The sequence below is a fragment of the Papio anubis genome, chromosome 15 (genome assembly GCF_008728515.1).
Source record: "Papio anubis isolate 15944 chromosome 15, Panubis1.0, whole genome shotgun sequence".
NCBI classification, from domain to species: Eukaryota; Metazoa; Chordata; class Mammalia; order Primates; family Cercopithecidae; genus Papio; species Papio anubis.
Window position 1 is genome coordinate 17,599,580 of NC_044990.1, and position 144,179 is coordinate 17,743,758.

A 144,179-nucleotide genomic window follows, 5' to 3' on the forward strand; every position below is an offset into this window, starting at 1 on the left:
AATCAGGTACCTCTCTTGCTTTTCATCCTTAAACTACTATGCTCCATCCAGATATATTATATTGCTATGCTATTGTCATACTTTGTGCCTTTATAAATCACGTTAATTCTTACTCATTCTTTAAGACTTTAATGCCACTGATAAATCTTTCTAGACTCCCTCAGGTAGTAAGATACTCCCCTCACGTCTCGTGTTTTCTTAGCACTTGGTAGTAGAAGCATTCATAGTAGATGCTTGATTCAGATTTACCACTTATTATGTGACTTACATCTCGGGATGTAAGTGAATTAGGTTACTTATCCCATATAGTTGGGAAACATACACATAAAACTAGCCTCCAGGAAATAGTGCAAGGATTCTAAAAACATTCACTTTAAATACACCTTTGAATGGCCAATTATGTGTGAGGCCAGGGATCTATAAGATGAACAGGATATAGCTCCTCTTCTCAAGGGGCTCATAGGATAGCAGAAATACACCTTGTAGTGGCATCATATTGTATCAAGACTACTCATTCAATATTTTCTGAATGAATGGTCAACAAATAAAAAAACACAATATAATCTTTAAAAAAGTTTTATGGGTATAGATTTAAGAAAAACAAATGGCAACTTCTAGCAACTGTTATCAGATTAAACTATAGCTTACATTGTGTGTTTAAAGACATAAATCAGTCTGTTCATGTGTTGGTTATGAAGTTTACATTAAGATATCATTTAAACGAATGAGCAATCAGTAGTATAAACTGAGTTAAACTAAATTTGGATAAAAATGTTCAATATATTAACTCTAGCACGTATACAAAATTAGAAAGCCTATCCAAGCACTTAGCAAAAAACACAGAATATTTGTCATATCCATAAAGTTTATTTTAAAAAATTGTTAAAAACTAACCATACAGGTTTATTAATATACTTAAAAAGTTTGTTCCCTATGTTGAAGTAAAATACATTAGCAACATCTTCCAGACACCATCTTTATAAAAGTAAAACTTCTAGATCCTGAAATGTACTACAGTAGAGTCTATAGTTTACACTTTTAATCACAGGTTTGGAATTCACTCTCCTTACTCCCCTACTCCCCACATGTGGCAGTTATTACTCCAAAATTAATGACATTCGCTCGTTATACTACCACAATCCTTAGAGTACATACTGCATAATTACTAACAGAGCCAGTCTTCTCTATTTGTTGTCACATATTTCATATAAGCATTTGACTTAAAGTACAAGTAGAAATACTACATCCCATAATTGTAAACATTCACCAGGAGCTTCCATAGTGCAGTAAGTAATAGAGGTGGCCCAAGAGTCAGTCAAGTGTTCTTCACTCATTGGATACTGCTGAGATTAGAACTGTTTTGAAGGCAACTTATCCTAAGTCTTACTTGTATTTCTGATAAGGATGTAGTTCTGGATATATACTTTTAGTTGAAAACACCTGAAAGTCATTCTGAAGACCACATTAAGCACCACTTCCACTTACCTGAATATATTGAGTTAAATTCAGCAGTATGTATGGTTGTTAGTATCAGAAATTAAGAATAACTGTGGGTCTCAAGTTCCCTTTTGTGGATACAGATAGAGTACTGAGTTCCCACTGATGCTAATAGGAACCGCTCATGCATACCAAGGGTAGTAACTCCCCCAGGGCCACATGCAACCCCTAAGTCTGAGGCACAACTATTACTTCTGCCAGTGGATGCTATACAAGCATATTTAAGGCTGTATTCGGCTATAAAGAGTTCAATCTACTCTTTAATACTTTTTCTATGTAGATCACATACACAATCCAAAATTTTATAGGACAGGTGAAAAGTCTCCAAACACTTTTTAAATACCATTCTCCATACAATTTATTGTCAGCATATTTACATAGGGGAGTGTTCATACTTAAAACCATTTTTTAAAATGCAACCACAATTTTCAAATTGTTGTCATAATTTCTCCAGGATTATCCTCATTCTCATTTTCTGACTTTTGGCCAGCTTCACATTTGTCAGATTGTTCATTGCAGTTCTTAGGCAATTCTGATGTTGCTCTGAAGGAGAATAAAAGTTAAAAGTATTCACTGCCACCCACTTTGGGACAGGCTTGGTTGCAAAGAAAATGGTGTTCCTGGCGCCGAAGGATAACTAGGAAACCCATCAGGCTGAGCTGGATAGCTTTCCAGAGCCGAAGCTGAATGGACCTGATGGAAGAAGAGCATGTGGTTTAGCAGAGTGCCAAGTTCATTCAAGCCTACGCTTGCTTCTACCCATGCCACACAGAGATATTCAGAATAGGAAAGAAAGACAAAACTCGGAGGCACAATCAAGTCTGCTCAGTCACCTAAAATTTTTAAGAAAATGTTCAAATTTCTTCAGGTGAAGGAGATGCATAGAATCACCATTAAAATATTTAATATTCTCTCAAAAGTCAATAGGTTTTCTACAGATAATGTGCTTAATGACCATTAATAAATGGTCAGTTATTTAGCTTAAATTATAGAAGACAAGTTAACATTTAACTGTCATGAATAGATTCTTAAATTTTATCAAGTAAAATCTATAAGCAGGAAGGAAAAACAATTCATACAGATGTCTATATCCTACCACCTTTGTAACTCTCCTGAAAGAAGACAAGCATAATTTGCAAATTTGGGGAGAACTAATTATCAAATCTCCATGCATTCTCGTAAGAGCTATTTTTTGGCCGATGTTGGGATATCGCAAATGATACTGCAACATTCTCACTACAGAAGTTAGTTATACATGTTACCATTTTATTTACGCCAGCCATTGCTGCTTACCTGCTGTAACAATGCTGACTGTGCGGCCGCATTATGCTGTAATTCTTGCAAGGATGATTGTGAAGGATTCTGAGAAAACCCAGGGATACCCGGGAGGGACAAAAGGCCTGGAAAAACAGAACTGCCTGCAGCTTGAAGTCCAGATGATAAACTAAAACAATTGACAGAAAAACAAGTTAACTGCAGACAAGACATAAAAGCTACTGCTTCCATATTTGTCAAATACAATCTTAAAATGTTAAAAAGAAAACAAAAACATTACAATTTATTCCTCTGTTGGAAGGACCATAAAAATCAGCCATTCACCGATATGAAACTTACTTTCTGTGAAGTATATTATTCAAAATTCAGTAAGTCTGTTTTGCATATAATCCTTTCTGCTGTCTAATAAAACTACCAAATACAAATCCCAAAACTATGTCAACAGGCATTAATATTTTATATATTTATCTTAACGTGGCTCATAAAACATTTTTTTGAGTGCTAAAGTTTCCGCCCAGGAAAACATCGTTTAGATTTTGACATTCATTTGGATGACTTGAAATGAAATGTGAACTACAAGTTAGGTGAAGAATAATTTTATCCTATTTCCAAACTATCCACATACCCGGCTTGTGCAACAAGAGCGGAGTTGAAATTGGAACTGAATGCTGAGGCGAATCCTGGGAGGACTGGAGCCGGGGATGGGGCTGTGGCAGCCACAGGTAGTGGTGTGACAGCTGCGACTGTAGATGGTGCCTGCAGCCCCGGGAATGAGGGAAGAGCAGGGGTAACGCTTGGGGTATTAGAGACAGAAAAGCCTGGGTAGGAGGGATTTGAAGATGACAGAGGTCCTTGAGTAACTGAGAAAAGTGAGGGAACAGCAGTAGACAGGTTGAGGGGGAAAGGCGCTGCTGAGACTGGTGCGGAAGCAGAAAGCCCTGAGAGAACAGCTGCTGTTGAGCTGGGATGAGGGAGAGATGTGGAGGTGGCAGCAGTAGATGAGGTGGCTATTAATGACCCTGGGAGAGATACTGATGGATTAAGAGATGGGTTGCCAGTTAAAGGAAAATTGTTGGTCAAAGAAGTAAAAGGAGGAAGAGCAGTGAATACTGGTGCAATGGGAGTGGAGGAACCATGTGGTGGAAGGGAAATAGAGGAAAGGGTATTTGAACCATTTAAATGAGTACTCAAGCTGGAGAGACCTGACAATGCAGGATTAAGGCAAGTAGATAAACTGATGGGCACGGATGTTGAAGTATATGCACGGCCCAATGTCCCTGACAAACCTAAAGTGCCATGAGAGGGATTCCCAGAATGAGATGGGCCTTTGAAGGCCGAGGGAGTAGGACTCGTGGGCTCAGTTTTGATCATAACAGGAAGAGTTGTTACAGCAGGGGTAGATGAAATATGCAGATCTGAGGTACCTGGGTGGGGGCCATGCAAAAGGGGGGCTGAGGAGCCACAGCTAACTGGCGCTGATGTGGAAGCTGATGCAACAGTGGCTAAAGGAGACTGTACAGGCAAAGTCAGGGGAGTGGAAGTAGAGTTAGCCACAGGAGACGGCAGGCCTGGGAACAGGGCCAACCCTGGAGTGGAAGTCCTCTGTGGGGGAGGGATGGCCGATGGGGCATAGCACTTACTAGGGGCTGAAGCAGAAGAGTCAGAGTTCTGAAGAGTAAGAGAAGACAGTGAAGCCAGCCCACTTGTGACAGCAGAGGATAAAGCAGAGGAGCTGATTAAACTGGTGTCACTGGATGTCAGAAAGCCTTTTAATGCAGACAGAAGAGGACTGTTTACACCAAGTGGACCGGCAACGCTGGGAATAGAGCCACCAGCAATTACAGGAGTTGGGTTGGATAGGCCTTGGGATGTTGGTGGTAAGGGCAGAGGGAGCCCTGCAAAAACTGATGACAATGAAGCAGAATTTGGGTTGCTGGTAGAAGCAGCAGTAGAGCTGATGGAAAAGGGGAGGCTAGTGAAAGGGGCAGAAGTAGAAGCAAATGTTTCACTGGAACCAAGAGTGGACCGTGGTGTAGGTCCTGGGGTAGGAGTGGCAGAAGGACCTGGCAGTGACACTAGGCCAGAAAAAATGGAAGGAACAGGAGTGGTGGTTGTACTGTGGATGGATGTAACAGGTGCAGTGGGCAATGAAGGGGTTCTGATAACTGTTGGGTTTGGCGTTGATGGCTGAGGTGTGTGAACGGCTGAGGAGACCTGCCCTGGGAACACAGGAAGGACAGTATTCGGCAGGTTCATTCCAGAAACGGTGGCAGCTGCTGATGCTGATGGATGATTGATTGCCTTGACTGGGGATGCAGTAGGAACAGGAGTTGCAGCAGGTGTTGAAGGATTAGAACCATGAGGAGAAAAGAGTTGACTTGCTGGGGTGGAAAATGCTATATGGAAGGGGGGAAAAAAGGCAAGAATGTATCATCATGCTGAAACGTCAAATTTTAAATTAAAAAGCATAACCATCTTTGTAATATTTAACAAATACCAAATAAAAAATGACAGGTATAATAGGCTCTCGTAATGTCTAAATTGCTGGGTTCCATTTCTCAGATCTTTACTCTGGAACCAGATTCAGTTGTTGTCTAGACTCTGCTCAAAATAGCTCTCCAAATCACAGTAAGTTTTGAGAAGCTTACAAAGTGTCCTTTCATATTTTTCCACTTTTTAAAAATTAAAGCATTTCTTTTCATTGTGATTAGTGCTGCTGCACTGACTTTACCTCTAATTCAATCTACTTATCTAGAGTAATAACCACAAGTCAGTCCCCCTCATAGGAGCTTTCAGAACATGGCTTCCCTTGCAGGGCCATACAAGGCTTTCCAGGATTCATGCCCATCTCTCCCGTACTGTCTGTTGCCATTCTGTGAGTTGAATTTAATATTCCAGATTGTTAATCTGTACAGTTGTCCCACTCAACCCCCAAACAGTTGCTCATACTGACCACTCTGTACTACATTAAACCCCAATCTTTACCTGGCAACTCCTTTAGGGGCAAAAGCTATGTCTACTTCATCTTTATAGTCCTATTACCTAGCACAGAATACAGCACCTGCATACTTAATGAGTGTCTGCTGAGCTGGATATATCATAATTCCCCCAAACTACAGTTCCCAAACCCACTCAAGGACTATTCCCAACACTATTTCTAGTTTGCTCTAGTATTTTTATTCTGATAAACTCTAAAATAATAAGCATTTTGGGGGATGATGTGGGCTCCCCTCTGAATGTATTCAATGGCTATCCCCACCTGTGATAATCTTGGTGTCAAAGGAAACCATGACTTAGGTAGCTAATGTCCTGAAGACAACCATCATCTGATGCTGTACCCACATCAAATTCTGTTTCAGTTGTAAAAGAGGATGTTCCTGTTGCAGTGATAACCAACTGAGAAATATTTTCACGGATTAACACATTTTAAAATTTATGTATAATTAAGATTCTTTTGACATAAGCAAGCTGACATGGTCAACTAGTACACTATGCTACTCATAGATGGGAAGGGACATTAGGAAGAAAATGGAAGTAAACGACACACACATAATTCATTTGCACTACGTGAAGGCCAAGGGGCATCACATTGGGCTGAACAAATTTTGTAGTTGTCTTAGAAAAAAAGTATGATTGGAAAATTGACAAACAGTCATATTTAAGTATATAAACTGAAACTCCAAAGTTCTTAAGTCTTCACCATATTAATGGTTGTAAGCAGTGATTTGGTTGCAATAAGACTAGCTATCATTTTAAACTTACAGTACCTATAAAAATGGATTTGTACCTTTTTTGTACTTAATTTCTAAGAACTAGAAGCATAAGGAAAATAATCCTAATCTTATGTTTGTAAAAAATGTACCAAAAAGGTATTTAAGTCTGTAGGTGTTGGGTACCATTTGAGAATTCACTATCTTATTTATTAAACTATATGCTGAAGACCATGTAGCTAATGACAAATCTGAAGGTAAAACCAAGCTATCCTAGAGTATTCTTTATAGCAGCCTCTGTTGGATATCTTTTTATTTAATAAAGCAAAAGCTATGCATTATTAATCATAGCACTTGCAGGTAAAAATGAAACGAACAAAAATTTAAAAAATCCCAACCACATACCATAATAAACAGCACTTTCCAATCATCTAATTTGGTTATTAACCATAAAACACGATCTGTCAAGCCCTGTGCTAAGTTAGGCCCATCATTTCACTTGTCCTCACAATAACTCTCTGAGATAGAAACTAATACCCTCATTTTATAGATGGGCAATCTGAGGCTTGCTATGACTAAGCAACCGGATAAAAGATCATGCAGATACTACATGGTGGAGCCAAGACTTGAGCCTGGGTCTTTCAGACCCACATCTTTAACTGCTATACTAGTTTGTCTTAGTTTCTTTCTTTTTTTTTTTTTTTTTGAGACAGAGTCTCGCTCTGTTCACCCAGGCCGGAGAGCAGTGGTGCGATCTCGGCTCACTGCAAGCTCCACCTCCCAGGTTCACGCCATTCTCCTGCCTCAGCCTCCCAAGTAGCTGGGACTATGGGAGCCCGCCACCACACCTGGCTAATTTTTTGTATTTTTAGTAGAGACGGGGTTTCACCGTGTTAGCCAGCATGGTCTCGATCTCCTGACCTCGTGATCCACCCACCTCGGCCTCCCAAAGTGCTGGGATTACCGGCATGAGCCACAGCGCCAATTTCTGTTTCTTAATACAGTTCCAAAAGGAAAAAATAAAATCTTAATCATGCTAACATCATACAACATAGGAAAACAAAATATGCTATTCCTGCCAATGGTACTTACAACAACTAACCTGATTACTCCCTTCAAAAACAATTGAACATAAAATAATAAAGTTCAACATAACTGCTGAAATTTCCTCAATCTCCTTTTCAAAGGAGTTAAATTTCCTGTTCAAGGTCACGAAACTAGGTGGTGGCAGAGGCAGGATAAGAAACTGGATGTCCTGACATTTCACTTAGTGTTCTTTACACCCCACTCTGCGACCTCCTTTAGAAACCACTAGCTGAGAAGCACCTGCTAGGCACTGTTCTCAGGGAATGGAATTCTCCCACTGAGACTCCTAACTATGTACTACAATGGTCAGGCTATTGTGATACTTTGCTGCACAAGAACTGATGTCAGTTTTTGTCTCATACAAGAAAGTCTCTCCTGCCTGACCACACGGATCCTCACCTAGGGGAAAAAATACACGGCAGCATTGCTGCCATCTGGAGGCACTATGTAGGACACACTTCATTTTCATTTTTCAATTCCATTTTCTGCCTTGGTGCCCCTTGTTCTTTTCTATATTAAGATATGCTTAATAATACTTATTGAAATAATGAACTCTAAAAGTAGAATCCAACTAGCATTTGTCAAAAAGGATTTTTATCATCCCATGTGTTTATATCAAAAAACAAATGAGGTTTCCAGTATCACAGAATGTAAAGTGAATGTGAATGCAATGCTACGTAGTACTTACATTACACTGCAAGTTTTGCAAATTGTATAAAAGTCCTAAGATTAATTTTAAGTCCAGTTAATACATGCATTTCATGTTATGTATATATATGTAACACTAGTAAACCACTTTTAACAAGTATGAATTATATTCTTTAACCAGAAACTTTCCCTAAAACATAACAATTCCAAATATACTCAAATTATTCTCAGTGAATAACAGAGCAAACCATGACAGATATCTGTTATCTCTGGATCAAATTTGGTACTTACTTTGATTCTGTATAGGTTTTGACTGATTGGAAAGGTCTTCATTCTCTATATAAAAATAAATAAAAGTTCATTTTAAACTTTAATCAAATAGTTGCCACCATAATAAACAGATATTTGGATACAAAGAAAAACACAGGATATAAATATATGTATACCGTGTTAGGAAAAAAATGTATACATATGGAAAAAGAAAGGAAATAAAAATAGTGGTAACTCTACTATTATTACTACTACTACTTTACTACTCTATCTGAAGAGTAAGAGGATTACCAGCAACTGAGCAACTGCTCTTTTCTCCCCTAGCACCTCCACCTGAGCTTGTCAGGTTTTAAATACACAGTTAGTTTTACATATACACTCAGTGTTCAAGAACACTTTCTGGAAAGACGCTGGCCTAAGGGTGCCACCCAGGAGAAAGTGTACCCTGCAGCTGTAGTGCAGCGAGGATCACTATCATTGGCTGAGCTGATAGATCCTCTGAGTACCAGCGCCTACGGGAGTGGGAAGGCTGAGAAGTGAAAGGTGGCAGCTGGATGAATGAGTGTAGAATTCACTGCCATTCACTGTGGATTGCCCAAGCCAACAGAAACTGTCCTGCCCATTTGCTGTACTCAGCTCTGGGAAAGGCCCTATATTAGGAACTGCCATGGGGAACTAGCCTAGTTGAGGCTGACTTGAAGCCTGTGAGACTGACAACCTAAAGCACACCCCTCAAGGGAAACGATCTATCTAACCAGCCCATTAGCCAAGGATACAAAGGGAGAAAAATGTACCATCTTATGGCTTGACAGAAACTGCCCAAGAAACCAATATTGTGACAGGCATACAGTGTATAGGAAACCTCCATGTCCTGGTATAATGAGCAAAGTAAAATCACAGCTTGTTTAAGGAATTCATGAGCTTGACTGAGCTGACAACAAATAACCACCAGAACAATGGAGATTTAATTAAAGAAAAAGGACTTTAAAACCTGACACACACACATACACACACACACAACTACTGGGAAATTAGCAGAGAAGCCTTTTACATATAAAAATCTGATTCCAAATTAATAAATGGAAAGAATAATAAAGATTAGAAATAAAATGACTAAAAGTTAAATAATGGTTGGAAATAAGAAACAAATATCACTTAGAATGCCAAAAAAAAATTTTAATGGAAAAGATGTCATAAATGAATAGGTAATAGGCTTAGAAGGCAAATACAGAAAATGTAAAATAAGAGTAGCAGGAGGAGGGGGAAAAGAGCAGAGGAAAATGCAACAATTAAAGGAATAAAACCAAAATTTTCCTAAGCTTTAAAGACTTGAGTTTTCACATCAAAAGAACTTACAGAGTGCTAGAGAAGATTAATGACAAGATACACACCTAAACATACTGGTAAAATTTCTGAAATCCAAAGATTAAAAAAATTCTTTGTAAGCTTACAGAAAGAGACCAAGTTCCCAATAAAGAAAATTATCTGGAATTGAATTTTCCATCCCCAACTCTATACATGTGTCCTTTCTGAAAAAATTTCTTAACGTCATTTTCTACCAAAAGAAAATTAGAACAGGCATATCAAGACAAGGAATAAAACAAACAGAAGAAACAGTAACAAGTCATGATCAAAAGTAATTTTAAAGAAATTAGGTATCAGAAGCAAAAATGTCTAGTATCCCAACAAAACACACAAATTGATTTTAGAAAGGAGAGGCTGGGCGTGGTGGCTCATGCCTGTAATCCCAGAACTTTGGGAGGCTAAGGTGGGCGGATCACCTGAGGTCAGGAGTTCAAGACCAGCCTGACCAACGTGGAGAAACCCCGTCTCTACTAAAAACACACACAAAAAAAATTAGCCAGGCATGGTGGCACATGCCTGTAATCCCAGCTACTCAGGAGGCTGAGGCAGGAGAATTGCTTGAACCTGGGAGGCGGAGATTGTGGTGAGCCAAGATTGTGCCACTGCACTCCAGCCTGGGCAACAAGAGCGAAACTCCATCTCAAAAAAACAAAACAAAACAAAACAAAAACAAAAAGAATATGGAAGTAAAATGATATACAGAACAGTTTTAAGTTTGTGTATACTGACAACCATTAAGAGTAAGAAGGTAATAGCTGGCAATATTAAAGAAAATTTCTAAGTTTAGGTGGGGTCAAGGAGAAAACAGTTGTTAAAAAAAAAATGGCAATTTAACGAATACAATTTAGCAAAGGTAAGAAAAACAAAACTGGAATAAAAGAATAATGAAAATAAAAATAGAAGAAATAAGAACAAACGTGTAATATTTATTATCATTACAAATTCCTATTAAAAGTTTAACAGGCTTAAAAATAAAAATTCAGCTATATATAATTTACAAACCAAGCCAATCTACCAAATAAAATCATAGGGGAAAAAAGTTTAAAATAAAGGTACAGGCAAAATATTTTTTATGAAGTAAAAATAAAAATAAGGACAATATTATCACTCAATAAGGCCTAGGAAACAAAGAAATATTTTATAGTAAGACTATAACTCAGCTGATATTATTTTATAATTTATTTTATAAACAAGTTTATTTTATATATTTATTTTATAAACTCAAGAGACAAAAGACAAAAAACTAGAGAGGGTAATTAGTAATAAGCACCTAGAAATTAAACATTCTATTTATAATTGTAACCAAAAATATCTCTAAATTCTATAGACAAATTTAAGGCATAGAACCTGCATGTAGGAAACTACAATATCCTCTTGAAAGGAATAAAATAAACCCTGGGGAAGAAAACACTACCAGCTTGACATGATATAAAGATACACACATAACTGAAAGGTAAGACTTACTATCATAAAAATGCCAGTTCTTCTGAAATTACTCTCTCTTTCTCTGCACACACACACACACACACACACACACACACACACACACACAGAGTTGTTTTAAGTTGCAGAAAATGATCTTAAGGTTAAGATGCAAGATTTCTAATGATAAGAAAAATACAAAAAGTAAGGGGGAGCCTGCCTTATGAAACATTAGAACACACTACAGATCTGCTAGTAAAATTAGTATGATATAATCATAAAATAAACTACAGTGGAATTTTAATAAAGAACTCATACCTATGTGTGTATGAAACTTAAGATAAATGTGGTATTTCAAATTAGTGGGGAAGACAGATTAATCAATGGTGCTGGCACAACTGGCCACCATTTGGGGAAAATTAAGATGAACTTCTATTTCATCCTCTATATGAAATGAAGTTCCAGATGGAGTAGGTATCTTCTAGGAGCTAGAATATCTGAACTACTTGGGATAAGAAGATCTTAACCAAGGCAACTTGGTTGGAGCTTTGCTTTCACAGCCTGTTTTTGTCTAGGCAAAAGTGTAAAACTCAAAACTCTAAGGGCAAAAGGTACCACAAGAAAGGGCAAGAACTAAAATGATAAATCTTGGAAAAAATGTTTTGCAACTTTCATCAGTGTACTCAACAGAATCCACTCCTGGCTAGTAAAGAAAAAAATAATTATATACTATCGAGCAACTATAAAAGTCTCTAGGAAGGACAAGAAGATAATTAAGCTCTATTCCTACCCCACACACATATAAAAATATGAAGGGTGGTCGAACTAAAAGCTATACATTTAAAAGGATCACTATAAAACTAATTAGAGAATATACATGATATTTTCATATTGTTGGGGTAAGGAAGAATTTCCTAAGCAAGATACAAACTCATGAGTAAAACAACTGATATAAATAAAAATTAATTTTTTGTTAAAAAACACAAACAAAAATGTAAGCTAAATTAGTCTACCAGATTGGCAAAGTTAAAAAACTGAAAATCTTCCATGTTGAAAGGGTGTGAAGAAACTGTGTTCTCACATACTCTTATGGACAGGTATAAACTGATATAGGGTTTTTGGAGAATAGTTTGACAACATATGGGAAACCATTTATTCTTCATATCCCATACCACCAAAACACCCAAAGAAAAAGGTTGGCCTGGCAAGTGTTGGAGTGTTTTAGTCCTTTCTCAGTCCTTTCTCACTGGTTTTTTATGACCCCTTCCTCTCCATGGTAGGAGTAATTTACCCAAATGGTGGCATTCATTAAGTCAATGATACTTCTCCATAGCACGTCAAAGTTTTACCACTCATGAGAAACAGTTCTTTTTCCCATAACTAGCTGGTGTTTGCATAGGTGGCCCAAGGCCACTCAAATGGAGTCTTTATGTCATTAGCAAAGTGAATGGGGAGACAATCATGCCAACTGGCAGTGGAACTTAGGCTACAGCGGGCTGAATTCCAGCTCCTGCCCTATCTCTGCCAGGCACGGGGTGCCCAATTCACCCCCTCCCCAAGTAATTACCCTTCTAATCTGCATGTGATACACCGCCTTTGCGCAGAGTATCCTTTGCTACCTCGCTGTCAACTCCATACATATTCATCCATCAATTTCAGTTTCTGACAATTCCTTTGCAGAGTCAGAAAGGTGCCTACCCTAGTGTCCAAAGATTCTTAATAAAAGTTTGGAGGCAGAAAGTCCTCCAGCTCTCTTCAATCTAGCACTTAATAAAGATCCTTAAAAAAAAAGTTGATACTTTGATCTCTCTTGGGTTCTCTGTGCACAAATTCTAGCATTTCCCAAACTTGCTTAAAGAAGCACCAGATCATTAAAAATAAAAAATAAAAACACCAGGCAACCCCACCACAATACACTGAATAGAATCTCTACAAGTGGGGAACTAAGGATATATTTTTAAAGTGCCCCAGGTAGTTCCTGACTACAGAGAAACCACCTCATTGTTGCTTTGTCATTCCTCATATTTGATTATCAGTCTGTTTTTACCCGTTTCCTCCTCAACTTAATTCAATTAAATGGCAGCTTCATTATTGGGTCAACAACCTTTAGCAGTATATTAAGCAAGCAGCTCACATTTACCTTAGTAGGGCTGGTTTGGATGCCTCTCCTATGAGCTTCTATAGCATTCTAACCCTATCACAGCACTGATCATTCCAACTTCTCTCTTTGAATCTAAGATGCCACTTGCTATAAATCATATTCTAATTTCAGAGAAATTAAACTATAAAAAATGTGCAATTCAGAACCAATAATGTAGAATATATTGAAATGGCCTTCTCTTTCCTCATCTGTATTTTTTCACTAGACTCTTTGCAAACATGACTCTTTGTGCACCTCTGTATCCACAGCACACAGCACATGATAGAATCACCTAATATTCATTAAATATGTTACTGAATAAATGCTATTAAAATGTTATCCTATACTACAAATAGAGAAAGTGAAGTCCATCAAGACTACGAAAACTATCCAATATTACCAAGGATTCACTTCCAGATCCTTCAGACTCTTGAGCTTATGTTCCCTCTGTCAGAATATTACATCATGCCAAACAACTGTCCTTTCCAAGTATACATTTGTGTACGAATAAGTTACTTAAACACTCCCAAATAACGTGACTTCACCTGTTCCTACAGGATTAGGAGTATATGGAGGTGGAGGGGGCGTACCTGGAGCTATGACACTGGCTAATGGTACCAGACCTGCATGGTTATAAGCACCTAAAATAAAAACACAACAGAAATAAATATAAGTTAGCACTGTTCTGTGACTAGTATTGTTCTGTGACTAGGAGTTCAAACTATATTAATGCAGCTATGCATTATAAAAACTCCTATTTAATAGAGTTGATTTTAGATAGAGGTCTAGGTCTAGAGTTAAGTGAAAACTGACACCAAATGAAACAACCAGAGATTCCTATTTCCCACTGCATGCTCATTGTAGGGATAAGCTCAGTGAATGGCATGGCAGGCAGAACCTGCTATACTTAAATTATTTGTCTTTCCTGCCAAACACATATACTTGACTTTTTTAAGTTAAATGCATTAATGACGCCTCCGAACACCAACTACCAAAAAAGGAATTCAAGATGATTTACCAAAGTGAAAACCCATAAATAATGATGACTAAAAATAATCTGTAATTTATCATAAAGAAAATATCCTAAATAAACTGTCTGCTACAGTGTTGGAGGCCAGGACACTACTAGCTACCTATGGGCATAATTAAGCTCACAGTAGCATATCAGAGGTGCTACAGATTTCCCAAGCACATAGACCAGCACTTACTTTCAATTTAATAAACAAACAGCAAAAAAGAAAAACAAGTAAAAAATAAGGGAACTCCTTACTTGGTGCAATAGTTGCATGTGGTCGGCATGGAGGTATTGGGTAAGGAACAGGTTTATGTGGATTATATGTTGAAGGAGGCTAAAAGATGGGGGAAAACACAGCAGTTAGAAGAAAACCAAGTAAGCCGTCTCCTTGGCAACTTGTCTTTCAAAATATTTAGTCCCAATATGCTAAAAATGTCCCAGCATACCAACTACTGGACTACATGTGACGACAAATGACGGAAATTTCTTTGCTTTAATAAATGTGGTTGCTATTAAATTCCAAACGTAGATCTTGCCAAAGATGGTCACAAAGGTGTTTATTTTTAAAAATCATCTCCAATAAGGGGTCAGACCTCATCGTAAACAGCAAACTCCTCCCAGGCCCAGACTAAGTTAAACCAAGAATTCCCGTTTCCTCCTACATAACAAAGACAAGAAGTCTTCTAGGTTTTACAATCTCAAATGACGCAAGAACTCCCAGTGGCAACACCCTCCTAAAGTGACAGGAATTCATCCTCAGTCCCACCCTCTTTTCTCCTTTTGGAAGACAAAAAGCACTGTTTGCTTTAGCATTTGGCATTCTGACAACTCTAGTAGAATGTAGACTGGAATCAGGAATTCAGGATGTTAGTTGTTCCGCCCTTTGAAATCCATAAATCCACCAGTACTTATTTTACAGTTGATGGAGCTTATCTAAGTAACAAAAAGCATTCAAAGAACTGGTCTTTAGAAAACTGGAAGTACCTGAAGCTAAGCTAAATAAATGCTCTACTTTTTACCTACAGAGAGAGCCTGTGCATGCCTGCGAGGCAGGGGAAAGGGTCTCCTGGTGGTAAGGTAGCCAGATTATTTCCAGTTCCCATAATTGTGGCCCTATCTGAAGTCTTGTGCAAGAACCACGATGTGTGACTATTCTGCCATAAACTACTCCACTGGAGTTCTTGTCATGTGGACGGGCAGGTTTTGCAAGGTGGTTGTATGCAGGCCTCTAGTACTTCAACTCCAAAGATCCTTCAACCCATGGGGTGTCTTCTCCTGTCCTGTTTACAGTGCAATCATTATAATCACCATCTTGTAAATACTTTCAACCTCCTGGCTTCACTGTGGTTTCACTAACACTAATTCAGCTAAACTACAAACTGAGTTAAAACAAACTCTTCACACTCGGTATCTGCAACTGAGCAGCTGAATGCGTCTCGAGAAAAAAACTGAAAGCAATTTGACTGATTTTACTTTAAAATAAAAAGCTTAACCTCAAAGGGGCTCTTAATACTGTTAAATATTTATATTTCCCTCAACCATTCACTCTCTCACTCTCCTACAATTTCTAGAATACTTCAAACTCTGCAACACAAAAATAAAACTTATGCTTTGAGTAAAAAGAAAACTTTAAGTAGGAAGGAGTTTGGGCTTGTTTCATCCTTTTCTAAACATACTGGTTTGGATGGTCCAAGAATTCGTGCAGCTATTCCTTTGCCTTCATTAGTACATTCTTCACCATCTTTTTTCAAAGGAGTTCCCTATTTAAAAAAAAAAAAAAAGATAATTCAAAATTAAGAACAAAACCCCTCAAACCAATAACAATAACCAACCTCACTGGATTACACTGAAGAAAAGGACTTGGTAAGAGGGTAAAGACTTGCATTCCCATTTCAATTCTGCACCGCCTGGCAGCATGACCCTGATAAGGTCCTCAGTCCTCCTATGCTATGGAACTCTCGTATCACATGCAAAGGTACTCAGAAGTGAACATGAAAAACACAGAATGACAGGAAAAGATCAAGTATCCAGAGGGACTGGTTCTAGGGCCTCCCCCATAGATACCAAAATACATGGATGCTCAAGTCTCTTATATAAAACGGCATAGTATTTGCATATAACCTAAACATATCCACCCATCTACTTTAAATAATCTCTAGATTACTTACAATACTGAACACAATGTGGATGATATGTAAATAGTTGTTATGCTGCATTGTTTTACTATATTACTGCTTTTTTTTGGAATACAGTATGTTCTAATTTTTTTCCTTCACAAAAAGGAGCAATCAGAAATTAACTTCCAATGCCACAGTATGCATAATCCTCAAAGAATAAGAGTACCTATGTTACAGTTGAAAGTGGATAAGAAAAAATGGTGTTCTCTATAAAGATTAAGTGTGATTATTTATATTGTCAAGGGTAAATGAGACCTTATTTAAGACTGCTAAAATTTACAGATCAGAATAAGTTGATAGATTATTGCAGTGTGCCATCACCCTAACAGTGTGTGTGGCTAAATGGTACATACTAGCGTGGGAGCCAACTCCCAAGATGTCCCTGACCGATCCTCATCTCCTACCTGCCCTTGCAGATTCCCTCCCAGAGTGAATGGGGCTGACCTGTGTAACACATGGGATACTGCAGAAAGGATGGCATCTGACTTCCAGGCAGCTTCCATTTGTCCTCTCTTGCTTGGATTACTTGCTCTGGTAGAAGCCAGCTGCCATGTCATGAGGACACCCAAGCAGCATTACAAAAAAGTCCTTGTGGTGGACAACAAAGGACTCCTGCCAACCACCAACACTACCTTGCCAAGCATGTAAACGAGTCACCTTGAGGCGCTATTCTTGGGCTCCAATCAAACTTTCAGATGAATGTAACCTCATGAAAAGACCTGAACCAGAGCTACCCAGCTAAGCGCTCCAGTATTCCTGACCCACAAAAACCATGTGAGGTGATAAACGTTTATTACTTCAATTCACTAAGCTGTGGGGTTGTTATGCAGCAACAGAAATATAACATTCTTCGAGAAAGTTGTTTTACAAAGAGGTTCGAGGAACATTAGATGATATAAAAACAAGTTTCTTTTTTATATACTTCTCAGAGCCTTTATATGCAGTGTGATTCTCCAGGAAGGAACCGCTGCATGCAAAGTTTCCCAAACACACTTCACTGAATGAAACTGAGATTGTAACAATACTGAGAATTTGAGAACTGTTCCTTTACTAAATGTAAATCAGTGCTTCTAAAGTACTTTGAAAAATAAAACAAAATTATCCTCTCTTCTATTTGTCTTGTTCTATAGATTTTATATAAATATCTTTAATGCTTTAATGAAGTTTAGACATGAACTTTCAATCAGTGGTGGGCCTAGGAATTAAGTTACTGACATAAAATTCCTTTCCTTTAAATACCATTAACTTATTCTACACTTCATACTTAACCATGAGAAGTTTCATATATAGCTATAGAAGTATGCTTACTGGGAAAATGCCATTTATGCGGCTAGGTCTTCCTTTGGGATATGGATTTCCTGGGATCGTTCCACAAGAAGATATCATAGCATGAGGAGCTTTGCAGCCCCCCTTGAAAGCCTGTAATATAACAAAGAAGAGGGGTAGAAAAAAAATTCTTAAAGTCAAGTATTCTGAACATTGGGAAGCTCAGCTAAAAAAAAAAAACGAGTTAAGGAACAGCACTACATTCAATCTGCTCATACATCATTCAGCACTTACAGTGGTGAATATGACCAAAAGTAATAAGTAAAATCACTTTATTTAAACGGAACAATTAAAATGGTAACATAATAATGTTGCAACTAACAGACTCAAAGAATGTCTTCACAACAGATTTTGTAAATTGTGTAAAAAAGTCTTTATTATCTAATCTGTCCCATTTCTTCAACTATCAAGAAATAACAGTTCAAATCTACAAATGCCAAGGTCATGTGACATTTGAGGAAAGGAGGACACAGAGATGAAAGAAACATGGTCCCTGCGCTTTACAACCCAGTGGAGGACAACATAAACAAATAACATGACATTGGGTGGTCCAAAGAGCTAAATACCATTGAAAAACCAAGTAATAATGTTCAACATACTGTTACGTATTTATGAGAAATAGTAAGGGAAGGGATTTAGGTCTGTTTATTACTGTATCCTCAGCTTCTAAATGATGCCACACACATACTGAGTTGGTGCTCAATACATATTAATAAATGAAAAAACACTATTAGGCAACACATATTCCAATGTATCTATATTATGTTATAGAAATATCCAGCTATATGTGTGTGTGTATATATATATTCCCAAGTATGTACAATGTTATATATATTACATATTGGTTGTATAAGTCCATTCACAACACCATATATGTAAATTAGCTATATAACTCAGCCCCTCTACTAAATACCCCAACCCTGAAATCATCTGAATTTTTGGCTATAATAAAGAATACCAGGATGAATGCCCTTATATATAAATTTGTGTATTTCAACATTTCCTTCAGATAAATTCCTAGAAGTAGAAATCTGGGGCCAAAAAGTATAAATACTTTAAAGGCTCTTCAAGTTTACCTTGTAGAAAAGCTGTACTAACTTACATTGACCAGAGGGCCTATTCCACAGAACACTCAGGCCCAGAAAATTTCTGAGAAGGGAAGTGACATGATCGGAACACTTCATAAGAAAGAAAACTACAGTAGTAATACCCATGTTGCCTTAAAGGTTTTAGTCAAGAAAACTGATAAGGAAGTTACTAAAGTAAAGAAACATGGCTCAGATCTTAACCCTTCTACAACAATGTATGAGTAAGGCAAATTTGCTCACAAACCATCCCTGGGCTTAAAGGAGTTTGTGAGTATTAAATACAACTGAACTGCCAGGCTCATAATAATTAATTAATTCAGCTTCCAGCCATCACAATCCTACCTTAGAAGTAACTATCTTAGATGACAAATCAAGTTTTCCAGGGTTGGACAAGTACTATTGCTCCAATTCTTATAGATTTTTAACTAATAAACTGGAGTTTTAACTAATAAACTTGCTTTAATATTCATCTCTTATGAATCTGATGTAAAATAAACTGGATAACAAAGCAACTTCGAAAAGTTAAGTTCTTAAATAAAGTTTAAAGCAAAAACTTGAAGCCATGACAAAGGTACCAAGGGACCAAGACATAAACATTTCCATGAGGTTCAAGCTGAGTGGCCAACCAACTTCTCACTCTCAAGCCATCTCTTCCCCCTTGACTGTCCCTGTCAACCAGCTCTATTTCCACTCCATAGGGATGTTCATTTTTAACCCATTGTACAACAGCATTCAAGTTATTCACCAACGTTCAGAAAAACCAGCATACCAAGTACATGGCAATCTTCAGAAAACTACCTGTTCAAGTATTCTCTTGCATCGTTTCTTCTCAGACATATTTATCCTGAATAAATCTTCAATAGGACGAGAATTCTGTGCATCAATAATGTTCCTACCAAGAAAACACAATTTAGCTTTTTGTTTAAAAACCTTACATAGAGGTAAGCAATCTTTGTTTACCGCACAAACATATCTGAGTAAGCTTTCCCCGTGACATAGGCAGAAAAGTGTGACTATTTACTTTTAATAGCTCAATTTAAATAATATGTTTACATATAAATATAATAACTGAGGTTTATCTGATTACTGAAAAGTAAAACAGTAATACTGTAAATAAAAATCACTATTTTGAGTTTTTTCAAAATACACTCTCTTCAGTGATAGGAGAGCTATGGCAAGAGAACCCACCCACGTGCAAAATGCATAAGAGTCATTTTATGCTAAATGTATGAAGTTTTATCTTGTGCTTTATTTTAATTTTGTGCTTTCATGGACACCTATGAATATAAAAAGGACTTAAAAATGTATGTGTTACAAATAAATAACTTATCCACTCTTCAGTTACGCAAAGGAGTAGGTTCTTTCCTTGTCTTTTTGAGCTTACATTCATTACGGTAATCTGTCAAATGCTGACTTTCTGATATTTAGAGTTCATTACCCTATTAAGTGGGTAAGAGTCTTATTTTTACAAGTGAGGCAAATAAGGCTCAGAAAAAATAAGCACTTTGCCAAAAAAAAAAAAAAATTATTGTGTCAGTAAGTGAAAGAATCTCTAATTCTTAAATTCCTGTCTTTTCAGAGTACGAAGGCAAAGCAAATAACTGAAATACAAAAAATCAAATTAAACAATCTTGTTAAGCCCCTTCGTTTTATAAGTTATAACCATGTGTGTAATAAGTACACTAGATACTTTTTCTCATGAAGAAATCAGAATGTATCCCTATGCTTTTGACTGTATTTTGTTAGAGTTCCTTTTACTACCAGAATTTTGACACATTAACACACACTACTTAGACACTTAAAAGGCTTCCACATTTTTTCCCAATGAAGTAAAAAGAAAAAGAAATACTTACGAGGCTAACAGTTCAAGAGCAACTAGTTTGTCTTTACTGAAAGTGAAACAGTTGAGTATATTGACCACTTCTGTCGGCTGAACAGCCACCATTTTCTGTTAATATAAAAAATAATTTTATTTTTAACACGTGAAATTTTCATGCCAGAAATTACCTTTTTCTGGAAGTATAGTTAAATGCTCTTAATATAAACATTTTAGATAAAATATATCACATTTTAGGTGAAAACCACTTACTCAAAAGAAAGTTCTAAAAATAAATGAATTATACTCATATTCTATCAATGTAACCATTTCAGCTGAAGATCTAATGAAGATCTAAGTTCTCCTACAAGCTCTTTTTTTAATCCACATTTCTCGATGTGTTCACTTACAGAATTAAAAAAATTAGAAGTATTACTTTCCTCAGAAAGGTTATATAAAAAGGTTATACATATGGGAGATTAAATTGTTCAAAGGTTAGAAAAACATTATTATGCTCCTCAGGGGGCTAAGTATGCCACAGATCAGTGCTTCTATGGTGTTAAACATATTTCAAAAAAAGGTTACACTAGCCACATAAGGTAGGGGAAAAGCTGGGTTAAACAGGTTTCTCTACTGCAGAACTTTAAGTCTTATTTTAATTTAATGTGCATTGTGATGCAAAAAGATTGTGTGGAAAGTTAACATGATTATTTGAATAGGGTACCTTTATTTTTGAAGAACATCCAGAAGATTTGGCCAATTTGGAGATTTATGTTAACAGTGAAGGAAAATTAAAAGCAACATCAACATAAGAAGTAAGACTGGCTAGAATCAATATCCAAGAGTTCCTAAAATTTGGAACAGTGGTTTTCACATACTATTATTTATGCACTACCAGAAGAATGATAAAATTATATGCCCCTTTGCATATTTTTAAATTGATACCTAACAATTTTATCAGAAGTTTAAATACTCATAAAAGGTCGATTTTCTTAAATACATTTATATATCTGTGAGAACTTTGAAACTACTAATTTAGCTCATTTAATTTATGGAAATATTTACCATGTCAACCAATTGGTGAAATCAGTCTTCAGTGAGAAAACAATCAAATCAGACTGACTTTGTTAGAAAAGGTCAGACTTAATTTAATTCAAGTAAGTGTATTGAGTTGTCCCTGTGATACCCTTCTCACCTCTGAATTTTAAGTCTAAGGCAGGGAGACAGGCAAGCAGGCCTCAGAGTTTTGTCATGAGTTTGTTGTCCTGATAAAATAAAGCAAAGCCCTCATCAATATTCCCCCTCCCTCAGCCTCCTGGGTAATTAGGACTACAGGAGCACACCACCACACCCAGCTAATTTAAAGTTTTTATATTTTTGTAGAGACAGGGTCTCGCTATGTTGCCCAGGCTGGTCTAGAACTCCTGGCCTCAAGCGATCCTCCTACCTCAGCCTCCCAAAGTGCTGGGATTACAGATTTGGCCACCACCCCGAGCCCCTTATCAGTATTTCTTATCGAGCCTCTTTGCTTTGCTCTCCCTCTCAAGAGCAAAGCACTGTCCTTTTGGAACCTGGAGAAACATCTTCACCCCCAGAGAACAGGAGCGGAAACTCTTTCTTTAGTAAAGCAGTAAAAAAGCAAATATTAAAGAGGAGGTCACAAAGTAGCACTAACAGACCCAGATACTTTCCCAGGCTCATCAGTTTAGAAAGTCAAGGATCTGGAAATTGATTTCACTGAAGATACCCAGGCCTGATATGGCTTCAAAAATCTTCCTACACAGGCAGATACGCCTGTGTGATCTAGATGCTCCTGCTGACCTAGGTTCTAGAGCTGTGCTATCCAATATAGTAGCCACTAAGCACATGTACCTATTTGAACTAATTACAATGAAATAAAATTAAATATAGTTCCTCAGATGAGGCACATTCAAGTGGCTACCATAATGGACAGTGCTGATATAAAAATTTCCATCATCACTGAAAATTTATTTGGACAGTACTAACTTTTCTAAGACTAAATAGAAAGATGGTGAAGATGGATATTAAAAAAACAGAAGTGCAAAAAACCATTAAGAATTCAAATTCCCATATTTTGCTTGCTGGTGAAGTTTTCCTCTAACTTGCCAATCAGGACACTGTGGCATACAATTCAAATGTACAGTTTGGAAAATGTTAATTTTTTAACATAGCTATTTTCAATCAAAGTACAATAACGCTTAGAGTTTGCTTTTCTAATGCAAATAAATTACAACTGAAATCAACTATAGACAACTGGGAAAATTAAAAATACTTAAATTCTACGTTCTAAAGGAAAAAATAAGTTACTTACATGCTGTAATGCTTTCATTGCCTTCAACTGGGGCTCGGCCCAGGAAAAATATCTCAGCAAATCAACCACCTGAAAACAAAGAACAGCTCTAATGACAGCATGTTTGCAAACATTTCTATAAGATTTATTTCAGTACTTGACATTATAATTCAGCGTGTGCAGCCCAGGCCCAGGTGATACAGGTGGCATTAAAGTCTGAAAACTGTGCTAATAGAATAGCGACATGCGGTTACATAACCTTAAATCACTTACAATCAAATAAAATTTAAAAATTCAGTTCCTTAGTGACACAAGCCACATTTCAAGTGCTCAAGAGCTACGTGAGGCTGATAATTACAATAATGCACACTGCAGGAGAGAACATTTCTACCATCACAAAAAGTTCTACTAGACAGCACTGGTCTAGAAAGAAAGAAAAATATACAATACAGAAAAAACAAAGTATCCTAATACGAAAAGGATGGTTCAAAGTACTAGACAGAGATCAAATGTCGGCTTAGGAATATAAAGATGGACTGTGAATGGAAAACTTTTCAATGTGAGGGGAGAAGAGCACTCACAAGGGCACAGTGGTATGTTTTAGTGTAGGTCCACTAACTTTAGTCCTAGTAGGTCTTTTAACTTGAATCTGGAGGGCATAAACTCAAATCATAAATCTAGTCCCTTAACAATGTCAAGAATCAACATGAATTACTCCAGCAGCCCCTAAATGATACATCATTTGAGAGCTCAGACTGTGCAGCTCAGACCAGCTCCCACTACCACCTAAGAACTTCAAACAAATGAGGGAAGCATTATGAGATAGCCAATAAGAGGTGAGCACAGGGCATAAAGATCAGGACACTGAGATCTCAGCATGATCACCACCACCCTGTTTCACTGCCTCCAAAGACGTTCCAAAGGGGGAAAAAAGTGATACAAGAAGACAGTTCCTGAAAATATGCTTAAAAAAAAAATTTTTTTTTACTCCTTATAAAGAGAGACATATATAGCAAATAAGTATTATGTATACTTTCCAGTTAATTTGATAAAAGTATAAATCCTTCAAACTTTGATGGGAATAATGTTCTTGATATCTAATAAATGCTGTATTTTACCAACCATAAAACTTTACAAGCCACCACATCTAAGATACAAAGAAAAATCTTTAATACAATCAGCTCATTTAGAAAGTAGGCTTAATACACTTTGTAATGACTTTAGCAAAGTGGAAACATCACTCAGGGTGGTACATCACATACACACAAGAAAAAAATGCTATTAGCTGTAAGAAATTATAAATCTTTTTAAAACATTTAATTTTTTTTTTTGAGACAGAGTTTTGCTCTGTCACCCAGGCTGGAGCGCAAGGGTGCGATTTTGGCACACTACAAGCTCCGCCTCCCGGGTTCAAGTGATTCTCGATTATAGGCACCAGTCATCATGCCCGGCTCATTTTGGTATTTTTGTAGAGATGGGGTTTCACCATGTTGACCAGTCTGGTCTTGAACTCCTGACTTCAAGAGATCCGCCTGCCTCGGCCTCCCAAAGTGCTGGGACTACAGGTGTGAGCCACCGTGCCTGGCCAAAACATTTAAATTTTTAAGATCATAAAGTAACTTTGTAAAGCAATGGGAAAGCTGAAAAACTGACATAAAGACCATAAATGCAAATCATAAAGTAGCTTTTGAGAATTTAGTGGGCAGAACTTCTACAGGCTTAAGGTCATTCATGCTTTCAAGTTTTGAAGTTCGTGAGAAACCAATGAAAAGTTGGACCATTTACTAACTCAATTGGAGCATTTATTAACTCAATATGTAATTTACTGTCCATCCTTTCCCTGAGCTGTTCTCCAGACATTCTTACTAATATTTATACCTGATTTCCCTATCAAGAATTTTCTAACTATCCCTCAGAAACATGCCCCCTTGTGTGTTAGACACACATTTATTTTAATTAGCAAACTGCCCCTAAGGTGGAATGAAGTTTTCACTAAACCATCATGCTTAAAATGTTAATATTCTGGCAGTTACAGCAACTACTTATTAATAACACTGTGTATTTTTCTTACTGTTGAAATTTTTATCTAGTGGCTTCATATAAAAACATTTCATTATTTGTTCACATTTTCTTTTATATTACATGATGAATTTTGTAATTGTCTTACATATAACTATAAAAATTTGGGTAAATTTACCATTACAACTTTCTAAATCTTTGATATTGTGCTCAGAACCATAAACGCTTTGAATTGCTTTAAGACCCTATATTTAAAATCATTTTAAAATAGGAATTGGGGTGAAAGTGGAGAGGTGCTTAGTCCCTGAATTATAAATTCTGTGAAGTTTTCTGCCAAAACTGGGAGCTTCTCGAGTTCCTGAATAAATACAGCAAAAAGGTAAAAGCAATTCTGAATTCGGCCAGCAGACAGACATTAACCAGAACATTGGTATAAAAAGAAGGCTTTGTTTAAACAAATAATGAGGAATACCTGTTCACTAGAAAAGTATCCATGCACATATTCAATTGCTTTTAATTTGTATTCTGTCAAAACAGCCTAAAAAAAAACACACACACACAGTAAAACAGCATTAATATACGTAAACAGCACAGTAATAAGTATCTATCAAAACTGCCTAAGCAACTCAACAGGGGCAGGTCTACTTCAGCCCTGTCATGCAGAGGAACTAAGGTCACTGTGGTGAGAGGCCCTTCCTTCCACCTTTCCAGGTTCACTACTGTGAGGGACACACTGAGCAAGCAGGAAGATCTGCTGGGCTTCCCTACCCGCTTCTACAAGGAAAGGGAATACAATTGTAATAGACATGATTCAACATTAGTACGCGTTACATTTAGAATTCCTAAATACGTAATTAAAGAGTTTCAAAACATTCCAAATCCAATCACATTGTCATTTTTAAGATTAAACATATCAGATGTTGTTATTCATCAATTATTGAATATCTATGTGCTAAGTGACAGGAAGAATAAGACAAGGTCTAGCTGAGGCTCTCAGTATTTCTATAGGGATATAAGAATGCAAGAAGCCCTGAATTCAAAGTCTGTGCCTGCCACTAACTGGCAGTGTAGACTTCAAGAGGCATTTTAGTTCCCTTTGAGTTTCCTCACTCAAAGAGGGAACACCATTCACCAACCTCAAAGAGTTACTATGAAAACTATAATAGTGGACATTAGATGTGATATATAATAGATAATCAGTAAGTGATGGTTCCTTTCCTTTATGGAATCTGTCAGTGGGTGAGGGAGAAGTTGGTGGCTTTGATGCAGCACTATCTAGTGCCCACTAAATCACATAGGCTCCCCTTGCAGCTATTTGCTCACCTTAGCGATGGAAACAGCTGTCTTAAGTCGGTAGCCACTAATCATTAAAAATGAACGAATCCCTTTGCTTGTACTACAAAATAATTATAATCATATTTTTCACATATATCATTCTGCTAGGAAAAAGTATTATGACCAGTCAACTGAAGTATCCTGGGTGCTCAGTAGTTCAATATTCACTGAAAAGGGAGAAAAAGGCATTCTAAATAATGTACTCCTAGGAGTTTTACTATCAATATAATAATCGGACACAGTCAAATACAAGTTTCTGAACAAGGTCTTGGATTGTACTGATGCCACGCCATATCTCAATTCTTCCATCAATGCCTGAGAGACCCAGCTGTAAACCCAGGCAGGGCAGCATGGTGCTCTGCAAGCATAGTTTGAATACGGCCCACTGCCCCCAACTTCCCACCTGGGGAGTCTTGAGCTGACTAGTTAACCTCACAGAGAGTAGGCCGCCAGCTTTAAGTAAGAAGTACAGTGCCTACACCTCGTGGATTGTAAGGAGAATCAAAATAAATCATGACTGGAGAAGTGCTTAAAAACAGGCTCACAAAGTAAGTGCTCACTAAGTAATAGCTATTACTCCCTCCTTTTTGAGTAATCAATCAAGCATTGCTTTTTCCCCCTTTCTACTCCCTTTCCCAGTTCTTCTAGCTAGTGGCTTCTTAAATGCCACTAGTTTCAAATGACAGTAATGACAACCAGTATTATCTATTATATAAACTCACTGTGATACTCAAGAGATGACCTGGTTTAAACTGACTTACATTTACAAAGAGCAATTTTTAAAAAAATCAATAGTAATGCTCATATTTAGATATGCCAATAGTTTATTCCATTTTAATAGACCATGACAACGCTGATGTATCTAATCATTCGGCAAAGCCAGCAGAAGACATGTTTTAACTGCTGACCAGAAATATAGACTTAAGTTGCCATCTCATGTGAACAGGACTTTCATATCTGGAAAATTTCCCTATTCCCCTCTTTAGAATTTACTGTGACATTTTTATGACACTAGGAAGCGAATATGCACACTGAGACCCTGTATCTTCCAAAAGTAAAAATCTGCCGGTCTACTTGGACTCACCAATTATTTTCTCATGAAAAGTAATTAAAAATCAGCTCACGAAAAAATTCTGACAAATTCCTAGGCATATAGTTAGCAAACCAACATTTTATTTCAAAAATTAATTGAACACATTGGATTTGCAAAAGCAGAACTTGTTCAAAAAAGAACGTTCAGTATTAACAAATATGAAAACTAAAACACGACAATTTGAAAAAAGAAAAAAGCTGTATAAAACCAAAGTAAAAGTGCAAGACCAGAGACAATAACACCTTCGTAAACTGAAATAAGCACCAGAGCACATGGGAACAATTTCTTCCGTTTCACTGAAGGGTCCTAGAGGTATGCAGGTGAGGAAGAATAATTGCCCGGAAGGCCGAAGGAAAGCACCGTGTGTTGATGTAACAATGGTGCACCAAGTCCTTACATTTTAAAATAAGTAACTTTTCGGTACTTTTGTGCTTGAGATATTGTTAGGCTCAAGACTACCTTCCAGAATTATTGCTGTCTGGTTCACTCTGGGAGATGGGATCCACACAACAGCCTCAAAAAGCAGCAAAAACTTGGAAAGCGGGAGAAAAAAATTTGAACCTCAAGTTATTGACGGCCAGTTCCTAAGAACGTGACTCTAAACTTAATGCCACACTTAACATCAGGACACGAATTTTGCATGGCCAACGCAACAAATACACTCTACCTTATGCTTAGATTTGAAAACCCCATCATAATAACTACCATAAAAGAAACTTTCTGCGTATTACCTCTAGTTTTCAGTCACTCGTGTGTTACTGAAAGATGAGGCAATAAACTCAAAAATACTAAGCCACTTGCCCCAAAGTACAGAGCTATTAAGGATTTGTAAAGCAGGCTTTGGAACGGAGGGGCGTCTGAGTATCATTCCCACGACACCGCGCTGAGTCTCAAATTCGGCGTTAACGTAACTTAATTTCTATCTGTATTGGAAACGTATCAAGATACAAACTCCTCCATTACACGTGAGAATTCAAACCAATTGGGCAATCCTAGGATCCTCATGCTGCACAATCTGCACACAGTACCTCAAAGAGAGTCTAAACCACGAGAATTCATCTCATAAAATAATTCCTGGAATCGAGTGTAATTACCTTTCTAATTTCATCCAGCACCATTTCAAAGGACTTTTTATCCATCTTGACTACTACCCCGACGTGGTTTTAACAGTTATACTTGCAATTACAAGACGTTCATCCCTGGTCAGCTCCGCCGATAGTAAAAATATTTGTAGCTGAGGAGGAAAAAGACTCCACGAGCAAGAGAGGATGCGAAGAGGTAGAGAGTATTGCAAACTTCGCAAAAAAAAAAAAAAAAAAATTCTAAAAACTGAGATTCAGAAAAACTTTTTTTATTAAAAAGAAAAAACACTCCAGTCAGGCTTCCCCAGCTTATTCACACAATGCTTCAGGGCACCTCGGGCAAGAGCCAGGTCCCCTGAGTTCTGCAGAAAAACCCGGGCTCCGCGGCGGGGCTGAGTGCCGTTTCCCTGCAGCTGAGGGCCAGGTGCAGCCACAGGTAGCTCTTGAAGCCGCTTGCCCAGGTGGAGCGGCCGGCAGAGCAGAAACACCTGCACTCGGAGTCCACGGGCGGCGGGGAGGGAGGCGCCGGTCTCTCGACCCGCACCTGCGCCTCGGCCGCCGGCCGCGACCCTCACCGCCGCGAACCCGGACGCATGGTCCGGCTCGCACTCATCCCCAGCCGCTGCGCTCGACTCCTGGGTACCTCGGCCCTGGCAGCAGGCGGGCCGGCAGGCTCTTTGTTACCAGCTGCTGCGGCTTCCGGGAGCGGGCCGGCGGCTGGAGAGCACCGGGAGCCGGGCGAAGAGGGGCACGGCCTCGCATAGGGGGACTCCGGAAAAACGCAGCCCCAGCAGCGCCAGGCGCCCTGCCTGGTTACCCCTACAGCCCCCACCAGCTCATGGGGACCTACTATAAAGCCAGTCGCGCCCAAGTAAACTCAACACTGCGCCGCCAGCTTGGGCCCCTCTTTCCTGAAAGCCAGAGGTGGGGTCCTGGTGTGGGAACATAGGCATCCATAGCGGATGCCTGGATGGTGGGAATAGGATGTGGCAAAAATCCTTCCCGAAGCCTAGCTGTCATTATTTTGAATGTTATCCCCACTATACCTCGTGTTTGAGTGTGCGATCTTTTGATTTTGCCGTCTGAATTAAAAAGAATAAATGGCGAGCGATTAAGGCATATCTACGGGCGCCCATACTTTGGTGGCCACGGGAAGTCACCGGCGAGGACTGCCCTGAGGGCGGGAAAGGGTGGTCACTGGGTGAGCCCGAAGCACCTGACATAAGGGCGGGGACCCCGAAATGCACACGAAGTCCGGAACTGGTCGTCTTTGATTTTCATTCGCCCTAGTCTCCGTTCCCTTTCGTACATCAAAGCTCGTGCCTCCAGGGAGGGGAAACCGGAGATAGGGTCTTCGGGCCCCGGGCAGACCCTCTGTGCCGCTACAAACCGTTCGGGCCTGAGGCTGTCAGGTCCTCCCCGAGACACCTGCGGACCCTCCCTCGCCTGGCTTCCCGTCTGGTCATGGCGAGATTCTGGGTCTGCGTAGCCGGTGCTGGCTTCTTTCTTGCATTTCTGGTTTTGCATTCGCGTTTTTGTGGCTCTCCAGTGAGTTGGGTAGTGAGGAAATGACTGTCGGGTGTGCGGATAGCCCTGTTGGGAGGCGTCGCCACGGTCGTGGGATGGAGGTGGCAGGCCCTGGTTCCCTCAGTAGCTTGTCTCAAAGCTTGCACCTGGGTCCGAACTGCCTTGACTGTTATAAAATTTGAGTTTAAAAATCTGTGTATCTTACATCGCCATTTTCCTCTTTCCCAACTCCTACTACACCCTCAAATAATTTGCAGATTTCTATTGTGGTCGTGTTGGTCTTTAGGCACATAAGCCCATTTCTTTGGAATTATTTCAGTCCAGCAAACTTCTAGTTGTCAAGGCATGCTTAACAATAAGCCCTGTTACCATCCGCCCCTCCCCCCCTTTTTTCTTCCCTAGAGGGTAAACTAAATCTGAATTGTCTGATTTTATTTAAGGTTTTGAGGAACTTTACTTTTGCAGTTTCCTGGAGAACTGAGAAAAGTCTTTACCGGCTGGATGTGGATTGGCCTAAGCACCCCGAATATTTTACCGGAACAACATTTTGTGTTGCAGTTGACTCCCTCAACGGATTGGTTTACATAGGTCAAGTAAGTAAAATAGAGAGTTAAAGAAATTATGAACACGAAACAACAACCTTCCTCTCTTGCTGTAGTAACTGACCATATGCGTTTATATCATGCTAATTGTGCAATTTATTTTTGAGTTGGTTTCAAGTATTTTGGTTTCGAATGTGAAAGATATGTTAGATTTTGAAAGTGGTTTTTGAAATATTAGTAAAATTCTCAGTTATTTTTTTTTTCTTTGCCAAGATACAGATTACCTTTCCTTAAAACTGATCCTAGTTATTTTTTGTATACCTTCAGAGAGGGGATAACATCCCAAAGATATTAGTGTTCACAGAGGATGGATATTTTCTAAGAGCCTGGAATTATACAGTTGACACACCTCATGGTATATTTGCAGCCAGTACTCTATATGAACAATCCATCTGGATCACGGATGTAGGAAGTGGTATGTATAGTAATATCTATTAAATTATCTTACTGGAAATCGCATCTTTGCACATGTCCTTGTTTGTGTTGTTTAAAATCAGAGTTGCTGAATCTAATTGTAATTTCTTTAACGATTCATGAAATCACATGTTTTTAACAAACTTTATATTATGCTTCTGTGGAATTAAGAAATTTGACAAGGAGCCTGTTAATATAATCTTTCCTTGAACTTGTCTAGGGACTTTTCCTCTTTAAAGCATCAGTTGCTCTTCTCAGATTAAATAACTAAACTGAAGCCAAATAAAGTGGCAGTCTCTAAAAGCAATGACTGGAATCCTTGACTCTTATTTTCCTTTTCCAGTTCTCTTTCATAAAAGATTGTGAAATCGTAACTGTTTGGTTGCTCAAAGTGCAAAGATTGCAGAAATTGGTGTTAATGTTTTTGAAATTCTACTGACTGAAGTATGTCTGAAATCTTCCTGCCATCAAATATTTTTAGTACAAAAAAGCTGAAAAATAAAGTGAGCACAGCTGAATGGCAGCTATGGAGAAAGTTTTCAGAGAAACAATTCACCTGTGGCTGTAGCTTAAAGCAATACCTGAGATGTCCTGGCATTACCCTAGGAATTCAGGAAGAAATGGGATTATAAAGACATTATTTCTGGCATTCCTTGGCTCAGTTGTGTTCTTGAATTCAGGGACATCCTGGTGCTACAGTCCTGGCTGATTCAGATACCATTTTTTAGAGATAACGAGTTCTCAGTTTCTGTAAGTAGTGCCATTATCGCAGCTGTTTTCAGAACCCATAAGATTTCTGGGCCTCAGCTGATGGCCTGTTTATTTCATGCTGTGTTTTACATAGTAAGATTCTGGTTCAACCAAAAAAATCTATAGATTATCACTGAGTGAATTGTAATACTGTAATGAGGGTCTATTTTCACTTTTTTCCTGAAGATCCACTGTTAAAGACCATTACTTTTAGTTCATTTTATTCATGTGATTTTTAAAAATAAGACTTCCTTGATTCCCAGAAATAAAAAGAGCACAGATGATCTCTTCATTTTTTCCATTACAGCTAATTTTCTACCCAGAGATCTGAAGACGGTTTTATGTTCCTATTTCCCAAAGGAATAAATTTCCTCTAATGAAAAATATGGCTACAAATTAGCCTTTTTTTAAAAAAAATTTTTATTGGTAGTCTTTTTTGCTAGTTTTTAGAAACTTGGAGGTTTATGTGTTTTTTATTGCTATAAACTTTAGCTCAACTGTCCAAAAGTATAATAATAAATAAATTATTTAACATAGAATTGTAATGCAAGCTGATTCACTTTCTTTCTGGTAAGCTCAATGTATCCGGTTTGTCTTTTGAATACCTATCAATTAATTGGGTATATGTACCTTCAAATTGATTTCTGTTAACTGCTTTATGATATTCCCTTATTGATAGTCTGCTTTATGCTCTTGCTTGTTAATTTTAACTTAAAGAAATTTTAACGTGAGAAAATAAGATACTCATGATTTACAAAGATTATTTTCTTCTTAGCAAAGAAAAGTTGAGGGGTTGTATTTTGAATGTCTCCACAAGGTGAAAATGCAGTTAAAAAAAAAAAAATTCTGTATCATAGAGAATGTTTTTGTTGACTGACTGAAATTTAAGATCTGTATGTGAATGATTGAAGTAACAGTTTCAAATATAAGTTGTTCCCTTTACATTTTCTTCTTGATTTCCTTTCATAAGCAATGCTTATTCAAGGTCAAAAGATTAAAAAAGAAAATGCTGCCCCAATACTTTGTTAACATTCTGAGTTTCCTGTATAATGAGTCAATTATGGGGATGTTATTTATTTGAGTTTAGAATCCGCTTATTTTGTACTAATGGAGATTTTAATTCGTGATCAAATGTGGCTATAATTTACAAAGAAGCTATAGTGCTTATTAGTTATATGTAATTTCCTAAGTCTATCAACCATTTATTACTGTTTAATTCTATCAAATTTTTGCTCTTAGCTTACTTGAAAAATCTGAATATTTGTATAGTGGTTTTATTTGTGAGATGTACATATCTATCTTTATAGGATTCTTTGGTCATACTGTTAAAAAATACAGTTCTTTTGGTGATCTTGTTCAAGTCTTGGGTACTCCAGGCACAAAAGGCACTGGTTTGAATCCTTTGCAGTTTGATAACCCAGCAGAATTATATGTAGAGGACACAGGAGATATTTACATTGTGGATGGAGATGGAGGATTGAATAACAGATTGATCAAACTGTCCCAAGGTACATGACTTAATTGTTTATGGTATTATAAAAATATTATAAATTGGATTGAATTTGTTTGATACTTGGTATAATGTTTTAAGTGTTGTGTATGAAGCAGTGTGTAAAGAGCTAAGTGTATTACTGCCAGAAAACTGAAAAACAGATGTATGATTGCCCACAATAAATGATCCTGATAACAGGCCGACTTTCTTCACCAAAGGCCAGGAGATTCCTCCAAAAGTACCTGGCAACAGTATGAGAATTTCTAGTGGGCTCAGGAGATAAGTGTGTAGAAATTAGAAACCTAGAAGTCCAGAGTCAGGTATCCTACAGGCTGATTAATCTGCAAGCATTTTATTGAATGCCCTTTCTCTGTCCTCTCTAGTATAAGGAGGTGCAGATCTGTTATGTATGAAACAATGCAATGTAGTCTATGGTATTGATTCTTAAAGCAAAATCGACTTAGGAGGAGAAACTAAATTGCCTGGAGAAATAGAACCAGATGTCATGAAGGAAGTAGTTATTGAACTAAACTGGTTTTGGTGGGAGGAGAAGGGAGGATGGATGGAACATTCATGGAGGGTTTATCATGCATGGTCTACAGGCTGTTATTAACAGGAAAGAAGGTGAAGATGCACTTTTTCAGCAGCATAAAATACAATTTGGGATGTTTTTGAAGTCTTATTTAAGGATTATTAAAGCCATGTTCTTGCCTATAAAGTTTTTGAGGTTTTCTTAGTAGGAAAATAATGTTACAGCAGCAGGTTTTATAAGACATTCTTTTAGGATCTATTTCAAGTGAGCTCTCATTTGGAGGCTATGTAGTCAATTGGTATTTAGTAACTGAATTTGGTTGATAACAGTTAAAAGGGACTTATAGGGTAAGGGTAAAGCAAGAATCCAAAAATTTCAATGAAAGAAACAACAAAATCTAGGAGACAGATTGAATATGAGTGTATTAGTTTTCTGTGGTTGCCATAGCAAATTGCCACAAACTGCATGGCTTTAAACAACATAAATTTATTCTCACAGTTTTGGAATCCGGAAGTCAGAAATCTGGTAGGCCGTGCTCATTCTAAAGGTCCTGCCTTGCCGCTTCTAGTTTCTGGTGGCCCAAGCATTCCTTGGCTTGTGGCAGCATAACTCTGATGTCTGTCTCCATATTCACATGGCAGCCCCTTCTTCTCTGTGTGGTTTTGTGCCTCCAGTCTTTCCCTTCTTTCTCTGAATAAGGATTTAGGGACCACCCTAAATCTAGGGTGATCTCATGAGATCCCTAATTTAATTTTATGTGCAAAAACTATTTCCAAATAGCATCACATTCCCAGGTATCAGGAGTTAGGACTTGGACATCTTTTTAAAGGACCACAGTTGAACCCACCATAGTGGATAATAAAGGAGATAGACGGTAAAATCATAATGTGAATTTTTTTTTTTCTTTTTTTTTGAGAGGGAGCCTGTCTCTGCTGCCCAGGCTGGAGTGCAGTGGCATGATCTCGGCTAACTGCAAGCTCCGCCTCCCAGGTTCAGGCCATTCTCCTGCCTCAGCCTCCCAAGTAGCTGGGACTACAGGCGACCCCACCACACCCGGCTAATTTTTTGAATTTTTTTAGTAGAGATGGGGTTTCACCATGTTAGTCAGGATGGTCTCGATCTCCTGACCTCGTGATCCGCCCACCTCGGCCTCCCAAAGTGCTGGGATTATAGGCGTGAGCCACCGCGCCCGGCCCATAATGTGAATTTCTAAGGTCTGTGGAATACTAATATCAAGTAACAGATAAGTTGGGAAGGGGAACCAGTTTTAGGGAGAGGATGACATAAACCCTAAATAATGATTTTGAAGCAGTCATGAAAAATTCAAGTGGAGATAATAATTAAAGAAGTAGATTAATTGCCTAAAGCAGAGAAGGAACTTTAAAAAAATTAATTGTAAGAGATGGGCAAGTGGCCATATAGACAGGAAAGCTGAGAAAGCATAGTCAAGTGAACCAGCAGTGTAATTAAATAGTTCTTTGTAACCTGTTTCACAAAATATGCAAATCCTTGAGAGATTCTATATGTTGTTCTGACTATATATTTTTACCATTTATAGATTTCATGATCCTTTGGCTGCATGGAGAAAATGGGACAGGGCCTGCTAAGTTCAACATACCTCACAGTGTTACACTTGATTCAGCTGGTCGGGTAAAAATACAGTGTCATTGTTTCTGGGACTATGCATCTGAATATGTTTGTGCGTGTGTGTGTGTGTGTGTGTGTGTGTGTCTGTGTGTGTCTGTGTCTGGGCATGTATATATAGATTGTATACATGTGTGTCTGGGCATGTGGAGATGTGTGTTAGTGGGTATGTCTGGGTAATTACTCTGGGGCTGGGTGTGCACACATACTTCCGTACAAATGTTTGAGTCGTATAGTGAGGGGGTTCCCCAAATATTTAGAAATGAGCACAATGGATATCCTGTACCATTTAAAAGGATAGAAGGAACAAATAATGGATCTGAACATAAAGTTGCCTGAAAGAAAAAGTTGCCTGCTTACTGGGAAAACTCCACTAAAAGTGTTTGAATATCTTTTCACTTCTCAAGAAAAAAATGTGCTGATCTAAAGTGGAGTGGGAGAGGTTAATCTTGGAAGTTTGAAAAAGAGTCACCTAGGCAAACTCTTGTTCTCACTAGCTCCACTTTGTTTAGGGAACAGAAAGCTTTAGCCAACAAATTTCAATCAATTTCTCTCTTTTCTGCCCTACTCACTACTATCTCTTTTGCCTTGACTCAACTTCTAAGCATAGATCTGACTTCTTTGAGGTTACCTTTTCACAACAAAACCCCCACCAAAAAATTTGTATATTAGTTTCTCCTCCTTTTCCCATAGCAGCCTGTACTTCCTATCATAGTAACTATCATGCTATATTATAATCATTTGTCTGTCTCCCCTAATAGATGTTAGGCTGTTGAGAGTGCTTACTGAATCTCTTTTGCTTTATTTCTTAGTGCCTAGTACATCGTAGTCGTATTTATTTATTAAATGACTAAATGTCTTGACACACAATGGATACATTAGGCTGCTTGCCTTCATACCATTAGGCATTTAATCCATTTCTACTTCCGATTCAGTGATCAGCAAACAAACTTCTAATTATGACTTGGCTTCCTAATCATAATTGATTGACAAAAATGAGAATGTTTTGATCATTAAATCTTCTGATCTGCCATAAGACGTTAATCAACCATGTGAACTTTGTATGTAAATTGGGAACTGGAAAGTTTAAATTAAACTTTTGCACATTATCCTTCTGAGCTTGGGTGACTCATTGTGTGCTAAGAAAAAAAAAAATCAAATTTCAGAGCCTGGGAAACCTTGACCCAGGTAAATTCATCATGGTGAGGAACACCCTTCTAAAAGGCCTTGGATATCATCTGATGGGGATACTCTGGCATTCCTGAATGATAAAGAGTGTCAATTATACACAATTGTTTTATAACAATAGCAATTCTGTTCTGAGTATTTTACATTATTAACTCATTTAATCATCACCACGACCGTATATGAAAGGTTAGTCAGTTCCAGACTTCTTGTTATGTGTTAAACAGGAGTTCCCATAATCAAAATTCACTGAGTGTTGAGCAGGAAAGATAGTACTACAATCTAAAGTATCATTCCATCCTAGGGTATAAACTGTACTTCTTCCTTGGTCATTTGTCTGGGATACTAATCTCAAAATCTTTAAGAAAACCCATCCTTAGTAAAGGATCATAGATCAGGAAAAGACCTTGAGAAATTGCTTTATTTTGGCATTAATAAAGTTTCTTAAATGGTGTAGTGAGTTTTGATTTGTTTCTGATTGGAGATGAATTCAATGGCTACCAAAATTCGCACACATTGATGAAGTTGTAGTCAGGGTTACTGGTGAAGAAATAATCTCTCAATCCACAAACCCAAGAAATCCAAAGGACCAAAAGCAGGGAGGTAGAAGTAAATGGGACTGACCCACTCCCAGTGCATTATTTCATACCTCTCTACAACCCTGGCCATAAGTCATCAAAAACCATTTCCCTTTATGCTTTAAGTTGCATGCATGTAGCCATGAAATATCATTTAGAATGCGTCTCACTTCTTGTCTTATAACAAGTTCCTTAATAACCCATTACAGTGTATAACAAACCTAAATTAAACCTATTACCGTTCTTTATGTGTTGCTAAAATATCTCAAGCTGCTTCTTTAGTTGGTTCAGCACTCTGTACATACCTTGGTAATAGCAGGTATGGGTTTAATGATACTGCAATATGAATGAATACCTCACATCCTGCTATCTTGAGCTCTCGAGAAGTAAGGCTGCTTTTCTTTGTCACATTGCCTGGCCCAGGAGCTGACAAGCCAGTAGCACTCATTGAAAAATGAATGCTTGTTAAAGGAATGAATGGATGTTGTCACTTTTCATTATCTACTGATCCCCTGCATTATGGTAGAGTACTCCAGCTTTTTAGTTATTCTCACATTTAGAACAGTAGACAGAGTATTATAAGCTTTGGGTTAAGACAACTTTGGGTTGTGCCTCTCCCACTTGTAAGCTCACTTCAGAGAAGGTAACCTTTCTGAACTTTAGTTTTTCCTCATCTGAAAATGGGACTTATACTACCTTCTTTGGAATCCTCTTAAGTGAGATATTGTATGTGAAACTAATGAAAATAAATGTTCTTTTCCCTTTCTTTTTCTCATATTATGGATATTTTTCAATTGACTTTTTTGTGTGTTTTTCAGGTGTGGGTTGCTGACCGAGGAAATAAAAGAATCCAAGTATTTGATAAAGACACTGGGGAGTGGTTAGGAGCATGGAATAATTGTTTCACAGAAGAGGGACCTTCTTCAGTCAGGTAATTGTTTCATTTTATTGCCAAATGCTTGTTTTAGTTAGTGTACATATCTCACTTCTCTGAATAGCTAGCTGAAAGTTTAAAATGTTTATTGTTAATTTTGAATCAGGGGAAAATAGAAATATACAGAGAAAGTTGATATCCGAGATTTTCAGATCCCAGATAAAGTGAACACAAGAAATAACATGCTAGACCTCTCCTCTAGCCTTTACTTGGTAAATTTTTAAACACAGGACAAAAATCAAACCCAGCCTAACGTCAGTTCTTCATTAGTTTCATTTTGTGGACTATGATATTGATACTTTTAAAAACTTTAAGCTAATCTTTGGCTTTGCTTACCATCATGGACATCTTATTCCCTCATAAACAGAATTAGATCAAATTAAAATTCTCCTTAAAAGATTCATTCAGCAAGTAGATGCCTACTGTTGTTTGGCACAGTAGGGGATTAAAATGTTGAAAAAAAATAACCCCTTATGTTTATTTCACAGACATTTATTATGTTAAATGTCTTTCTCCTTAGATTTACTCCTGATGGGAAGTACTTGATTGTGGCCCAGCTGAATCTTAGCAGGCTCTCAGTTGTAGCAGCACCCCCGGTGGGAAGCATTGGGGAGTGTTCTGTGATCAGCACAATCCAACTAGCAGATCAAGTTTTGCCACATCTCCTGGAAGTCGACAGAAAGACTGGAGCGGTCTATGTAGCAGAAATTGGAGCAAAACAAGTACAAAAATATGTCCCTTTGAATAGCTATGTTCCTGCATTTGGTTCATAATGTTTCTTTCCTGCGAATATTTCAAGAGGCAGTTCAGATTCTCAAATTCACTAAGTGCTTAAAAATGATGTTCAAGCACAAGAATTTACTTTTCTAGTATAAAAGATCTAGTATCAGAAAGATTTGTTTTTATATCATTAAGAATCATATATTTTGTTGCCCTCTTGGGACTTAGTTTTATTTGTAAGTGTATAAGGACATGTTAATGAAAGGAATGTAACTAAAAAATGAGGTTGGGAAGAGGGACTAAGGTCGCAACCTCATTATTTGCCCGGGTAGACTGATTGTCCCTGGGTAAAAAAAATGGGAATAAAAATGAGCTTGCAGGATAATTTATTAAATTTCATGTGAAGAACTCCAGACCTCCAGATCGTGCAACTAACATAAAATGAGCTGCTTGAGAGATTGTAAATAGGATGAACTATTGATTAATTTGAGTACCCACAGAGTGCTGTGTCTTGACCACGTAAAAATGAAGAAGCAGGGTTGCCTTTTGAGTAGCTTCCAGTCCAGTGGGGAGACAAGTGGGCAAACAGTCACAACACAGCAAAAGCGACCTTGGAGCTTAGTGGGACTTTTGGAGTAGGAGCGCTGCATTTGACTGAGGGAATCGTGGATACTTCGCAGGAGAAGTGAATTTGAGCTCAGACTTGAAAACAGGAAGAGCTTACCAAGGGACAAGGAGGAGAAAACAATAATTTCCATGTAAAGAAGGTATAAAAAGTTAGAAATGTACTGTAAAGTTTGGTAGGCTTTAAGCTTTTTTTAAAGCCCAACTTGGCTTTTGTCCATTACCTATAAGATACTTAACGTCAATCAGCCTTTAAATGTTGGAATAAAATGGCTGGCATCTAAGCACTTTACTAAAAGAGGTTTTTACAAATAACCAAGGATTGTAGAGCTTCCTTCTCTTTTTTTTTTTCTTTTTCTTTCTTTCTTTTTTGTTTTACATGAACTCAACTTATTCCTAACATTTGTCTACCTCAAAGAAATTTCAAGATTATTCAGATAACATAGATATGTGCCAAATCCTTTGAGCTGTTAAGATGGATAATTTCCTGCTTTCCTCCTTCTACATCTTCTCCTCCCACCCCCTCCTTTGGTCTGAATATTGGCTTCCCAACTAAGACCTTTTTTTTTCCAGTTTGTTTTAGCTTATTATAGGTTTTGGAGGAACTTTGCCATTTTATAATCTTTCAAATCATTCTTCCCTCTTCCTCGCATCAGCTTCCTCTTTTCCCAGTGTTTTACTGTAAGTTGTGTAGCATATGACAGATCTTGAGCTGACTTTGCTCTTCACCTGTTACGGCTGGAGTATTTTCCAGACTTGAAGGGACTCACACTTGTTTTGATGCTTGGATCACATCTCCATGTGGTTAAGAAGGTAAATCTACCAACAGGAAGCTCTGTACTCTGTATTCTAAGGCCTTTGATAAATGTCTTTGTGCCACTGATTAGACTATATGACCTTAAACAAGTCACCTTAGTTTTCAGTGAAATGGGAACATCATTGTCTCCTCTTTCATGAATGCTGTGAGAATCAGATGTGCAACAGATACCCTTTGAAATCTATACCTCTGGATACATTAGAGGCATTTTATTAACAAAGGCCCTTCTAAATGTGCTATATATCTGACAATAGCTATCAGATTTGTCTTAATTTTGTGTTTATAGCATTTATCAAAACATATCCTCATAGACTTTATGCAGATTAGCTAATATGGTCAATTGATTTGGATAAAAGAAAGTAATTTCAGGGTTTGTTTTTAAGCCAGGACAAGAAGTGCAAATGCCTCTTTGAAGTAATTTAGGCTAGGTAAACTGATTTTGAAATTTCGAAATGTTTTATTTTACTTTGTTTTATGAAGCCAGGACAAGAAGTGCAAATGCCTCTTTGAAGCAGTTTAGGCTGGGTAAACTGATTTTGCCAATTCAAAATGTTTTATTTTACTTTGTTTTATATCAGAGTCTTATAAAACCTGCTGCAAATGTTTCTGAATATCTTTGTAAAAGTGTTTATTAGTATACCTGTGATTATAGTACTTCACTTTTTTCATTTGGATTAATTAGTTAAATGAATGAGAAATGTGTTATGTTTTCTACTAAAAAGTATAAATTAAAATTTTGGCAAGAAAAGGCAATATTATCTGGCTCCACAATTAAAGTTTGATTTTATTGTCACAAAAGCAGTCTATAACTCTTTATTCATTTAAAGAATTTCAACAATTATGAAATCACAAGTTGATGCTGAAAGAATATCCTGCTTTTCACACATTAGGGTGTAAGCTGATGTGCATAAATATGACTAGAAGTTGCTTACAACATTTAAAGAATGTAGCTTGTTTTGAGGTGGTGGGCGGGTACAACTGACAGTACTAACTAGCTAATTGTCTACATTTCTGCATTAAAAGTGGAACATCTTTATACTTGTACTTTTTAGGTCTATTCTTGGAGTAAGGGAGGGGAGAAAGTGTTCTAAACCAGAAAACCAAAGACTGTACACTTAGCTATATCTTTCCTTACCTGTACCATCAGATTCGGTCTTTCAAGTGGAATATTTATTAAGCAGAGAAAACTTGGATGAAATCTGATGGCGAACAAAGATTTACCATAAACTATTATTATTATCATTATTATTATTTTGAGACAGAGTCTCGCTCTGTCGCCCAGGCTGGAGTGCAGTGGCGTGATCTCACTGCAAGCTTCGCCTCCCGGGTTCATGCCATTCTCCTGCCTCAGCCTCCCGAGTAGCTGGGACTATAGGTGCCCGCCACCACGCCCGCCTAATTTTTTTTATTTTTTATTTTTAGTAGAGACGGGGTTTCACCATGTTAGCCAGGATGGTCTCGATCTCCTGACCTCATGATCCGTCCGCCTCGGCCTCCCAAACTGCTGGGATTATGTTCTTAGGTCACTTAACAGATTAAAAGACTGCTTCAAGCAATGTAGTGTAAGGCTAAGGCAGTCAAGTCCTAACTTGTTTTGCCTTTGCTGGTTTTAAGCACTTCTGCATTTGAAGACAGGACAGATTGGATGGTCAGCACTAAAATGGAAACTCTCCAAGTTTTGCTTTTTAGGCTCACCAAAATAAATGAGAGTTTTTAAAAGTCCTAAATGTATTACTTTAATTTGTTGTATTATCTGCTATATATTTTCAGCAACAATAAAAAAATCAAATTAATCAGCTTTATTGATTCAGTAAAAAGTTTTGAGACAACAAACATATAAAGGCACTCAGGCAGGTATCCTCTGCTCTAATAGTTCCCTACCTGGTTGGGAAAACAAGCTACTTAAACCTTGTCTTTCAGTAGTTTTAGGAGGTACCATTTTTGGCACTTGCGTTATGTTACATTCTTGATACACAAGAGGTCAGTAGCGTTCTGCTTATAAGCATTTCTTGAACTCAAACATGAGCTAAGCTTCATAGTTTGATTTTTTTTTTTTTTTTTTTTGAAGCTACCATGTTCACCATACTTTCATTGTTTTTCTTTTTTCCACAACTTGCTTACATCTTGAGGAAATTGGTTTATGGGTGAAACATTTTCCAAGCATTGTTGGAAATTTTTTACTGGTTAATTGGACTTGTCCACAATTAAAAAGAAACGTTTAAACCTTTTCAGTAATTCAAACTTAACAGCCAGAAGTGAATTAACTTATTTTAAATGAAGGTGAAACTATAATCTGAATGTGTAAGTTTAGTACAATAGAGAATGAATTTGTATTAGTGGGGAATTATTCTTTTTTCTCCCTAGTAGGTGTTTTTTGTTGTCGTCATTGTTACTGTTTAAAAAAAATAAAATTTCACCTTGTGGTTGCTATTTTACAAATAAGAAAAATAAGTTTTTTATAAAGGCTCTTAAGTCATTTCTTTATCAACTACTCTGTGGAATCCATGAGTTTATAAATTAATCCTCTAAACACTAAATGACATGTAGATGCTCCTTTTGTGTATAAGAATTGAATAGAACTTGAGCAATGAAAAATTTATCCATTGCTTCCAGATTTTTTTCTTTTCCTTTCTTCCTTTCCTTACTCTCTTTCTTTCTTTCTCTCTCCCTTTCTCTCTTTCTTTCTCTCTCTCCTTCTTTCCGTCCCTTCCTCCCTACCCTCCTTCCTTTTCTTTCATTTATTTATTTATTTATTTTGAAATAGAACCTCGCTCTGTCACTCAGACTGGAGTGCAGCAGCGCAATCTCGGGTCATTGCAACCTCCGCCTCCTAGGTTCAAGTGATTCTCCTGCGTCGGCCTCCTGAGTAGCTGGGATTATAGGTGCATGCCACTATGCCAGGCTAACTTTCTAATATTTTGTCAAGATGGGTTCTCACTGTGTTGCACAGGCTGTCTTCTAGGTTTTCTAGTTTGAGTGCATGGAGATGTTTTAGTAGTTAGTCTCTGAGGATCTTTTGTATTTCTGTGGGATCAGCTGTAATGTCATCTTTGTCTTTTCTGATTCTACTTATTGGTATTGTTACTCTTTTTATTAATCTAGATAGCAGGGTATCAATCTTGTTTATCCTTTCAAAAAACCAACTTTTGGTTTCATTGATCTTTTGTATGTATTTTTGCATCTCAACTTCATTCAGTTCTGCTCTGATTTTAGTTTTCTTCTGGTAGCATTGAGGTTCTTGTTTTTCTAGTTCCTCTGGGGACAATGTTTGATTATTATTTTGATACCTTCCTAGAAGTACTTGTTTTATCAATCTGAATTCTCCAGTGTTGGATACGAATGTATTTAGGATAGTTAAGTAGTACTGAATTGAACCTTTTATCATTATATAATGCCCTTCTTTGTCCTTTTCGACTGTGTTGGTTAAAGCTTGTTTTGTCTTGTGTAAGAATAGTTACCCTGCTGTTTTTTGCTTTCTGTTTGCATGATAGATTTTTCTCCATTTCTTTATTTTGAGACTATGGGTGTTGTTACATGTGAGATGGGTCTCTTGAAGATAGATGGTTGGGTCTTGCCAGTCTGTTCCATTTAAGTGGGGCATTTAGACTATTTATGTTCAAGGTTAATATTGATATGTAAGGATTTGATCCTGTCATTTTGTTATTAACTGGTTGTTTTGTAGACTCAATTAGGTAATTGCTTTGTAGGATCTGTAGCTTATGTACTTAAGTGTGTTTTTGTGGTATCAGATATTGTTCTTTCCTTTCCACATTTAGAACTCTCTCCTTAAGTACTTCTTGTAAGGCAGGTCTAGTGGTAATGAATTCCCTTAGTGTTTGTGTGTTTGGAAAGGATTTCATTTCTCCTTTCCATGTGAAGCATGATTTGGCAAGATATAAAATTCTTGGTTGGAATTTCTTTTCTTTAAGGATGCTGAATATACATCCCCAGTCTCTCCTGGCTTGTAAAGTTTCTGCTGAGAACTCTGCTGTTAGCCTGATGGGGTTCCCATTGTAAGTGACTTGGCCTTTTTCCCTAACCACCTTTATGATTTTTTTTTCCTGTTGACTTTGGAGAATCTGATGACTATATGTCTTTGGGATGGTTGTCTTGTATAATATCTTGCAGATGTTCTCTAGATTTCTGGAATTTGCATGTCTACCTCTCTAGTGAGATTGGGGAAATTTCTGTGGACTATATCCTCAAATATGTTTTCCAAGTTGCTTACTCTCTCTTTTCCTCTCTCAGGAATGCCAATGAGTTGTAGGTTTGGTCTCTTTACATAGATGTTGCGGGAAGTCAGGGACCCCAAATGGAGGGACCTGCTGAAGGTGTGACAGAAGAACATAAATTGTGAAGATTTCATGGACATTTATCACTTCCCCAATCAATACTCTTATAATTTCCTATGCTTGTCTTTAATCTCTTAATCCCATCATCTTCGTAAGCTGAGGATGTATCTTGCCTCAGGACCCTGTGATGACTGCGTTAACTGCACAAATTGTTCATAAAGCATGTGTGTTTGAACAATATGAAATCTAGGCACCTTAAGAATAGGGTAACAGCGATTTTCAGGAAACAAGGGAGATAACCTTAAAGTCTGGCTGCCTGTGGGCCGGGCAGGACAGAGCCATATTTCTCTTATTACCAAAAAGCAGCTAAGAGAAATATCACTGAATTCTTTCCCCAGTAAGGAATATTAATAATTAACAGCCCTGGGAAAAGAATGCATTCCCAGAGGGGGCCTCTAAAATGGCTGCTCTGGGGTGTCTGCCTTATGCAGTTGCAGATAAGGGATGAAACACGCCCTGGCCTCCTGCAGCACCCCCAGGCTTGATAGGATTAGGAGATTCCAGCCTGGCGAATTGTAGTCAGACCAGTTCTCTGCTCTTGAACCCTGTTAAGATGTTTGTCAGTGACAATGTGTGCCCAGTGGGACATGGACCTTCCTTAGCAATTCTAGTTTTGCCCTGACCTTGTGATCTCACCCTGACCTTCTGCCTTGTGATCTTTTGTTGCCCTTGAAGCATGTGATTTCTGTGACCCACACCCTATTCGTACACTCCCTCCCTTTGAAAATTGCTATTGAAAACTTGCTGGTTTTACGGCTCAGGAGCCATCATGGAACCTGCCAACATGTGATGTCTCCCCCAGACACCCAGCTTTAAAATTTCTCTCTTTTGTACTCTTTCCCTTTATTTCTTAGACCGGCTGACACTTAGGGAAATAGAAAAGAACCTATGTTAAAATATTGTGGGAGTGGTTCCCCTGATACATAATCTCATGTTTCTCTCAGGTTTTGTTCATTAAAAAAAAATTTTGTTTTTAAATTTTTATCTGACTGGGTTGATTTGAAGGACCGGTCTTCGAGCTCAGAGATTCTTTTCTCAGCATGATCTATTCTGTTCTTTAGGCTTCCAACTGTACTATGAAATTTTGTAGTGAATTTTTAAATTCCAGAAGTTCAGTTTGTTTCTTTCTTTAAAAATTACTATGTCATCTCTCCAGGACCATTTTACTGGCTTCCTTGGATTGAGTTTAAACTTTCTCCTGTATCTCATTGAGCTTTTTTGCCATACAGATTCTGAATTCTATGTCTGTCATCTCTCTCAGCCATTTCAATCTGGTTAGGAACCAGACATTGCTGGGGAGCTAGTGCAATTATTTAGAGGTAAGGAGACACTGACTTTTTTAATCATCGGAGGTTTTGCGCTGATGCTTTCTCATATGAGAGGGCTGGTGTTGCCTTATCATTTTGAAATGGCTGTTGTTTGGATGAGGCTTTTTGTTTTTATATTCTTTATTTCCCTTGAGGGTTTGACTGGAGTATGCTGCCTTTAGTCGACTGACTTCATTCCTGAGTGCTTTCAGAGGGTCAAGGCTCTGTGCGGGATCTTTCTTTGTGGTTAGATTCCTGCATTGGGTTTCACTGGTGATGTATGGTGAAAGAATTTATGTTTGGTGGTTTAATTAAGGCTGTGATCTAGTACATGGCTCTTAAGAGTAAGGGCAAAGAGAAAGAATTTTTAATTTAAAAAATCGTTAAAAAAGAAAAAGCATGATGTAGACTGATAAATAAAAAAAATAATTTTTAAAAAAGAGTAAGGGCTGGTAGATAGGCACTCAGTCATATGCCTCTTATATTTTGGTGCATTCACAGCAGTACTCTGGGGTGAGTTAGACGGGGTGGGCAAGTGATAACCTCCTCACCAAATCCATTCCTGGGTCTTGGAGAGCCCCCTCCAATCACTGGTGCCATGCTCATGTTTTCTTAGTCCCAAAGTGGGGTGCTGGTAGGTTGTGTTCTCCCTTCCCTTAGTGTCACCCAAGCCAAAGTTTAGGTTACCAGGAGACCCATAGGTCCCTGGGGACCCACTGTGCTTGGCAGAGTCAGAGCAGGTTGTGGGATATGTCAACAGGTGGCCCCTTGATGCAGTAGGTCAAGGGTGAGGATCCCTGGGCAGGGCAGTGTTGCTGTGGGTATGCCGCTGGTGTGGTGACTGCAGCCTGGGTTTTTTTCCCCTAGCAGATGGCTGTGGGGACCATTCCACTCGTGCTCCCACAATGGGATCTCCTTACGGTGTCTATCCTAGTAGCTGGCCTGACCAGCTAGTTTTGTCCCATTCCATCTGCACCCAGATTGCTGAGCTGTTGGTTCTTCTGGGTTGTGGGGCTCCTTCTGGCAGAGGCTATGGCTGACCAACAGGCTACACCTTTCCCTGGCTGGTCTTGCAGACGGAAGCATGTTCTGCTCCTGCTCCGGCCTACGAACCCGCACCTTATACTTCTCAGTATTTGGAGAGTAGGGGCTCTTACCCCGATCTAGCTCTGGCCACAGATCTCGGTTGGATATTCCCCAGCTGTGTGTCCGAACTCTGGGGGATTGGGATCAGACCTATGACTTTGTCCTCTGACCTCTTGGGGTTGAGCACAGGCTGTGCAGGGGGTCTGAAGTGCTCCTAGGCCACCAGCAAAGCATTCAGGAGGGGCAGTGGAAGCTGTGCTATGTGTATGCTTTTATGGGAGCAGCCAGCCAGAAGACTTGGGAGGGGCCGGCAGAGAAATTGGCGTGGCAGATTAGAGTCACCCTGGTCTCATGGGAAAGATAGCCCTGCTCTCTCCTGGCCTTGGTGGTCAGCAGAGGTTAGAGCCACAGGGAAATGGTTGTTGATAGTCGTGTTTTGCTGCAGTGGCCTCCATGCAAAACCTTCTGGGCTCCATGCAGGCTCAAACTCTGCCTCTGTCTACTCTCTGGGCAGCTCCCCTTGCCAATCCGAATATCTGTGAGGGTGGTGGGAGCTCTTGTAGCTAGGATCTTGGAGGTCCACAGCAGGAGAGTGTTGCCTTGCAGTTCCTTCGCTCACCCCTTCCTCACGACCTATTTAAGGCCTGGAGCTGGTCCCAGTGCTTGGCAACTCCATGCAGGGTTCCCAACTTCCTCTTCCACCTCAATGTCTATATCACCCTTCTATCAGCACTCAGTTTTCCGCTCAAGAGATCGTGATGGTTTACCTGATATTTTGGTTTCTCTTGGTGGGAGAGGCACTTCCCAGTTGCATCAAGTCAGACATCTTGTCCTCCTCCCTCCACAAAATATTTTCTATTTTCATTGCATGGATCCTTGTCAGTGAAACAAAACAACACATCTTAAACAAAAATATAATAGAAAGAAATGTTCATTTTTTTATGTGATGAAAAGTCAAGAATGACATGAAAAGGGGACGAGGTCTTTAAATCAGTAACTCAGTAAGCATTCATATTTGGCACGCACACCACGGACTGGATGCCTAGTTTTCAACACTATCCAATAGAAGTGATGATGATAATATCTATTTCATCTTATACATATATGTCATATGCTATATCTCTGCTGTTCAATAGGGTAGCCTCTAGCTCATGTGGTTTTTGGACACTTGAAATGTAGCTGTGTGTCTGAGGAACTGAATTTTCTACCATATTTCTAATTAAATTGTCTCGTGTGGCTATTGGCTACTATATTGGATGCTTAGTAGGTGACTAGATTTTCGTAATGATGATAAATCATTTGTTTTCACTGAATTCCCCTGTTCATTTGTGTAATTTGCCTTCTGCCAACCCCTTAATATAACGTATTATCCAATGTGACCTTCATGCTTAGAAATTTGGAGTTGTGGGGGGTGTTTGGATTTTACATTTTTGTGTGTGTGTGGATATGAGCCCAAGGGGATGGCAGCAGATGGAGAAGATCAGTAATTTCTAAAAAGTCATTTTGGATCCAAACCAAACTGAGTTTCTGAACTACCATGCCAGACTCTAAACAGCACAAATCTTTACCTACTCAGTCCTTATGGAGGTAATTTTAACCAAGAAAAAATTAAGAGAAGGTGGTGTCTTCTACACACTTTGCTTTTACAAGGTGACCTCATTTTGAGTAACACCCAGACTAAGTTAGCTACAAAAATGTAGGTAACTGAACAAATCGGCCTATGAATGAGTTATTCCGTATTTTTTTTTTATTTGAACTTTAGAAAAAAATCTCCTCCCTCTTTTTCAGTAGTTTTTGTTTTGGCATGATTAGTATTGGACTCCTTATTCCTGAGTAATTACAAAACATTTATTTGTTTCTGTAGTCGCTTCTTATATCTGATTGTAAAGCCATGTTATCAGCCTTGAGGAGGAGAGAGTTTATTCCTTTTATGTTTTTTGTTAACAGATGCCCCATGCCAGGCAGTGAGATTTTTTGGCTTTATTTTTCATTTTTAGTTTTAGCAAAAACCAAATAATATATAGTTTACCATCTTAACCATTTTTAAATATACAGGTCAGTAATGTTAACAGTATTCACACTATTGTATAGCAGATAGCTAGAACTCTTTCATCTTTAAAAACTGAAACTCCATATTCATAGAACAACTCCCTATTCCGCCTCCCTGCATTCCCTGTCAGCCACAATTCTACTCTTTCCATGATTTTGACTACCCTAGATATTACATGTAAGCGTAATCATACAGTATTTGTCCTTTTGTGACTGGCTTATTTCACTTAGCATACAAGTTTCATCCATGTTGTAGAATATAACAGGATTTTCTTATTTTAAAAAGAATAATATTCTACTGTACATGCATGCCATCCATTCATCTGTCGACGGACATTTGGGCTGCTTTTGCCTCTTGGCTATTGTGAATAATGCTGCAGTGAACATGGGTGTGCAAATATTTCTTCAAGATTCTGCTTTCACTTCTTTTGGATTTATACCCCAGAAGTGGGATTGCTGGATCACATGGTGATTCTATGTTTAAGTTTCTGAAGAACCACCATCCTGTTTTCCACAGCAGCTGCTCCATTGTTTTAAAATCTCACCAGTAGTGCACAAGGGTTCTCTGCATTGTCATCAACATTTATTATTTTCTGGGTTTTGACAGTGGCCATCCTAATGGGTGTGACCTGATACCTCACTGTGGTTTTGCTTCACATTTTTCTAATAATTTGTAATGTTGAGTATTTTTCATGTGCTTGTTGGCCATTTGTATGTCTTCTTGGGAGAAATATCTATAAAGGTCCTTTGTCTACTTTGTAATCAGGTTACTTGTTTTTTTGTTAGTCAGTTGTGAAAGTTCTTTGTATATTCTGGATATTCACTGCTTATCATCAGATACATGATTTGCCATTAGTTTCTCTAATTCCATAGGTTGCCTATTTTTATTCTGTTGTTTCCTTTGATGTGCAGAAGTTTTTACATTTGATGCCATACCTTCTGTCTACTTTTGCTTTCATTGCCTGTGCTTTTGGTGTCATATCCAGAAAATCATTGTGAAACCAATGTCATAAAGCTTTTCTCCTGTGTTTTCTTCTGGAGTTTTATGGTTTTAGGCCTTTTTTTGTTTTTTGTTTTGTTTTGAGACAGGATCTGGCTCTGTTGCCCAGGCTGGAGTGTAGTGATATGATCTAGGTTCACTACAACCTCTGCCTTCCAGACATAGGTAATCCTCCCACCTCAGCACCCCTACCAGTAGCTGGGACTACAGGCACACGCAACTATGCCTTGCTAATTTTTTTTTCTTTTGTATTTTTTTGTAGAGACCGTGTTTTGCCATGTTGCCCAGGCTAGTCTCAAACTTGTGAGCTCAAGTGATCCGCCTGCCTTAGCTCCCAAAGTGGTGGGATTACAGGTGTGAGCCACTGTGCCTGGCCTGGTTTTAGGTCTTCATGTTTATATTTTTAATCCATTTTGAGTTAATTTTTGTATATGGTGTAAGTAAAGGTCCAGTTTTATTTTTTTTTTGCATGTGGAGATACAGTTTCTCAGCACCATTTGTCAGTGAAGCTGTCCTTTTCCCCACTGTGTATTCATGGCACCCTTGTTGAAGATTATTTGGCTGTATACGTGAAGGTTTATTTCTGTACTCAGTGTTCTTTTGCATTGGTCTATTTGTCTGTCTTTATACTAGTACCACACTGTTTTTTGTTTGTTTGTTTTTTATGTATTTTGAGATGAGAGTCTAGCTCTATCACCCAGGCTGGAATGCAGTGGTGCGATCTCAGCTCACTGTAATCTCTGCCTCCCAGGTTCAAGCAATTCTCCTGCCTTAGCCTCCTGAGTAGCTGGGACTACCGGTGAGCACCACTACACCTGGCTAATTTTTGTATTTTAGTAGAAATGGAGTTTCACCATGTTGGCCAGGCTGGTCTGAAACTCCTGACCTCAAGTGATCCACCCATCTTGGCCTCCCAAAGTGTTGGGATTACAGGTGTGAGCCACTGTGCCTGGACATACCACATTGTTTTGATTACTATAGCTTAGTAATGTTTTGAAATTAAGAAGTATAAAATCTTCAACCTTTTTTAAGGTTGTATAGGCAACACAGGGTTTCTTGAGAGTCCATAAGAATGTTAAAATATTTTGTTTCTATTTCTGCAACAACAACAACAACAAAAAAAGTGCCATTGGGCTTTTGATAGGAATTGCATTGAATCTGTAGATTGCTTTGGGTAGTACACACATTTTAACAGTATTAGGTCTTCCAATCAATGAACATGGAATGTGTTTCCATGTAGCAATGTTGTATAGTTTGTGTAAGTTTTTTGCCTTCTTTATTGAGTTTATTCCGAAGTATTTTATTCTTTTTGATGCTATTGTGAATGAGATTGTTTTCTTAATTTCCATCTCAGATTGTTTGTTGTTAGTATACAGAAGCACAACTCAATTTTTTGTGTTGATTTTGTATCCTGCAACTTTGCTGAATTTGTTTATTCTGTGTGTGTGTGTGTGTGTGTGTGTGTGTGTAATCTTTAGGATTTTCTACATATAAGATTATGTCATCTGTGAACAGAGATAATTTTAGTTCTTCCTTTTAATATGGATACCTTTTATTATTTTTTTCTTGCCTGATTGCTCTGACTAGGACTTCCAGTACCATATTTAATAGCAGGCACTGATATGGTACCTTCCCTCAGGACCTTTGGTGATTTAAGGGAGGACAAATATTTCTGTTTCAGTGTTGAGCAGTGCTTAGGTAGAGGTATGGGCTGAGAATATTAGAACAAAGAAAAGGAAATATGAGAATGTGGAGAATATTGAAAGGCTTCACACATAAGGGGACATCTGAGTTCAATATGGAATGATAAGTGGAATTTGGACTTTTGAAGAGGAGCATGAAGCCAAGCAGAAGTCTTTAAGATGCCTCTTATTTTGTCCAACCCCCTTTATTTTTCAGACAAGCAATGTGAGAGGCAAGGGTTAGTGAGTAAGCTGAGGGTGGAGCCCAGATCTGTCCCTTCAGCAGTGTTCTGTCACTTCAGGTGGTCTATCATCCCTACTACCTTGTTCAGTGATACTTTTCCTGATTAAAAGATTACGTAGGCCAGGCATAGTGGTTTACACCTATAATCTCAGCACTTTGGGAGGCCAAAGTGGGCGGATCACCTGAGGTCAGCCTGGTCAACATGATGAAACCCCTTTTCTACTAAAAATACAAAGAATTAGCCAGGTGGGTGGTGCACGCCGATAATCCCAGCTACTTGGTAGGCTGAGGTAGGAGAATCATTTGAATCTGGGAGCCGGAGGTCACAGTGAGCTGAGATTACACCACTGCAGTCCAGCCTGGGCAATAGAGCAAGACTCTGTCTCAATAAAAAAACCAGATTGTACTGATTGCGATCCATGAATGATTAATCATATATATCACATTTCTTCCTGTTCTGGGCAATCTTTTTTTACAAAGAGTAGGTGTAGAACTTAAGTAGATTTTCATTATCTTTCAGAGAGTTGCACTGTACCCAAGCACTTTGTATATTTTGAAACATACCTAAATCTGAATAAAATGATCATATATGTATATGAAAGAAGGCTACCTCAAGATGTAGAAAAATGAAAGTTGAGTAAAATGGGTCTTGAATTAAGACAAGCAAAGGATGAAATGACATACTTAGCATCAAGTAACTACTTTGGAAATTCAAATAAAAGGGATTAGAAAAATAAGGCACTGGCAGTTAAATGCAATTAAATTCTTTGCATAATAAAGTGCATGCAAAAAAATCCACAAGGAATTATTGTTAAATTATTATTTTTAATGTAATTTGGGTGGTGAATGCTGATTAAGATGTGTTGAAATGGTACTCTTAGATAATATTGTTAGTATAAATTAATGCAATCTTTTAATGGTTTAGTTTAGTAATGTATTAAAAGCTATAAACATTTAATAACTTCTGAGCTAATAATTGTATTTCAACAAAGTGATCTGCTTTGAGAAATATTTCAAGTGAAATAATAGGTGGCATTTATTGAATAGGTACTTTCTACTTGGCAGGCACTGCTGTAAGCATTTAACATGTATTAGCTAAATCCTCACCATGGCCTCGAGGTAAGTAAGCATTATTAGACAAGAAAACTGCATCACAGCAAGGAAAACAACTTGCCCCAGTTGGTAAATAGGGGAGTTGGGAGTCATACCACCTGTGGTCTGTTTGTAACGCCTGTGCTTCAACCATTATGCTAGTCTGCTTCTCTCAGAGGGATACACACACATATGTGCACAAACGTGACTATATTAAGGAATATCTCAAACTGTGATATTTGTTAATTAAGTAGCAAAAATTTAGAAGTCATGGTGTTACAAGACAGCAATAAATAATGTATGGTCTGTTTATTCTACATTGACCCTTGTGTGTGGGCTTTAAAAATGATTATGAAGAGTAATAAACCACTCGGAAAATGATTGTGACAACATGAAATGAGAAAGACTTGTAGTAATCAATGTAAGACTATAAGATGTCCATTATGTTAATATGGTTATAACTAAACAATGTACATAGTACTTCCTCTGAACTAGGTGCTGTTCTAAGCATTGTGTATTACTTAATTATCATAGAGAAATTATCCTGTAAGTAGTTGTCATCGTTATTCTCATTTTACATCTGAAGGAATTGGGCTACAGATAGACTAAGGTCAAAGTCTAACAACAGTAAATGAAGAGCAAGGATTTGAAATCAGGCAATCTAGCTTCAGAGTGTACATGTAGAACTAAAGTTCTATTCATTGCACCAACAAATTCCAGGAGAGATCAAAATGATAATAATGGTACTGTTTGTATGGCAGAATCACAGGAGAGAGGTATCATCCTATGTACCCCAAAAGGATTTTGACCTCATTTGCAATCACACTCAATAAAGCAAAAGGGGGAAATTACCCTTCTAGAATGGAACCCTTCCAGGCACATTTGTTTGGGTTATGATATGGTTTGGCTGTGTGTTCCCATCCAAATCTCATCTTGAATTGTAATTCCCATGTGTCAAGAGAGAGACATGGTGGGGGTGATCAGATCTTACGGGTGGTTTTTCCCATGCTGTTCTCGTGATTGTGAGTGAGTTCTCATGAGACCTAATGGTTTTATAAGGGGCTCTTCCCCCTTCACTCGCTCGCTGTCTGTCACCTGCCACCATGTAAGATGTGTCTTTGCTTCTCTTTCACCTTATGCCATGATATTAAGGTTCCTGAGGCCTTCCCAGCCTTGTGGAACTGTGAGTCAATTAAACCTCTTTCCTTTATAGATTGCCAGTCTTGTGCATGTCTTTATAGCAGTGTAAGAATGGACTAATACTGGCTACTTCCCTCAACTTCTCCTTTTTCCTTTCCCATGCCTCTCTGAAAGCCACTACATCTTAGCACTCCATAATAATTCAGAATAGAATTATTTTGAATATGAGAGTTTCACTGGTAAAAATTACAAAATTGACTATAAAGTTAGGACACTGGTTTTCCAAATTACATGTCCCTGAAACACACTTTTCACATGGCTTCCAGGGTTTCACATTCTTTGGACTTCTTCTTACCTCACAGAATCTTTCCTAGTGTCTTTGTTGTTTTTTTTGTTTTTTGTTTTTTTAATTTATTTATTTTTTATTATTAAGTTCTAGGGTACATGTGCATAACGTGCAGGTTTGTTACATATGTATACTTGTGCCATGTTGGTGTGCTGCACCCATCAACTCCTCAGCACCCATCAACTCGTCATTTACATTTTGGTTGCTTCTTTCATCCTGACTTTTAAATGGTGGAGTGCCTCAGGACTCAGTGCTTGTTCCTGCCCTCTATCTGTACTCATCCCACCACATCAGTCTGATGAAATAGATTACCATCCAAATGTAAATGACTCCCAAACTAACACTTGTGGTTCAAAGTGCTCCTCAGGGTTATGGACTTGGATAGACAATTACCTCCTTGACATTTCCACTTGCACATGTAATGGTTATTTCAAGCATAACATGTGTAAAATAGATATTTGATCTCTTTTCCTCATTTCAAAATAGTATCACCATTTATTTACCTAGCTGCTCTTCTCTCTACCTGGAACACCTTTGCTCCAAATCTTTGTGACTCAGTCCACATACAGGTGGCCCTCCATATTCATGGGCTCTGTATCTGCAAATTGAAAATATTTGAGGGAAAAATAATACAACAAAAATGGACAAATAAAAAATACACTATAGCAACTATTTACATAGCATTTGCATTGTATTAGGTATAAGCAATCTAGATAAGATTTAAAGTATACAGGAGGATGTGCATATATGTACATGCAAATACTTTGCCATTTTATATCAAGAGACTTGAGCATCAGAGATGTGCATAGGTTACATGCAAATACTATGCTGTTTTATATCAGAGACTTGACATGGATTTTGGTGCCTAAGGAGTTCCTAAAACCAGTCCCCTGCAGATACTGAGGATGGCTCTATTCTTTCAGGTTCTGCTCAGATACAAGCTCATCAAAGAGGTGCACCTTGAACATTTGCTCTATTGATAAATAAATTTCGACTCCTGTCATTCTCTCTTCTCTTATTCTGCCTTATTTTTGTTATATCTCATAATTTTCTAACACTGCTCATTTATTTTTTTATTTGTGTATCACCTATTTCCCTCAATGGAATATAAGCTTTATGAGGGCAAGATGAGTTTGCTTTGTTCAGTACTGCAGTGCCTGGCACATAGTAGGTGGTCAGTAAGTACTTGTCAAGTGTGACTAAGTGAATGACTCTCATTACCTTGTATCATAACTTAGTTTCTTTGTTGAGTTTCATGTCTTTTAATAGTTCACTATATCATTTAATCAATTCAATTTAAACTTCTCAGGTCAAATGATCTGAGTAATTTATCAGCTTAAATTCTATTTCAGACTTGTGGGCAGGATCCGCCCACCAGCCTGCACTAGTCCTAGCCTGGTTTCTTGAGACCTAGTTCCTTTCTTCTTTTTTCCTTTCTTACTGCCTTTCTTCACCCATCACTATTTTACCCTCTTCTTTCCCATTTCTAGGTTTGTTTCTTTTTGCAGTATCCTAGGCTTCACTGTGATACCCAGATGCATATGGTGACTTTCAGCATTGCCTTCTTTTTTTGTGTTGCATTTTTCTTTGTGAATGTATGATTTTCATGCTACCTCTCACTTTCTCTTCATCTAAATATACTCAAGAATCCTTTCTCATATTGAAACATTGAATTTTCAAAGCAACTTCAAATATATTCTGTATCCTACATTACATTTTACACAGCTATCTCCAACTTTCTTTCCTACTGTTTGTCCCCATAAATCACCTTGGGGATGAAGCTGTTTTCTAATTTCTGAGTTTTGTGTGTCCAACTGACATTCTGTGAAGCTGAAAGGACGGGAAATATTTTACTTGAAGAAAAGAAATAGGTAGTTGTTGTAATCTAAATAATGGCTTTACAAGATATTCACTTCCTAAACCAGGATAGCAGAGAAGTCAACTTGACCGTGAAAAGCTACAGAATGCCAGCAGCTACCAATAGCTGGAAGAGGCAAGGAATGGAATCTTCCTTGCAAATCATAAGACAGTATAATAATGTCTGAAATTTGCTGAAAGAAAAATAAATTGGTCAACCTAGAAATTTATATCCAGCAAACTTTTTTTAAGTGAAGGAAAATAAAGACATTTCAAACAAAAGCTGAGAATATTCATTCCCATCAAACCTATACTATAAGAAATATTAAAGAAAGATCTTTAGGCTGAAAGAAAATAATATCAGTTGAAAACTTGTCTCTACAAAACGAAAAAGGACCCAAAATGGTAAATTTTGTAGCTAAAGGGAAAATACATTTTTTCATTAAAATTTTTTTTCATTTAGAGGGATCAAGATGGCTGAGTAGACACAGGTAGTGTGTTCCTTCTCCATAGGGAAGAACCAGAATAATAAGTGTATACATTTTGAACAGATCATCTAGGAGAGAACACTTGAGCTCATCAGAGTTGAGACAGGAAGTGCCAGAAGTAAATAAGGAGGGGGTTTGAGGCAGCCTCCCCAGCTGGAAACTGACAGCACCAAGAGAGGCTCCTTGACACAGGGAGAGAGTAAGAGAGAAATCCCCAGAGCTCTGAAATGAGTTTGTATGATCTTTGCTACAGGAGAAACCCTCAACCCACTAGGGCCTCATGCCTGACATACAGAGCTGCCTAAATATTGCAGAGACGTTGCTGCATAAAGGGAATCCACACAGAATCCCACAGGCATCCGAGCCTGGAGCATCCTCAGCTGGGCACTATTTTCAGAACGTAGATACTGGGAATCTGCAGACAGAGCTTCAGCTGCTGCATTGCTCCAGTAAAGAAAAGGTGAGAACCTCCTAGGTTGCCTGTACAACCCTAGGAGGATACTTGCTACCCTGCAAGGGGCTGCTGCTGAGACCGAGACATGAGTGAACTGCATCTCACATAGATTTTTGCCCATGCTTCGTGCCTGGATGGTGCCACAACTCTGGCCCCAGGTTAAGATGCTATTTTGAGAGGCTAATGCTGGACTTCACCCCACCCTTGGCCCAAGTTTGTGCTGATGCAGTTGCAGCTGCCACCCAGCCAAAGAGGGACAGAGAGGCCAGGCCATCCTATGCATATAGTGGACAATACCCACTATTCTGCAATGAGCTGCTGTGAGACTGAGACACAGCTGGACTGCATTCCCCACAGCTTCTTGCCCATGCTTCTTGCTCAGACAGTGCCTCATCCTACCTGGTTGCAGGCCCAAAGTATCATTTTTGAGATTGTAATGCTGAGCCCTGCCCCACCTTTGGCTTGAGTTTTGCCTAATGTGGCTTCAGCTGCCACCCAGCTAAGGAAGGGAAGGGAAGCCAGGTTCTCCTACGCCTGCCTAGGATAATGCCCAACACTCTGCTACAGGCTGTAGTGAGACTGAGACACAAGTGGACCACACTCCTCCAGATTCTTGCCCATACTGCTTGTCTGAGAGGGGCCCAACCTCTGCAGTTGCAAGTCCACAGTGGGCAAAGACATGCAGCCAGGAACAGTTTTGTGACCCGGAACTGGTCTCCATGTGTCATTACTGGGTGGCCCAGCCTGTTCCCTTGGTCAGTTGGGGGACAGTGCTCCACTAGCTCTGAAGAGCAGGAGAGAGGCAGACCCCATTCCCCTGGAAAGCTAACCCTCAATACAGACTGGCCCTAAGGGAGTGCAGAATGCAGCCCACCAAAGTCCCCCCCATGGGTCAAAGGAAACATGAATGCAGTGCCAGCCACTGAAGGCAGCACCACCAAAGTCCAGGAATGGACGTGGAGAGGGGTTCATCTCTAGCCCCCCCAACCCCCGTTCTCAGTGTGCTGTTGCAGGCTCAGCAGGGACATTCCCCATTTGGGCCTGGGGAACATGGGCTGAAAAATTCTGCTTTGCAGGCTTCTCCAGTGGCTCCTCTCCCTCTCAAGGTGAATACATGCCAGAAGAGGGCACTTTTCACAATTCTTTGTTGGCTCCACCCCTTCCCCTACCTGCTGGCTTTTATTCTTAAGCACCATCTATTGGAATACAGCATAAAATATACTGCCAAATAAACTTACATCATTATAAAAAGCAATATCTGAAAGAGTCATTGCATAAACATAGCTGCTACCAAGTAACCTTTACAGGTCCTTGGCACCCTAAAAGCACCCAGAAGTAAAGCCAATTGATTAGACACAATATACATAACAGCCATAACCCCAAGGGAAAGAAGAATTTAAAAATCAAGAAGCTCCATCCAAACAATAGCAAATTTTAAAAAACAAAAGAAATATCATCTCTCTCAGATGAGAAGGAAGCAGCGCAAAAACTCTGGCAATACAAAAAGCTAGAGTGTTTTGTCACCTCCACAGGATTCCACTAGCTCCCCAGCAATGTATAAACCTGAATGAAATGTGTGAAATGATAGATACAGAATTCACAATATGGATGAAAAAGAAATTTAGTGAGATCCAATAGAAAGTTGAACAGAAAGAAGCCAGAAAAATGAACCAAGATTTGAAAGACAAAGTAGCTATATTAAATAACCAAACAGAACTATTGGAATTGAAAATTTCCCTATAGGAATTTCAAAATATAATAGGAAACCTTAACAACAGACTAGACCAAGCAGAATAAAGAATTTCAGAGCTTGCAGACTAGTCCTTTGAATCAACCCACTCAAGACAAAAATATGAAAAAGAGAATTTAGAAAATAAAGCCTTCAAGAAATATGGGATTATATAGAGCCACCAAGTCTACAACTTATTGGCATTCCTGAGAGAGAAGGGACAGTAAGCAATTTAGAAAACATATTAGAGGACATAATTCAGGAAAATTTCCCTCAATGTTGCTAAAGAGGTTAACATGCAGATTTAAAAAAAAAAAAATCCAAAGAACTCCTATGAGATACTATACAAGATGACAATCCCCAGGAACATAGTCATCAGATGATCCCAGGTCAATGCAAAAGAAAAAGCCTTAAAGGCAGCTGGAGAAAAGGATCAGGTCACTTACAAAGGGAACCCCCTCAGACCAACAGCATACTTCTCAGCAGAAACCTTAAAAGCCAAAGATTGGGGGCCCATTTTTAGCATTCTTGTAGAAATGCCAGCAAAGAATTTCATATCCTGCCAATTTAAGCTTCATGAATGAAAGAGAAACAGTCTTTCCCAGATAGACAATTGCTATAGGAATTTGTCACCACCAGACCAGACCTACAACAGATACTTAAGGGAGTTCTAAATGTGGAAATGAAAGAGCAATACTTGCTACTACAAAAGCATGCACAAGCACATAGCCCAAAGAGTGCATAAGGCAACTACACAATAGAGACTACAAAGAAACTAGCTAATCTTATGACAAGAATAAAACTTCACATATCAATATTAACCTTGAATGTAAATAACCAAAGCATTCCTCTTAAAAGACATAGAGAAGACATCCTTCTGCTGTCTTCAAGAGACCCATCTCATATGTAATGACGCCCATTGGCTCAAAGTGAAGGGATGGAGAAAGAACTATCATGCAAATGCAAGTGGAACACGAGAAAGAGCAAGCATCACTATTTTGTATCAGATACAATAGACTTTAAACCAAGAATAGTTTAAAAAAAAAAAAAGACAAAGGGCATTACATAATGATAAAAGGTTCAATTCAACAAGAAGACTTAACTATCCTAATATATACACACTCAACATTGGAGTACCCATATTTATAAACCATTTACTTCAAGACTTAAGAAAGGACTATCGACCCCACAATAATAGTGGGGAACTTCAATACCCCACTGACAGCATTAGATAGATAATAGAGGCAGAAAACTAAGAGAAATTTGTAACTTAAATATGACACTTGACCAATTGGACCTAATAGATATCTACAGAACATTCTCCCAACACATTCTTCTCATCTACACAGGGAACATACTCCAAAATTGACCACATGCTTTGTCATAAAGAAAGTATCAGTAAATTTTTAAAAATGAAATTATACTATGCATATTCTTGGACCACGGTGGAGTAAAAATAAAAATCAACACCAAGAGGAACTTTCAAAACCACATAAACATGTGGAAACTGAACAACTTGCTCCTATATGACTTTTAGGTACACAACAAAATAAAGGCAGAAGTCAAAAAATTATTTAAAACAAATGAAAATAGAGGCACAATATACCAAAACCTCTAAGATGACCAGAGATTGGAGTGCTGACTCTGGACGGGGGAAGGGACCCAACAGCCAAAATTGAGTAATGAGAGTGGACAGTGCCCCAACTGTAGGCAAAAGCAATCTTGAAAGCTTATAGCACTAAATGCATCACTATAGCATCAATAATATAGAAATATTCCAAATTAACAACACAACCTTTTACCTAAAGAAACCAGAAAAACAACAAATTAAACCCAAAGCTAGAGAAAGGAACAAGATAACTCAGAGCAGAACCAAATGAAATTGAGATCCAAAATCAAAACAAGGGATAAATGAAGTAAAAAGTTGGGTCTTTGAAAGGATAAACAAAATTGATAGACTGATAAACAGATTAACAAGGAAAAAGAGAGAAGATCCAAATAAGCACAATCAGAAATGACCGAGATGACATTACAGCCAATTTCATGGAAATAAAAATCCTCAGAGACTACTAAGAACATCTCTATGCACACAGACTAGAAAATCTAGAGGAAATTGGCACATTCTGGAAACACATAACCCCTCAAGATTGAGCCAGGAAGAAACTGAAACCCTGAGCAGACAAATATCAGGTTTGAAAATTGAATCAACAATAAAAAAAAAAAAAAAAAACTACCAACCAAAAAAAGCCCTGGACCAGATGGATTCACAGCTAAATTCTTCCAGATATATAAAGATGAGCTGGTACCAGTCCTACTGAAACTATTTCAAAAAAATTGAGGAGGAGGAACTCTTCTCTAACTCATTCTATGAAACCAGTATCATCTTTATGCCAAAAATCTGTCAAAGGTACAAGAAAACTACAAGCCAGTAACCCTGATGAACGTAGACACAAAAATCCTCAACAAAATACCAGCAAACTAAATCCAGCAGCATATCAAAAAGTTAATGTACCATGATCAATTAAACTTTTTTTCACAGAATGCAAAGGTGGTTCAACATAGGCAACTCAGTAAATGTGATTCATCAAATAGAATTAAAAATAAAAACCACACGATCATCTCCATAGACACAGAAAAACTTTTGATAAAATCCAACATCCTTTCACAATAAAAGCTATCAACAAGCTAAGCATTAAAGGAAGATACCTCAAAATAATAAGAGTCATCTGTGACAAACTCATGGCCAACATCATACTGAAGGGGCAAAAGCTAGAAACATTCTCCTTAACAACTGATATAAGACAAGAATGTCTACTCTCACCACTCTTATTCGACACAGTACTGGAGGAGGTCCCAGCCAGAGGAATCAGGCAAGAGAGAAAAATAAAAGACATCCAAGGGAAAGTCATATTATCTCTCTTCATTGATGATATGATTCTATACCTAGAAAACCCTAAAGATTCCACCAAAATACTCCTTTTCCTGATAAATGACTTCAGTAGAACCTCAGGATACAAAATCAACGTACTAAAACTAGTGGAATTTCTACATATAATAACATTCAAGCTGAGAGTCAAATCAAAAACACACTCCCACTTACAATAGCCACACACAATAAAATACCTAAGACTACATCTAACCACAGAGGTGAAAGCTCTCTATGAGGAAAACTGTAAACCCTGCTGAAAGAAATCATAGATGACACAAACAAATGGGAAAACATCCCATGCTCATGGGTTGAAAACATCAATATTGTTAAAATGTCCATACTATACGATGGAATCTCCAGATTCAAAGCTATTTCTATCAGATTACCAAGACAATCCTTCACAGAATTAGAAAACTATTCTAAAATTTATATGGAACTGAAAAAGAGCCTGAATAGCCAAAGCAATTTTAAGCAAAAAAATAAAGCCAGAGGCATCACATTACCCAACTTCAAACAATACTACAAGGCTTACCTTAACCAAAGAGCATGGTACTGGTACAAATATAGACACATGGAGCAATGGAACAGAATAGAGACCCCTGAAATAAAGCCACACATTTATAATCAGCTGATTTTTGAACAAAGTTGACAAAAGTAAACAATGCAGAAAGGACACCCTATTTATTAAATGGTGCTGAGAAAACTGGCTAACCACTTGCAGAAGAATGAAACCGCAGGATACCTATTCTTTTCAAATGCATATGGAATAGTCATTAAGATAGAGCACATGCTGAGACATAATACAAGTTTCAATAAATTTAAAATATTTGAAACCTTTCAGAATATGCTTGTAATCTAATTAGAATTAGATTAGAAGTCAATAACAAAATAACATCTGAAAAATTACCAAATATTTCATTCATATGAAATTCTAGAAAGGCAGAACTAATCTCTCGTGATACAAGCAGATCAGTGTTTGAGTTATGGTGGGTGTCAGAGATTAATCATGAGTGGTATGTGTCAACTTTTTTCAGGTTATGAAAAAATTATTTTTATTTTAGTGATATTTTCATGGGTATATACATCTGTTAAAGCTCACTGAACTGTATACTTGAATGAGCATTTTTTATTGAATGTAAATTAAACCTAAAAATTTATTTTTAATCAAATGACTTAAAGAATGGGACGAAACTAAAACAGAAGGTTGTAGAATGGAGAATGAAAACAACAAAAAAGAGACTTTTCAGTGGAGGAATGGTAGGTGAGAGAACACTTGCAAAGTAACTTTGACCTATAATACATCTGTTAAGTGAGAAAAGTAGTTGGGTGTAAGAGAAAGTAAAGAGGATTTGAACATCTGTTACACAGAGCATACTAGAAAATGCAACACGAATGAAGTGATTGCCAACTGAAATCAGAGAGCAAGAATACTGAATGTGTCGAGTGTTCTTATTTCCCTTGCTTTCTCTCACTGTGGTTTGTGGCCCAGAGAACATGAAGAGCAGAAGTTACTAAGGATTAGGGATTACAGAAGTGCATATGACTAACAAGGAATGTATAGTGTTAGGAAAAGCAATGCAGATATGGCTAAAAAATTTGAACAGAAAACGTAATGGATGGGGAAGAGGTAGGAACGGTAAGGTTGGTTGGCATGAAGAAGAGGTTGAGCATGTATGTAAGATAGGAAAAGATGATAGATAAGAATAATCTGAACTAGGAAAAGTTTTCTATGATCAGTTATATATTATGTGACACGATCTTACCAAGTTAGTAAACTATCACTACTGGCAAGCTACTAAGCTACTTACCAAATAGTAAGCTATTACTAGCAATGGCAGGTAGCCAAAGCTGAAAATATAAAACACCTCTGTCAGTCATAGGCTTAGAAAAAGTTCCTGTCCTTTCTGTAGGAAATAACTCAATAAACATCAACCTTATCAACTTTTAGCTCTGACACTGTTTTATATTCTCCTTAACTTATGGCTGTTAGCGACAATTTATTTTCAAGACAACTTTGTGCCCTGTCTCCCAGTTTAACATGGACCTTTCAGTCGGTAATGCAGAGGATCCTCTAGGGTATAACTCCACAAGGCAGAAGACAAGTTTACTGTGGACAAAAAAATGGGCTAGAATGTCTTCAGCCTCTCAGGCCCTTAATAGGGCTGATGATGTATGACTCTACTGGAGAAAAGGAAGACAAAGAGGTTTCAGATCATCAATAAAGCAGCTGACTCTGAAGAAACAGCTGGAAATCATATTTAAAGTCAATCTTCAATGAATTTGAAAAAAAATGCACATAAAAGTCATTACCTGCCTCGTTTGGATATATCAGACCTATGAATATTTATGTAGAAACAAGAGCTTATAATTATCACAAAAAGAAAATGAACACTACTTTTCCCATTTAGAAAAATATGAAAGGCAAATTTTAAATGAAAGTTCTCTTGGAGCATTTGATACGTCATGAACTATCAAGACCATGACTATTTTTTAATAGCTTTTGAAATATTTCTTGAAAACGTCTCTCTTCTTTTCTCCATTCTTATTATTTATTCCTTAGTTTCAACCTTAGTATATTTATTATTCTCAGTTGCTTTTATAAGGCCTTAACTTTTATCAAATTTGTAAAATAACAGAACAGAATTTTGATGTCATTCGAATGCCTCACCTAGTACTATGACATAGTAAACACACAACTAATACGACTGCACTTGGATTCAAAGATTCTTCAATGGTGGAGAATAGAAAAGCTATAGGGCAGGATTTCTAGTCTGCACAGAGCTGAGCACAGAGGAGCAGTGCTGTGTCAAGGGCAAGACTCTCACAAGTGGCTGGAGCAGAGAGGAAAGACTGTTCCCCTAGAACCTAAGTAGCCAGTTTTTCAGGCCCAAAGGATCCCTCTGTTGCTAAATCAGGGATCAAACCTTAAATAGGTTAATTTTTTCCTTATGTGAACATACAAGGGTAAGGAGACTTACCATTCTCATCAAAAGGAGATGGAAAAGGGACACAGAGTTCTGACATCTGCATAAGCTACCTAGCTACCTGCAATCTAGCTGATACAACAGCTATCTTTAATTTTTAGTAAAGGAGCTCAAGTAAGTTGCCCTAGATGAAAAAACCAATAAGGAGAAGCTTAAATAGCTTGCCCAAAATGACACAGCTAGTACAGGGCAATGCTTAAGTAACTTCCTGAAGTTACACAGGTCGTGAGAGGTGGAATTACTAGGTTGTTCAGCACCACACTTTTCTCCTCTCTACCTCAATGGTTCCTGGCCCTGTGTGGGGGTCTCCTAGTGGATAAATTGGCCCTCTTCCATTTACATTTGTCTTATCCTTATATCTTCAAAGTGCTTCATAAGACAAAAAGAACCTGCCCTTCATAGACTGCCTCCCACTGCAGCAAGTCTAGCACTGAGGAGCCCTAAGACTAGAATGCCAGCTTCCTAGGGGGAGGATAGATAGGAAAGGCTCCTGAGACCTGGGGCCTGGTTGAAGGAAGAAATAGGTTCAAGATTAAGAGGAGGTGAGTGATACACTTGGCTCAGACATAAAATATAATGCCCACCAAAAAACTCAGTCATCAATCTGAATAATATTTACTGAAGTGATTTTTAAAATCACAATGTGAGAAACCCATGAAGAACAAAATATCAAACTTGTAAATAAAGATAGGATCTGGCAGGGCCAATGTTATGGTGAGGCAAGTGAGGTTGAGTCATATAAATGAAGGGCTGGACCCTATCTTAATTTTAAACTGCTGAAATTGTATTCGTCATAGTTTTTTTTGTTTGTTTTTGTTTTTGGTTTTTTTTTTTTTTTGGCATTTTGATTGTTAAAATATTGCATTATTTATCTTGATTACTGCATTTTGGCATTCTCATAAATTTTGTGCCTGAGCTGAGTGCCTCACTCACTTCATTCTAACATTGGCTTTAGGGTGAAGACTGGGGAACCAGTCTGAACCTGACAAATAGTTTGGGCCTCACAAAAGAAAGGAGAAAGGTGGGAGCCTCACTAAGAATTTCATGCCAGGCTCCTCTTGGTACATCATTTTGTTTATTCCTGACAGCCACCCTCCAAGGCAGCTATTAGTATTATCATTTATATAGGAAACTGAGTGCCAGTATTACAAGCGTAGGAAGTGACTGAGCTGGGTTTCAGCCAAGGCCTGTCTGCCTCTAGAGCCTGGCAATTCCCACTACTGGCTGATACGTGCGTAATAGTTTATAACCAAAATTCTTGACATTTTCTCCACCTTTCAAGTCACAAGCTCCACCACATGAAGACAGAAATCAAAATGGGAAATTTCATTTGCTTGTCCGCTCTTGAAGCTGCCTGAAATTTTAAACCATAACTCTCCTGACGTCCTTAAAATACTATTCTTCCCAAGTTATTCATATTTTACTTCAGACAGGAAAAGTGTGAATACAATGCACCCATTTTACATGTAGCGTTCATTACTATGTTTGATTGGTGCGCTGTCTGCTGCACCACAGCATATTTAGAACAGAACAGATCAGTTGGTTGAGGGGAATCAGTAACACTCTACACTTGTATTGTGGATCCAGTCAATTTGGATGGTCATCCAATCTTGGATGTGGTGAAAAGAGGGTGGGCTTAGGGTCTAAGTGAAATTGACTACCAGTGTGTGACTCTGAATCATTTATTTATATCTCTGAGGTTTTGGGTCCCCTTTTTATAAAAATTTTATTAAATAAGTTTTCATTTTTCCACAAAACTAAGATTGAAGGAAAGTCTGCCTTTCTTAAAGTCAACAAGGTCTACTGATAAAGAAGGTACCTTGTAATCTCTCCTTTCATGACAGAAATCCAGGCCTAGTCGATACTTTTTTCTATTATCAACTGTAATTAAGGCATAAGGCTCTCCCTGATATAATAAATGATTAAACCTCTCAATAAATAACTTCACATAGGCCTGGCTATGCTGATTACTTCATCACTGCCTTCTGCAATAGCCACTATTGCCATCTACAGCTTGGGCTCCTGTCCATAAGCTGAGTACAATTAACAAATGCATCATTGTCATCTTGTTTGTGTAAATGTTGTGAATAATAGCCATTTATTATCTAAGATGTCACCTTTTGGCTTTCACAAACTAAGATTTCATGAATTCATAGACCATGCGCAGTCTTTCAGGCAGAATTCATCAAATATCTCTTTGGAACCCTAATAGATTTGGGGGGCATAATTCTGTTTGTGTCATCTTTGCATGTTCAATGCCAAGTATAATGCCTGGCATATAATAGGTTCCACAACAGATAATAGTTGATCATTGATGGAAATCACTCAGATAGTTTATTTCATTTTGTCCCTGAAAAAATAAACACTGCAAACACTGGTCTTTCCAGAGTCTCACTGGATAAATATCTGTGCCCTTCACCAAATGGCCCATGAATTAGCACATCAGAATGAAGGGAAAGTATTAGGGACTAGAATAACTAGTAGATGATACTAATCAAGCTTTTGACTTATTGAATTAATTTAGATCAAAGACTGAACGAATCCTTGTCATTTAGCTCATTTTCTAATATTTCAGCATTTAATCTTTTGGGGAGATCTTCTTTGGAGGAATACATTCATTCAATAGATTGAATATTTATGAGTCAAATGTTTCAGGTTCTAGAGCCTCCAAAATGTCTGAGATATTATCTCTGTCTTTAAGGCTATCACAGGCTAATGGGTAATGTACACAGAGTTAAAGTGCAGTGCAAGTGCATAGAAACATGTCCCAGGAATAATACGGGCATAAAAGAGAAGTTATTCACTTTTATTTCCTGAGCCTAGGAATGTGTAGCAAAGAAGCTTCAAAGTGGTCTAAAGAATGAGTAGGAATTTTCCAGTCAGTACAAAACAGCACAATAAGCTTAGGGATTTTTTTTTTTTTTTTTTTTTTTTTGAAACGGAGTCTTGCTCTTGTCACCCAGGATGGAATGCAATGGCGCCATCTTGGCTTACTGCAATCTCCACCTCCCGGATTCAAGCGATTCTCTTGCCTCAGCCTCCTAAGTAGCTGGGATTATAGGCGCCTGCCACCACACCCGGCTAATTTTTATATTTTTATTAGAGATGGGGTTTCGCCATGTTGGCCAGGCTGGTCTCAAGCTGCCTAACCTCGTGCTCTGCCCACCTCAGCCTCCCAAATGCTGGGATTACAAGCATGAGCCACTGAGCCCAGCCAGGAGTTGTAACAGCTTCATAGGGTTGGAACACAGGATGCTTGGAGGGGGCAGGGGATGACGCAGCACGTTGAGTCAAGGACCAGATGATAGGAAGCCCTCTGTACCTGTTGAGTCTTGGCTTGGACCTCTTGGTCAGAGATTCTCAACAGTCCTGAGAAATACAGGATACCACTTGGCTCACATCCCAATTAGTATGAATGTGTCATCCAGAGTGATTAATCCCCTTAGTATATGTGATTTTGGTTTGGCCTTTTGCCCTGAGAATTTCAAACTTGGCTGTATGTTAGAATCCTATTGTGGGAGCTTTTGAAAAATACATATTCTACTCATCTATGTCACCCCCTCTAATCAGCTTACTGAACACAGCCCAGCAGTAATCCCTAAACTCATGTTTAGGGACTTCTGAAATGGGGAGACATTGACAGGAGTTAAACAGGGTTAAAACATCAAAGTAAATGTACCTTTATGTCATTTAATAAATGACACTCTGAAAAGGTCAGATTGATCACTGTGGGGAGGATGTTTGGGAAGGGAGATAAAGGGCACAGATGACCAAATGACAGGGATTCTTCAAATCACTGAAGTAGTTAGAGCTAGGTGTAAAGAGAATATGAGCTAAGTCAGTAGGGGGTGTAAAGGAGGAGCTAGAAATGGATAGCATTGGTAACTACGGAATCCATAAGACAGGTTGCATGAAACTGGATGAGTAAAGTGATGAACAGTGAAGAGTTTAGAATGATTCTAGATAGATCCTGGCTGGGGTTTCTGGAAAAGGAAAGAGATAAGTTCCAGGAGGTTTGGAGAAAGAAAAGCAACAAACTCAACTTGGGACATGATTAGAACTTAACGATTGTGGTTTATTCAAGATTTTATGCCTTGCAGGCAGCTGTATATCCCAGCCTGGAGCTGAGGAAGAAGGAAGGTCTCAGCTGAGGATGGGGATTTGGGACACATGTGTTGGGGAAAAAGCTGAGTGTTGGGAGGGAAACTGAGGTAGGGCTTGCTTAATGTCCTCTGGAATGTGTCTAGACTTGCTGGCTCCTTGCTTATAGCCCTCCTAGGCTCCTATTCCCATTATCTCAAGTAGCAGAACATGTTCCATATAAATGCTAAACCATCACAGCTGTAAATCGTGTGCTTAATGCAACATGTCCTTTTGACCTCCACGTTCTCAGCACCTGTTTCTTTGCTGATTACCCATAAATACCGTGGGCTCCCAGGGCTTGGGGCCTTCGCAGCCTCTACGATAGCTGCATGGCCTCTACGCCCCAGCACTTTTTCTCACTCTTTCCTCAACTTTGACTTCTGCTGGACTTGTCTCCATGACCTGGTGTTATGCTCTGATCACCCCAACAACATCTTTTGTTTAGGTAGAAGTCAGAAGTTAAGTTGGTAGGTGAGATGTCTCAAAGCAGAGACAGTGACAGAATACTGAGAAGTTAAGCCTAAAAGCATTAAGTTTTAAGAGGAGGGTTAAAAGAAAGTGTTAGCAAAGAAGACTGAGGGGCAGCCATAGAGATGGCAGGAAACCCAGGGAAGGACAAGCATGACAGAAGTTACCAAAGCCAGAAGAATTTCAAAAAGAAAATGCGGCAAGCATGGAAACATTTGAAAGACAAAATAATGAAATAACCATTGAGGAGGTCCTCACTAATTACGGTAAAGGCAAATTCAGTTTAGTAATTTTAAGAAAATTGAAGTCAACTTTCTGTGTGTTGAGAAATGTATTGTGGTGAAGGAGAGATAAGGAGTATAATTTTCAACAAGTTTGTAGAAGAGGAGATATGGGGTGTCAGCTTACTAGAAAAGGATGCATGGTTGAATGCACAAATGTGTCTGCTTTTAAGATTGGAGAGAAGTGGCAAAACTTGCTGAGTGGAAGATAGTTTAACGATTGGAAAGAAAGTATAGTTGACTCAAGAAGGGATGAGAATCTACAGAATGAGGAGTGGGGCTTGCTTTAGTTTTCATTATGCTGTAAGCTGCTCCCACTGAATTGGGAAAGAAAGTGCATATGAGAGAGGAAATGGAAATACTCATTTGCTTCCCATACCTTCCCACCTTAATCGTTAGAACAACCCCATTCCTTTCTTCTACACCAAGACTTTGAAGATAAGTATATCTAGGCACAGATTTTCATGGCATAAAAACATCACAAATAAAAATACTAGTGGTGATTAGTAAAAACCCCTCAAACTGCACAAAATCGCATCAACTTGACCTCAAAAAACATGGCAAAATAAAAGCAATTGTTCTTTTAATATCTTAAACTCACCTGTAGGTGTTTTGCTGTTGATTTGCTTTGCAAAAATGGCAATTATCAGCTCCTGAACAAAAGAGCTCCTCCCACAATGCCTGAAAATATTAATTTAGGTACACTGAAAGGGGAAAACGCCTGCGCGTACTGTCTAGTTCATTAGTCAAGTAGAGCTAAAGGAGTTTAGTATTTGGTCCAATTCTCCATCTTTTATTCAAGTGAGGAGATGGATCATTATGGAGAAAATGTGCTCACACTGTGGATGTTTTTATATTTTGCATCTTCAGAGTCTGATAAGGGCACTATGCATTTAGGGTTTTATTTTTTAAAATAGTACCTTTCCTTTGTGTACAGTTCGGAAAGATCTGTTTGGTTTCATTTTTGAGGTTGTAATGGCATTCACACGAAGCATGGGAAATATAAATAGCATATAATGATAAAGGACTCATCACAGGAAACCAAGATTTAACCTCAGTGGAAATTACATGGGTGGGGGGTGGGGGGAAGGCAGTATTTTGTCTCAGACAGACCTAAATTGAGATTTACAACTGTGATACCTATTGTCTCGGGGCAAGTTTCTTAGCTCCCGCAAACCTTACTTGTTAAATGCTGGTAGGCCTTTACTGTTGGGCAGGAATTTCTGCGGAAACTATCTTAGGTTAGTTCACAGCTATAGTTCCTGAGCCCTCACCAAAGCCACAGAAAAAGTGTATTTTTCTCAGGTCTCCAAAATGGCTAAAATTGTTATTTCTATCCTAGAGATTAGAACAGAGCCAGACTCGAGAAAAAGTAACCTTTAACGGGCTGTGAAAGTAATTGCTGATGGGACAATGAGGACTAGGGGTAGAAATAGGGGAAAGGAAGGCAGCACATCTGATGACACCAGGGGTACACTGGGGCTGAGTGAGAGCTCTGATTTCGTTTAGTTTATATGATTGAGTACTTCACTCTCTCATTTTCTACTACCCTGGTGACGGGGAAGGTACACATACTACAAGCACAAGGCCCTGTAGACTTAGGCAAGTTTAAACCCAATAAATGGAATGGTCAGCTTTGCAGAACAAAATATGAAAGAGTGAGCCAAAAAAGCAACTAGTGGGGGAAAATCTGAAGGCTGTAGAGATGAGAAGAGAATAGGAACTTGCCACTTCATCATCAATGTTCATTCTGGTGTTCTTTAGTATGTGCTACACTCTATTCATGGCCTCTTTTTCATTCCCAATATTACTTGTGATTTCCCTTATTTGAAAAAAGTAATATTGCCAGAGGTTATCTGTCTTTTTCAAAAAACTAGTTTTGGCCTTTGTTGATTCTGTGATCTGTTGCTTTCTATTTTATTTTGACTTTTGTTTTTCTACTTTTTGGGTTTATTCTGTTATCTTTCTAACTTAAGTACATGCTTTGTTATTTTTAAATTATTTTGTAATTTTATAAATTTCTAAGTACTTCAGTTTAAGTCATCCCGGTTTTGAGTGTAGTGTCTTGATTGTGTAATACAGCTCCAAATGCTTTATTTCCATAATTTCTTTGAAGTTTGTTACTAAATTTATGATTAATTATTTCTTTGCATTACTGATTTCTAACTTAATTGCATAGTGGACAGAAAAGGTAGTATGTTTGATACAGACCATCTGGTATGTTGAAACTTGCCTTTATAACTAAGTGCATGGTCAATTTTGAAATGCCTCATTTTATGCATGAAAAGAATGAGTCTTTAATTGTTGTCACTAGCTAAAACTACCTGTCTGAATTCTCTATATTCTTAAATTTTGCTCCCCATGAGTTAATGGCAGAAATGTGAATTCATTGATTTTCTTTGGAATGTTATCAATTTGTTTTATAGTTTGAGGCTGTGTCATGTACATAGTTTAGGATTATTTTTATGGTTAGTGAATTATTTTTCTGGCCACATAGTAAGCTTTTTATTCTTAATGCTTTTTGCTTTAAAGTTTCTGCTTTCCGAAATATAAGACTCTCTGCCAGCTTTTTTTTTTAAAAGTATTTGGTGTATTTTATTCTATCTTCGTATTTTTCAACCTGGGTTCTTGAATGTTAGCTGTTTCGCTCGCACTCTGTCTGATTTACCAACATACTTGTATTAGTCCATTCTCATACTGCTAATAAAGACATACCCAAGACTGGGTAATTTATGAAGGATAGAGGTTTGTCTTACAGTTTAGCATGGCTGGGGGAGGCCTCAGGAAACTTACAATCATGGCAGAAGGAGAAGCAAACACAGCCTTCTTCACATGGTGGCCACAAGAAGTGCCAAGCAAAAGTGGGGAAAAGCCCCTTATAAACCATCAGCTCTCATGAGAACTCACTATCATGAGAACAGCATGGGGGGTAACTGCCCCCATGATTCAATTATCTCCCAGCTGGTCCCTCCCATGACATGGGGATTAAAGAAACTATAAGAAATTTGGGTCAGGACCCCACCAAAACCATATCAATACTTGAGTGTCATTCTGTGTTACACCTTATGTATGACTGTTTTGTAGAACATAAAGTCTAGGTATCCTGTCAGAATATCACGTCTTACGTATAACTTATTTAAAAGCTTACTGCATCACCAAAAAGCCATGATTTATTTACATACAGTATAAAATTAGGGTAAGAAACTCACATACATTAAAGCATGGACATTAATGCTTCTGTATAGCTACTATCAAAACACCAAAGGCCATGCAAGGAATCCCCATTTGCCTTCGTCCCAAGATCATATTTCCTTTCATTGTGTCTCTTGTGTGGTTCTTGGTGAATCGGATCATATTCTGTGTATTCTTAAAAGTTAACTTGACAATCTTCAAAAAGAAATTGAGTTTCCCTGTGAACATGATGGGTTTCCTTTGTAATTGAGTGTTAACAAAGTGAAGGTACTACTTGTATTTTCACTTCATTTTACATCTTGAAGCTTGTTTCAGATTTGATGTCCACTCATTCTCACCTGGCAACTTGTATCTTTGCTTTTAAGAAGCACAGCAGAGGTTGCAGGACATTTAGACTGTGACCCGCTAGGCCATCGTGTTGTCTTGAACAAGTCCAATCATCCTTCTGAGCCTCAGTTTTCTCATATCAAAAGTGGGGAGCTGGACCAGATAACCTCAAGTTCTGTCAAGCTCCAAATGGTGTGTTCTATGATTTTTTCCACATTTAAAATATTCCAGTCCTTGCATCTGTGTCCACCATGTTAAACACCATTGCATCAAATTGTGAACTTATTTATATTTGTAATCAAAGGTCAAATTGTTTCCAAATTCCATCCCTAGCCCTCATTTTTCTTCACTCCTAAATTGCAAGGAAAGTAGTAGCACTTTCTAGAACAATCAGACAATGTTATTCACCATTTCTCAAACTTGTTTTAGATATAGGGCCTTGGTCTGTTGTCTAGGCTGGAGTGCAGTAGCATGATCATATCTGACTGCAGCCCCAAGCTCCTGGGCTCAAGGGTTCAAGCAATCCTCCCACCTCAGCCTCCCAAGGAGCTGGGACTATAGGCACATGCCACTGCACCAGGCTAATTAAAAAGTTTTTTTTCATGGATGATGTCTTGCTTTGTTTTCCCAGGCTGATCTCAAATTCCTGGCTTCAAACAACTCTTTCACCTCGGCCTCCCAAAGTGCTGGGATTACAGGCATGATCTACCACACTCACCCTCAAACTTTTCAAAATGTAAGAAATTGTTAGGGACATGAAAGAATATAAAACCTGGAGTAACTGATTTACAGTGATTGCATGTATCGTTAGTTGGGATTGATTCATTCAAATCACATGTTCCCACATTCTCACTTTTCCAGTCTCTTCAGTCTGAGGCATGTTGAATGCCTTGTTACTTTTATGGTTTCTGTAAAGTCACAACGCTCAGCCCACAGTTGTTAAAAGAGGTAGGAACTGCCTCCAGGAAATTCAAAGCCACCTTTCTCTGACAGCTTCTTTTTGGGGTTTACCTTGCCATTAGCAGTGGCTTGTCACTTACTGGGTGACTTCAGGTGGGAAGGAGTGAAAGGGCATGGTGCCCACACATCCTGTTTATAATGAGTTGGCAGTTTTATTAAATTCAACTCTAATAGTTAAAGAAATTTTCTAGCCATGATTTAATGACTTTTTTTTTCTTATTTTATTGATTCCCTTTATAGCCACAATGAAGTCACTGGTACCTGTTTTTTAAACAGTTAATTTTTTTGACATAAATTTAAAGAATTACAGAAACCATAGAGTTTCCATACGTCCTTCCATTATGTTCTTATCTTCTATTACTGTATACAGTGTTGTGTTAACATCTTACCTAGCCACAATACATTGATCAAAACAAAGAAGTGTGTCTTGTTATAACACTATTAGCTTTTTAAAGTTACTAAACTAATATCACTTAGATTTTCACCAGGTTTTCAACTGTCATTTTTTCTGTTCTAGGATCCAACCCAAGATCTCACATTAGGTTCGGTTATCATGACTCCTTAGTCCTCTGGGACAGGTCCTCCTCCTTTCCTTGTCTTTCATAACCTTGACACTCACCTAGGGTTCTGCTCAGTTATTTTGTAGAATGTTCCTCAGTTTGGGTTTATCATTTTCTCATGATTATGCTGAATTTATGCACAAATGGGAAGGATACTAGAAAAGTTATGGGCCCTTTTTAAAACATCCTATTGGGGGTACGTGTCAAGTGTCTATATTACTCACAATGTTAATCATACCTTGGCTTAGATGATGTCTGCCAAGTTGCTCCACTCTGTTAACTATTTTTCCATTTGTAATTGCTGCATATTTGAAGGCAGATACTTTGAGACAATGCAAATGCCCCATTTGGACTTGAACTTTTACATCAGGCTACCCAAGACCTAATCTTCTATGGGTATAAAACTGAAGTTCTTAGGTTACCTAAACTAACAAGCACTCGCCCACTTTACCCAAAATAAATGCCTTCCACAGGCTCAGCTTAGAGGCTTACCAGAAAGATTGCGGTTTCCTTTCCATTTCAGACCCATATTACTTCTTACTGTCTTACAAACTCAGCTAATACACTTAATAGAATGCTTGTTATTTTTTATCCAGCATTTCCCCTGCATTTTGTAATGGGGATTATTTTTTTCAGATTAACTCTAACAACTTGCTGAAAATGATTATTGCTTTACCCACCTGCGTACATTGCCGCCAACGTACTTTTCTCAAGGCCATCATTGTGATACTTGTTTCCTAAACTTCTCTTGATTTGTGAACTCTTTCGTGTGAAAACACAATTGTGTAAAAATTTCTCATACCTTTAGTCAATCATTGTCCTTTCTGTTTTAAGAATAAAATTACATAAAATTGAGACAATCACAGGAAAGTCCTGGGCATATGGTCTCTACATCTATAGCACATTAATCACATAGCTTCTCCCTTTCTGTTCAGGGCACATGATTTCCTTCAACACAGCTACATCTGTGGATGTTGAGATCTATTTTATTGATGATGATGATATTAGGAAATGACTTTTGTTTCCAAATGATGAATAGAGAACAGATATACAGGTGCACTTAAGAAAACAGTTCTTGTGAACATTTCTCAAAAAATTGTTCTGTCATCTTATTGCTATTTTATTACATTGCCCATGTTTAACTTGTACACTGGTACCCTGTCAGCATGCTTTTTTCCATAGAGCTATTTTTTTTGACTGGTACCATCTGTCATTATAACTCATCTTCCATGCTGAATAGCTTTGCATGTGATGATTACTGGTTTCCTTGTCACTTGGACCTCACAGTTCTCCATGAAAGAGTAGGATCTTGCCATGGCCGTACTGATACCTGACTCATCTGAATTGCCTGCTGAGATTAAAGCTTGAAATGGAGAGTTGATCAAGTATTCTGTTTAGGCTGCGGTGGGGGTCGGGGCTATGCGTGTGTGTGTGTGCACTCACACATGTGCTCATTTGGAGAGGGCAGGCTAATTCCCATTGCTCAATAAAGCGAGGAACAGATGGCGCTGTCAGTTCTAGGCACAGCACAATCACACACCATATGAGCATTCCCAAACAGTGCTGCATATGCAAACCCAAGCTGCCAACAATCCCCCTGATATTTAAATCCCCAGAGCTCCAAGAGAACATATTTGCGCATTCCTTTGAACAGTGAAAATTGCTTGACTTTCTGCCTCCCCTCCAAATTCCTTCCCACTCCCTGCTCCCTGGCGTAAGTTAGAGATGAGCTTCAATGTTTAATTCTGAAATCAAGTCTTTTTTTAGTCATTTGTTCCCTAAAGCCAAGGGATACTAACACATTGTGGTACTGGAAATAAATGAGTGGGACTCTTCACAATAAATGTGAAAATTATCTGTTCTGTGAACAAGTATATGAAAAACTGTCTATGGGTAAATGGAAAAAGCCTAGATGTGGAATAGTGATGACATATACAGTCCTTACCTTCAAGCCACTAACAAATCAGAAGAGATAAGACAATGTGACCAAAATACAAGTTGGGACATTAATAGCATAAAGTGAAAAAACGTTTTAATAAGGGACATCACTTGTAGCTGAGAGGATAAGGAAAGCTGTATGGACAGTAGTAGCATTTGAGTTTGACTTTGAGAAAGTCTGCTTTAAGTTGAGAGGCCAGGGGGCTGTGGCTTACTAGTTATTAAGTAAAATGCATATATGTAGTACTAGAGTAATTCCTATTTCCATCACGAGTCTTTTCACCCATAGAAAATTAAAATGAGAAAAAATTAATCAGTGTTGAGAGTTGGGCATTTTCCGCTCATTGAAGAGCTCCTTTGCAACAGTTTTCCCTGTGTTTGAAAACTTTTGGTCCAACTAGAACTCACACTTCTGCTTAAGTGGAAGCTGGGAGTGCCACTTTGAAAAACTAAAGCTAAACATAGGAAATACTGTGATCCAACTAGTCCACTTCTATATATATTTACCAAAAGCTAAGTTCTAGGATATTTCTAGCAGTCCTTTGTAGTCCCAAACTTAGAAGCTACTCAAATGTCCATGACATTCAAATTGATAAATACATCATCTGAGGTGTTGGTGATATACTATTTCTTCCTCTTGGTTCGGTTACATGACTGTGCTCAGTCTATGAAAAATAATCTAATGGTACTTCTATGATACGTGCACTTCTGTAGGCATACTATATTTTAATAAAAATTTTAAAATATTTTCTCAAGTTATGATAGCCTAGATTTCTTGAGTGTAAAGTATAGAAGAATGAATTTAATTGGTCTTGCTTTTGATCTTTGAAACAGTTCTTTATCTTACCATGATTATGAAAACTTGACTTAGTCTGTAAACCTTCAATGGCTCTTCTGTACAGATCACACGTATTTTTCTACAACAGGGAAGTCTGAACTAGATCAGGATAGATTTTCTTTGGGCTCTTTTCCTTAAATATTGTTCAATAAAGTTCTGTCTTTACATTGCTTCTCTTTGCATTGTATCTCACCTTTATATGCTTTCTCATTTACCCTATGGCTTCAGTTTCCACCACTAAAGGATGATACGTTTCTAGCACTTTTCCCTCCCTAGCTCCAGAGACCCTGATGGCATTTCCACTAGTGTATCACAGGCCTTTAACATGAAAAAAATGGAGCTTGTTATCACCCCACTGTAACTTCCCTTTCCTGCCTGTAATGCCCGTCACAGTGAATGGTCCCACTGCCTACCTCGTGATCCAGTCAGTCATCTAAGACTCCACTCTTTTTTTCTTCGCTGCCTAGATCTAATTAGTCCACAAATTCCGTCAGTTCTACGTCCTACAGCACTCTTAAGCCTTTGTTCTCTTTCAGTTGGAAGCCCACTTAAAACAAAACTTGTGAAGCAAATGAATCTCCAGTCGCCAAACTCCTGAGTCTGAACCAGCCTCTTCCCACACGTCCACTCCTTCCACCAGTCTTTGTTTGTAAATGATACATCTATTCTTCCAGTTTCTTGAATAAAAATCTGAGTCAGCTTGACTCTTTTCTCTCACATACCCTAATGGATAGCTCTAGCTTCAGAATAGATCCAGAATCTGGCCATTTCTTATCACCTCTCCCATCCCGACCTCCCTGACCCACGCCAATCTCACATCTTTTTATGTTCCAGCCACACTGTCTAGTTCTCTGCCAGTACTTCATACCACTGTGTTTGCACACTTTCCTCTCATTGCTAGGGATGCCTATTCCCTTCTCACCAACCTAGCTAACTTTTCCTCATTTCAGGTGAGCACATACCATTTTCTTCAGAAAATCTTCCCTGGATCCTTTGGACTGAGCTAGTACTCTATTGATCTTTATATTCTGAGTGCCAAGTGTGTATTGCCTGGTATGTAGTTGATGCTCAAATTCAGAGACTGCTGATGAACTAACCTACTGAACTGTAATAAAGCCTTAACACATTTCCTCTTACAAACTTAATTGTAATAATCACACCTTATTGCAATTTTTGATTTGTCTATCTTCCTCACTGAGTTATGAGCTACTCAATGTTAGGAAATGTGTGTCTTAATCATTTTTGCATTTTTGTATGCCCATAGTAGTGTTTAAAAAAAATTGCTAAATGAAGATAAAAAAAAAAATTGCTAAATGAAGATAAACATAAATACCTGGGAGGGCACTTACAAATATATATTTCTTGTTAACTGCTATGGATTAATTTGCATGTCCCATAATTCATATATTGAAGTCTTAACCCCCAATTTGATAATATTCTGAGATGGGGCCATTGGAGAGGTAACTGGGATTAGATGAAATCATGAGAATCAATTAACTCATGAATCCCATCTGAATGGCTTATTGAGAGCTGTAGTTGAGACTCTCCCTGAAAATATATTTTCCCTACAAATTATTGCTTTGTCTTGACTGTACACTTCAACTGATTGGCAGGTGGCACCAATAAGGCCAAGATCAAACAGCCTGTCATATTACAAAGTCACAAATCCCATCCTTAGCCACAACTAGTCATCTCAGAAAAGTGAAAGAGAAGAACCCCCACCACTGGAAAATCCACCCAAAGTTCATTTCCTCTTGAGCAGGGGTATATAAATGCCATGCTTATAAATTAAAATAAAATATTGTTATACTTTCTTGTAACCAACTATTAACATTGATAGCTAATTGTTTCCCTTTTTATTGACTCTCAGGATTATAAATGGCTCATTTATCTTACCCCAGGTATTGAATTTTTACGATAGTTTTCAGAATCCAAAACTATTTACTTTGTGTAATTTCAGGAAAAAAATAGGGAATTCCTGTTAAGAATATTTATTTCCTACACTTTCCAATTTCTCTCCTGAGAGAATTGACCTGGGTAAGTTGATCCTGATGGAAAAACAGCTGGCGTACTTACTCGTATTTAGAGCTTGTGGTTTAATATCTTTAAGTCTAGCATATGTCTGTGGCAGAGCACACTGGGCAGCTGCATTCACAACACATGTTTTCTTGGACTGTTGCCAATGGCGAGATTGCAGACAATTTTAAGTTTGAAATCAGAAAGGCCTCACTCAGATTGCAACCTCCTGATTGTCTGATTTTTTTAAATTTGGAGAGTCGACTTAAAATTTAGAAATGAGGACACTCAGAGGACTAATCTAAAACAGACCAAGTAGGAAGTGATTGTCTAACACTTCCCCATAGAGTTGCTTCCAAGGAATCCCACTCCATTCAGTGTGTCTTGCGTTCTGAGTTTCTGCACTGTTTATTCCTAAATAATCAGAAAGAGGACAGAATGTTAGTGGCTGTGTCCCATGCTGTCAAAACATAGCTGTGGTGTGATTACAGCATGGTGAATGTTCTCCTTAATGAAAATAGAAACGACAACAAACCCAGAAAAATTCTAATTTGGATTGTACGACTTCATAATGAAACACATCAACTCACACCAGGGGGTTGCAGGCTCACAAAACAGTGCTCTACTCTTAAGTAATCACTCTTTCTTGCTTCCTGTGTCCCTCCTCTACCGTTTTCCTGGGCAACTACAACTACTGCATTTAGAAGCCCTTTGTTATTAAGAGAAGGGGGAAGACATTATTCTAGGGGTTTTAGGCAAGGTAGCAAGCTATCCCATTACCAAAATGATAAAATATTGACCGCATAGAACTGAAAATATCACCAAGTTTTCCCCAGGAGAACTTCCCTCTTTCTCCTCAGCAAGAAAGCAAGCCACAAGGTCAACGTGTTGTCCCAGCAGCTATAACATCATAAAGCTGATCCCACAGATGTTGACTGTGGCATCTCCCCAGCTCTTCTGTGACGGTGTCACACGAAGTGTTAGGTTCCAGCTCAAGCTGAGTTCCGAGGGGAAGCTGGGTTAGATGGGTGGCAGATAGATGAAAGACCACTGGTGGTGGAGGGGGGGCATAGGCAGGTGAAATATGGTTTTATTCTGCACCTCTTACACTGTCCACCTTTGTTTTGGCTGCCTGCTCCGGCTCTGCAGCTCCTGCCGCTCCTGCCGCTCCCATACTTACGGCTGCACTCCCTGGCACGCAGCTAGTTCCTGGTTCCTCACTGTCCGTCTGCAAGAGCTGTATCTACAGCGTCAGCAGGGCAGTTATACCTTTTGCAGACAATAGTGGCTTTGAGCCAAGTATGAGCTTCTACAAACAGGTTATATAACAAGTGGAGTTGTGCGCCTGCACTCTAAACTCACTGAGTCACGCTGGCCTGGGTGTCCGCCTCAGCCTATTCTTGACCAAAGCACATCCGTGTACCTAACAGAATAAAACATCCTTGGTGCTGGAAAGTCTGGAGAAACTGCTGGCTAAGTTGTGCTTGACAAGGAGTCGCCAGTGCACCAAGCATTCTAGAAAGGGGGGAGCCAATAGAATCACAAACTCATTAGGATAAATTCGTGGCACAATCCAGGCAGGTGGGGCTTCTCTTACATATACTACCACATTCTGCCATATCCTTCAGGCAAACTCTCAGCAGCTTTGCTGTCACAGCATTCTAAGGACCAGCCAAGCAGGGAGGTGAAGCTGGCTGCCTCCGGGAGGCTTTTTTTTCCCTGAGCAAGAAGCAGGGAAATCTGCAGCTGAGGCTCAACTCTCAGCAGACCTAGGGCTTTTACATGACCCTTCCCCGCACCCCGCACCCCGCACCCTTTGCACGGCATCTGATGCTTAAGACATTAGCCTAAAAACCTGTCAGTGAAGACTATGTATCTAGTCTTCAAGATCCTCAAGACGGCTGTCTCCATTTTAATCTGAAGCTAGTGTCTATTAATAGTTATGATTTGTTTTTGAATTTGTGGATATACAGAATGTTTTCCAGTTAAAATCCACTGCTGATCAAAATACCGTTCTATTTAAAAAGTAGAAGAATGTGCATACATCCAAAATTCAAACAAAACTCTATTACAAAAGAAAATGGCTATTTTCTTAAACAGTCAGCACAGGTCCACAGTCCTGGTGGCGAGTGTTGATCATTAGAGTTTCAAGATAAGCAGAACTTGATGCTGCATTTCATTTCCATCTCCTCTAGGTCTTGTCTAATTTTCTTCAAAAAGAGGTCTTTCAAATGCACTCAAACTCATATGCCTGAGTAAAATGTAATAGAAACGGGCTAAGCACTTAGGCGCTCTGTAATTCTACTCCTCCAATGTCTTCAATGAGAGGACATTTGATTAGTTATCAGGAGACACAACAAGAACTCCAAGGAAAGTCAGGTTCAAGTTGCCCTGATGTAATTACTGTTGCATATAATTAAATCATGTACAAAGACATTACATATTTCAGCAAAGTCCGTTTTAAGTTGTTTTAGCTCTTGAAAGACACTAATGCGAAATGATTTTCTCAGGTAAATGAGATTTAGCTATGTTGGTGGATCGACCAGACACAGCAGCTGCAGGTTTAATTAAACGTTTGCCTAACCATATAAAAAGACAGTGATATATCTTCATAGCATCTGGCAGCTTCACTATCCTCCAGTCATTCTTTAATTAGCATGCTGGTGAATTTAATAGAAAATGGCTTTAACTCAGAAGCAGATGGTTCTTCTGAGTGACAAGGGGAATGACAATTTCTGTCATGTTTGCTTCCTATGCAGCTTTCTAGTTTGGAATATCCTTCAGAGCACAGTTCTGATGAAATCAGGGGTCCTGTTTAATAGCTTCAAAAAGCAACCAATTCTGAATCTGGTTCTCTTGAAAAAGTCTGATTCATGAGCTTCAAGAGCTGTTTTCCTTTTCTCTCCCTGTTCATTTCTCATATTTTGTGATATTAGCCTGTTAAGTTAAAAATGGGTCTATGTAAATGTGTATAGTATCTCTGAGGTAGATAAAAATATATCCATTGGACACAATCCAGTCTCTGAAATGATTATTATCAGAATTTTAAAGTTGAGAAAACTTGAACCCTGTCTTCCTCTTAGTTTAGCGTAACTGCTGATTACTCTCTTGAGAGAAGAGGGAAAAAATCTTTGCTTTTCATAGTAGTTTTAGAAAGAAACGGGTAAGAGAAAATTCCAAGGAATAGAAAAAATGAAAATGTCCGTAATTGTTGGTGAGCTTTGGTTCTTCTGGGCCAATTTTTAGGGCCTTCTTTCATGAGTAAAACTCTTCTGGCTGGCATCTGCTTATTGCCCACCCTCTATGTGCTGTGGCTCTGTTGCATGTAGGAAATTATAAATAATTTAGTTCACCTTACATGGTTAAGATGGACTGGTGAAAAATGGACAATTTGTCTATTTGGAATAAGTTATTTCTCTGTGTATGCACTTATTTTCATATTTTCAAATTCAGCAGACAAACCAGTCCAAACCAATCATGAACAATCTGCATGTGCTAAGAGCTTCCGGCTGTGGTGATAGACACTTTATTTAAATTATCTCATTTGATTCTCACAATAACTCTAAGGTAGGTTGTTGCTAAACCGTTAGCACAAATGAAGACATAGGCTAAAGAGGTTATGTAAGTGGGAGGGCCCAGTTTGGGATGCAGTTTTCAAATAGCAATATTCTCTCTACTTGGTGCTACATTGTTTCAAGGCCCAGAGGCTATTTATTGCCCATTCACAGAACAAACATGTACCACATCTAACCATGTGCCAGACAGGTGATGGGGATCCAAAGACGTGTAGATCCTCACAATTGCCCTTGAGGGGACCCCTCAGTCAAGGGGGTGGAGATGTATAGTCATAATCATAATATAGAATGGGGAGAACTATGTATGACAAAGATGCCTTCAACTACGGTGTGATTCCAGAGGAGGGAGCAGGCAATTTTGCCACATATCACAAACAAATTGACATTGAATTGCAGAAGGTGCAGGGATTCTCCTGCGGCGGGGAAGGCTGGGTGTGGGGGCTTATTCCAAGCAGAGAGAACAGAGTTAATAAAGGCTTAGAGGTCTGGAAGAGCTTGAAATATTCCAAGCACAGACGGATGTTTCCACGAATGGAGCCTAAGAAGCATGAGCATAACAGAGGGTACCTGGCTCTTTGCAGCAATGTTGGTAAACTTAAATGTCTACTGATGCCAGATGAATAATAATGACAGAAGTGAACCATGTTTAGTGATAGGGTGTAGTGGGGACTTTGGCAAACAGTTTTTATGCTTCATTTTCTCAAAAAGAGATTTTGATTTTTAAAAAATGTTACGTTCTTATTGATCCAGAAGTCCACCTTTTAGGAAATTTATGTTGAAATTACACCTTCCTTATGCAAAATGACATTTGCATTCATCGCATGCATCCATTATAACGTTTGACAGAAAATATTGGAGAAAAAACTAGGAACTTTTTCAAAAAACACTGGCTCAATAAACTTGTTTCAAAATAAATACAACTTACTCAAACCTAAATAAAATTGAACATGTTGGAAAGGTGTATTCATCTCAGAAGCTGCCAGTTTGCAACTGTTGGGTGTGGGGGAACTGCTAGCTCGCTACTTGCTGATTACTTCAACCTCTATTTGCTTGCATTAAACACATTTTCCACTGGCAAGTTTGGGAAAATGGAATATCGTTTAGGGGCGAGCAGTACACACAGGATATTAAAGTTCCTGTTACAGTTTAGTTTTCTTGGGAGTTAGCACTTTGGAGGAAGATTTAACTTGAAATGCATTCACTTTGCACCTTTTGAGCAGTTATTTACACTTGCTTGTGTCAAAATGAAAGTGTTGAGCAACAGGAAAAGCCACAGACTTGTCTTTATTCAATTAACACAAAGAAAACTTTGGAGAACCTGGGGGATAGGGAGTAAGAAGAGGGGGAAAGAAAGTGAGGACTACCCTGGTTAATAAAAAATGTCAGCTCAGGAGTCCATGTGCCCTAACAAAGCATCTCTTCTCCCCTAGGTTTTTTACAATTACATTGTAAAATCTGGATTCTCATCAGGACACATTTTATCAAAGAAATGTATGTGGAAGAAATTCTATAATTTCTTCTGTAATTAAAATATAAAGAACCAGTTAGTCAAAGCAGTGCATTCTTTTTCTTTTAGGAATTTAGGAAACTGAATTTCCCTGTATACATTATTGCTAATCAAATTTTGCTTAATAAAGCTTAATAAAAATGTGTATATATATAAAAATAAGGAGTATGTACACCCTGCATTCCATAAAGGAATTGGGTCATCTTATCAGAAATAATAGATTATATTTATCATCAGAACCCAGTCTGTTTCTAAGTGTGATTTAGCCTGGTCCATAGGAAGAAATGTGTTTTTTCATTATAAAAACCTTTTCAAAAGACATTTCATTGTAAGAGATATACAAATGATATTTAAACATATGAAACGATCCTCTATTTCACTCATAAGAAATGCAAATTAAATGTACATTAATATACCATTTATTACCTACCAGTTTGGCAAAAATTTCAACACTGTTGATATACTATCAACAGGGCTTTGGGAAAGCAGGCACTCTCATACATGATTGTTGGGAATGCCAAATGGTATAGCCTTTGTATTAGTCAGGGCTCTTCAGAGAAATAGAACCAATAGAGTGTGTGTGTAGAGAGAAAGAGATTTCTTTGAAGGAATTGGCTCACACTATACTAGAGGCTGGCAAGTCCAAAATCTGCAGGGTGGACCAGCAGGCTGAAAACCCAGGAAAAGCTGATGCTGCAGCTCAAGTTCACAGCCTGTTAGCCTGGAGAATTGTCTCTCCACTCCTGCTCCTCAGGGCAGGCTAGTCTTAATGCATTTAAGTGAGCCAGGGATTCATGAGACCATATTCAGAATTGCTTAATCAAGATCTCAAGCACTTTGAGTTCTCCTGTTATTCTACTGTCATTCAAAATGTGGATGACCTTTTTCTCCCCTAAGTTTCAATGATTTAAAAAAGGTCCAACACAGATTCTATGTACCTTTTGGCTTTTTTTCTTTTGCTGCCCCAAAAGGGATACAAGTTGTCAAAAATGTGAAATTATCAGATATAGTGTCATATTTTGCAGTCATGATTTGCCTCTGTATCAAATCTCTTCCCTCTAATTACAACATATCCAAAGCTTTCTTAAGTCAGTTACCAAAAAGAGAACTCGGGGAGGAGCTCCAGTATCACTGGCTGTTTTAGGGGGGTAGAGTGGGAAGAGATTAGAAGTGGAAAGGCTCTTAGAAGGCTAAATATAGCAAATGATTCCCAGGGCCTGAACTTAAGGCAATGGCAGCAGCAAGAAAATAGGGAAAGTAGAATAGACGGTTCTTGGAGATGCCCAGGTCTCTTGCTCAAGCAGCTGGATGGTTGCATTATCCTCCAGTATCTCCTTCACAGAAAGTGACCATCTTGGCTTCTGTATAAAATACTAATACCAAAAAGAACCATACAACAATAAAGTTCACATTCTCAAAGAAAAAATGCACTGCTTTGACTTAACTGGTTCTTTAGATTTTTAATTACAGAAGAAAGAAATTATAGAATTTTTCTTCCATACTAGGGTGAAACATAAAACTCAGTTTTTGTGGCATGAGTTGGAGGCTCGGTGGAATTTAGGTCCAGCAGGATCAATTTTGACATCCAAACACTTAGGACTCACTGTTGCAAAGCACCAGATGAAAATGAGGTCTCTATAGCATCATGGCACCACTCTACAGTCATTTCGATATGGAAAATTAATGATTTCTTTTCCATGGGAAATCTGATGCTTAGAGAGCGGAGCAGTGTTAATATTATCAGGGAAAAATTTATAAGCTCTGTATCATTGCTTGTCTGTCCTGTGAAGAGTGGTGGACACATCCCACCAGGGGAATGTGTGATAATGTGCAGATTCACATGAATGCACACTTACACCCTTTGGTTTGAAGATTCAAGTTGCAGCATAATTCAAGCCAATCAGGAAAAAAGCTAAAAGATAGGGGCAGGGGATGGAGACAATTCACTACATAATATGTACTCATATGTCCAAGGTATATTGTTATGGTAGATTTTATTCAGATTATTCACTGCCTCTTCTCAAAGTGAAAGTTTTCCTAGGGGCCCTTTCTCTGTTGTTTCCTGCAGGAGGATTACACATTCCTGTCCTGTTCAGGTGGAGCTGTGTAACTTATTTAAATCAATAAAATTTCAGTGAAGTCATGTATGTTGTTTCTGAGCAGAAATTTTAAGAGCTAGTGAATAGCTCCCTATCTCTCTTTGTTGTCTGCTTGGAGACCAGTAAATCCAGAATAGGGACTTTCCCATCAAAATATGGAGCAGAGTTTCAGCTGACCCACAATGGCTTATTTACATGAGTGAGAAATATGGGGATCTCTTGTTACTGCAGCATAACTTAGCCTAAGCTGACAAAATTGTATGGCTTACTCCATCAATTATGCTATGTAGTTAACATAGTCTTGCTACAAAATCCCAGTTAGCATTTAAAAAAAGCATTTATATCTCTCTTGCTTGCAGGTTGGCTGAGGTCCAACTTGTCTAGATTGGGTTTGGCTGACCTTGGCTTCAGGCTTAGGCTGAGTTCAGATGCATTCCACGTTTTACTCATTCTGAGATTAGGTTACCCTGGACATATTCTTCTCATGACAAAAGGAAAGAGCACAAAAGGACAACCCCAAGTCTATAGATGTGTTTTAAATGGACTGCTTTCATCCCATTCAGAACATTCAATTGGCCAAAGCAAGCTCCCTGGCTAAATCCAGTATCGGCTAGGCAAGGAAATAGACCCTGCCTCTTGTAGGGCAAACTGCAAAGTCTTATGACTAAGGTGGTAGATAGAGAAGGAAAGCGTAGACAACAATGCAATCCACCACTAGCTGGATAATTATTTATCAGCAGGTTCAGTGGGAGTCCCTTGAATTCTGTGTGCTCCTGGCATGAGCCGCACCATCACCTCTCTCCCTGTGAGACATTTACAGCCAGAGAGGATCCAAATTCTGTGAGGCTGAGTTTTATACATTTTGGAGTGCTCTTTTCGAGTAAAAGATCACAAAATACCAGGCAAATTTATTGCTAGCTTCTCCTGGGGTCCTCATAAGGGCCCATGCAAATGAGGGTCTTTGAAACTGAAGCTTCTTTAGCTTCTCATTAAATCAGCCCCTGCTCACAGGTTCACCATAATCTTTCTTGTGAACAGTCGCTAAAATCTCACTTTTGTGTTGACCGATTTATGTCAGTCCTCAAGAAGGTGAGGATTTCCGGATCATCCCACAACGCGTATGGCTATACACATGGTCCAAATGTTACTTTCTCAAAGAGAACTTCAATGAGCTTATGAAAAATTGCTTCTACCCCATAGATTCTCCATCCCTGTCCTGCTGTCCTGCTGTCCTGCTGTCCTGCTGTCCTGCTGTCCTGCTGTCCTGCTGTCCTGCTGTCCGTCCATATTGCATGTCCTTTGATAGACCTATCAATAATTCATATTACATATTTTATGTATTTCTGTATTTTCTGCCACTAAAATATAAGCTCCATGAGGGTAGGATATTTCATCAGCTTTGAACATTAATTTTTTAGTGTTTAGAAAAGTGCATGGGACATAGTGTGTTCTTAATAAAATGTATTGAATACTTAAAGGAAAGAGTCATTTTATTCCAATGTGTGTTGAGAAAACAGAATGGAATTAATATTAAACATATTACCAAGACAGAGCTGGAAAGCACCTTAGAGATCATAGTCAAGATTTCTTACTTTGCAAGGTTTACCAATTTATGAAGTACCTAATTTCTGGGATTTTGCAGGCATGGGCATTTAAATGTAAACCTGTTACATCAGTCTTTTAAGTTCCAGGGTACAAGTGCAGGATGTGCAGGTTTGTTATGGGTAAACGTGTACCATGGTGGTTTGCTGAACCTGTCAGCCTAGGTATTAAGCCCAGCATCCATTAGCTCTTTTCCCTAATGCCCTCCTCCTGTACCCCACCCTCCCCCAGTAGGCCCCAGTGTGTGTTGTTCCCCTCCCTGTGCTCATGTGTTCTTGTTGTTCAACTCCCACTTATAAGTGAGAACATGTGGTGTCTGGTTTTCTGTTCCTGCATTAGTTTACTGAGGATAATGGCTTCCAGCTTCATCCATGTGCCTGCAAAGGACATAATCTCATTTCTTTTTTGGCTGCATTAGTGTTCATGGTGTTACAAGTACCACATTTTCTTTATCTAGTCTATAATTGGTGGGCATTTGGGTTGATTCCATGTCTTTGCTCTTGTGAATAGTGCTGCAATGAATGCTTCAATGAATGCTTCAATGAACATACTCATGTATGTATCTTTATAATAGAATGATTTGTGTTCCTTTGGGTATATACCCAGTAATGGGTTTCCTGGGTCAAATGGTATTTCTGGTTCTAAATTTTTGAGGAATCGCCACACTGTCTTCCCTAATGGTTGAACTAATTTACATTCCCACCAACAGTGTAAAAGCATTCCTGTTTCTCCATGATCTCACCAGCATCTGTTGCTTCTTGACTTTTTAAAAATCGCCATTCTGACTGGGGTGAGATGGTATCTCATTGTGGTTTTGATTTGCATTTCTCTAATGATCAGTGATGTTGAGCTTTTTATCATATGTTTCTTGGCCACATGAATGTCTTCTTTTGAGAAGTGTCTGTTCCTATCCTTTGCCCACTTTTTAATGGGATTTTTTTTCCCCAGTAAATTTAAGTTCCTTGTAGACTCTGGATATTAGACCTTTGTCAGATGGATAGATTACAAATGTTTTCTCACGTTCTGCAGGTTGTCTATTCACTCTGATGATAGCTTCTTTGCTGTGCAGGAGCTCTTTAACTGGATCCCATTTGTCAATTTTTGCTTTTCTTTCAATTGCTTCTGGTGATTTCATCATAAAATCTTTGCCCACGCCCATGTCCTGAAAGGTATTGCCCCGATTTTCTTCTAGAGTTTTTATAGTTTTTGGTTTTACACTTAAATCCTTAAGCCATCTTGATTTAATTTTTGTATAAAGTGTAAGGAAGGAATCCAGTTTCAATTTTCCGCATATGGCTAGCCAGTTCTCCCAGCACCATTTATTGAATAGGGGATCTTTTCCCCATTGCTTGTTTTTGTCAAGTTTGTCAAAGATCAGATAGTTGTAGGCATGTGGTCTTATTTCTGGGTTCTCTATTCTGTTCCATGGGTCTATGTATCTGTTTTTGTACCAGTACCATGCTGTTTTGGTTACTGTAGCCTTGTAGTATGGTTTGACATTGGGTGGTGTAATGCCTCCAGGTTTGTTTTCTTGCTTAGGATTGTCCTGGCTATGTGAGCTCTTTTTAGATTCCATATGAACTTTTAAGTAGTTTTTTTTTCTTTTAATTCTGTGAAGAATGTTGATGATAGTTTAATGGGAATAGCATTGAATTTATGAATTGCTTTGGGCAATATGGCCATTTTCACAATATTGATTCTTCCTATCCATGAGCATGGAATGTTTTCCCTTCTGCTCGTGTCCTCTCTGATTTCCTTGAGCAGTGGTTTGTAGTTCTCCTTGAAGAGATCCTTCACTTCCCTTGTTAACTGTATTCCTCGATATATTATTCTTTGTGGCAATTGTAAATGGAAGTTCATACATGATTTTGCTCTCTGGTATATAGGGATGCTTTTGATTTGTGCACATCAATTTTGTATCCTGAGACTGCTGAAGTTGTCAGTTTAAGAAGCTTTTGGGCTGAGTCAATGGGGTTTTCTAGATACAGTATCATGTCATCTACAAACAAAGACAATTTTGACTTCCTCTCTTCCTATTTGATTGAATACCCTTTATTTATCTTGCCTGATTGCCCTGGCCAAAACTTCCAGTACTATGTTAAATAAGAGTGGTGAGAGAGGGCATCTTAGTATAATATTGGCTGTGGGTTTGTAATAAATGGCTCTTATTATTTTGACGTATGTTCCTTCAATACCTAGTTTATTGAGAGTTTTTAACATTAAGGTTGTTGAATTTTATTGAAGACTTTTTCTACATCTTTTGAGATAATCATGTAGTTTTTGTCTTTAGTTCTGTTTGTGATGAATTACATTTATTGATTCATGTATGTTGAACCAGCCTTGTATACTGGGGATGAAACCAACTTGATCGTGGTGGATAAGCTTTCTGATATGCTACTGGATTCAGTTTGCCAATATTTTAGTGAGGATGTTTGCATCAATGTTCATCAGGGATATTAGCCTGACATTTTGGTTTTTTTGTTCTATCTCCACCAGATTTTGATATTAAGATAATGCTGGCCTCATAAAATGAGTCAGGTAGTTTTCAATTGTTTGGAATAGTTTCAGAAGACATGGTACCAGCTCCTTGTGCCTCTGGTAGAAAACAGCTTTTTTTTGGTGGGGGGGGTGTTGGTAGGCTATTACTGCCTCAATTTTGGAACTTGTTATTGGTCTATTAAGGGATTTGACTTCGTGGTTCAGTCTTGGGAGGGTGTATGTGTCCAGGAATTTATCCATTTCCTCTAGATTTTCCAGTTTATTTGCATAGAGGTGTTTATAGTATTTTCTGATGGTTGTTCATATTTCTATGGAGTCAGTGGTGGTGTCCCCCTTATAATTTCTGATTGTGCTTATTTAAATTTTCTTAGTCTCACTAGTGGTCTATTTAATTGATTTTTTTTTTTTTCTTTCAAAAAACAGCTTCTGGATTCGTTAACTTTTTTGAAGGGCTTTCATGTCTCTCCTTCGGTTCTGCTCTGAGCTTGGTTATTTCTTGTCTTGCTAGCTCTGGGGTTTGTTTGCTCTTGGTTCTCCAGTTCTCTTAATTGTGATGTTAGGGTGTTGATTTGAGATCTTTTGAGGTTTTTGATGTGGGCATTTAGTGATATAAATTTCCCTCTTACCACTGCTTTAGCACCATCCCAGACATTCTGGTACATTCTCTTTGTTCTCATTGATTTCAAAGAACTTCTTGATTTCCACCTTAATCTCATTATTCACCCAGATGTCATTCAGGGGCAGGTTGTTCAATTTCCATGTAGTTGTGTGGTTTTTAGTGGGCTTCGTAATCTTGAATTTTAATTTGATTTTGCTGTAAGCTGAGAGACTGTTATGATTTCACTTCTTTTGCATTTGCTGAGGAGCATTTTACTTCCAATTATGTGATCAACCTTAGAGTAAGTGCCATGTGGCACCAAGAAAAATTTATATTCGTTGTTTTAGGGTGGTGAGTTCTGTAGATATCAGGTCCCCTTGGTCCATAGCTAAGTTCAAGTCTTGAATATCTTTTAATTTTCTGTTCAATGATCTAATACTGACAGTGGGGTATTAAAATCTCCCACTATTATTGTGTGGGGACCTAAGTTTCTTTGTAGGTCTTTAAGAACTTGTTGTATGAATCTGGGTTCTCCTGTATTGGGTGCATATATATCTAGAATAGTTACTCTTGTTGAATTGAAGCCTTTTCCATTATGTAGGGACCTTCTTTGTCTTTTTTGACCTTTGTTGGTTGAAAGTCTATTTGTCAGAAACTAGGATTGTAACATTTGCTTTTTTCTGCTTTCTATTTGCTTGGCAAATTTGCTTTCATTCCTTTATTTGGAACCTATGTGTGTCTCGGCAAGTGAGATGTGTGTCTTGAACACAGCACAAGGATAGGTCTTTTCTTTTTATCCAGCTTGCCATTCTGTGTATATTGGGGGCATTTAGCCCACTTACATTTAAGGTTAATATATCATGATGCTAGCTGGTTAATTTTGCAGACTTGCTAGTGTAGTTGCTTCATAGTGTCATTGGTCGGTGTACTTCAGTATGTTTTTGTGGTGGCTGGTAATGGTTTTTCCTTTCCATATTTAATACTTCCTTGAGGAGCTCTTGCAAAGCAGGTCTGGTGGTGGCAAAATCCCTCAGGATTTGCTTGTCTGAAAAGGATTTTATTTCTCCTTTGCTTATGAAGCTTAGTTTGGCTGGATATGAAATTCTTGGTTGGAAATTCTTTTCTTTGAAAAATGAATATTGACCTCCAATCTCTTCTGGCTTGTAGGGTTTCTGCTGAGAGGTCTACTATTAGTCTAATGGGCTTCCCTTCGTAGGTGACCTGGCCTTTCTTTCTGATTGCCCTTAGTATTTCTTCCTTCATTTCGACCTTGGAGAATCTGATTATGTGTCTTGGGGTAGATCTTCTCATGGATATCTTACTGGGCTCTCTGGACTTCTGAATCTGAATATTGACCTGTCTTCCTGTGTTGGGGAAGTGTTCTCCTGGATGATATCCTGAAGAGTGTTTTCCCAACTTGGTTCAATTCTCCCTGTCTCTTTCAGGTACTCCAATCAGTCATAGGTTCCGTCTTTTTATGTAGTCCCATAGTTCTCAGAGGTTTGGTTTATTCCTTTTCATTCTTTTTTTCTCTGATCTTGTCTGCCTCCCCTATTTCAGCAAGATAGTCTTCAAGCTCTGATGTTCTCTCTCCTGCTTGATCAATTCAGCTATTAATACTTGTGTTTGCATCATGAAGTTCTTGTGCTGTGTTTTTCAGCTCCATCAGGTCATTTATGTTCTTCTCTAAACTTTTTATTCTAGTTAACAGCTCTTGTAATCTTTTATGGTTCTTAGCTTCTTTGTGTTGGGTTAGAACATAATCCTTTAGCTCAGTGAAATTTGTTGTTATCCACTTTCTGAAACCTACTTCTGTCAGTTCATCTCAGCTGCAGCCCCATTCTGTGCACTTGCTGCAGAACTGTTGCAATCATTTGGAGAAGGAGGCATTCTGGCTTCTGGAATATTCAGTATTTTTGTGCTGGGTTTTCCTCATCTTCGTGGGTTCATCTACTTTTGATCTTTGAAGCTGTTGACCTTTGGATGGGGGTTTTGTGGGGTCTTTTTTGTTGTTGATGTTGCTGTTTTTCTTCTAAAACAGGCCCCTCTTCTGCAGGCCTGCTGGAGTTTGCTGGGGGTCCACTTCAGACCCTGTTCACCTGGGTATTACCAGTGGAGACTCCTGTACACCAGAGATTGCTGCCTGCTCCTTCCTGCAGAAGCTCCATCCCAGAGGGGCACTGACCTGATGCAGCTGGAGCTCTCCTGTATGGGGTGTCTGGCAACCTCTGTTGGGAGGTCTCACCCAGTCAGGAGGCATCAGATCAGGGACCCGCTTAAGGAGGCAGTCTGACTGTCCCTTAGTGGAGCTGGTGCACTGTGCTGGGAAAATCTCCCTCGTCCAGATCGGCCGGACTCCTCAGAGCCAGAAGGCAGGAAAGATTAAGTACTCTTGAACCTGAGACGGTGGCTGCCCCTCCCCCGAGGTACTCTGCCCCAGGGATTATCTATAAACTCCTGGCTGGAGTGCGGGAATTCCTGCAGGGAGGCCTTGCCTGGTGAGGAGGGATAGATCCGGGTCCCACTTAAAGAAAGCAATCTGGCTACAATTTGCAACAACCACTGTTCTGAGCTGTGAGGAGTACCACTCAGTCCAAACCTCCCTGTCTGCCTAGCACTGGCAGGGGAAAACCACCAACTTAGACCTACAGTAATGGCGGTTGCCCGTCCTGCTGGGAACTCAGTCGTCTTAGGCAGACTTCAGGCCTCCGTGCTGGCCAGCAGGGATTTCAAACCAGTGGGTCTTAGCTTGCGAGGTTCCGTGGGAATGGGACCCTGTGAGCGAGACCATTTGGCTCCCTGGCTTCTGCCCGCTTTCCATGGGAGTGGGTGGTTCTGCCTCACTGGAGTTCCAGGCGCTGCCAGAGTATGTAAAAACTCCTGCAGCTCAGTGCCTGCTGGAAAAGCCGCTGACGGGAGCAGATGTCATGGGTCTGCCCAGTTTTGTGCTTGAGACCCAAGGCCCTGGTGTGGTGTAGGATCACAAGGGAATCTCCTGATCTGTGGATTGCAAAAATCCGTGGGAAAAATGTAGTACCCCAGGTGTGGGTAGCACAGTCCCTCACCACCTCCCTTGGTTGGGTGAGGGAGGTCCCTTTACCACACGCAGCTCCCGAGTGAACTGTCACGCCCCGCCCCCTGCTTTTTCTTGCTCTCCGTGAGTCATGCCAACTGCCTAGTCAGTCCCAGTGAGATGAACTGGCTAGCTCAGTTGGAAATGCAGAAATCGCTCTCTTGCGTTTGTATTGCTGGTAGCTGCTGACCGGAGGAGCCGTTTGTATTCGGCCATCTTGGCCCAGCCCTGATTTTTTCTTTCTTTTTTTTTTTTTTTTTTTAAAAAACAGTTTCGCTCTTGTCGCCCAGGCTGGAGTGCATTGGAGCTATCTCAGCTCACTGCAACCTCCGCCTCCCAGGTTCGAGAAATTCTCCTGCCCCAACCTCCCAAGTAGCTGGGATTACAGACGCCTACCACCATGCCTGGCTACTTTTTGTATTTTTTTAAAATTAGAGATAGGGTTTTACCGTGTTGGCCAGGCTAGTCTCGAGCTCCTGACCTCAGGTGATCCACCTGCCTCGGCCTCCCAAAGTACTGGGATTACAGGTGGGAGCCACCATGCCGGGCCTATTACATTAGTCTTTTAAATGTAGCCTATGGAATTTAAACACAGTACCATAGTATTATGAGCCATTAAAAAATAAACTATCAGTAAAAAGTTTTCTATAATTCCTCTTTTTCCTCTTTACATATCATTTCCTTCCTTTTCAGAGAGGTATCATAATTTCTTATTTTTATACTCGAAGGGGTTTTATTGATCCCCATATCATAAGTGTATGCATTTAAATTTTAATTCAAAAAATTTCTGTGACATTAAGGCTCATGATTTTTTTCCTTCTGGTCTAAGTTGTTATAATTATTAAAATTAGTCAAAATGTCATAAAGGTATTACATATACAGGTTGAGCATTTCTAATCCAAAAATTAAAAAATCTGAAATGCTTCCAAATCTGAAATGTTCACGACATGAGAGCGGACATGATATTCAAAGGAAATGTTCATTGGAGCATTTCAGATTTCAGATTTTCAGATTGGGAATGTTTCACCAGTGAGTATAATGTAAATATTCTAAAATCCTTAAAACGTGAAACACTTCCAGTCCAAACCATCTCAGATAAGAAATATGTAGCCCCTTTTTAAAAAGAAATTTATTAAACATAGAAAATAAAAATTTATTAGAATCATCTCTCTTAAGATGGCTATCCAAAACAGTTATGTATATTCATATGTATGCCTGTGTGTTAACTACAATGAGATGGTATTCAGCATTGATTTTACTTCCATTTAGCATTTTGTAAGCAAAATTTCAAAGAAAATCCATTCACTATAATAGATGGAATAAAAAGTTTTATTATAGGAATGTCATTTGATTCTTTGAATTACTTTTCAGTTATATGCCAAAAATCATAGTGATCTATGATCAAAATTATTTTTTATCCTGTCATCTGACAACTTGATTTCATTCTCTTTTAGTTTAGCTGAAAGCAACAAATGGGAGACCACCAGAGTTGTAAAAGGACTTGTTTCTTTCTCAATACCAAGCTAATACACTGACTTTTCCCTTCGTCTGTTGCCCAGGTACTTCTACACTGCCCCTGTAAAAATATGCTGTGACAGAATTTGATAGGGTGACAGCAGGGTAGGTTATATTCTCATAGAACCCCCAGCTCAGAAGGGCCCTGCCCTTGGTTTAATGCACTGCTCACACTGTCTTGAAATTCTTAATTTCAAGTGGCTTCACATTTTCATTCTGTATTAGTTCCTGCAAACTATGTCACTGGTTCTGAGAGGTCTACTTTTCTTTCATAATGTAGGAGAAGAACTATGGTAAATGAGGTGGTGGGAAAGCAGAAGTGGTTTGGAACAGGCACATTCCCGGGATAAACAGTTTTTACAAAAGAATGCATGAGAAATTTGAGGATCTGGAAATGGAGCTCTTTAAAACTCCTTAGAAAACCCTCTCATAACCTCCAAGGGTGTTTGGGTACTTCATTTTGAAGACCACTACTTTTCTTCCAGTAGGCGTGTTGTATGACTGCTAGGCCTGCTGGATTTTTACACTTCACTGAGAAAAGAGACTATGTTTTTTTAAATCAACATCACACAATTTGAACATGACTTGATTTTTATGGATATTATCAATACAAATTATTACTAATATACTTTATGCTGTGCAACAGAACTCCTAGCATATATTTTGATAAGAATATTTGTGGTAACTACTTCTGAAGGTGAAATGTAGAGTCTTGATTAGAGAATTCAAAAGTCTGTGCCAGCATAAAAAGGAAATGACATGTCCTTTGCAGGGACATCGATGGAGCTGGAAGCCATTATCCTCAGCAAATTAATGCAGGAACAGAAAGCCAAATACTGCATGTTCTCACTTATAAGTGGGAGTTGAATGATAAGAGCACATATGGAGAACAACACACACTAGGGCCTGTCAGAGGATTGGGGTAGGAGGAGGGAGAGCATCGGGAAGAATATCTAATGGATGCTGGGCTCAATACCTAGGTGATGGTATGATTTATGCAGCAACCCTTGGCACACGTTTACCTATGTAACAAACCTGCACATCCTGCACATGTACCCCTGAACTTAAAAGTTGGAAAATAAAACTCAAGTTAAAATGACAACAAAAAGAGAATTCAAAATTCTGATTAACTTCCCCTATGGTATAAATGAGAATGAATTTGTACCCAGTTATGACTCTTTTTGTACTGAAATATTTTGAATTACCACACAATGTCAGAACAACCAACAGATGTCTACTCTATCAAAGCTTTCTGATTCCAAATTTAATGCTATTCTTTACATGCAGTACTAGTGATTCAGACAGAATACCCCTCCCCAAGAGAGCATAAGGGAAGAGGGACTGTGTGGCAGTCACAGAGCTGGACTGAGTAGACAGGTGAAGGTCTCCCAGCTCTGACAATCTTCTTGATTCACAGCATCCTGGTTTTCGTTTCAGACTTTGTGTGTTTATATAATTTTGAAAATGATTAATTCTTCTCTAGATAAAGATATCATGTAATGAAGTATTTTCTTTCTTGCAGTATATCCAAGAACAAATGCTTAACATAGACAAAATGAAGCGAAAATACCCTAGGTAATAGAAGGGATACAAAAGTACTTACCTCTAGTAATGGTGAGGAAAAGTGAAGCAATTGGGTTATGCCAATACTGGGAGATGGAAAGATACTAAAAATGGCAGCTATTGAAACTTACGTAGAAAATAACACCATCTTTTTTTCATGCACTTAGTGCTTATGAAAGATTACTGTACCTGAGATGACTTGGGTTCTAATCTCAGATCTCCAATTTTATGAATCACAGAACTCCTGTAAGACATAATTTTTGCTTCTGTAATATGGTTCTGTATACTATCCACCTGGTGTCACTTATAGTAATGTTGTAAAACTCACGGGAGAAAAATTAACTTCCTCAACTCATCTCACTATTTTACTCCTAAAATGTAACTGGTATGAATCAGCTAATACAATGAGCCAATACAATCAGTCATTTTCCTCTCTAGCATGTTAAGAATCCAGGAGGCTTTCAAATTTCTGTTTAGAATTCTATTTTGATTTATCTATAGTGTCTTTGAGTATACTTCTTTGCATGGCATTTTTAGTGGTGGTTCTTGGTATTATACCTTCTTCCATCTTCCTGAACTATCTTTTTTAGGAGCAACCCCCAAATATACACCATAAAATGCTGCTGTCTCTGCTTGACTTACTCATTTTGGGAGTGGTGTTATCATGTTTCATGGTTCTGTGTCTCTTTAACTCATCTCTTTTATACTCTCTGGAACTTCAGTAGTTGAGAATGGAATTTGTGATTTGATTTTTGACTCTAGTTATAGGGGCAATTGTTAATAACTGACATACTCTAATCTGGAATAGAAATCCCATGGGAGATTAATAAACATTTAAAAGTTTCTTAATGAAAGGCTTACATTAGAGGCAGCTACAAGAACTTCAACTGTCTTTACCCCCAATGAACATCAAAGACTCTCTTGAATTAATGTTAGCATAATGGATGTTAGAAAAGCTTTTTCATTGATGAAATAAGTGGCATTTAAGGTATGTGGATTGGCCAAAAATGTCAGGCAAGCACTATGAGAATTCAGCAAACTCAGTAGCCCAAATCTTTCAGAGAGGCAGCCCTTGGATTAGGATTCTAATCCGTCTCATCTGTGACCTCTCACCCAGGAATTTTCACACGGGAATATCCTGTTAGATTTTTGCTGAATGCATCTTCCAGACAAAGTATTTATTGGGGTGCCTAAAAAGACAGAGAGCTGGCACTTCACTGAGCTTACAAAATTGTGATTGCTTTTTGTGCCTGCTGGCTAAGAAAAGTTAGTTTGCATGTTAGAACTACATCTGAGATTCTCTGTCAGTGTATCATCACCTGGTGCTGATACTGTGGGGAAGAAGAACTACAGACCCTTCCTTCCTCTAAGTAGTAGGAAATGACAGATATTTTGCAAATGGAATATAATAACTGTCAACTACCAACTTGAGCCATTTGCAACTTCATGGCATATAGTATTACCTACATCTTCCTTCCATGCTACACTGGGGAAGTTCAGGCTCACTCCATACTACACTGAAGGTCAGGTTCAGATTCTACTTTCACTGCAAAAATTCTCCGATTTGTGTCTAAAGTGCAGCCGGAAGCCCTGGGGCAGCTAATGTTTTATTCTTGAATAACCCCAAGTGGCAGCTCCTTGGAAGGAGTAATTCAGGAACTTGAACTCATTTATGCCCATTATCATGTGGGGTACCTTCCACCAACACCCTAAAAACACCTAGACTTTCTGTAGGGTGTGATGAGAGAACAGCTGCGTGGTGGAAGGGGAGACATCTATGAAAACAAATAGCTGTTTAAGAGTTAACCCCAACAATTTCAGCATGATTGCATCTAAGTGTGCCTAGAAAATCAGGTAGAAATGATGTTTTTGCAAAATTTCCAGGAAATATGTGACATAATTAAGGAGGCTTTCTGTTTTCTTGTCAAGACATTATTCTTCAAAGCTTATCACAGAGCCTACTTGGAGATCTAATCTAGTAAACTAAGCAAGGAATACTCTTCTTCTAAACACTAACCAGAGCAGAGAACATTTAGCTGGAGGTATTTTGAGCTGTTGGAAGCCCTTTTTTAAAATGAAATGTTAGCAGGGACTTTAATATAAAAAACGAATGTCAGCAACGATCAGGTTCCTCAGTCCATGTAATTATTCCTCATTTGCTTCCAGAGCCTCTAAGCTCTTCCAAGAAGCCACTGCTTAAAAGTCAGAGGCATTCTCATGTGGCCCTCTTTCTGCCATAGATCAACATTTGCAAGGCTCTTTGAATTCTAACTCCCATTTTTGGAGTTTGTGTCAAATGATAGTTCTGTGGGAGTTCTGTTGTTTTTGTGTCTGGCTGCCAGTGAACCAGTGTGGGTCAGGCCAGTTAGAGACACACAGAAGGCTTTCAGATTCTCCAAATTCTGCAGCCCAGTAGTACCATATTGGCAACTGAAGAGAATGCAAGGGTATCAAGTTAGACAGACATGTTACAAGTTTTGGCAATGGCAAACAATAAATAGCTAAACTGTTTTGGAGCCGTACCACGTCCTCTAGCAAGCCCTAAGAAATAGCATATGGTCCATGGATAAGGCCTCCTTGCAGCAGAAAATGACAGTGATGGAGAATAGCTGCTCTGAGTTCAAGTTCATAGAGGTTTTCTCACTTTTGCCTTGGCCAGGGTTGGCCTGAAGCATGAATAGCTTACCTTCCTATGTGATTTGGGTAGTATCAGGAAGTCTTATCTGCTTGCGCATATTCACCCAACCAAGTGCCTGGAAGTCCACCACCTGAGATGAGTTTATCTCAGATTAAATATGAAGTATGCAGTACAGTGTTTAGTATCCAGCAGGCACTCAGTGCCTCACTGCAATTGTTGTTATAAACATGATAATCTCTGGTGGTAGATCCTAACAGAATATTTGGAGGAGCATGGGAGGACTTTTTGGTTATCACAACGCAGAAGTATGTGGTAGGGGGAATGAGGAGAAGAGAGGTAGGCAGGGTTACTAAATATCATGCAGAAGGAAGGATTGTCTTATATAAGGATGAATTTTTCTGCTCCACGCTCCAGACTTTTCTTTTATGATGTATATTACATGAAGAAAAATCTGATTTATCACTATAATCTTAGTATACATTTATCTGATTTGTCTTCTTGACAACCTAAGAAACCTATATACTGTGCAAAACCCATGTGTCTGTGTGGGTAGGGAAAATGTCAAAACTCAGCCTGGCCTAGTTTATGAACACAAACATTAGGGGCAGGTGGGGAGCAGGTGAAAACTGAATTAAGTCAGCGCATCTTTTGAAAAATCAGATTTTCTGTGTTTTTTTTTTTTTTTTCTGAACCCCCCGTCCCTCATACATGTTTGTGTGTAGATATAACTTCAGGATATTGAAAAATAGAAACATAGAAGCTGGATGATCTTTAAAAGAAGGCAGTGTAAACTTGGGAGACTTTAAGTTGAATCTGACTTCTACATAAGAAGGGAAAAGGTGGCAGGTGGCCCACTCGATGAAATGGGCATTCCAGGATATAGAAGCCAGATGGAAGTTTATCCTGCTCTGTTGCTGAACTCATTATAGCAGCTACAATGGCATTCATTGAGCCCATCCCCAACGATAGCATGGATTTGCTCTGTCTAGTGGGCCGTGATGAAGCCCACGTGCTCCACAGACAATGCTTTCCTTCCTCTGTGTGACATTTCCTGAGGAGCGCACAGAATGCTCCCTTTGTCCTTCTCCAGGTTTTTTATTAGCACCTGCCCAGGTCTGTGCCTCTCACTGCACCTGTGAGTTAGTGATCTCAGTGTAAGTCATGTCCCCTGAGATTGTGATGACAGGAGAGTTCAGGTGAACCACAGCCTTTCCCTGGAGCTCTGACAATAACAGATCTTGAGAATTGACCTGTACTACTCCTCCTCTCAAAGGCCCCTTGTGATCGCTTAAAAATAAGTATGTGGGGGAAAAAGATCCTAATAAGATATGGTATAACTGCGAAATGACATTAGCAGCCTTCTATAATGAGCATGCTGTAATCAGCCATAAGCAGAGGAACTGGTGTGTTATCAGGAATTAGAAGATATCTAAAATACGCTCCTGGGTCAAAGGCACACAAGTTTGTGGGGAATCAAGCGTTTTCAAAACTGGTACAAGTAAAGGTCTTTTTCAGTGTGACATTTTCTGAGCTTAGATCCTGAATGTTCTATCAGTAGAATAGTGTTATAATTGCCTAATAATTTCTGTAAAATAAGTGTATACTCTGATTATAATTGCTACAACGTGAGGGCTGAATTCTGCACTGATAACACTCTAAAAATGAACTCTGTAATAGCCTCACTTAAAAGGTAAAAGACGCACCAATTCTCATTGTGGAGACGAAAAACAAAACTTCCTCTGCAATCCAGGTCCCTCTCTGGTGATGTGGTTCTTAGGACTCCTGAACACACCTCTCAGAAGCAATACCTACTTCCTCCATCACTTCCTTACTCTTAACCTTGCTCCTACTCACTTCCTCCCTTGCACATATGGGATGCCATCCTGATGAAAAGGAAAAGTGGAGCATTGACTTATCCAGTGACTGTTCCAGGTGTGGACTCTGGTTGAGGGAGGAAAAGAGGTGGATTATATTTCTAAGAACAAGGTCTTGGAGAAGATGAAGTCTCCCAGAGATGATGAAGGGCCCCTCCACCACTGCAACTCAGTCCTGAGCATGGTTTTAGCCCCATGGCCACCGATGGCGAGACTATTGAAAGGGTAGGATGGTTGTTCCATAGCAGGGAGGATAACGGTATAATAACGAATCCAATAGTTAAATAAGATGCATTCCTGACTCCTGTTTCTTTAAATAAGCATTTAAGGTGCTAAGCACTGTACCAGATTCTAGAGATGCAAGATGAGAAAGTGACATTCCTAGCTAAGGGGAAATTTCTTCCTGTCAGAAATCACAAGCATGTGAAAAAATAACAGTACTGTAGTGAGATTTTAGGTTCATACACAGCGAGAAGGTCATTTTTATCCATAATCATTGGTATCAGGAAAAGACCATATGAAGAGAACTTAGAAGGTGACCAACATTTGGGGGTAAACAGGAAGAAAGGTTGGATTAAAATTTTATTCTGAAAAATACCCACAAAAATGAAAAATCTGTATTTCCTATATTTAACAAAAATTCAGTAAAAATTGCATTTATATGCTAATTCAAATGGACAGAGATAAAATAAGGGTTGATCTTGGAGGTGGTTTGAATATTTTCCTTCAGATTGTTTGACCCTGCGTATTGTCTTTTCACTGCATGTTTGACTTTCTCATCTCATGATGCAAAATGGCTCAATTTGCAGAAATAGCAGAGGGCTTAATGTTTTCAAAATCTTTTCTTAATTTTGTGGGGCTGAAGGCATTTTCTTTTGGAATCTCACTGATCTGGTTATACAGAGAATAAACTGCAACATAGCAGGAAGTCTAGCCGTGCATATACAGCCTTTTAATCAATCCACATTTGTTCAGCTCGGAACTTTACTACCTCCTCTGCCTCATCTTAAGTTCTGGGAATCTCAGAGGCCCTATAAGAGCAAATCAGACAATTCTAGTCTCCTACAGCACTTGAGCTTTCTGCTAAGTTCTTTCCACTACTACTTTTTGCCTTTCCTTCTTCCAAAAATGTGTTGATATTTCTCACCCACTATGTCTCTGGTTATTTTGGTTTGTACTTAAATGTTTTTCTCTACACTTATTTAAGTGAAATCTTGTGAAAGAAGGTAAACAATTACATGGGCTGGTTTACCATGTTTAAGGATGTTGACAAGATCACACTTGTAGCAGCAACATGGAACAGAAATAGAGAAGGCAGAACCAAGGCAGAGGGTGCATTTAGGAGGCTCCCACTGCTCCCGTTCACAGTGAGCTGCTGGAGCGCACAGGCTGCATTGATTGCTTCTGCAGTTTCCCATCTGGTCATTTTTTCAACTAATTTCAGTTTGGCTTCTATCCCCATCAGTCCAGTGGAATCTGCCATGGTCAAGTTTACCAGTAACTTCCTGGTTGCTCAATAGAGTAGACAACTATTAGTCATTATCTCAATTGGCTCACTGTCCACCTTTTCTTTGGATTCTCTCTCCTTTGGGTTTTTGTTTTCTCTCCACTTTTTTTGTTGTCGTTGAATCTTTCACACCCTTGCTCCCTGTATCCTTTTTTAATCGTTAAATGTTGAAGTGATGTTCTACCATTTGCCACCTTATATTATTATACTCTCCACTCTCCTTTGATTTAATTTCAGCCCATTTTCCTTTCCTAGGGTAGAGATTGTTTTTGTATCCACACACACACACCTCTACTAAGACACCATTTTGATTTTCCACAGGCATGTCAAACTCAGTACGTTCAAAACTAAAAACTAAGCTTATTTCCTCACCTGATTTGCTTCTCCTCCTTTATTCCCCATTATCACAAGTGCTCTCCCCATCTCCCGTGCTTTCTATTCTCTCATCCATCACAGATGATCATTCATTAAATTTTGTTGCTTTTTCCTCCCTAAATCTCAAATATTTTTCACTCTTTAGTTCTAAAGCCAAGGGCTTAGTTCAGGTCCATATAATATCCCTACCTAATTCATGTGACAGACCTGACTTATTTAACTGCCTTCATTCTACCTCCACTCTAATAATTTCCCTATAGTTCATAATGCCACAAGTTTCATGAAACATGTCTAATCACATCACTCTTGTTTTGTCTTATCCAAGACAACTTGTTACACACACAAAAAGATCCCAAAGCTTAGTTGCTTAACACAATAAAAGAAGCATTTATTAATCTCATTGTTTTTATGTGTCAGGACTTTGGGCATTGCTTTGCTGGGTTTTTCTGGCTAAAGGTCTTTTACAAGATTACAATGAAGCTGTCGTGTGGGGCTGCAGTCATCTAATGGCTTGAATGGAGCTGGAAAATCCACCGCCAAGGTGGCTCCCTCCTGTAGCTGGTGACTTGATGCTGGCTATTGAAGGAGACCTTTGTTCCTCACGACATGGTCCTCTCTTAGGCTGCTTGAGTGTTCTCACAGCATGGCGCTGGCTTTCTCTGCAGTGAGTAATCCAGGAGAGAAAGCGGTGCTGAAGCCAACGTTTTTATGACCTAGCCTCAGAAGTCACATAGCATCACTTTGTGCCACATTCTTTCATTAGAAGTGAGTCATTGTTTGGTTCACAGTCAAGGGTTGGGGAATTAGGAACCCACCTTTTGGAGGACTGTGAAAACATTCACAGACTTATTTTTAAGACCATCCCAGATTCCAAAAATCTTTCAATGTCTTTTACAATATTCCTACTACTTTATTTCCTTATCCTTCAGCTCTGCAAAACTACCCGCAGTTGTATAAACTTGCTGTGATTTTTTTTTCTGTGCCTATGCCTTGTACATTCCATTCCCTTTGCTTGGAATATCTTTACTTTACCAGACAAACTTCTACTTATCCTTCAAAATCCTAACATAAACATAAACCCGGGCATAAATATTTTCAAATATTTCCTGATTCTGCACCCCCACTGCTTGTCTTCTACCAATTAGACTTAATAGAGAGCACACTTTTTTTTTTCATTTGTTTAAATATTTCTTTTTATCCAGATCTATAAGGTTGGGCTGGTATCTTTCAGCTGTATATCCTCATTGCTTAGCACAGTTTCTGCCATATTTGTGGATGCTGAGAATTTATAAAACAAAGGTGTGAGTTCATCAATATTAGTGCCTAGCCCCCACAAAAGCTCAACAAATGAATAAAATAAATACTGAGGACTTTAACCAAGTCAGCGACAGTAAGTATGAGAGAGGAGGAAGAATTTAAGAAAAATTCAGTGACTGGATCCAGGAAGAGAGAGAGAACAAAGAATCAGGATGATTCAGTGGTATCTAATTGAGCTATTAAGTTAATTTAAAAATAAGAGTCAATTACACAGGGGAGAGAGGATCATGAATTCAGTTCTGAAGATGCAGGTTTTAGAATTCCTGTGATTCTTCTATAGAATTGCCTCGGAGGCCTTGGAAAAAGGGTCTGAAAGTTAGGAGAAAGGTTACATCAGAGATAAATGTGAGAAATGCTATCTATACCTCCCTCATTACTTTCATTGTCCTGTATATAAAGGACCATAAAAGGTGGGAAAAATATTGTCAAGGGGAGAGAGAGAGAATTAAATTACCTTCCTTAAGGTTGCAAAGGGAGAGCAAAAGCTGATATGGTTGACTATTGCCTTTCACCCCTGGGGTCACTCATGCCAGATATTCTGGCCAACTCCAGGCACCCTCCTTCCCAGCACTGTTCATGAACTATTGTAGCAAAGTACCAGCCACTCCCTACTCTAATGTCCTGTGGATCAGAGATTGTTACAATTTTCAACTGCTATGTCCATGTGCTGCAGCTCAATTCAATTGTATTCATAATTCTACGGCACCACTTAGAATTGTTGTTGATAAACCAATCAGTATCAGTATGTTGGCTTGCCTAGATTCTAAATGCGTCTTACATTATTAATCTAAAAATTAAAATGCTAGTTTTTTGAACCTGAAAAATAAAACTATTCTCCAGAAGTAATTGAAGTTGCTTTGTCTATAAGCAATAACCTCTTCAATGAGCACAAATATAGGTATGAGAGAAGAATGGGTTTCTAAGTTATGCATTTTTGAAAATGAGTTTTTTCAGCCATCATCTCATGAATAGAGTAATTTGCAAGCCAATTTTAGGAGAAAATAACTTAAGGCAATTCATTTTTTTTCCACTCAATATGTTTTCCAAACCTTGTTTGTTTTTTAAACTTGGAATGCATTTGAGAATGTTTTCAGATTCTATTTCCCTCTGAAGAGCCTCTCTGCAGAACCTCTAAGAGAGATCAGTCTTTGAATCATCTCAGCAGTTGTAAAAGGAGTCAGCCATGTAAGCCAGAATGAGTCATATCAAAGCACCTTTGATCATTTTATTAGCTATTCACTCTTTCAAGAGCTAAGACAAGAGGTTATAATAAATTGTCTTGCTTTCAATGCGTGCTGCTTCTGCCATTACTTCTCAGCTGCCAGTAGAGAGGGCTGAAAGCAGATGGCAATCAGGAGAAGTTTGTCTCCAGCTTCATGTGGAGCATTTCAACCACGGAGGGGCTTTAGGCAAGCGGGGGTGTTTGTGTCTGTCTCTGTCTGACCTCCTCATTCCATGCCTCATGGAAGAAGCAGCTCCACAGTGCATATCCCAGTGAGTTATGTGTGCTCATAAAAACATACTGCAATTCACAAAGCTATCAACTCCTAGTCATGAAACAAAAACACCTGTCAAAATAGTTTTATTTTAACTTGTTAATGATACCACAAATAGAGGACAATGCCATCATTTCAGGGGACAGTTTTACACAGCAGGCCTCTTCCAGAACATTCAGGATACTGCAGGCTGCTTCTGGTCACTAATTAGAGAAGCTTCTTTGTGGACACCATAAATCAGTTGTCACCAGAATACTGTATGCGGGGAAGCTTTGCATCTATTAGCACAGAGGCCAAGCCCTGTGGCCATTACCACTGACCAGCAGTTCCTGGACATGACTCATTGCTTGGCAGATAACTTTATATCGTTCTCATAGTCCAAGATGATAGAATGGCTTATTAGGTACCATTTTGACTATTGCACTTACAGACACACCCTCCAGTGCTCAAGGTCCTGGGATAAGTATGGAGAGCAATTCACCAAAAAATAAAATCTATCATTGCACCAAATCCCTGAGCTCCTTTTGAGAAGTATGGAGTGAGATTGGAAATTTTCAGGCAAATTCCACCTCATTTAGCAGGCCTCACCCAATGTAGCAACAACCCAACAAAGAGTCCACTGAGCTCAATGTTGGGCCTCTTCTGCTGGGTAGAAATTTCGGTCCTGTTTGTAGCCTCTCTCTCTCTCTCTCTCTCTCTCTCTCTCTCTCTCTCTCTCTCTCTCTCTCTCTCTTTTTTTTAAAAGACAGAATCTTGTTCTGTTGCCCAGGCTGGAGTGCAGTGGCACGATCTCTCCTCACTGAAACCTCTGCCTCCTGTGTTCAAGTGATTCTCCTGCCTTAGCCTCCCAAGTAGCTGGGACTTAGAGGCATGTGCTATGAAAGCTAAGTTTTGTATTTTTTTTAAGTAAAGATTTGGGGTTTCGCTATGTTGGCCAGGCTGGTCTTGAACTTCTGACCTCAAGTGATCCATTCACCTTGGTCTCCCAAAGTGCTAGGATTACAGCCATAAGCCACCATGCCTGGCCACAGCTTCTCTTTTTTAGGGACAATTTCTGAGCAGGAATGTCAGCAATGGACATGGCATTCGTCACTGTTATGGGCTGAATTGTGCCTGCCCAAAATTCACATGATGAAGCCCAGAATCTCAGTACCTTAGAATGTGACTGCATCTGGAGATACAATTTTCAACAAGGTGATTAAGTTAAAGTGAGGTCATTAGAGTTCTAATCCGATATGACTCAATGTTCTTATAAGAAGAGGGGATTAAGACACAGGATTTAAATATTTTCCATTCAAAGTTAGTGCATAGTAACAGCAATATGATTGCTTATAAGCAGTGTTCTTTTTTTGAGAAAGGTGTATTTAACATTCCGCATTAAGGATGTAATAGTCAAGGGCTCTTTTATCTCAGTCAAGAAGTCGTTTATCCCAGATACAATCTGGTCTGAGACAGAAACAAGAAAATAAGGAAAGAAGTTAACCTATAACAAAAGGTCAGTAACTAAGGCGTCTTGCTCCATTACTTGGTCTTCAAAGTCAACCTCGCCTAGGGCCTAACAACTTTTAGAAGCCCCAATTAGACAGACAATCCACTTTCCTTCATATTTTCCCTCTTTTCTTCAAGATCTTTTGAAGAAATATTGCAGAAAAATCATTTTGTTAGAGACGTGGTTAAATCCTGCATCCCTAGGAAGGCTCCTTCCTATAAAGTCATGTCCAGTGGAGGAGGGAAATGTTTAACTTCTAAGATGGAAATGTGTAAGGTGGAATTATAAGGCAACAGGAGGAAAGTAACTTGGTCTGGTTCAGGTCACATGACCATATTTTCAACTCAATACAATTTTCTGAGCAATCATTCTAGTTTTAGTCATTGGTCATAGGCAAGCTGAAATACAAATCATGAGTAAATTTGATAACTAGGAAAATGACAATTGTGCTTATGATTATGTAAATAACTACTCGAAGAACAGGATGAAATACAGAACTTAGCCCCAAGGGTAACCAACTAAGCAAATCATTTAGAGGATCAGTTTTTCTTAAGTCTTTGTAACCCTTTAGACTTTTAAGTTTTTCTTTCTAATCGAGTCTCCACTTCCCCAAAGGTGTTAATATAAGTACAATAAGTGCTGTGTGCTACTCCAGACTCCTTTTTCATCCAGTAAATAGTCTGAGGCAATTCTGTTATTTAGTGCCACCTGGGCAAAGGAATCCAAAGGTTTTTGTTGAGTTTCAGTGCTTTTTTGCAGTGTCTTCAGCTATCTGACCCCAATAGTGGTTGATAGGTTTGGACTCAGATCTTTAATATAAACTCTAGCTTTTGGGATTAGTCCCAAAATGCTTTGCTCTGAGATATCGTCATATCCTGCTAACATAGTCCTGTTAGCGCTGAATGGAGGGAGAAAGGGAGTTCATCTGTGTTTCTATGTAAGGATATGGGAGTTACAAAATGACCTAACAAACATATACCCTCTATTTACCAACTATTGAGGCAATGATGTGCCCAACATTGGGTAAGCAAAAAAGTCCCAGTGCCACATACAAACACATAACCTGAGAGAACACAAGTAATTCCTCTGGGGGTATGTTCATTAATGGCCTCATTAACAGGAAGAGTAGAGAGCATCAGATCAAATCAGAAATTTCATTTTTTGCATTATTTACCAGAACCCACTTGTACGATGTGAAATGAAAGAGAGTTTAGGGCCAGGTGTGGTGGCTTACACCTGTCATCCCAGCAATGTGGGAGGCCAAGGCGGGCAGATCATGAGGTCAGGAGATCGAGACCATCCTGGCTAACATGGTTAAACCCCATCTGTACTAAAAATACAAAAAAAAACAAAAAAAAAACCAAAAAAAAACCGAGTGTGGTAGTGCATACCTGGAGTCCCAGCTACTTGGGAGGCTGAGGCAGGGGAATCGATTGAACCCAGGAGGCGGAGGTTGCAGTGAGCCGAGATTTCATGCCACCACACTCCAGCCTGGGCCACAGAACGAGACTCCATCTCAACAAAAACAAAACACACAAAACAAAACCAAAAAACAGATGTTGGCAGAGTAGGGATTCATTTTTTCAGCAATGCATTTTTTGTTTGTAATGGCATTAGATGTATCTGAAATATGTAATAGCATTAAATGTATCTGGAAAATTTGACAAATCTTGCTAATGACATATATTGGTCATGAATAGATCCAGGAGTCATAGCAGATCCAACAGTTCAGTTTCCTCCAGTGGCAACAATTTGGGAAAGTTTAATCAAAGTGTTATCATGCCATTCCCTGCATCGAGACAAAGGAGTAACCACAAGGAAAGAGAAATTGTTTTCTATTGGAACTACCACTGCTAAGTACTAAAACAGTAATTATCTCAACAGACTAGAATGGGCATCTTCCTATGTCACAAAAAATAATAATTTCTGAAGTAGGGATGATAATGCTTGTGATAGTAAATAAGTGTAAGTGTTCATTTAGATACAGGCCTGGTCTGGCATCTTTGGAGTGTTGTCAACCTCAGATATCTTTTTTTTTCTTAGCCTGGCATCAATGTTAGTCAAAGATCACCTTCCAGTCCATTCATGAGGCTCAACCTTCTTTAAATGAGAAATGTGGATCCATGAGTCTATGCTTTCAAACTTTGTAGCAAAGGGTTAGTAAGAAGTACCTGATAGAAACTTTTCCACTTCTATTGAAGAGAATTCTTTAGAAGATGTCACTTCCAGTAGACAAAATATTTTGGCCGAAGACCATGAGTTTAAGGTTCTTTGTTTTCTGGGAGTTCACAATAAAAATAATCTTTTGCCAGACTGTATTTTTTTACTTAGTTGTTTCATAAGGCCATTATGTAATATAATTTATCTCCTTTTAGCATTATGAATTCATAATTTCCCAGGGATAGTTTCATAAGTCTACCTGTTATCTCAATTGGAGAAAACCAATGTCTACTAAAAGGGATGGGTCTTAGGTTAAGCAAAACCAATGAATGAAATTTTAGCCACGGAATTTTAAAAGCCTTGATTAAGTTTGCCAATTGAATTTAGATTATTCTGCTTGTGCATTCTTCTAACCTGGATGACTGAGGGTGATTTGTACCATGGAAATGTTGAAGAATTGCCAAATACTATATATTGATTGGATAATGTGTTCGGTGAAATGAGTACCTCTGTTACTGTGAAGTTCTAAAGGGGCTCCCCAAGTCAGAGTAATTTTTTTTCCAGGAGAATTTTACTTAGCACTAAGGCTATTGCTCTTCTGCACAGAAATGCTTCTACCCAATGAGAAAATGTACAAACCATCACTAGAAGATATTTGTATTCTTGTAAATTGGTATAACTGAATAATGACCACACTTCAAAGGGGGCTTCAGGTAAAGGAAAATGTCCTTGAGAACACTGCATAGATTTCCCTGGATTATATTTTGGGCGGATATGGCAGCAACTTCATAGGCATATAAGGATATGCCTTATAAGCCATAGTCAGAGAAGGTTTCCAATAATACTGTTTTACCCAAGCAATCACTGTAAAAAGTTCCAATGAGTTAAATCATGTACATATGTTAAAAATGATCACTGTAATAGGAATTATAGGTAAGTCATTTGGTGGCCCATAATATATTTCATCCATGGGGGAGTGTGTTTTCCTTTTGTTTTCTAATGTTCCTATTCTATTTTTGGAGCTCTTTAGAAGTTAATATGGATTGCTTTTCTTGCCTGGATATATTGAGAGCAGCCCTCTTTGCTACCTTTTCTGAGCTAGCTGATGTCTTTTGTTTTCTGGTTTATCTGATTTGGAATTACCTGGGATTTTAATAATTGCTAGTGATTTTGGTAATAATAGGGCTTCTAATAATTGCAAGATAAGTGTCCATTTTTAATGGACTGACCAGAAGAGGTTGGGAATCCTGTTTGTTTACACAACATTCATTCCTTTTACCAATTGACAAGCTCTAATTAATGCTATCAATCCTGCTTGTAGAACTGATGTTGGTTTTGGAAGATAAGCACTTTCTATTTCTTCAGCACCATAGGACACTACAGCATAATTTGCATGATATATTTCAGGCAGAAGAGTAATAGGATTTAGACTATGGCACTTAGAGACTGTAATATGAGGTACAAATAGAAGTAGGACTTCAGAAGAGGGCCAGCCTGCTAACTGAATAATATCAAGTATGGTGTAAATTTAGAAGTGCTTCCAAAAAATGTGGAACAAAGACAATGAGGGGAGATCCTATAATTATTTCTTCAGTTTCTTTTACCGGCAGGGTGATCTGTTATCACTCTTAGGTAAGGTAGTCCTCCAACCACTGTATTGCTGACCATAATATCCTATAGGTCTATTTTGACCCCCATGTTTTAGGGTCAGAATGCCTAGTGCATGTCCTTAATTTCATATACAAAAAGTGCGAACAGAATATTATAATTTGAGTGTCCTAAGGGCAGGACCATTTGTAAGATCCCTTTTAATTGCTTCAAATGTTAACTGATCTTCCTCTGTCCATTCCAGAGTGTGGCTTGTCTTGTTTTAAGAGTATATAAAGGCTGAGATTTTAAAGAAAAGTTCAGAATTTAATTTCTGCAATACCCTACCAGCGCCAGAAATCTTCGTTGTTTGGTAGTTTTGAGGGTATGAAAGGCCAATATCCCTTTTTCTCTACCCAGACTAATGAAAATGCCTTTCTTTCATGTTAGGTGACCTAAATATCTCACTTTTTTTTTTTTTTTGACAAAACTAAAGCTCTTCTTTTCAAATTTTGTGGGGTTTGTTTAAAGGCAATTGTTGTAACAAATGAGTCTCTTATAGAGGTTTGCTTATCTTTTGAACAGAAAAGTAAATAATCCACATATTAAAGTGGATTTTTAAAGAAAAGTCAACATTCGAGATCTGCTTTTTTAATATTTGAGAAATGAGTTGGACTCTCAGTGTATCCCTGAAGCATAACCATCCATGAATATTGTCTGTCTTCTGAAGTGAAGGTGAAGTGGAACTGGCTGTCCTATAATCAGGAATGCTAAAGAAAGCATCACATAAATATATCACAGTGAGGAATTCACTGTCAGTTGGGACTACAGTCAACAATGTATGAGGTTTTGGCACTACTGGACGTCAATGAATGACTGTTATTAATTGCTTTTAGATCCTGTACAAATCTCCATCCTCTATAGTCTGGCTTTCTCCTGGAGAGAATTAGTGTTACACGGACTCATATAGGAAATAATCATCTGTTTATGAAATCTGGAATTACAGGCCTTATTCCTTCCAAGGCCTCAGAGTCTAGGGGGTGTGGCTTAAGGTTCAGAAGAGGCTTTGATGGGTCTATTTAAATTTTAAGTGGGGCAGCCAAGATAAATTTTCCAATGTCTCTGGAGAACTATGACCATAATTGATCAAGCACTGCTTTTAGCAGTTTCTCTGTAATTCTTCATGACTAAAAAATTCAGTATCCTCCCTGGCAATGTGAAGGGCAATTTATAAATTAGAAGGGTCAAGTTTTAAATTTTCTGTATCTAATGTTTTAAAATTTTCTTTATATAATGTTTTAAAATATTCTGTGTCTTTTAGTTCGAAATATATGTCCCTTTTTGGGAAAATAAGATGTTGTATAATTCTAAAAAGTCCTCTCCCTGTGAGATGGGTGGTGGCTGATGGAACTAAGTGGAAAACATAAGCCCTTTGTAGGGGACCTAGTTGAAAAGCCACAGGCTGAGACTTATGTGCTGATACAGGAGTATTAGTGACTCGTCTTTTGAATTGTTTAAGGAATGGAACCCAGTAATGTGGGATTTATTACAAATAATATATCAACAAGTGCGTGTGTGTGTCCTCCCCTCAAAACAATTTCTATTTTCCGAGTGTTAGAAGGAAATCAAGTTCCTCAGAGAATCCCTATTCTTTTTCTTTTTCCTTTTCCTTTGTCTGTTGCTGTTCCTTCCATCTTAGTTTTCTACAATCTTTTTTTATTACTATTATATTTTTTAAGTTCTGGGATACATGTGCAGAATGTGCAGGTTTGTTACATAGGTATACATGTGCCATGGTGGTTTGCTGCCATCATCTACATTAGGTATTTCTCCTAATGCTATCCCACCCCTAGACCCCATCCCCCAACAGGCTCCAGTGTATGATGTTCCCCTCCCTGTGTCCATGTGTTCTCATTGTTCAACTCCCATTTATGAGAGCATGAGGTGTTTGGTTTTCTGTTTCTGTGTTTGCAGATAATGACGGTTTCCAGCTTCATCCATGTCCCTGCAAAGGACATGAACTCATCCTTTGTTATGGCTGCATAATATTTCATGGTGTATATGCGCCACATTTTCTTTACCCAGTCTATCAATGATGGGCATTTGGGTTGGTTCCAAGTCTTTGCTATTGTGAATAGTGCTGCAATAAACACACGTGTGCCATGTGTCTTTATAGAATGATTAATAATCATTTGGGTATATACCCGGTAATGGGATTGCTGGGTCAAATGGTATTTCTAGTTTTAGATCCTTAAGGAATCGCCACACTGTCTTTCACAATGGTTAAATTAATTTACACTCCCACCAACAGTGTAAAAGCGTTCCTATTTCTCCACATCCTCTCCAGCATCTGTTGTTTCCTGACTTTCTAATGATTACCATTCTAACTGGCGTGAGATGGTATCTCATTGTGGTTTTGATTTGCACCCAATACAGGAGCACCCAGATTCATCAAGCAAGTTGTTAGAGACCTACAAAGAGACTTAGACTCCCACACAATAATAGTGGGAGACTTTAACATCCCATTGTCAATATTAGATCAATGAGATAGAAAATTAAATTAACAAGGATGTTCAGGACTTGAACTCGGCTCTGGACCAAGCAGACTTAATAGCTACAGAACTCTCCACCCCAGATCAACAGAATATACACTCTTCTCAGCATCACATCACACTTATTCTAAAATTGACCACATAATTGGAAGTAAAACACTCCTCAGTAAATGCAAAAGAACGGAAATCATAACAGTCTCAGACCACAGTGCAATCAAATTAAAACTCAGGATTAAGAAACTCACTCAAAACCACACAACTACGTGGAAACTGAACAACCAGCTCTCCTGAATGACTAGTGAGTAAATAACAAAATTAAGGGAGAAATAAATAAGTTCTTTGAAACCAATGAGAACAAAGACACAATGTACCAGAATCTCTCCTGGGACACAGCTAAAGCAATGTTTAGAGGGAAATTTATAGCAGTAAATGCCTACAGGAGAAAGAGGGAAAGATCTAAAATTGACACACTAACATCACAATTTGAAAGAACTAGAGAAGCAAAAGCAAATTCAAAATCTAGCAAGAGACAAGAAATAACTAAGATCTGAGCAGAACTGAAGGAGCTAGAGATGTGAAAAATCCTTCAAAAATCAATGAATCCAGGAGCTGGTTAACGTATCAGAAATGTCACACTGTATAAACTCTTCCATTTCTTTTCTCTCAATAGAGACTGAAGTGCTTTCCATATCAGTACAGAAAAGCTGCCTTTTGCATGGCTGTATCATTTTCTACATACGGATGTACCATAATCTATTTAAGGAATTCCCAATCGATGGTCATTTAAGTTCCAGACTTCCACTATTGTTGAAAATGCCTCAATGAAAACTTTGTCCGTAATTACTTGGTGCATGTACAAACCAAAATTATTATTCTTGTCAAAATAGTTTAAAATTCCCTTCTCATGATGAAAAGGGGCAGAACAGGGAGGAGGCAGGTGCCAGAGAGAACATAAAGGCTCAGAAAGCTCAGCTTGAAATCTCAGTAAGCTGCAGCAGCAAAATCACAGCCGCATGTTTCCAGGGCCATTGGAGGAAAGCAAAACATTGCAGAGAAATACACTAATAAAGACTTAGGACTAGAGATCTGTGTTTTGGAAGAACACATTCTAAAGCATATCAGACCTCACAGGACAAAGCCATGTGGATCACAAGGAAGACAAACTAAACCAGTAAGAACCATTCCCTTAGCTTCCGTGGAAAAAGGTGATCAGCAGATCTTCAGAAAAATTTCAGACAGGGATAGGAAACTGTATTTTCTGTCTAGCTTTTATTGTCAAGTATTGAGATATAGCATTTATAACATATTTTTAGATGCTTTATAAAGTCTGGAGTTGTTCTACAGAAGCAAGAGCAAACAACTTCAAACGCTAGCAGAAGACAAATACTAAGATCAGAGCAGAACTGACGGAGATAGACAAAAAAAAAAAAAAAAAACCTTCAAAAACTCAACGAATCCAGGAGCTAGTTTTTTTGAAAAGATTAACAAAATAGACCACTAGCCACACTAATAAAGAAGAAAAGAGAAGAATCAAATAGACACAATAAAAAATGATAAAGGGGATATCACCACTGATACTACCATCAGAATATACAAACACCTCTATGCAAATAAACTAGAAAATCTAGAAGAAATGGATAAATTCCTGGACACATACACCCTCCCAAGACTAAACCAGGAAGAAGTTGAATTCCCGAATAGACCAATAACAAGTTCTGAAATTGAGGCAGTAATTAATAGCCTACCAACCAAAAAAAGTCCAGGATCAGACAGATTCACAGCCGATTCTACCAGAGGTACAAAGAGGAGCTGGCACCATTTCTTCTGAAGCTATTCCAAACAATAGAATAAGAGAGACTCCTCCCTAACTCATTTGATGAGGCCAGTATCGTCCTGATACCAAAATCTGGCAGAGACACAACAAAAAAAGAAAATTTCAGGCCAATATCCCTGATCATCGATGCGAAAATCTATGTTTTTTTAAAAAGTGGTCTGATTTTTTGCAATAATTGCAAAGCAGAGGGTTAGGTTCGTTCTGAGGCTTATTAGGGACATTTTAGAGACCCAGATTGGATACATAGTTGCTTCAACTGTAAACTCAGAAACGTATTAGCCCTACTCTTTTGTTTGGACTATTTCCTCTTTCTTCTTGAGTTAAGGTACAAGACAACTGATTGCCAAGATTAAACAAATTGTGAGTTTGAGAAGTAGCCCAACTACAGCATTATCTTATTTCTTTTAAGCTAATTCCTCATCTAGCCCAATTATGAAATTGGAATTGAGGAGAGTATCATTTTAATGATTAGCACAACTCACTTCAGATAATCCTGAATATTGTTTAAATATTTTTTATCTCTCTCAAAATATGACATCACTGACTCATCTGGATTTTCTTGACATCATTATGTTTTATTCTAGTTAACTGTTTTTGAAAGACTAAATAACATCAAGTAAAGATTTAGCAGTCTCGTGGGCATATTCACAATTAGTTTCTGAAAGTTTTCAAAGGAGTTTCTCCAATTTTCCTTAGCTATCCAATCTTTAGCTTTATTCTCTGATACTAACAATGTGAATTAATTAATATAAATCAGAAAAACCAGGATCATGAGCCTGAATATTCAGTTCAAATTAGCTGGCAAAACTAATAGAGTGCTTGTGAGGGTTGGGAATGCTTTAATTATTCCTTTTAGTTGTACCTTTGACCATGGTTAATAAACCAAAGCAGGTTATCCTTCAGCAGACACCGGCTGTTCACTAAATGGAGCCAAAACAGCAGGTGTCAGAAGGAGGAGGAAGAGAAGGTAGAAATGGGCAAGGGAGTCCAGACCATGAAGGCTAAAGAGAAGGAGGAGCTAAAGGAGGAGGAGAAATTTTAGCAGTCTTTTTAAAGACAGAACTTGTTTTAGATAATCTTTTGTTTCCTTCCTGAAGAGAAAGGACTTTATCAGAACCCCTTTTGGAAGTTTCCAAATACCATTGAAAACAATTTTCACAATTGTTCTATTTCAGAACCAGCTTTCTCTAGTTAAGCATGCAAGTTAACTAATTTAGGCATTTTAAACGTAGTGCATTTCGGCCATTGTAATGTGAGGTCATCAGGAGTTATGTGTGACCAATTTTCTAAATATTTGCATAAAAATGCACTATACGTGTTAAACACAAATCTAGCTTATGTTTCTAATGGTGGGTCCTCATTAAGAAGGAAGAGTTCATTTTAGACGCACCGTTGCCCATAATTTAGTGCTTTCCTTCCTGAATGATCAAAATACTTGGAAAAGGTGTTTTGAGTCGTGTGCTGCTTGTGGGGATGGCTCCTCAAGGTGTCACCCTTGAGTCACTTCTTCCCTCTTAAGCATCTCGGTAATCCCAAGAAACTTTGGCACTTTCCCCGCTAGTTGATCAATCCTTTATGTGTGCCAGTCGAATTACGTGAGGCTACCTTTATTTTCTTAAGGGGTTTCGTGTGAGACCATTACTCATCATGAGTGATTAACTCTGATGCTCCAACGAGAACTAAACCACCTAAGGTACCATCTGGCAGTGAGGAATGGTGTCTCTTATCTTTGGGACTTATTTTGTCCTCACAGAGCCTGTTTATACTTTTGGCCATTCACAAATAAAGTTTGGATTTGTCGATCGAACTAAGCTTCAGAACCTGGCCAGTTTAAAAGACTATAAACTTTTCCCACAGACCACAGAGATTCACTTTCTTTCACCATATCTTTTCAAAGGGAAACTGTCTGGATACCAAATTTTGAATGACAGAAGGATTGTAAAAACTCTAAGGAATAATTCAAGACAAATCTTAACTTCACAGAAAGTGAAAGCTAGAAATCTGCTATTAAGAATCTCTAGAGAATAACAAATGAATCTTCTACCTTGCAACAGACCTTCATTTCCAACCCCACTGAGTTAGGAAGGTACAGCTTGAATAAAGTCTGAATCCTCAGCCAAGCTGAGAATATTCCAATCCAAGAGGCACCTTACCAGGGATTCCTGTTAACTCTGAAGGTGGAAGATATATCAGTTGTACTGTTATCGAGGATCTGGCTGCTGGTGAAATGACTGGGAAAGTCCCCTTCATAATCGCTCATTTGTCAACCTTAAATTAGGATTCAGGGAATATGATTAAATATTGAGTTTATTCAAGCACAAAGTTTGAGGAAAACTGCTGATAAGGACACATACTCCGAAAACATGGGGTCAGTGCACTGAAGAGACACTTTGAGGGCTGTTAATATAGACAAAAGTTGGGGAAACTGAATAGGTTCTCAACATTTTCTGTGCAAGGTTTAGTGCATAGTTATAGCAATTTGGTCATAGGCAGTGTTTCCTTTTGGGAAGGGAGTATAAACATTCCACATTAAGGATGTAATAATGGTCAAGGGGTTTTTTACCTTAGTCAAGAAATCTGTCTCAGGTGCCATCTGGTCTGAACTGGGACAACAAATAATAAGGTCAAAAGGTCGAGGTCATGCTTCGTGACTTGGTCTCCAAAGTCAACCTTGCTCAGGGCCTAACAACTTTTAGAAACCCCAAACAGATTATCCATTTTCTTTCACAATAGAGAGAAATTTGTTTTTCATAGAAATTCATTGTATGATTTATTTCAGTACAGTAGACAGCAGTCTCCATTTGTTAATCTCACATTTCCCACAAGAAGGCAAAATTTATATCCAGTCTGGTAAATGTTAAGGGGTTTTAGGTCTATAAAGGGAAATTTAACTAAGGGTTTCCCAGAAGACATGAGTATCAAAAATGAGAAAAGTTTTATGTAGACTCTTCCTACAGGATATTTCAAAACACCACCAAAGTAGTCGTCATGGGGGAAAAAATAAGAATTTATTGGACTTCATTACACCAGTTTTATGATGTAATGTTTTTCTTTTGAATGATGCCTTGTGGGTATTGGGATGGGTTAGAGGGGGTCCCACAATCTAGCCCAGAGCTTGGTAAAGGTCTTAATATGATCATATGTTGTTAGATCATTATCAAATAGATAATTCCAAATCTACTTAACATTCTTAAAATAAGTTTCCTTACAGAAGAAAAGATATGGCTAGAATGCACATGGACTATGGGAAGAGCCAAGTGGGGCATTCAAACTGGCTGGGTGGGGTCAGAGCCTGTGCATGAGAGAGAAACAGAGACTCAAGGCTGTTGGGCACATTAGAACAGAGATTCTTCAGACCAAAGGATGAGAATCTTGTTCTCAATTAGCACATGTTTTAATGAAGACCTTTACTATGAACTTAATAAGAAATTTTGATGATTATTAAGAACAGGTCGAAGTAAAATTGACTTAGAAATGAATTTTCCAGAGAAACAGATAAAAATAAAACCATGAAAGATAAGAATAAAATCATAAAATAATCATAAAGATCACCACAGGACCAGAATTATTTCCAAACTATGGACTGTAAATGCAAAGCCCTGTCACCAGGATCTGCTTCCGTAGTCTCCTTCCCTGAAGTTTTTTCCAACAGCACATAGCTATTGAGTGCTTTAAAACTGAAAATGAGTCTCTCAGTTAATTACCACTGTGAGGGTTTAAAATATAAGAAAGCTAGTATTTTATAGTGCTTATTATATATAGACACCCTTCTAAATGCTTTATATTTATTTAATGTTAGCTGTTCAAGGTAGCTACCAACTATTATTATCCATTATACAAATGTGGACATTAAGGCACAGACAGAAAAAGCAATGTGCTGAAAGGCACACAGTTGGGAAGAGGCAGAATCACTAACTGGACCCAAGCAGTCTGAATCCAGAATCCACTCTCTTAACACTCAGCTTTCAGTAGGTGTAAGACATCTATAGTCTTTAGCAATCATGATAATATACTTTAGATTTTCTGGGTCATCCTGTTTTCAAGCATTCTGATCATTGAACATAAATTCTGATATTTTTGACTTTTTTTGTCACATACAAAATATGTTTGTAAACGTATGTAGAAGTTCCAGTCACCAAATACTCCAATTTCAGATGTCCCGTTAAAGCTAGCTCTATAGTTTGGATTATCTACCTTTATACAAATAAAATATTTAGACTCAGCCCCTCTGGCTGGGCCTCAGTCTCCTCATCTTTTTTAAAGCAAGAATATTGCCTGCGCTTGCATGTTCATCATAGTACTATTCACAATAGCAAAGTCATGGAACCCAACTTGAGTTGGAACCATCAACAGTTGACTGGATAACTACCACTTAGTCATAGAGCCATCAGCAGTTGACTGGATAAAGAAAATGTGATATATATACACCATGGAATACTACACAGCCATAAAAAATAATGAAACCATGTCCTTTGCAGCCACATAGACAGAGCTGGAGGCCATTATCCTAAGTGAACTAACTCAGAAACAAAGTCAAATACTGCATTTTTTCACATATAAGTGGAAGATAAACAATAGGTAAACATAAATAAAGATAGGAATAATAGACACTGGGGATTCCAAAAGCAGGGAGACTGGGAGGGGAATTAGGTTATTTTTCAACCCTATCATGTACAATGTTTGCTATTTAAGTAATAGATATATACTAGAAGCCCAATTCCCACCAGTTCTCAATGTACCCATGTAACAAACATGCACATCTCCCCGCTGTATTTACAATTCAATTAAACTAAAATGGGGATGTTGGACTAGATGTACTTCCAATGTCAAGATTACATTTAACATCTGTCAACTGTATCCAGGTTTAGTCTTTTTTGCTGAAGTAGCATGTCATCAGCCTTCCAAGAAATGATTGTGAAAATCCATTCATACACTCTGAGGATCAGCATAGCACATTCCTAGAGGTAATTGCATCTGCTCAAATCAATGAGTCATTGCCCATTTGTAACTCTCCATGGGTTAATTACCAACACCATTGTTGAGACTATAACATGTTTTGTTTGTGCTTAGAGAAATGTTTTTGTGGTTTCACTCTTAATTTGGCAGCAGCTGATACGAATTCAGACCACATATTATACTCATCGGTCTTTTACAACTGCCATTTCCCACAGGCAGTGTGATTATCCTACCCATGAAAACAGCAGACAGCACCTAGCTTGTGAGATAGCAGATGAACAGTACTCAGTGAATAAGCTTTAGGTACTAAATGGGGCGTGAGGTTCATCGTGCTCCCTGTCACAGTCAAGAGGACTCACAACAGGGAGAAGAAATAAGTCATTTAAATAAACTGGAAGATAAAAGAAGAGTTCAAAATCACTCAGCCAGTTAAAACCAATTTAATACCTTTGTTGAGTTTAGGAGCTTTCTGCTTAAAGTATTCTGGCAGATTAAATATCCAGACGGTAGGCAAAAAGAAAGGAAGTGTGATACCTGTGAGTATTTAACATGTGCCAGACATTGTGCAGGGTCTTAAAATAACACATTTTTTGTATGTGCACAATTCTGTTTCACATGTCTTAACTCATTTAATCCTCATATCAACTCCAAGGAATAAATATAATTTTTAACCCGATTTTTGTTGCTTTTAATTTTATAAGAAACATAAGAGGCATCCAATATTGACCTTACTTTTCAAATAAGGACACTCACTGTGTCTCAGAATTTGTAATTTGGTCATAGCTGATAAATCAGAATTCACACGCATCTCTGTTGGACCTTAAAGTTGTGTTTTCCCTTGCCTTCGCAAGAATCCTGATACATTTGAAAAGCTCGGCATTTTGTCATGTATCTGACAATTTCCAAATTGGAAGGGACCTCAATGATAGCAATCCTATTGCTTTTACTTCATAGAAAACCACTGGTTTCTTCAAATGATTAAGCTTAAGGTCAAATGGTTAGCTGATCTGAAACCTAAGTCCTTGACTTCTTGGTCTAAATCACCTCCTTTACTTCTGTGATTCCTAGTCCATAGAACTCATAGTTCTAAAACAATGAGTTGGGATGTGCATCAGAGAGTTTACCTGTGGGGCTTTTTAAAAACAGATTCCCTAGCACCACCATAGACCTACTGAATCCAAGTTACCTAGTCTAGTAGTCAACAAATACGTGATTCTGATGTGACTGTAACTTCACACACAATACAATTACTTGCTCTAAGTTCCCAGAAATTCAATTTTAAGGCACCTTATTGCCGTCAGAATTACTAGGGGCTGGGTTTCAAGTCATACCAGGACTCCAACAGAACAGGCAAGTGGAGAAGGAAAGAAGTCAGATTAAATGCTACAGGCTCTGACTCAGAAGTAGAGTCATAGAGCTGGCCCCTGAGTGGAGTGGCCAGAAGCCCACGGGGGCAAGGTGAAGCGTGGAGGCAGGATTTGGCTATCTCAGAGATCTTTCGGCAGTGAGATGCTTGAAGTCAGGCAGGAGGCAACATTGCAGTTCTGCAGAGTTGGAGTTAGGACAGGTCCCTAACCAGACACAGTGATCAAAGGAGGAGTGTCCGTATTCGGAGAAAAGGGGCTGGCAAGGGTCATAGTAGTTAGCAGGACTTTAGTCACACAACCTAGGGGTTTGGAGAAGGCTGTCAGCCCCACGGAAAATGTTTAGTACTAATAAGGATCCAAGCCAAAGCTCATTCCTCTCTTCTTCATTTAAGCATCCATTTCTTCATTTAAATATCTATTGATCACCTCTTAGTCCAGTCGCTAGAGTAGATGGCTTACATATTTCATCTCTGTAATGCCAATTATTCATTCTTCACTATCCAGAAAAATGAAACATTCTTTCCATATTTTTTAAAGATCCCCCACGTTGTGATTTGAAGGACGCGTGGAAGCCAGAGACTCCTTTTTTTTTTTTTTTTTTTTTGAGATGGAGTCTCACTCTGTTGCCAGGCTGGAGTATAGTGGCATGATCTCGGCTCACTGAAACCTCTGCCTCCTGGGTGTAAGTAGTTCTCCTGCCTCAGCCTCCTGAGTAGCTGGGACTACAGGCACACACCACCATACCTGGCTAATTTTTGTATTTTTGGTAGAGACAGGGTTTCCCCATGTTGGCCAGGATGGTCTTGATCTCTTGGCCTTGTGATCAGCCCACCTCGGACTCCCAAAGTGCTGGGATTATAGACAGATACTCTATTTTTTTAGCTTCCCTAGCAAAGGTTTGCAGGTCATAATCTAGACCCTGTCAATCAAAGACCAGCCAGGGCTCCAGGCTCTCTGCTAGGCACTGGAGATTTAGAGATCAAGAAGACATTGTAACTGTACCACAGGAAGAAAAAGGAAGACATCATATTTGGAACTTAGTCTGAACTTCAAAGGTATGGTGCCTTCTGATACACGGACCACTTTCATCAGAACCAGCCAGGGACTGTGCAGGGTTGAGCATGTGTGTATCCAACATCAGTATCAGCTGACCAGGAAAGGGAGGTATTGACAATAATACAGAAGACTAAGCATATGCTGTTGCAGGTATGTATCCTAGCACAACTGTCACAATCAGTAAAATACATCTAACGACTAGGATGTAAAAGGGAAAGGTGGGGGGGCGGGAAATCTTTTTGTTTGTTTTTGAGATGGAGTTTCGCTCTTATTGCCCAGGCTGGAGTGCAATGGTGGGATCTCGGCTCACTGCATTCTCCACCTCACAGTTTCAAGCGATTCTCCTGCCTCAGCCTCCCGAGTAGCTGGGATCACAGGCGCCCACCACCATGCCTGGCTAACTTTTTGTATTTTTGGTGGAGACGGGGTTTTACCATGTTGGCCAGGTTGATCTCGAACTCCTGACCTCAGGTGATCCGCCTGCCTCAACCTCCCAAAGTGCTGGGATTACAGACGTGAGCCACCGTGCCTGGCCGGGATCTCCTTTTTAATGCACAAACCGGAAGTCACACACATCACTTGTAAGCACATTGCACTGACCAGAACTTAGTCACATCTCTACTACAAGGTAACCTGTGAGTCATAGGCTTTGGCTGAGCAGCCACAAAACCGTGAGCCCTTTGTTATATTATGTTGCCTATTAAAAAGTAAAATTTTAAAAGGAAAAAATATGTCTATAAGCAACTTGAGTTTTAGAATGTCCATCTTGCCTTTGAGCATTTGGGATCTTTTCTCTCTCCACCTCAGTCAGACTCCCTAGTTCATGTAATAGGACACTCCTATTCTGATCTGATTGCCTGCAAGCTGCATGTGATGTGTCTTAATATTATATTGCACCACCTGCTATCTGCTTGGCTTATGGTCACCCTTTGATCTCTACTTGTATTTATTCTGCTTGGAGAAAGGTATATTCTTTATAGGACGGGAATGGTAGAACTTGTGATGATTTTTACAGGTTCTGCCTGTAGCCACTGAGGAAGCGGAAGATGAATCCAAATGGAACCTTATTTAACAAACACACACAGACACTTGGGTGCCAAATGTGGTTTATAGGATACATTTTGGGAAAATTTACTGAGTTCCCCACTCATGAAACCATCATTAAATATTATATCTTAGTCCTTCTATGCTTTCTTTCATCTTTGAGAAGGCTATACTAGAAGCTATCAATTTTTCTTTATTTAAAGTCTTACACACCTATACCAGAGTTCACCTGCCTTTAAGCTTGGGCTGGAAATATTAGGGAGATGAGAAGAGCAAGAGAGACTGAAGAGATTGGCTACTCAGTTGGTTACCTTATTATTTTCCAAGGATGATTTAGTTGCGCAAAATCTATGGTGTACTTCTAACCAAAGTCTACAAGGTCTTACATTATAAATTTTGTATACTAGTTGTACTAGACACTAACCATTCTTTTTGGTGGACAACACGTGAGCCTCATTATAGTTTAGGAATTCTTTACCTGTTTTCTAACTGGACATAGTGAGCCAGAGGTAGCAAATTTTAAAGTCATATTTGTAAGACATTTGCATATCAAACCTGTAGGGAACAAACCTGAAAAAATATTGACGGGCTTGCCACCTTAGTAAAGGGGTACATCTAAATACTCCTTCTAATGTAAAGGATAATTTGTTGCTTCTGAATCTCAAAGATGTCAGGCCCTGTGAATGTTACCTTTTGGGGCATAATTTTGCAAACATAACTAAATTAAGGATCTTAAGATGAGGTGGTTAGCCTGAATTATTAAGGTGAGTTCTATCCGCCATCGCATGCTATTACAGAAAGGCAGAGGGAGATTTGACAAATACACACGGAAAAGGCAATATAAAGATGAAGGTGGAGATTGGAGTGATGTGGCTACAAAGCTAAGGAATGCCTGCAGCCACCAGGGCTAGAAGAGGCAAGAAACTAGAAAGTGGGGAATGTGGCCCTGCCGACACTGTGACTTTGGTCTTTCGGGCTCCAGAACTATGAGAGAATAAATTTCTGTTGCTTTAAGCCACCAAGTTTGTGGTAATTTTTTTTACAGCAACCACAGGAAACAAATGGAGATTTTACTGTAGTGGTCAGTGAAATACCAGATACCAGCAGCTCACTTTGCCAGTCTCCTTGCAGTGAGGACATAAACATATGCTGGTCAGATGCACCCTGGAATTTGAGTCAGGTGTTTCTCATACAGAACTCTGGGGCTGTATAAAATCCTCTCTAGCAGCAGTGTGGCTTACGATAAGGTGAATGTTCTGGAACAGCAGTGCCAGGTCAGTGCTGCAGGAGAACTCTGGCTGCACAGCCTTCATCTAAGCCTGGTTCACACGACCACCCACTAATTCTCTAAGCTACTGATGTCCTTTCAATATGTCACTTCTGTTTATACTGAATTAACTTGGTTTCTATTATTTAACTAAAACCCTGACTAATACATGGCCTTATCAGTAATGTGGTTAATTTCTGAAAACTTTGCCTGTTTTCCTCTATCTCTCACTTTCTCAAAATATAGATGTGTAGGTGTAGACATAAATATATAGGCATAGATTTAGGTATGCATACATGTACAAATTTGATTCTCTCTCCTTTGGAAAGGAGATCTGAAAGGCATACCAAACATGTATTTGTGAGTAATGCATTACAGTCTCCCTGCATGCCCCCTCACACCCATCTTTGACCTCCTCTCTGTTTTCATTTTTACCTTTTCACCTTTTCTGGGAAGGCGTCATACACTTCATGCTCCCTTCACATCCTACTGGTAGCATATTTCAGTACTTATCACACAGTATCTGTTCAATAGATAGTTGATTATATTAAGCAGTATTCTGAATAGTAAAATCGATTAACTCAAGCCTTGCTGACAGCTGCTTTAAATCATGAACTAAAGTGATTCGATTTATCTCAAAACCACCTCACTTTGGGGTGTATTTGTTGCATCTATTTAATTGATCATGAAAGGCTTTCAGTGAAAATCTTCATTCCATGCTATATTGTTTGCCTGTTTCCTTTAAGGCTTACATTGAAGTAAAGCTGTATTGAAGTGCTTTAAAAATATAATTTCATGAGTAATATGTCTGAGACAGAATTTCTGAATCTATTTGCAAAGCTGCCATCAATCTGTCACCTCAAAATATTTTCCCTAGCTGTTCCCACATTTACCAATGTTATTGCCATAGAACTCACGAAGTGATTTTGTTGAATGAATGAATTAAGCACATGATGATGCTTATCAGAAGCCTGAAGATGCACTGGGAAGAGAGGAAAGCTTGAAAGTATCAGTGTGAGGATGAGCAAGCCTCATGATGCCCTCCACATTGGGTCCTATTGAGAACACAATATAAACAGAGAGATGACAGAATTAAGGAGCTTGCAAGAAAATGGGATAGATAAAACATTGAGTGGTTCAGAAATAAAGAAAGAATCCAGGCTTCTGCCCAAAATGGGTAGATAGCAAGAATGAAAATGGCAATTTTTACTAGTTACTTTTCTAACTATTTGATTTATCTCACCGAATTTGTTGTACTTGAGCTTTTGCAAAGAATAGAACAAGGAAATACCAAACAGAAAAAATGGCCTAGGAATAAAGCAGTTTTTTGTTTTCTGGTTTTTTTTTTTTTTTTTTTTAGCCATGTTAGTTAAAATTTTTTTGTCAGAAGCAAAAGAGATGTATTCTGGTTTATTCAAGCACAATTGAAATTTATTAAAAAGATGCACTGGATAGTTTACAGGGTAACAACAAGGCTGAAGAATGATGCTTGCAGCCTGCTCAGCCACACAAGAAATGTCCCCAGATCACACATCTGAGTTGGTCACTAGCTTATGAAGCTTGTATTACCAATGTTGTAATACAAGTTGTGATACAGTGAACACCATTATGAGTACTTCTGCCACTTCTCTGAAAACTTTATTTACATCAGCTGTCACCTCCATCAAATTCTCCATGATCTTTGCCTCTCTGCATCCTCAGTTAAAGGACAGGTATGTTAGATGCTGTTCAGCAACAAATAATGACAAATGACTACCACAGCTAAACACATGAATTGACCGGATATATTTGGAAGTTTATCTCAGCAACATATATTGTTAAAAATTAACTTTTTTGTGAAATATGAAGCTAGAATCGGCCCTTTCCTCCTCCCTCAGGTATTCTGTCTTTCATTGACCATGGTCATTCTGTACAAGGGAGGGAACTGAAAGTCTCATTCAATTATGCCACCCATTTCAGTGGCAATCCAGAACCCTTGCTCATCTGTTGTCCTCTTCATAAGGTCCAGATGTGACTTCTCCCAGGTTCAATGCTCTATATACTCAAAGTGATCTGCTCCCCATGCAGCACGAATATGCAAACAGTATGCCATGTTGGAGCAGAAAATGATAACCACGTGGAGACTCCCATTTAGAAAATGGAAGAATGAGAAACACGCAGCATTCATTAGTCCATGGCAATAACACATCCTGGAAAGCAAGAATCGCAAGTACTCTCTTCTCTGCCGTAGAGTTGTCCCTGCTCAGAGTTATTCCCTCATTTTTTTGTTCTACATGGTCTGTGACTTTGCTGTCTGACAGGTTCATCCTGGCCCACTATTCTATAGTCCATATCCGAAATGGGTTTTTAGAGGCCCTTGGGGAATGAATAATCAAGGACTTTCATAGGATAGGTCTGTAGTTTCTTTGATAATATTCTCTTAGAAACTTAGGCTTCTGGGATGTTTCCTCCCAGTCAGTTTCATGTGCCAGCTCTTTTCTGGACATAATTCTTATACCTTATTTTTTTTGATTCCTTGATTGATCTTGTACCTTGCTCCTTTTTTAATGGCAGCTATCTTGAGGCCACCTACAACAATGCAAGCATCTTAGCTTAATATTTTCCAAACAGACCTGTACCCCTCTGTTTGATTTAACAGGAAGCCTTTGGAAAAGGCTCCAAGCAACAATTTATGTCTATAATAGATGTTTGCAGTGACTGCTGAGTCTCCATGTTTCTGGACAGTCCTTATTTCATTCCCTTTTTGCTTATAAACTGCTGATTCTTCCAAAGCTTATAGATTTCTTATCTATTATCTCATCTATACCTGCTAAAGGCAATACAGAACTACAAAATACACATTAACATTCTTTTTCTAACTGCTTTTTATAGACCTCTGGGATTTTGGCACATGGTTTGCTCTTCATCTCATCATACGTCATGATTTTGCCAAATATTTCGATATTACGTCATAGGATTACAACCTTTTCAGCCTGTATTCTCAGCATTTGTTGACTGTCCACCAAGTCAATGGCATATTTTAGGCTTTTGTCAGGGCAGCACCCCACTTCTGGTAGCAGTTCATATGTTACAGCAAGGCTAGGCAGCAGTCACAAAGAGCTTCCACAATACAGTAATTTAAATAGAAAAGTTTATTTTTATTTTAATTAGCAGTCCCAGTATAAATGGTTATGCTAACTTTTGCTTTTTAATTTATGAAACGCAAGTCCTTCTGAAATTTATTGCCATCTGCATGGCCAAGTCTGGGTCATTGCCTGCATTCAAATTTCAAAGGGCAGGCAAGGGAAAGAAAATATGGAGAAGACGCCACTGTCTCACAGCTTAAACGTGGGAGTGGTACTTATCCCTTCTACTTACATTCAGTTGGCTACAATGTAGTTATATGGTCAATTGAAGCTTCAAGAAAGGTTGAGGATGGTGGCTGATTTGATATTCATGTGTATAGGTTGAAGAGAAGAATAGAATTTTGTGAATATGTAGTATTTATTGCTACAACAGGCTAGCAAATAATTGGTTTTCTATATGGAAAAAATAGAATTGAATTATTACCAAACACAAAAATAAATCCCAGGTATATTAAATACTTAAATATGAAAAGTAAAATTATAAAATTATTAGAAGACAACATAAATACATTATTCTGACTTTAGAGAAGAAAGGATTTCTTTTAAAAGGCTCAAAATAAAAAGAACAGGCTGGGTGCCATGGTTCACGCTTGTAATCCCAGCACTTTGGGAAGCCAAGGCGGGTGGATCACCTGAGGTCTGGAGTTCGAGACCAGCCTGGCCAACATGGTGAAACCCCATCTCTACTAAAAATACCAAAAAATTTACTGGGTGTGGTGGCAGGTGCTTGTAATTGCAGCTACTCCGTGAGGCTGAGGAAGGATAATTTGCTTGAACCCAGGAGGCAGAGGTTGCCGTGAGCTGAGATCATGCCAGGCACTCCAGTCTGGGTGACAAGAGCAAAACTCTGTCTCAAAAAATAATAAAAAGGATAAATTGAACTACATTGAAGTTAAGGATTGCTGTTTATCAAACAACATTATCAAACATTTTAAAACAAACCACAAACTAAAAAAAGATATTTGCCTCATGTATAATCAACAAAGGATTATTGTTTGAAATACATAGCAAATTCTTATGAATAGTGAAATGAGTAAACATATTAGCAGAAATTTCACAGAAACACCAAAAGCTTTTACATATGAAAATATCCTCAATGTTTTGTATAATCAGGAGAGCAGAAATTTTAAAAAGCAGTTAGATACAAATTTGTATCCAACAGACTTGACTAAAACTAAAGTCTGACAAACGTAAGTTTTTATAAGTATTTAAAGACAAAGGTTTCTTATATGCTGGTGGTACTAATATCAATGGAAGTAAATACTGGGAAACAGTTTAGTGTTGGCTCGTATGTTCAACAAATATGTGTACTCTGGGTTAGACATTTCTATTCCTAGAGCTGTAAAATAAACTCTTACCTACGAGGACAAGACCTAGTAAGTAGATAGTGACATTGTTTGTGACAGCAAACTAGAAATATCCAAATATTCATCAATAGTAGAAGAAACACATTTTTATACTTACATAGTGGAAAATAACTACAGCTATACATATTATGCATGACCTTCAAAAACATAATATTAAACAAAGTAATTTCAGAAGAAAACTACAGTATGTTCTATTTTTATAAAACTCAGCAATAAATTGAGGGATAATTAATTTAACTACAAAGGAGAACAACATAATGTTTAACTAAAATTTAAAATAGTAGTTGAATGGAGGGGGAAAGGGAAGAAATTCAGGAAGGCCACAAAAATAGAATCCAAAGTGCTAGTTGTTTTCTTTGTTAAGTTGGCTACGGATTACACAAATATTCATTTTACTGTTATTTTTTATATATACACATGAATTTATTGACTCTCTGGAATGTGTCTAAAATTTTATAATTACAAAAATGTTAGACAGTAGGTGTGGTGGTCTGGTATTGGAAATAATGGCTGTCAGCCATGTGGACCCCCTACGTTTTTGTATCCCATGCTGTGTATATATAGATGCCCTCTTAGGGTTGAAGTGTTGAGAACAGCTCCTCACATGACTTTCCCTACGTTTGGGAAGGTTTAACAGCTCTTCGTTGAAGGAGTTGGGAGTAGGGGTAATTGAGTGGTAAGTACTAGTAGAGAGGATATGGATTTTGCACTCCTGATCTAGTTACTAGTTTTCTTGCAGTACCACTACAGTGTTACTGTCTAGGCTTTTTGCCAAGAGTGCCATGTGGATGATCTCCAGCTCTTCTTCCTGTCCTCTTCCCTGGGCCTCTCATTCCTTACTCTCTGCTTTCCTTATCTTGCCAAAGCACTCTTCCTTTAACTTTTTCTCCCTCATGTGTCCCTAATATTTCCATCTCTGCACTGCCCCCTAACCTTAACCAGAGTCTGATTCCAGCAATCTCTTCTGCATTTAACAAAGTTGCCACCTAGCGTGTTAGATTTCAGTTATGTTTCTCCTCCATCCAGTTACTGCTACTCCATACAGAGGTAGGAGTGGTTTCTGGCTGGATGTAGCTTTCTGCTTTTGGAAAACAAAATGGCAGAACATGTTTTAGTCCTGTGGAGGGTAACAAGCCTATGGGGCTGCAAGGGAAAGGCTTTCCCTGTGGGCTGCAGCTGTTCCTTTCCTACAATACCCAAAGTCAAACATATCTCACTACAGTGCAGGTAGATTTCCTTCCAAAAACTTCATCTAGTGTGCATAAAAAATTCACATTCAGCCTATAGTGTAACTTCGACCTTTTTTTTCTGCCTACCAATATGGGATACTAAGGACTAATTACACCAAGAGAGGTTTGCCCCATCTCTGCTCTGAGTTGCAACATGAAGCACTTTCTGTGAACTGACACTGGATGGTAAGAGGAAGGGCAGCTAAGGGGGTAGCTGTACAGCTTTTAGAATCAGGTTGTCTGGGTCTGAATGCCAGCTTCCCTCTTTCCCAGCTGGCTATCTGAGGCAAGTGCTCTAACCGCCCTCCATCAACTTTCTCCATCACCTGGAAATAACAATACTTACCCCACCAATTAAATGAATAGTCCATGTAAAGTACCTGGCATGTGGCCAAGGTTCAATGTTGGTTATTACTATGTCATGTGCAAGCCACGTCTATCTAATTACAGGGTTTGTCCTTGTGAATAATTGAAGTGTGTGGGTGGGGGGAGGGCAGAGCCAGGCAAGGCAGAGAAAAGTTGAGCACTCCTTTTAGCATGGGGTGTTTTCACCTCAATTGATACGTACTTTAGAAATACAGCACTCATTTCTCTGGTGGGACAGGGTGTTAGATGTACAAAAAGCACAGGAAGATGAGTAGTTTTAAAGAAGCATTTCTTGGATATAAATTGGACCATTTAAAAAGAAACAAACTTTTACTTTTTAAAAATGTATAGAAGAAGCCATTTAAATCTACCTGCTTTTAGAAACAGGCTTACAAATCTGTCTTCATTCTAAATTTTCCCCTGAAAAGCAACAAGGAAAATGTAAATAGTTAAGGGTTTCTTATTCCTTGGTTTTTTGTGTTTTTCCTCTGTCAAGAAGACAAGGCCAACACTTGTTAAATTTCAAATTGGATTTGGAACACAGATTTTGGAACTGTACCTTGGGTTCTGTCAGCTCTCAAAAGTTCAAGAGACTACCGGGAGGTAAACATGAATTAGGTTAGGAAGGCACACCAGTGCTGCCAGACCTGCCCACAGAGGCACACTTGATTTTGCTCTGCTCTGACAACATTGGAGAGAAGCAGCTCACTGCTGCTCTAAACAGAAATAGACAATAGCAGCTGACAGGAAGGCAAAAGCGTGTGTCATGAAGGTGCGGCAGAATATTGATGCTCCATTCTAGAAGTTCCAGGAAGTACCTCAGGTTCTTGTAGGACTGCAAATGTTAAAGAAGATATTTTAATGCATCATTTGAAGAACACTTTTCTAGCCGGTGCTTGCATTTGATACCTCTTTAGTGACTTTAACCATAGACGGTAGCTTGAGAATGATGAGGTGATGATTTTAAGCTGCTTTCTTTAACTTTCTAACTTCCCTGAGGTAGTACTTTGGCAGTCTAGGGTGATGATAAAATGTTTCTGGAAATGTATTTCTCCATCTCAGTCTATGGACATTGAGAATTGAATGTGCACGAAAGGTTCTGGCATAAACTCTGAAAGGCATCCAGACAAAAGAAGAAGAAAAAGGAAGGAAGGAATGAAGAAAGTGTGAGGGACGGAGGGATGGAAGGAAGGGAGGGAAGGGGCTGTCCTCTGCCCACTTGCAGAGGGTGCACTGGCAAGGAGCTCAGGGGAAGTCACAGGATGCTCCTAATTTGGGGACACAAGTTCAGCACTGGGAAAACAGACCTTTGAATATAGCATAAAGCACTGTTACCCTGAAGAGCTTTCTGAATGGAGCTGGATCCAGATTTCTAAACTTGAAAAGAAAAAAATACCTTTCAGGAAAGCCAAGAGATCAAATGGCTTTCTTGCACAATATTTGGGCCTCAGATTCTCAGAGAAAATAGAGACTGTGGCACATTCCTCAGCATGGAGGTAAGGTAGAGGCATGTAAGCACAAGCAGCCATTGGTGAACTTGTGCTGCGAGACCACCAAAGAAACAGCTTAGGAGCTCCAGCTAAACACTTTTCTGATTATGACCCTGAGATCCTTCACTTCTATAACCAATGTGATCTCAAAGACATGGAAACTTAGGGGAATATATTGATCAGCATAATGTATGGTCTCAGAGTCAACTCTGGGAATATTTTAAGCCAGACATATCTTGGATTTGAAAAAGTATAAAATGGGGCCGGGTGCGGTGGTTCATGCCTGTAATCCCAGTACTTCGGGAGGCCAAGGCAGGTGGGTCACCTGAGGTCAGGAGTTTGAGATCAGCCTGACCAACATGGAGAAACTCCGTCTCTACTAAAAATGCAAAATTAGCTGGTGTGGTGGCTCACACCTGTAATCCCAGCTACTCTCAGGAGGCTGAGGCAGGAGAATCATTTGAACTCAGGAGGTGGAGGTTGTGGTGAGCTGAGATCGCGCCATTGCACTCCAGCCTGGGCAACAAGAACAAAACTCCCTCTCAAAGAAAAAACAAAAAAGAAAAGGAAAAGTAAAATGTGTGCATTTATTTTCTTAATATACCTGAGGTAAGATTGTTAAGATTTATGCTGGGTATATTAAGAATTAAATAACCGATTCCACAGATTCTCTTTGGCTCTTCTATAGATTTGATGATATGTATGGTTACTATGCAAATATATCATTCATTTATTTCCCCAACTCTTATTATGAGCATTCTCTACAGTTTGCTAATTTCACCAGGTTCATTGCTTCTCCTTTTCCTGGACATCCATATTAGTGAATAAAGTGGGACAAGTCCATTTCCACACCCTAAACCAAACTCATATACACATTTACACATGTAAACTTTTACGCACACATGAGCACATATTCATTCCCATCCCAATAATTTGGCACATGGACCGGGAAGCAGGAAATACGGACTCTAGACCTGGGTCTCTCACTAATAAATTGGATGACTTAACATGTTTGTGATTGTTTTCTCATAGTGGAATGAATGGGTTTGGAGTACCCAAATACAAGTTTTGTTTTTTTTTTTTAATTTTCCAAGAGAATGTAGATAAAGGGGGTAGAGTAGGAGATGGGTAGGCATTTAAGATGTTTTAAGCAACAGAGAAAATAAAAATATAGTCAACTCATGAACTTACACATTCAAACCCATACAGTAACTACGAGTCAAATTATAAAATTTTGAGGCCCTACTATTGATTTTTTTTCTTAAAACTCCTCATTTTATAAGTTTTGACACATAATAATTATACATATTTATGGGGCATAGTGTCATATTTCAATACATGTATATAATATATAATCAGATCAGGGTAATTGGTGTTATCTATCACATAAAACACATAATTTGTGTTGGGAATATTCAAAACCTACTTTGTTAGCCACTGGAGAGTATACAATAAATTGTAAATTATAGTCATCACTCTGTAATGTCATAGAACATATTCCGCTTATCTAGCTTTGCTTTTGTATCCATGAACCAACCTTTGGCTATTCTCCCCTCCCCCTCTCCTTCCCAGGCTCTAGTAACCACTGTTCTATTCTCTACTTATATGAGATCAATAAATTTGGTTTCCACATATGAGTGAGAATATGCAGTATTTATCTTTCTGTGCCTGGCTTGTTTCACTTAACATTATGTCTTCCAAGCTCATTCATGTTGCCACAAATGACAGGATTTTGTTATTTTTTATGGCTGAATAGTATTCCATCGAGTATATATACTGCTTTTCTTTATCCATTCATCTGTTGGTGGACACTGAGGTTGATTCCATATCTTGGATATTGGGAAATAGTATTGCAGTAAACATGGGAGTGCAGATATCTCTTTGATGTACTGACTGCCTTTCCTTTGGATATATACCCAATAGTAGGATTGCTGGATCGATCATGTGGTAGCTCTATTTTCAGATTTTTGAGGAACCTTCATACTGTTTTCCATAATTGCTATACTAATCCACATTCCAATGGACCAGGGTATGAGAGTTCCCCTTTCTTTGCATCCTTGCCAGCATTTGTTATTTTTTATCTTTTTGATAATGGTCATTCTAACTAGGAAGAGATAATATCTTATTGTGGTTTTGATTTATATTACATGCAAACATTGTCCCAATTTGCAAATGATATAATCTTATATATTAGAAAATCCTGAAAGCTTGATAATTAATGATGTTGCACATTTCTTATATACCTGTTAGCCATTTGTATGTCTTCTTTTGAAAGATGTTTATTCAGTTCACTTGCCCATTTAAAAAATCTGATTATTTTTATTTTTTGCCATTAAGTTCTTTGTATATTCTAAGTGTTAATCTCTTGTTAGGTGAATAGTTTGAAAATATTTTCTCCCTTTGTGCAGTGACTATAGTTAATAACTTAATTGTACATTTAAAAATAAGGAGTATAATTGTATTGTTTGTAACTCAAAGGACAAATGCTTGAGAGGATGGATACCGCATTCTTCATGATGTGATTAGTTCACATTGTAGGCCTGTATCAAAACATCTCATGTTCCCCATAAATATATATACCACTGTGTACCCACAAAAATTTTTTAAAGAACATGGTATGTTTCTACATTAAACCAAGGTGTTTTTAATGTTACTCAGTATGAATTTGTAATTTTTTTTCATGCGGTTATTCCTTAAGGGTTTAAAAATTTTACTGCTGTGGGGGAATTGGATTGTTTTCCATCATATTTTCTGCTTATTGCTTACATGCAAGAAATAAATTGATTTTAGTGTACTTAAAAATGTAGTTTGTTGTTCTGTTTGTCTTGGAGGGGACAAGTGTTAGGTGCTTTTATTTGGCCATCTTGCTGATGTCATTTTCCTGATAGAATCTTTGTATGTCATGGAATTATGCTTAAATAGCTGTATTTCTCTTCTATCCATTGGATATTTCATTCTCCTCCGCAGCTTCCCAAGTCAGCCTATTCACTGTTGGTAGCTCTAATCATTTTAAAATTCATTCTTAAATCGAGATAGTCTGCCTATTCTAAGTTCTTCTCATTATTATTTAAATCCATTCTTTCCAAAACAGAATATGGAATTGCAGGGAACAATAGTGGGTGACAAAAATGGGTAAAAGATTAGCTTCAAAAGAGAAAATCCAAATAGCAAAGCAAATGAAAACATGCATACCCTCTTAGTCATTAGAAGAATGCAAAATAAACTGGAATAAATGATCTCTGCACAAACATCAGAATGGCAAAAACCTAAAAATCTAACAATATCAAGTGTGAGTGGGAATATATGCAACAGGAACTCACATACATTGCTGGTTGCAATGCCAAATAGCACAAGCACTGTGGAAAATTGTTTGACAATTTTTGCTAAAGCTAACATATGCTTGTCTTATGCTCTATCAATTCACACTTAAGTATATGTATACCCAAGAGAAATAATTATCTATGTCCACAAAAGTGTGTGCATGAAAATGTTCATAGCAGTTTTAAACACAATAGCCCCAGACTGGAAATAACCCAAATATCTATCAACATGAGAATTAGTAAATAGTAGCTCATTCATACGGTGGAAAACTACACTGTGGTTTAAAAAAAAAAAAAAGACTGAAATACACGACATAAATTAATCTCACTGAAACTATGTTCAATGAAAAAAGCCATCACAAAAGACTGCATACTGTATGATTACATTCATTTGAAGCTCAAGAAGCATTAAAACTAACCAATGATGATACAATTCAGAACAGTGGTCATCTCCGTGGGGGGATGGAAGGTGAATATATAATTGGAAAGTGTATGACAGAAACATGTGGGATGCTGGAAGCATTCTGTATCTTGATCCTGCATAGTGATTATAGAAAGACATGAATGTGTACAAATCTCTAAGTGTATATTTATCATTAGTGCACCTTCTGCACTGTTTATCCCTCAAAAAATAAATGAATAAAACAAAAATATGAAATATGAAGGAGGGAGGACCAGGTTAGATATGGAGATGAAGATATGGAGCACCCCTATGTGCCTTGGGTCCAAAACAGGCAAAGAACAGGGAGCTGGAAATGTCACACAGAACTAAACCAGCACCACCCTAGAACATGCAAATAATATAGTGAGTTAATATATTTCTCTCTCGTATTTCACTCTGACTAAAGGCTGTAGAAATTTAGAGTTGTGTAAGGCAGGTTCTCTGGAAATAGGCTCTGAGATGGAGATTTATGCATAGGAGTTTCATTAGGGAGTGTGCTTAGTAATAACACTGGTAAGGAAGTGAAGGAAGCAGGACTGGCCAGAGGAAGACATAGAATGGTGAGGTGATGCATCTTTAATAGAGGTCTCAGCTAATTCACTGGGGACCTCTGGAGCTTTGGATGGTCCTTCAGTGTTGTTCTGAATTGAGACAAAAGGGCAAGGCCTTTCTACCCTGCAGCTACCATTTATGTGATGCAGACTTCCCTGGGAAGGGGGTGTAAACTTGGATAAGGTACTCTTTGGTCAAGACCAACCCCAGAGAGGTAACCAGCAATGAAGTATCAAGAGTCAACCCTCCTGGCAGCTGGGGAAATTATTGCATTAGTCTGAAAGAGACAATCGGACAAATGCACCAGAGTGTCTACCCCGGCACCATTTGTTCCTTATAGTAAGTTCAGTCCATCTGGGAGCAGCTGCTCTAGACCTCAGAATTCTAGATTCTGATTGGTCTCATTTCATAGATAAGCCCACAATAAGAAGGTTAGTGGGATGAGCTACAGACACTAACATTCTAATTGGCTTCAAGGTTATGACTGATTCTCATCATCTCTTTTTATTACTAGCCATTCTAGATGATCTCACCGTTGGCTAGCAGCTATACTGGTCTTGGGTGGCTTTCCTTGTGGGGTGATTCAGATCCACATCCTTGAGGGGTTTGAACTCCCAGCCGCCATCCCCATCTCAGGCTGACTACTTAATGTGCCCATTTACTATTAAAATTAGATGGGAATGTACCAAGACATACCCCTGGGAGCAAACCTATTTTTCCTTGACCTACTGGAAGATGGAAGCACAAAGTTCCAAAGTGGTCATACTGGTAAGCAAGACCACTGCTACTTCAGCCTCCTCGGATCCTGGTCCATACACTCTACCTATTGAAGACACAGTACCATATAATGTTCTTTTAATTTAGTGTATACTCAGCTTCATCAAAGCTGGCACTCTATCCTTGCAAGGTGTCACCTTCAGATCGGTGCTTTAGCTTCATCTTTACAAGGTCAATCCATCATTTTATCCACTTTGCAGTTCCTGAGTGGTGCAGTCTGTGATAAGATCAGCGGGTTCCATGGGCCCACAGCTGCATCCCTTTCGGTGAAAAGTGGGCCTCTTGGTCTGAAGTGATGCCCTGCATTATCCCATGTCAGCAGATCAAACACTCTGTAAGTCTTCAGGTTTGGTGCTGATTGGGACCCAAAGTGAAGGAAGGGTAACCCATACCTGTTACTATTCCAGCCAAAATTAATCCATGCCTCTTCCAGGGTGGAAGAGGTCAAAAGTAGTCAATTTGCCGAATGACTGATTTGTTCCTTCTGGGCATACTTCTGTATCGGAGTCAGTGTTGATCTATGTTGCTGGCAGTTTGGATGTTCAGAGTGACAGAAATATAGATCAACCTTACGTGTTAGGAGTCTGTGCCTTTGGTAGACTTCTTCTCTGACATCATGGGTACTCAACACATGCACTCATTGTGCCGGAACAGGAGGGCTGATGACAGAAACCAGCAGACGGCAACTAACTGGGTTATTCTGTCTACTTGGTTGTTTGGTGCCTCTTCCACGGGGAATGCTCCCAGATTGGGTGTTAGCATGCAAGACAACGTCTTTACGCCTTGCACCCACTCCCACAGGTACGTCCACATGCCTCTTCTCAGCCCTCATTCTACCTGTGCTTCTCCTAGACTCCCAACCAACAAGCCTTTGCCATTTATGAAGCCATTCACCACAGCCATTCATACACAGTCACAGTCCAGACATTTTTATAGCAAAGCCCTTCTCTTTCCTGGCGGAGTAGGTGATCAGGAACACTGCCCATATCTCTGATAGCTGGAATGATTTCCCTTCACCTGTGTCTTTCAATGCCACCTGGGAGTGGGGCTATATGACAGCAGTGGTTTATTTTGGGCTTGCATCCATATACCAAGCCAACTCCTCCTCAAGCCTCTTTCCTCTTATCAGTTGTCTTTAGGGAACCTACATATGTAGCCATAGATATGAGTTGAAAGGGAGGCAGTTATTGCAGTAAATAATCTAGGGGTCAGGGTTGCCATACTTATACTCTCTGGATCTGGCTCAGGTACAGAAACTGAACAGGGATCGTAACATTTTATTGAGACATCTGCCTCAGCTTCCTAATCTTATTGATTTCTGTTGGTCATATAGATTGAACAGTACACTTGTTGGTTGTCCATCTACTTTGTCCCCAGGGATTCCACACGCTATCAACCAGCACTCTGTCAGGAAGGGTCCCCTAGTTGCCACTTGACCTTGGCGCTTCTAATGATCATTTTATTCACTTATGGCTATCCAGCACCTTCAACTTGCCTCAATTATTTCAATATTATCCTCGCCACCATCAGGGACACAGTTCTGTGACAGCATCACCTATCATCACCTGGGCCTCGAGAATACAGACACCACTGAACTTCTCAGCAAGACTGGTTTCCTCTGGGTCCTGTCATTGTACATATAGTCAACTTGTGGGCTTTTAACTTCTATATAGCATGTTAGCATGTTTTTTTCTAATGTGCCCACTTCCATGAGTCTTTTGATTCCTTACACCACTGTTTACCACAATCATATCATCGGTTGTTTTCACTTTTTTTTTTTGGGCAGTTTAGTTCTTGTTGCCCTGGCTGGAGTGCAGTGGCACAATCGGCTCACTGCAACCTCCACTTCCCAGGTTCAAGCAATTCTCCTGCCTCCAGCCTCTGAAGTAGCTGGGATTATAGGCCTGCACCACCACACCTGGCTAATTTTTGTATTTTTAGTAGCGACAGGGGTTTCACCATGTTGACAAGGGCTGGTCTTTAACTCCTGAGCCAGGTGGTCACTGCCTCTGCCTCCCAAAGTGCTGGGGACTGAAGTAAGTCTGCTTACAGGCCAGTGTTTCTACTTTATACAGTGTGGACCATCATTTTTCCTAGGCTTTCCAGAGCCAGCCTACTAGCATATGAGCATTGTCTCATGAGATCTCTGCCACGGTGTTACAGTCTGTGCCCCAGAAGAATACTCCATTACAGCAGTCGGCCTCCCTGGGTGCAGAGGCCCATCTCTGCTCTTCCAGCTCCTGTGGACTTTGCTTCTTCAAGGTATAGTCCTTTCCCTCCCTTAGGAGGTTCAGCACTTTGCACTGTCATCAGAAAGGTTGGTGCTAGCATTTAAAGGAAGGAGTGGGCCACTTCCGCAGGCCCAGAGTGCAGAGAATGACCTGGGGTTTCAAAGTTGCTGAGTGCATTCACCCAGATGTTCAACCCAAATTTCACCCTCCTCTTCCTTCCTAGTTAAGGCTCTGACCTTGGCATAGCAGACTTGCTGAGGCTGATCATTTAATATTCTCTGGAGTCCTGAGGCTGGCCATCAGCTTTGTTCTGTCCTCTAGCTATAGAGAAAATGAGTCTTTGAAAATGTGATGAAGGAGGGGGCCCTCTGACTTTTACAACTAACCTTAAATTAGTGATTAATCATTCTGATGGGTTTAAACATATCAGCAGATTTTGACATCTCAGCCAGCTGTCGTGGCTTACGCCTAACAAATATAATGCTGGTAGTAAATGCTGCATGACCTCAGAGGCAAATTCATAAAAGGCAATGCAGCTTCCACGTCACTCTTTCCCCGCTTGGGACTTTTCCCCCTAAAAATTCAGCTATCGAGGTGTGATAAATTGAAGCAGTCATGTGAGAGGGCCATGGGTAGGTGTTCTAGCTGACAGCTAGTATCAACTGCCAGACATGCGAGGAAGCCAGACTTTGCATGATCCCAGATACTAGCATTTAGACCACCCCACCTGAGGCTGATGTATGAATAAAATTAATGTTTTGGTTGCTATTAAGTATTGAGTTAGTTTGTTACAGAGCAATAGATAGCTAGGACAATCACTCTCAACTTTCCATCATCTTTCTCCAGCACCTCAGTAGCCCTTAGTAACTGCCACCCAGTTCTGCAGGCTTTATCATTACTATTTCCCTAGTATCTTTCGAATGCTTGAGATACTGTACCAGCTAGCACCTTCTCTTCCACTTGTATCCCTTCCCAGTTCTTCGTTAGTGAAAATCTTAACAAATCACACAGCTATAGCATGTCGTATGCCAAGGGACATAAGGACTCCACCTACTGCCAGAAAAAGGATCCTCATTGTCATCTGGGCAGGGCATGACACGGCTCCAAAATCCCACTTGAAATTCTGTTTCCAGGGACCACTTGACCACCTTTTGACACAGGGTCCCTGGAGATGAGCTTTGTCTGAGAAGAAAATTTGTGTACAGAAAGTTTATTGGCAATCACACTCAGAAACAAGACACTTAAGAAAATGATGGAATGAAGATTATGTAGATAGAAGCTGAGCTGTGATATATATTCAAATTAAATCTTAGTTAATAACATGAAGTTCTCTGCAGCTGAGATGGCTAATTAGAATTGTTCTAAATTCAGAAAAGGAAGCTTGGCCTTTGACCCTTATATCAACATGGCAAGGAGCATGATCTTGAGCGAGGCATCTTCCAGAGGGCAGCCCCCAGAGAAGGGTGCAGGACTAGCCATCAGGAGTCAACCCTCCTAGCAGTTGGAGTGAACAAACTCCAGAATGGGTCCTGTAGAGAGGACCTGGGTGATGCACCACAATGCCTGCGACAGGGACGCTATCTCTGGGTTAGAGAGGATGGGGATGAAATAATGAAAACAGGAAGTTTAGAAATGTTTAGGCCTGGGTGAAAGGAGGTAGTCAGTGGTTATACATTCTTTACATGATCAATTCATCCCAGATCATAGAACCCCCCCTGAAGCTAAATCAGAGATCAAACAAATGTGTTTTATTTTCTGCCAGCTAATGAATGCTCATGCACATATATATGTAATCATTGTTGTAAATTATTCAGTCTCCTGCCCTAGTAATGCACCGCTGCTCTGAGCATGCTCGAGTCATTTATCATATCAATTTAGAATCAGCTCCTCCAGAAGATTTCCTTTAATATTTTTACTGACTTTTCAAGAGTTCAGCAACAACCCATTAATTCCTTTTTATCCTGCCCCAAATGTCCCAAATATTTTCATATTGCCTTAAAATATTTATCTTGGGCCAGTTTCCAATCTTGCTTGATTCTTCGTCTCATCTTGCTTCAAGGAGAAATTTTCTTTGATGTCAATAATAAACTGCTTCCTTGAAAGGCTACATGTGGTTGTTGAAGAGGATTAGAAAGAAACTTGGTCAGATCACTCTGCCAAGCTGTCAAGGCTTTCATCTTTTAAACTTACCTCCTGTGAATTCCTTGAGACCCTCTAACCTGTAGGAATGTTTTCCTGTGTGTGTGTGTGTGTGTGTGGAGGGTGGTAGTTCTTGTTGTCTTCTGCCCTTTAAAAAATTATTCTCATCATTGAATGGCACCATGGCCCCAAATATCTGCATTAGAAATATTTACCCAAAGATAATCTTCTACCACATGCTCCCAGTTTACTGTAAAAGTACGTAGTAAATTCTGACTAATGACTGTGTTTGAAATAATTTTTCTTCACTTTCATTTTTTAACACATTTCTACTTATCCTTCCGTAGCTTCTGCAAATACCACTCTCTTGTATAAACCTTTATTTCTCCTGGGCAGAATTAATCACATGTTCTTCTGGATACCCCTATTGGTTCATTCATTCATTCTGCAGTCACTTATTGAAATCTACTTTCTGTCACATATGGTACTGATTCTGAATAGAGATATAAGAAAACTCCTTGCCTTTTTAGATCAGTGAAAAAGAAAAGTAAATAGTTATTATAGTGTCATAACTTCGATGACAGAGGAAGCAGAAGATGCTGTGGAAAGAGAATGGGGGAATTCAATTTGGACTG

The 144,179-nt window shown here is 38.7% G+C and overlaps 2 protein-coding genes and 1 long non-coding RNA gene across 6 annotated transcripts; 1 reads left to right on the forward strand and 2 right to left on the reverse strand.

The window, feature by feature from the left end:
• Positions 1-847: 847 nt before the first annotated feature.
• Positions 848-29,609, reverse strand: PROSER1 (proline and serine rich 1). 4 transcript variants are annotated; one of them, XM_021929555.2, is made up of 14 exons: positions 28,688-28,827; positions 26,489-26,667; positions 25,638-25,703; positions 23,168-23,236; positions 20,873-20,967; positions 19,818-19,911; positions 17,914-18,024; positions 16,105-16,188; positions 14,684-14,762; positions 14,004-14,054; positions 8,508-8,552; positions 3,398-5,168; positions 2,791-2,941; positions 848-2,190 (listed from the first exon to the last, which is right to left on the reverse strand). In XM_021929555.2, the coding sequence occupies exons 2-14, from the start codon at positions 26,531-26,533 to the stop codon at positions 2,068-2,070; spliced, it is 2,784 nt and encodes a 927-aa protein (XP_021785247.1). In that variant the 5' UTR covers positions 26,534-26,667; positions 28,688-28,827; the 3' UTR covers positions 848-2,067. The 4 variants fall into 4 exon arrangements, with proteins under 4 accessions (XP_021785247.1, XP_009190076.2, XP_021785249.1 ...); XM_009191812.3 differs by lacking the exon at positions 26,489-26,667 and having other exon boundaries at positions 28,688-29,609; XM_021929557.2 differs by lacking the exons at positions 26,489-26,667; positions 28,688-28,827 and adding an exon at positions 22,031-22,100 and having other exon boundaries at positions 25,638-25,675.
• A 202-nt stretch (positions 29,610-29,811) lies between these two features.
• NHLRC3 (NHL repeat containing 3) lies at positions 29,812-41,292 on the forward strand. The gene is made up of 7 exons (XM_003913793.3): positions 29,812-30,223; positions 30,643-30,795; positions 31,072-31,219; positions 33,276-33,476; positions 35,551-35,642; positions 38,218-38,330; positions 38,854-41,292. The coding sequence occupies exons 1-7, from the start codon at positions 30,140-30,142 to the stop codon at positions 39,104-39,106; spliced, it is 1,044 nt and encodes a 347-aa protein (XP_003913842.1). The 5' UTR covers positions 29,812-30,139; the 3' UTR covers positions 39,107-41,292.
• Positions 41,293-45,649: 4,357 nt separating this feature from the next.
• Positions 45,650-76,940, reverse strand: LOC116270563. The gene is made up of 4 exons (XR_004178669.1): positions 75,845-76,940; positions 70,727-70,806; positions 55,296-55,390; positions 45,650-48,114 (listed from the first exon to the last, which is right to left on the reverse strand). It is a non-coding gene; the product is annotated as an uncharacterized LOC116270563 (long non-coding RNA).
• Between the last annotated feature and the right edge of the window lie 67,239 nt (positions 76,941-144,179).

Bases quoted from the DNA above. Each gene is read 5' to 3' on its own strand.
- PROSER1 (XM_009191812.3), bottom strand. From the start codon at position 28,732: ATGGATAAAAAGTCCTTTGAAATGGTGCTGGATGAAATTAGAAAG. The intron at 14,055-14,683 runs GTAAGGAGTTCC...TTTTTATTTTAG, and splicing joins ACATGCAACTATTGCACCAA to GTGCTTATAACCATGCAGGT. The intron at 5,169-8,507 runs GTAAGTACCAAA...CCTTCCATATAG, and splicing joins AAAACCTATACAGAATCAAA to CATTTTCCACCCCAGCAAGT.
- NHLRC3 (XM_003913793.3), top strand. From the start codon at position 30,140: ATGGCGAGATTCTGGGTCTGCGTAGCCGGTGCTGGCTTCTTTCTTGCA. The intron at 30,224-30,642 runs GTGAGTTGGGTA...ATTTTATTTAAG, and splicing joins CGCGTTTTTGTGGCTCTCCA to GTTTTGAGGAACTTTACTTT. The intron at 38,331-38,853 runs GTAATTGTTTCA...CTTTCTCCTTAG, and splicing joins GAGGGACCTTCTTCAGTCAG to ATTTACTCCTGATGGGAAGT.